Below are 144,179 nucleotides of genomic sequence, written 5' to 3' on the forward strand. Positions count from 1 at the left end.
GGCTCCATCATCAACCAAAAGGGAGACTGCTGCCAAGAAATCAGAAGGAAATTGAGACTGGGAAGGGCAGCCATGAAGGAGCTAGAAAAGATTCTGAAGTGTAAGGATGTGTCGCTGTTGAGTGGTGACCAAGTCTTAATTCATGCCATCGTATTCCCCATTACTATGTATGGGTGTGGAAGTTGGAGAATGAAGAAAGCTGACAGGAAGAAAGTCAATTCATTTGAAATGTGATGTTGGAGGAGAGTTTTACAGTTACTGTGGACTGCCAAAACGACAAATCAGTGGGTTCTAGATAAAATCAAGCCTGAACTCTCCCTAGAAGCAAAATTGACTAAATTGAGGCTATCATACTTTGGTCACATCATAAGAAGACAAGATGAGAAGGGGCCATGGCTCAGCGGTAGAGCATCTGCTTGGCATGCAGGATGTCCCAGGTTCAATCCCCGGCATCTCCAGTTAAAGGGACTAGGCAAGTAGGTGATGTGGAAGACCTCTGCCTGAGACCCCGGAGAGCCGCTGCTGGTCTGAGTAGACATTACTGACTTTGATGGACCAATGATCTGGTTCAGTATAAGGAAGGTTCATGTGTTCATGTGACTCACTGGAAAAGAAAATAATGCTAGGAACAGTAGGAAAAGAGGGATCCAGCCTGAGATGGATTGACTCAATCAAGGAAGCCACAGCCTTCAGTTTGCAAGACCTGAGCGAGGCTGTTAATGATAGGACGTTTTGGACATCATTAATTCATAGGAGGAGCCCCGTGGCACAGAGTGGTGAAGCTGCAGTACTGCAGTCCAAGCTCTGCTCACAACCTGAGTTCGATCCCAATGGAAGTCGGTTTCAGGTAGCCGACTCAGGGTTGACTCAGCCTTCCATCCTTCCGAGGTTGGAAAAATGAGTACCTGGCTTGCTGGGGGTAAAGTGTAGACGACTGGGGAAGGAACGGGCAAACCAATCTGTAAACAAAGTCTGCCTAGTAAACGTTGGGATGTGACATCACCCCATGCGTCAGGATGGAATGACCTGGTGCTTGCACAGGGGACCTTTACCTTTTACCTTTTAATTCATAGGATGGTTATAAGTTGGAAGTGACTTGACAGCACATAACACACATGGGAACTTAGCAAGAGCATCAAAAGCCAGCTGGGAATCATAGAATCATAGAGTTGGAAGGGACCACCAGGGTCATCTAGTCCAACCCCCTGCACAATGCAGGAAGTTAACAACTACCTCCCCCCACATCCCCAGTGAGCCAACCCTCCCCCCACCATGCAGGATTCCACAATCAAAGCACTCCCGACAGATGGCCATCTAGCCTCTGCTTAAAGACCTCCAAAGACGGGGACTCCACCACCCTCTGAGGCAGCACATGGAACAGATGCCATGACTTCTTTCAAGCTTGGGAACTGCAGTTTATGAGAACATTGGGTAATTTTTCTTGACAATCCTGGCTCCTTTGAACATTTATTTATTTATTTATTTATTTATTTATTTATTATTTTCCATTTGTTACCCCGCTCTTCCCGGCCAAAGCCAAAGGTTACTTTGTTGGCAGCCATGAGGATCCATCCATCTGCCCAATGAGGCACCAGACTGCCGGCGTTGGAACCAAGCGGCCACTTCAGATATTGGAGTTGATATTTAGCCCTGCGCTAAGGCCCTATTCAGCTTACCATTCTAAACTGGGTGTCATCCGTTGTTGGCCCATTTTGGAATAAAGCGACACAAAGATGGGTGTTCATACAGCTCATTTCAGTCCGTCTATGACTGAATTCCCCACAATTGCTTTCCCACTTTTTTTGCCAGTGCGTTCTTTCCCAGCTTTTTATTTTTGGAACATTCTGAGATTTGCGTTATAGCAACGTTCTGAGATTTGTGCTATAGCGCTATATTGCAAATCTCAGAACATTAAAAAAAAAAAGCTGGAAAAGAACGCACCAGCAAAAAAGGCAGGAAAACAATCGCGGTCCTTCCCAAAGCGCTCCAGGCAGTTTAAACAGCACCTTGAAACGATTCAGAAGCACCAGGGAGAACTGAAAACGGTTGAAAGCCGTCTTCATAAAAACCGGCTCAGCCGTGCTTTGCGAATGGGACACAAGTGGCTTTGTCTGAACAGGTTAAAAAAAAATCTGTTAGCAGCCAGGAGCCAAACCGGTTGTGTGCTAAGTGACATTCGCAACCTGCTGCTCAAAAGGATTATCACAGCTGTTTGAATAGGCCCTAAGACACCAGCAGGCATCACAGTGAGGAGAAGAACCTTCTTAGGATCTTCACAGTTCCATGAACAGGACAAGGCAAAAAAGCCCCACGAAACAAGACAGTTCCATTTGGTGCAAGTTCCCAGATCTTCAACGTCCACCCTCCTGTTTCCATGTAATGCATGGCTTCATTTCACCCTTTGTAGAAAGTTCGAGCCCTGACCCAGATGGCCTAGCCTAGCCTGACTTCATCAGATCTCAGAAGCTAAGCAAGGTTGGCCCTGGTTAGTACTTTGATAGGAGACCACCAAGGAAGTCCAGGGTTGCTACACAGAGGCAGGCCATGGCAAACCAGAAAACTCCCCTCTCCTCAGAGAGGTATCTGACAAGGGAGCTGTGACTCTCAAAAGCTTACACCCTGAAAATCTCATTGGTCTCTTAAGGTGCTACTGGTTGGGAATCTAGTACGTCTACTGCATGGCTACCCTCCTGACACTATCTTTAAAATATAGGGTTACCGACCTCCAGCTACTAGCTGGAGATCTCCTGCTATTACAGCTGATCTCCAGCTGATAGAGATCAGTTCACCTGGAGAAAATGGCCATTGGACTCTATGGCATTGAAGTCCCTCCCTTCCCCAAACTCCACCCTCCTCAGGCTCTGCCCAAAAAAACCTCCTGCTGGTGGCGAAGAGGGACCTGGCAACCCTATTAAAATAAGAGACTGTTTGCCATTGCTTGCCTTCTCAGAGAACCCCCAATAAGTTTCTGAAGAACTTCTTGAAGCAACACCTGGGCCGAACAGGTGAGCTTAAGCATTCATGGGAGGCTTCCTGAGAAATTACCTCCCCCCTCTTTAGGGCCAAGTAAGAGCCCAGACAGTTTAGGCAGAACTGAGGCATGTTCCTCTGCACGGAAGAAACTCACCCCCTGCTTTTAGCCTTTGAATTGCATTCAGACTTCAATTAAAGGGGGGTTGAAGCTTCTCGATGGCTTAAGGGCTACCAACGAGCCCTTCAATCATTTGAGGGCGACCCAGAGAAGAGCAAGTCGGGGGTCTTGTGTCGGAGCGGCACTGAGTCACGACCAAGCCTGTCAGGAGGAAGCTTCAAAAACTAAGGAGAATCTCCCACTTATGAACCGAGGGGCAGGTCAGCAGAACGCAGCCGGCTGCCCACAGCATTGCTGCCGTCCTTTTGATGAAAGTTTCATAAATAGTTTAATTTTTCTCTTTCATCTTTGGCTCACTCTTGCCTTCCTACAACTCTGGCTTAAAAAAAAAAAGGTGAAGAATTTTGCACACAGCTGCATTTGACAGACAGGAGAAGGCTGACGGAGACGTCCTGGGGGTTTCCAGGGCCGATCACTTTCAGATACGGCGCATTGTTTATTTTATGTCTCCCTTTGCTTTTACTGCATTGTCTCCCTCTTTTGTAACCCGCTTTCCCCGCAGGTGGGAAGAGGGACCCCTCATGGCAGTTTCAGCTTGAGAAAATGGCGTGGGAGTGAAGGCTAAACTCCCCCTTTTCCCCCTGCACATGAAAAAGCAAAGAAACAATGGGGAAAATAACATATTCAATGTGGCCAACCCCTTCAGGTCTCACCTGTGCTTCGTCGGAGGGATCTGTAAAAAAGCATTGTTGGAAAGATCCCTCCCACAGCCACGGAGCTTCCTCAGTTGTTCACAGCAGTTGCACTACCCACAGGCGAAACATGTAGGGGGTGTCGAGTTGAATAAATTATTTTTTCCACTGCACTTTTCTTTTTTGCTTTTTTCTTATTCAGGCTGTTGGTGCAACAATCCTCTCTTCTGCAATCTTCGTGCTGCCCTGCCATGCTGGTAAGCTGAATCCAGCCCTTTAATGCTTGGGAATGCTGTTCTCCTGATGTTAGATATCACATGAGTCAGGCCAGGGACTCATGTCATGCTTGAGTCCCTCATGTTATGCAAGTCCAACCTCATGTCCTGCGAGTCCAATCGAACTGAGCCCTAAGAAGGGTTGCCAACTCCAGGTTGGGAAATACCTGGAGATTTGGTTGGAAATAGCAATGTCCGGAGTGCAAAGGAACTGAGAAGAAGACCCAAGAGGGGGCAGGCATAGGGTTGCCAGTTACCTCTTTGCCACCAGTGGGATGTTTTTGGGGCAGGGCCTGAGGAGGGCACGTTTTCAGAAATGGAGGGACTTCAATGCCATAGAGTCCAATTGCCAAAGTGGCCATTTTCTCCAGGTGAACTGATCTCTATTGGCTGGAGAGCAGTTGTAATAGTGGGAGATCTCCAGCTAGTACCTGGAGGTTGGCAACCCTAAGTGGGCAAGTGGGCAACTAGACAGGGCTGTAAGGCGAGAGACCTTTCCACCCTTTTCACACCTCTTGTCTGTCCTTAGACTGATATTCTCGGGTCTAATTTTCTGCTTCTTCTCAGAAGTCATTCTACCCTCTCTCTCCTTCCTTAGCTAGATAGCCAGCTAGAGGCTCTGGTCTCTCAGTTTTCCTATCCAAAATGTAGTTCCTTAATAAAGAACGACTTTATCTTTAGTGCGTGAGTCCGGTGCTTCTCTGTGTACTCAGCACACTCTGCCAATAGCTTTTAAGATAGAGCCTGAGGATGGTGGGGTTTGGGGAGGTGATGGAGTATAATGCCATGGACTCCACCTTCCAAAGCAGTCATTTCCTCCAGGGGAACTGACCTCTGTCACCTGGAGATCAGTTTTAATAGCATATCTCCAGCCACCACCTGGAGGTTGGCAACCCTAGCCCTAAGACAGGCTCTCCTCCTCTAAAGCCATCTGATCCATTGCCTGTCCAACAGTCTGCAAGCAAAGGGCTTGTTCCTTTTGCAACTTCTGCCCGTGCTGAGTTGATCTTCTCCTTGGGAACATTTGCTGTGTGTCTAGGAGAGTACTCTCTGCCCTCCTTGCCAGTGTGGTGTAGTGGTTAAGAGTGGTGGTTTGGAGGGGTGGACTCTAATCTGGAGAACCGGGTTTGATTCCCCACTCCTCCACATGAGTGTTGGAGGCTAATTTGGTGAACCGGGTTGGCTTCCCCACTCCTACACATGAAGCCAGCTGGGTGACCTTGGGATAGTCACAATTCTCTCTGAACTGTCTCAGCCCCACCTATCTCACAAAGTGTCTGTTGTGGGGAGAGGAAGGGAAGGAGATTGTAAGCCGGTTTGATCCTTCTCCTCCTCCTCCTCCTCCTCCTCCTCCTCCTCCTCCTTTTCCTTCTCCTCCTTCTCCTTCTCCTTCTTCTTCCTAAATCTGCTGCTTTTGCATCTTGGCTCAGGCCCAAGACTCTCACCACCAATACCTTCACCCCTTCCAAAGTGTACCCCTCCCAGGTGGCCTCAAGCCTTGCCAAAATCTCAAGGATTCATTTCCATCCCTCTCTCGAGGCAGGTGGCCTGGGCACTGCATCCTCAAGGGGGGTGGGGAGAGACATTTGTTTTGGCAGGCAAGTTTATAATCAGCTCCCCAAAAGGGAGAAAGCAGAGTTGACAGCAGTCAGAGTGATGGGGTGGCAACCAGCCCGTTGGCATCGTATGCCAGCCCCAGAAGAGGCCAGGTCCATTTCCCCAGGAAAGCCATTAGCAATCAGCCAGCGACTGCCTTCAGCTGATAGATTGGGGGTTGGGGAGGAGGCTGAAGTACAGCATGACAAGCCAAGAGGCGCTAAGTGATCACTCAACATATGCCAAGGATGCTGTCTGGCCAGCTGTGCCATCCGGGGGCACATTTCCTCCCTGTTCCAACATCTGGCCTGATTCCCCAGACCCTTTCAAAAACAACAGAAATTATGTCGGAAGCTTCTTGAAATCCACATGCTGTAGAGACGGCCACTGCTTCCTTTCTTGCATGGAAAGCCATGGGAGCCAGCATGGTGTAGTGGTTAATAGTGGTGGACTCTAATCTGGACAACCGGGTTCGATTCCCCACTCCTCCACATGAGTGGCGGGCTCTAATCCAGTGAACTGGGTGACCTCGGGCCAGTCACAGTTCTCTCTGAACTCTCTCAGCCCCGCCTACATCACAGGGTGTCTGTTGTGGGGAGGGGAAGGTGATTGTAAGCCGGTTTGAGTCTCCCTATGGCGCTGCGTGGCAATCGAGACACAGAGTTGGGTTCTCTAGATACAAATTGACGCAGTCACCCTCCCCGCAGTTTCCCCCATCCAAATATTTATGAAGCCCGCAAGGCTCCGTGGATGGTGCTAACTGAGAATTTGGGGAGAAGAGATGGCCACTTTCCAATCGCTGGAAATTCTGCGTGGGGTGTCCCAGCTTGCCTAGAAGGGGGGAGAGGGGCTGCCTTCTCACCTGGAGCCTTTCCCGACAGCCTAATTCCACGTGCCATTAGCCTCGTCAGCCCTGTTGGATTCTGAATTCCCAGCATGTCTGTGTTTGGGTTTTTAGCAGCCTGAAAAAACGCAATGAAATATTCATGGTGCTTTACGCCGAGCCGCCTGTGCAGATTCCAACCTCCGCTTTGTTGTGGAGCATTTCTTTGCTGGGGCCTGAGCATAAACTGCTGTTGTGGATGGTGTTTACCTGGTATAAATCGAATCCTTTTGTTCCCACAGAGAAATGTGAGCTGTGTTTTTGGAGATAATGGGTAGCGTTTAAGAGAAAGGATCATTTTTCTCCATACGGTTTAGCTGGTTCTTTGAGTAACTGCCCAGTCTCTCTCACTGTGTCCCAAGTCCATACTGTGGATTTATTTCCCTGGTGATTAATTCTCTGCACTTAATATTTGTTCCCGTATAATGCACTGGAGGTTTGTTGTAACTGTTCACAACGTTTTGAGAAAAGCCACCCATTTTAATAACTCCACTCCTAGCCAGTATCAGAAAGGTTTATACAATAAAGACAGAAAATATCTGTAGTCCCATAAATCTGAGCTCTGAATAGATTTTCCCTGTAAATCTGAAGTAGGGGAAGGTTTTGAAACCAGCCATAGGAGGAGAAAGAAAATCAGAAAACAGGACGGGAATAAATCTTGCATTTCTTGGTATATGAAAAGCTCCTTCTCCAAATGAAGGTAATAACTTGGCACAATAATTTTGAGCAATACCAAAGGTCTTCCCTTGAAAAATTTGTTTGTGCAAAAAAGAAAATTCTAGAGTTCTTGAATCAGAAAGTATCGAGCTAGCAGAAGGAAATAATAGGCCCATGTGGGATAATTCATTCTTAGGATTTCAGGAGGGGTAGGAAGAAAGTATGTTGTGGGAGGAGGATGAATAGACAAGGTAGCTAAAATAGGGGAGAGGAAGAAAGGGTCAGAGAAGGGGAATAAGAGATGAATCCTCTAAAAAACCCTTGTAGTGACATATCCATGTCAAAAGGGAACATGTGAACAAGGCCTACGGGCACAGAATTACAAAAAAAGACGGCGAATAAAAAGAAGCATCGTATTTTGGTCTGCATTCAGACATCATAAATAAACTGTGGTTTGACCAAACTCTGATGAATTGTGACAGAACTCCCTGGCCCTGGACCCTAACCCCAGCCCAACCAAGGGCCTGAACCCTTTGATGGGTTCAGTTTCAGATGATTCTGCTTTAACCATTTCACCACAGCCTTCAAGCACATGGCCAGATTTTCCAGGACTATCTGGCTGTCTGTCCATCCATCAACAGATACAGCTGGGCGTCATCCACATGTTGATGGCATCCCAGCCCCAAACTCCTGAGTAGCTGGATACAGAATCATAGAATCATGGAGTTGGAAGGGAACACCAGGGTCATCTAGTCCAACCTCCTGCACAATGCAGGAAATTCACAACTACCTTCCCCCCACATCCCCAGTGACCCCCTACTTCATGCCCAGAAGATTGCCAAGATGCCCTCCCCTGTCATCATCTGCTTAAGGTCAAAGAATCAGCATTGCTGACAGATGGCCATCTAGCCTCTGCTTAAAAACCTCCAGGGAAGGAGAGCTCACCACCTCCCGAGGAAGCCTGTTCCACTGAAGAACCACTCTAACTGTTAGGAAATTCTTCCTAATGTCTAGACACAAACTCTTTTGATTTAATTTCAACCCGTTGGTTCTGGTCTGACCTTCTGGGGCAACAGAAAACAACTTGACATCATATAGATGTTAAAAAGCATTAAAAATAAATAAGTACTTTGATCTGGTATACTAACTAGAGTTTGTTGCTGTCACTTAAACAATCTCGGTTTCCTTTTTAAGTCCCTTTATACATTCCAACCTTCTGCAACTTTTGTTCTGTAGGCCTTGATTATTCATTGAATTACATCTTCCCACATATCGGGATCACAACTGTTTACAAGGTCTGAATGCAAAATACATACAACACCAACTGTTTAGCAATCAGTAGGGCACGTCTTAATAAAACATTTTAGAACAATCGCTTAGGCTGTTTTGCAAATGAAACATTAAAATAGCTGTTGCTGAGTTTCCTCCAATGTGGGGGCCAGCCTTGACTCTTCTCCACTTTAACTTGCAACAGAGATAGCTTGCTGATGCCCCTCCCCCCAGTCATCGGCCATTCACGTTTATTATGTTTTAAAGCAATTCCAATTTGTTCTCTTTTCTTAAAAATTACAAGAAGAAGAAGAACAGTTGGTTTTTATATGTCGACTTTCTCTACCACTTAAGGAAGAATCAAACCGGCTTACAATCACCTTCCCCTCCCCACAACAGACACCCTGTGAGAAAGGTGGGGCTGAGAGAGCTCTAAAAGAACTGTGACTGGCCCAAGGTCACCCAGCAGGTCTTATGTGTAGGAGTGGGGAAACTAATCCAATTCTCCAGATTAGAGTCCGCCGCCCATGTGGAGGAGTGGGGGATCAAACCCGATTCGCAGCCCATGTGGAGGAGTGGGGAATCAAACCCTATTCTCCAGATCAGAGTCCACGGCTCCAAACCACTGCTCTTAACCACTACACCATGCTGGCTCTTTGTAGATAGTGAAGACTTTGTAGATAGAGGGGGCAAATGGGTGTGTGTCATCACAACCAATCAGTGCAGAGTAGAGTCAGCTTGTTGTGGCTGGCCGGTTGATTTTGGAATGGGAGCCCTGAGAGAATTCCACCTTTGCCCAGCATTTATTGAGTGCCCTTGGCTGCTCTGTGGATCGTACCCTCAGCTCTCCATCAGCATGCTTATGAAAATATTGTCAGTTCCTAGCTAGTTGGACTCCTGGTTGAACTACAGGGTATCTGCCAAGTGGCTGGAAGTCAGTGACTAAGCGAATGATGCGTAGGAAAGCATTGCATGGGTAAGGATCAGAAGCAGGAAGAGAAATAAGATTGGGTCAGACACATGATTTCCAGGACCAAGGACAGCTCCCTGGTAGCAGACAAGTTGCTCCAAGGAGATCCAGAGCCAAAATGAACCCTTCTATATCCCAGCCAGTTCCAGCGCCTCTCCCAGGCTTTCTCTGTTCTCTGAGTGGGAATCTAAAAAGGGTGGCATCCAAGCATGGAGTCTACGTTGTTTCCTGTTGGGTCTGGTGAGATGCAGTGGGAGATTGTGGAGCTTTAGGTAGAGGATATGGCCTCTCAGTACTGGCACTGTTTTCAGTATCAAGGTCCATAGCCAGGTCTTCTATAGTCAGGGTTATAGTTCTAGCATCTCTATTTGCATAAGAACATAAGAAAGGCCCTTCTCGATCAGACCAAGATCCATCAAGTCCAGCAGTCTGTTCACACAGTGGCCAACCAGGCGCCTCTAGGAAGCCCACATACCTAAGTGGTATGTTGTTGATGGTGGAAAGTGCCATCAAGTCACAGCAAACCTATGGTGACCCTGTAGGGTTTTCAAGGCAAAAGATGTTCAGAGGTGGTTTGCCATTGCCTGCCTCTACAGAGCAACCTTGGACTTCCTTGGTGGTCTCCCATCCAGGTACTGATCAGGACTGACCTCACTTAGCTTCCAAGATCTGATGAAGTCGGGCTAGCCTGGCCATCCAGGTCAGAACAGAGATGAGCAGAGGTGGTTTGCCAGTGCCTGCCTCTATGTACCAACCCTGGACTTCCTTGGTGGTCTCCCATCCAAGTACTAACCAAGGCTGATCCTGCTTAGCAGCTGAGATCTGACAAGATTGGGCTAGCCTGGGCCATCTAGTTATGGGCTCTAAGTGATGTAGAGTAGGGTTGTGCAAATTTTTTTTTGGGTACATTTCATGTTTATTGGGCCTGAGTTTTCTGGTAAACCTGGAATAAGCTGAATACCCATACCTGTAAAGGGGTATTTCAGCTTTATTTCGGGGTTTACCAAAAAATTCAGGTCCATTGTAGTCTACGGGGACATTTTTTTGAAGCTCCTGAGGGGACATTTTTGGAGGTAGCATTCCCAAATTTTCAGGGAAGCTTCAAGGGACTTTCCTTGCATGAACCCCGAAGTTTGGTGAAGATGTTTGGTCAGGGGGTCCAATTTTATGGGGTCCGAAAGGGGTTGCCCCCCTCCTCCATAGAGAAGCATGGTACAATTTTGGATTTGGGAACTCTATCTCCAAAAATGCCATCCCCAGTGTTCATTTAAAAATTCCCATAGGGAAAAACCCGGGGAAAGCAGAAGCTGAAAAAACCCAAATACCTATTTGGCTGTTTCGGGAATCGCCTATTCAGCTTAAGGCAGATTCCCTGGTTTTGGTATTCGGTCTACCCCAAACCCGGATATTGCAGAAATATCTAATTTTGGGTTGATTTTCGTTTCGGGTATATCGATATGCACAACCCTAATGTAGAGTATCTTATCTTGACCGGGAGCTTTGGATCTGCTGCCTTTTGGGCACTAACATGGCTATCTCTTTGAGTTTTGCATCTGCCAAAAAAGCAGAAGACCACGGGTTCTTTCCGGATTCTGTTGTGCACACAAGTAAAAATGGGAGAGTGATTAATTGGATCCACAACTGCTTTTGGGCTCATTTTCTCCATTCAGACAGGTACTTTCCCACACACCCCAAGGCAGATGCTCGGTGCTTAAAATACCCAGCATTAGTCTACAATGTCCACCTGCACAGTTTTGGCTCTGGCAGCGCAAAATGTTTGAAGGACAAGTTGGACACCAAAGAAAGCTGCTGGTACGTCCATCTGGGGAGTTTCCACCTCACCGTGCCTGCCTCTAGGACAGCAGATGGAAGGGGTATTTTTAAGCAGCAGCAGGGATACGTTGACTTCAGCCATGACGAGGAAGCAGGTTTTGTAACTCCCAGATCTCTGCACACCTTCTGTTCGTCTTCTGCCTGGTGTTTGGAGTCTTTCAAAGGGCCGTGTAAACATGATAAACCATCACTTCATCTGGGACTGACAATAACACTTGATGATAATTCATTTAATCCATCATCTTCTAAGTAACAAGAGACAGGAGCTGTCAGAGAAAGCAATCCTTTACAGGCCAAATGCAGATGCCACACGGAAGAAGGGGCAAAAAGTCAATTCCTGACCATGTTTTCAAGGCTCCAGAGAGGAAATGTTAGGTTCTTTAACATGACCACACTGGAGAAAACCCTTGGGACTTGCTATGGCACAAGTCGTATTGAAATAATAATAAGAGTTGGTTTTTATACTCCTATTTTTGTTACCTTTTTAAGGAGACTCAAAGCGGCTTACAATTCCCTTGCCTTCCTCTCCCTACAACAGACACCTTGTGAGGTAGGTGAGGCTGAGAGAGTTCGGAGAGAACTGTGACTGGCGCAAGGTCTCCCAGCAGGTTTCATGTGGAGGAGTGGGGAAACCAACCTGGTTCACCGCCGCTCACTTGGAGGAGTGGGGAATCAAACCTGGTTCTCCAGATTAGAGTCCACCGCTATTAACCACTGCACCACACTGGAAGCTGCACAAAAGATCACGATGGGAAAGCTTTCTGAGGCTCTGTTTTGAATCAACTAGCCACTAGAAAACACAAAGGAAAGTTCTGACCCTCCCCAAGTCCTAAACCCACAATCGTTTGCCTCCATGAGCCCCTTTCCACAATCCCACAACTTTCTGTGAGCTCTCAAGCTCCCTCCTGTGAATTCCCAACCTCGAGAGCCTACAAAATTCTTCTCTGTGAGCTTTAACCCCCTCCTATGAATTCTACCCACTGTGAGCTTTTAAAATCCCATTTTCAAGCCTCCTCTCATGATCCCCAACCACTATTGAGCTCTCCCTGAGAGCATGCACATCTTTTTACCTGGAAGCTGCCAAAGGAGCTCTCTCTCTCTTGTTCTCTCTCTCTCTCTCATCTCCAGTCCCCATTGCCTCTCCCAACAGGACCTTGGAGATGCAACGTTGCCCTATTGTTGGATGAAACCAAGAGCCTCTGGATGATGGTGGACTTTCCAACAGGCCATTGGCCTCTGCAGATGCCCACATGCCATGCACTTCATACTGGGTCAGACCACTGGTCCATTTAGCTGAGTATTGCCTATTGTGACTATCCAGGGTCTCCAGTAGAGGTGCTCCTTCCTAGCCCTGCACCACAAGGTCTTTTGAGATGAAGGTGCTGAAGAAGGAAGCTGAGACCTTCTACTCGCAAAGTATGTATCCTCCTGCTGAGCTATGCTCCCTTCATTTTCCTTCGAGAAATAAACATGCACCCAACTAGCTCAACATTATCTACTTCTAGAACAAGCAGAAATTCCTGATATCTCAAGTGAGAATGGGCTTTCCCAGCTTGGCTCCCTGATACCCTGGTGATTGAACCTGGAACCTTCTGATTGCAAAGCATGAACTTCTCCCCTGAACCAGCTGTGCCTGATCTACAATGCATTTTCACTTTAGATGGTTCCAGATTCCTCCACCCTGTAATCTTCCCTTGAGACATTCCTTAGCCTCTGAGCAGAGTGTTATAGCTTTGTGGCCAACTGCCACTCCCAAAGTGTCTGAAGCTTCCTTAAATCGGTAGAGACTAAATATTGGGAGCTTATAAAGATATAAATGACAAAATATTCACACTTCTCATCGATTCCCTGTTTCTGTTTCAGCGGGAACAAGAGAGTGTTCTGGTGCCTTAATATTTACATGCATGACTAACTAAACCAGAGTTAGAACACAAGAACACAAGAAAAGCCCTGCTGGATCAGAGCAAGGCCCATCAAATCCAGCAGTCTGTTCACACTGTGGCCAACCAGGTGCCTCTAGGAAGCCCACAAACAAGATGACTGCAGCAGCATTATCGTGCCTGTGTTCCACAGCACCTCATAGAATAGGCATGCTCCTCTGATATTGCAGAGAATAGGTATGCATCATGACTGGTATTCTTTTTCACTAGTAGCCATGGATAGCCCTATCTCAAGAGAATATTCATCACTTGAAGACAGCAGCATCCAATGATGCCTTACATCAGTGGAACAGGCTTCCTCAGGAGGTGGTAAGCTCTCCTTCCCTGGAGGCTTTTAATCAGAGGCTAGATGGCCATCCGTCAGCAATGCTGATTCTATGACCTTAGGCAGATCATGAGAGGGAGGGCATCTAGGCCATCTTCTGGGCATGGAGTAGGGGTCACTGGGGGTGTGGGGAGGGAGTTCCTGCATTGTGCAGGGGTTGGACTAGACAACCTTGGTGGTCCCTTCCAACTCTATGATTCTACATGCCACGGGCTAGATAGAACAGCATGGATGGAAGGATGTTGTATCCCTTTGCCCATCAGCGCTTTTCGGCAGAGACTGTTCGCACTCTTAATGGTCAGAAATTAAGCCATTCATCATTGATGCAGTGAGCTCAGTGGTTGGCCAAATGAGCCAGTGGCCATCTTTCAGCTAATTATTGAGAGGAAGGGGAGAGAGGAAGAGGCAGAGAGAAGCACTCTCCTTCCCTTTCCATCATTTTGCGCTGGGTCAGATTCCAGCAGTTTCAGGCCAGGGAGCAGGTTAATGGAAAGCCAAGGGGAAAATAGTAATTTGCTGTATTAATAACTGGTAATGTGTTCTGCTAAAAACCCGAAGAGCAAGATGTACCGAAAAGTTCTGCAGTAGAGCTGGAGCCTCATTTAATCAGGAGCAGACTGGAGAATCTAGTCAGGGAGAGGGAGAATATAACCTTTAATTCACTACTTACGCATAATGCAGAAAGCCGGAATTTGGGCTATAAGTGGTCCAAGACCTCCTAACTGTTAGAAAAGTTTTCATACTGGTGCAAGAAAATTGGGAGGCAGTCGCCTTTGTGCCATGGTTTTAAGGCCGTCTGGCTGGCCACTGTGTGACGATGGGTTCAACCCTAAGGGCCTTTCCTGGAGTAAGCCCATTTAATAACATGAAGCTTGCTTCTGAGTAAACCTGCTTAGGGGTGCTCCCACAGAATGTTGGACTAAATCAGTCCTTGGGCTGCTCCATCAGGGAACCTGTGATTTTATTATTGACTACGATCAGATAATGAACTTCAGGCAAACCTGAATGGAAGTAGAGAAAGAAGAACAATTAAATATGTTCCATTTAATATTCAAATTAAATATGTTTTTGCAATATCTTGATACAGAAGCCCAATTTCTCGGGGGATAGCTCCTCATCCAGAATGTATTCTGAACATCGTTCATAACTGAAAATGAAAAATGCTAATTTAGGAACAGCCCCAAATCGTGCCAAGCGAAAAACAAAAGTGTGATTTAATTTCACAGATGTCAATAATGAAGTCAAACTCTGCGAAACGTTTTGTGATATGAAGTCAGAAGATGCCTGATAAGGGGGCCTGTTTCCGTGAAGCTGGTGGCGCAACGGCCCCTTCCTTTCCCAAGGTTAATTTCTAAAACGAGAGGTCTCAAACGACCTGCTCTGCCTTGACAACATTTCTCTGCAGCGGAACAACCCAGTGTGGGAGACCATGAGGTACAGGAGATGCTGAGGGAAACAGACGAACGCTCTTTGCAGGACTCAACCTGGCAGCCTCCCCAGGAAAGGGCAAATTGAGTCTTACACTGGTAACATGCACCTAAACAGCTTGGGAGCAGAGGGCATGCTTAGCATTTCCTTCTTTGCAATTATGGTCCTTCTGTGCTTTACATTCTTCTCTGATGAAAACAGAACAGGGTTTCAAGCTTGTTTTGGTGAGGAGGCTTAGATATTTTCCAGAGCCTCTGCTTGCGAGACGTTGTCCACAGTCCTCCTAAAACAACTTTCCTGGGAGCAGAGCTGGTTCCAGGTTTCGGTGGGCTCTGGGAAGAGAATTCCTGCTCCTCCTGTCCTTCCCTCCTCTGCCTAGGCTTCCCAGGTCCCCCCTGGCCACCAGTGAGAGATAAGGGGTTGGGTTGCCAGCTCCAGGTTGGGAAACTCCTGGAGATTTGGGGAAGGAGCCTGGGGAGGACAGATCTCGGCTGGGGTATAATATCATAGAGTGCACCCTCCGAAGCATCCTTTCGGTCCAGGGGAACTGATCTCTGTAGCCTGGAGATGAGCTGAAATTCTAGGGGATCCCCAGGCTCCACCTGGAGGCTGACATCCCTACCTCTGCCCCCCACTCACACCTCCATGCCCTCCAGCTCACCTTCTTGTCTCCCACTGGCCAACCATGCATGCTTCCTCCACCCACTTGTTCATTTTCCAGCCCCCCACCCCCAGTGCTCAGACACCCATTACAACTGTTTTGGGCAGTGTGTGCAACTGGGGGTGTCACTGCCATTTGCCTCCTACATTAGGGTTGCCAACCTCCAGATACTTGGGCTGTATCAACAGAAGTATAGTGTCCAGATCACGCGAAGTGATGGTATCGCTTTACTCTGCTCTGGTTAGACCTCACCTAGAGTACTGTGTTCAGTTTTGGGCACCACAATTTAAGAAGGAGGTAGAAAAACTGGAATGTGTCTAGAGGAGGGCAACAAAAATGGTGAGGGGTCTGGAGACCAAGAGATCTGTTCCACAAGATCCAAGAAATCAAAGGGAAATTTAAAGCATGGTTAGGCATGCTGAATGATCAGGATAGAAATACATTAACTGAACAGGACAAAATAAAGAAAAGGTGGGAACAATACACTGAAGAACTATACAGAAGAGATGAAAGGATAACAGATTCTTTCCAAGAAGAATCTTTTGAAGAAGAACCTACAGCTTTAGAAAGTGAAGTGAAAACTGCACTGAGAGCAATCGGGAGAAACAAATCACCAGGAGCAGATGGGATATCAATAGGGCTATTCCAAGCCACAGAAACGGAGTCCATCAAAATCTTGACAAGAATATGCCAACAGATATGGAAAACAAAACAATGGCACACAGACTGGAAACGATCCATTTACATTCCAATTCCCAAGCAAGGAGACATCAAAGATTGCAGCAACTATTGGACCATCACATTAATTTTTCACGCAAGTAATCTGATGCTCAAAATCTTACAGCAAAGGCTGTTACCATATATGAAACGAGAAATGCCTGATGTTCAAGGTGGATTCAGAAAAGGAAGAGGCACTAGAGATCATATTGCAAATATACACTGGTTACTGGAGAATACAAGAGAATTTCAGAAGAAAATCAGCTTGTGTTTCATAGATTACAGCAAAGCTTTTGACTGTGTGGATCACAAAAAGCTATGGCTGGTTTTAAAGGAAATGGATGTGCCTCTACATCTGATCGTTTTGATGCGCAACCTGTACTCTGGACAAGAGGCCACAGTTAGAACAGAATATGGAGAAACGGAATGGTTTCCAATTGGCAAAGGTGTCAGACAAGGATGTATTTTATCTCCTCAATCTATATGCAGAACATATAATTAGGAAAGCTGGATTAGATTTAGATGAAAGTGGAGTGAAAATTGGAGGGAGGAACATTAATAATTTGACATAGGTAGTTGTGCATTTCCTGCATTGTGCAGGGGGTTGGACTAGATGACCTTGGTGGTCCCTTCCAACTCTATGATTCTATAAAATATGGGTCACTCTGTGGTCGTAACTGCACATTATGGTAGGACATGTCAGGACAGCTTATTTGCACCTCATATTTCTGGGGGGAGAACACAGGGGGAGCCAGAAAAAATGGTGATGATGTAGCATTATATCCATTGGGGGGTGCATCTCCATCATATGAAATTTGAGTCTGGGGGGCAGCACTGCCCCCTCAGGCCTTTTTGATTTTGGTTGGAGGGTGATTAAAAGATGCAGCTGGACAATGTGGGGGGGGGAAACTGAGGTAGAAGAGCAGCGTTTGCTTCACTTGTCTGGCACGGAGAAAGCTGTTTCCTTCCAATGACATATGAAAGGACTAAAATGGCTTTGTACAAACAACAGGGAGCCATTACAGGCAATAAAACAGAGAGCCTTTACTGCCTCCATTGTCCCTTCTGTTGCAGTTCAGGGGAGCCATTATTTTGCAGAGAATCTGAAGTAGAAGTCCAGGCAAAAACACAATCCTATTTCATGGGGAGCTCCAGAAAGCCGACGTCATGCAGTAGTGCAGTTAAAATACTGACCAGAAACGCCAGAGTTTTAAAGGCCTACAAAAAAATAAATAGTGCCAGAGCACGCGCCAAAGGATGAAACAGGACCAGAAGGCCTCTCTGTAGGGCTTTGAATGGTCCAGGAAACAGAATTTGTCACGATTCCCCCATGTGGCTCCCTTGTTTTCCGTCCTCGTCTTGTTTTCATTATGATCCACATTTTTGTTGGGTGAGCCAGGGTGGTGTAGTCGTTAAGAGCGGTGGTTTGGAGCGGTGGACTCTGATCTGGAGTACTGGGTTCGATTCCCCGCTCCTCCACATGAGCGGCGGAGGCTAATCTGGTGAACTGGATTTGTTTCCCTGCTCCTACACGCGAAGCCAGCTGGGTGACCATGGGCGAGTCACACACTCTCAGCCCCACCTACCTTCTTCTTTTCTGTTGACAGGCACATCCCTTTCCCCCGCCCACCACTCAGCCCCTCCCCAGGCGCCACCCACAACATCTCCAGGTAGTTCCCTGGAGATTTCCAGGCAACCTTACCACTATTCCACTATTATTCTTGTTGCTTCAAATACCAGGAGATCTCCACCTCTGTTGCTTTTATTCCGTGGAGTCACTTTTGAAGCCCATGAAGCACAAATTCAAACAGGCTGTTACCGGAGGGAAGTTCCTCGGAATGAACGACTTCCCTCCCCCTAGTTCCATCCCAGCATCCTTGGAAGGGGGTACATGAACAAAACAAAACAAAAAGCCCAAGCAAGCACTTCTTTAATTGCTGTTTCTGCCTAATCAAGTGGAAACAAACACCGTCTTTTAGCTCTGCTTTTGGCTTTTCATAAATCTATTGAAGCCGGAAAGAGCATCTTGTGCTGATTTAGGTAGGAGCAGTAGACAAAATAACTTTGGATAAAGCCAGGAGGACAGCTTTGCGCCCAGTTCCTGAGTCTGAAGTCTGAAGAAGAGTCTCCTTCCGTATGTCCCTGTAGAGTTGCCAACCTCCAGGTAGTAGCTGGGGATCTCCTGCTATTACAACTGATCTCCAGCCTATAGAGATCAGTTCCCCTGGAGAAAAATGGCTGCTTTGTAGGGTTGCCAGGTCCCTCTTCGCCACTGGTGGGAGATTTTTGGGGCGGAGCCTGAGGAGGGCGGGGTTTGGGGAGGGGAGGGACTTCAGTGCCATAGAGTCCAATTGCCAAAGCGTCCATTTTTCTCCAGGTGAACTGATCTCTATCGGCTGGAGATCAGTTGTAATAGCAGAGATCTCCAGCTACAACCTGGCGGTTGGCAGCCCTACCGCTTTGGCAACTGAACTCTACGGCATTGAAGTCCCTCCCCAAACCCTGCCCTTCTCAGGCTCCATCCTAAAAACCTCCCACCGGTGGCGAAGAGAGATTTGGCAACCCTAGTCAGTGGGAAGGGAGGGAGAGAAAACCAGATTTAAATTAACTTGCCATGTGATTATGGACAGCCCCGAAGTTGCCATTTGGTGTTTCAGTTTGTGGAAATGAAGCTACTTATACAACTGTGGTTAGAAGGGGTGGGGGAGAGAGATGTCATGCGTAATTGCATTTACTGTGCCTGCAACAGATCATTTGTGACGAGTGCGAAAGAAAGCCAGGAGCTCCCATCTGCTGCCTTCCCCTGGGATGCTGGCAGAGTTATGGCAAATTGTCAGGTGCTCAGGAAACACTCCTGGGCTAAAGGGCAGGGGATGATTTCCGCTTGAAGAGCAACAGCTTAATGGGAAATCAAGGGAAACCTCCCCTCTTGCCAGACTTCCATGAATGCTGTTTGCGTTTCCCACTTCAGTGAGTTAATTGCTTGGGAGAACAACATTTTTTAAACACCAAGTTTAATTGAGGGAGAAACAACTTAGGCAAAGTGCAGCGAGTGATATCTCAAGCGGCACACACACACACGATTTATTAACAAGCAACTCACCAAAGGGAAGACTTGTCTAAGGGTATGGCATGGTATTAACAGAGGATTTGTGTATCTGCATGCCCTTTCTATCTAAACCCGATGCACAAATGTCAGAAGGACGTCACTCTTCATTCCTAAACAGAGATTGGTAGCAAACCTTGTTAAGGGACGAGGCTAAAATCCAAGCTTGCCTAGAGCCGAAAGACTGGCTGAATGATATAGAACGCACCACTTCTGGCCGTGTGTGTGTATGTATGTGATCATCATGGGCGTATCTCTGTCTTGGTTACAAAGGAGAGATTTTCACGAACATTTTGCCTCTTGCAAGGCTACCAGGAGAGATAAGAAACACACAGAAAGAGGAGGAGTCAGAGAGAAGCTTCTAGCATGGACAAAGAGAGGTATCACACAGATAAACAGTCTGGCTCTAGTGCAAAGGGAAATATAGGGGCCCCCAGTGTCCAGTGTAAAGGCCTTTACTTGTCTATTGCCTGCTGTGCTCATGCAGTAAAATGTATATCGGGTCCAGTATACGAGCTGTTAAAAGTTGGATCCTTGAACACAGATCTAGAATCCAAGCTAGGGTCATGGATACTCCAATAGTGGACCATTTCCACAAATTCAAGCGTTCAGAAAACGGTCTAAGTTTTTTTTTTTTTTGTATTATGGCACCTAAAAAGTAAACGATTTGACAGGCAGGAGACTAAACAAATTTTGCGCCAAAAGGAAGCCCACTTCACCCATTTGTTCGATACGGTGGCACCTATGGGGCCGAACCAGGAAAACGACCTCTCTTGTTTCATTGAAAGGGACAGTACCCCTTTACTTTGAAAAAGTAATTGACAAGCACACCTGGAGGCAATTAGCTTCAGAAACTAGAATAGGGGAAATGAGTTAGTGTCAGTAAGAGGTATCCTGAGCAGGAACCTGTGAAAGACGGTTGCGAAAAGACTTTGTAGTATGCAGTAAGCAACATGGAATATAGGTAAAGTATGATGTTATTATTACTATTTATATTGTATTTTGTATGCATTATATGTGATTGGTATGGTTTGAGGGGTATTATGATGCTTGGAATGGTTTCCAATTGGCAAAGGTGTCAGACAAGGATGTATTTGTCCCGGGGGGGCCCCCCACCCCCCATTCCCGGGCCGAGTCTCAGCCCCTCCACTCACCAGCCTTCCTGGGGGGTGAGTCACGGGGGCTTACTCTCTCCGCAGCGCCACAACGAGCCGGCCAGAGGAGAGGGAACCCGCCTGCAGCCTCCAAGGGAGCAGCGAGCCGCTGCCCCGCCACCCCGGCCGATGCCGCCACAGGAGCCACGGGCCGCAGATGCGCCGGCCCAGCCGAAGCCGACGAGGGAGCCTCGGGCCACCGACCCGCAAGCCGACCCGAGGGAGGAGGGGGCCCTGGGGGCAGCGCGAGGGGGGCGTCGATGGTAGCTGGCCTCCCTGCCCCCCAGCTGGTTTGCGGGCGAGCTCGGGCAGGGAATAGGCGTAGCCCTCGCCCGGCACCTCAAGGCTGGGAGGCGACGCCTTCCAGTCCTTATATGGACTTCTGGGGGGCGGGCTAGGGGCGGGGCTTGGGAGAGACTTCTCTGGCCCGGAGGGTATATAAGGCCAGAGAAGTCTGACTGCCGGGGAAGATACAAGCCAGAGGCTGCCCGCAAGGTGTGTCCTGCGGCAACCTGGCGACGCCGGAGGGAGAGTCGTGCTCTGACTCCTCCTCGGACTGGTCTGAGGCAGAAGAGATTGTCTCAGCCCCAACGTCCTCCAGGCCAGAGACCCTCCCGGCGACAGGGCACAAGGTGCCTCGCGACAGTATTTTATCTCCCTAACTCTTCAATCTATATGCAGAACATATAATTAGGAAGGCTGGATTAGATTTAGATGAAGGTGGAGTGAAAATTGGAGGGAGGAACATTAATAATTTGAGATATGCCGATGACACGACATTATTGGCAGAAAATAGTGAAGATTTGAAACGACTAGTGCTGAAAGTTAAAAGAGAAAGTGCCAAAGCAGGACTACAGCTGAACATCAAGAAAACAAAAGTAATGACTACAGGAGAATTACACAACTTTAAGGTTGACAATGAGGAAATTGAAATTGTTGAAGACTTTCTATTCCTTTGCTCCACCATCAACCAAAATGGAGACTGCAGCTAAGAAATCAGAAGGAGATTGAGACTGGGAAGGGCAGCCATGAAGGAGCTAGAAAAGATTTTGAAGTGTAAGGATGTCTCACTGGCAAACAAGACTAGATTAATTCATGCCATCGTTTTTCCTATTACTATGTATGGGTGTGAAAGCTGGACAGTGAAGAAAGCTGATAGGAAGAAAATACATTCCTTTGAAATGTGGTGTTGGAGGAGAGGGTTACGGATACCCTGGACTGCCAAAAAAACAAATCAGTGGGCAATAGATCAAATCAAGCCTGAATTGACCCTAGAAGCTCAAATGACTCAACTGAGGCTATCGTATTTTGGTCACATCATGAGACGACAAGTGTCACTGGAAAAGACAGTCATGCTAGGAAAAGCTGAGGGCAGCAGGAAAAGAGGAAGACCCAACAAGAGCAGCTTCAATTTGCAAGATCTGAGCAAGGCTGTCAAAGATAGGATATTTTGGAGGACTTTCATTCATAGGGTCGCCATGAGTCGGAAGTGACTTGACGGCACTTGCACACATGATGCTTGGAAGGTCCTTGAAGGAGAACTGAAGAAAATGCGAAATGACCGTCTTCCTCTTCACCTTTGGATCTTCCCGTTCTGGAGAAGAATACTTACCCATGTCTGTTGGGAAGAGAAAGAATCACCATCTATTGGACCGAGCAGTCAAACTAACCAGCACTGTTGGATATGAGCACTATGTGTTATCAGTGTTGGTGTTATTAATGTGGATAAGAATATAGTGTGTGTGTTTTGCAACCTTTGTTTTTTCTGTGTCAGCCTTTGAGTAATCTCCAGGTACTAGCTGGAGAACTTCCACTATTACAACTGATCTCTAGCTGATAGAGATCAGTTCACCTGGAGAAAATGGCCGCTTTGGCCATTGGACTCTATGGCTTTGAACTCGCTCCCCTCCCCAAACCCCTCCCTAAAAATCTCCCGCTGATGACAAAGAGGGACCTGGCAACCCTAAATGCACCATATCTAGGAACTTGGCCCATTCAAGTGAGCAGTTTTATTCTTTAATTGGGTGTTTATTACACATTTTTATCCTGCTTGCTGAATAAAATACATTAGTCATAGTTATGTTTTAATTTGAAAAAAAACTCTTTTACCTTCTATTTCTGCAATAGATGTGGTAAAAACTGAAGATGTTCAAAGAGACTGAATTATGAAACTGGAATTTCTCTTCTGCCGTCATGTCTCACCAGGTAACCTCTAGGATTGCAAGAAAATCTCTGATTTTTCCTGCTCCAGAATCCATTTTCTACTTCTATACATGAACAAGATGCTCCTCACATTTGGTGTGTGTGTGTGCGCGCGGCGATGAAGTAGAGCAGCTGCTTTATTTATTTATTCATTAGGAGTATATTCTGTGTCTTCAGAGAACTGCTCAAGGGGGCTTTCAACTAAAACAACAACCCCCCAAACATTAAAAACAAGCCAAGTGTCAGGCTGCTATCTCGGTTTCGTTATTGCCTCTGTCTCTGTGCTGTATTGTCTGCCCCCCAAGGTCGCATGCCTAAGCCTGGGAACTCAGCTCCTGGGAAACTGTATTCCTGCGTGTAATCTCCCGCCTTTACTGCCTTATAATATCTCCCAGCTAGTGAGCCTTTCATAGCTGTCATTTTATTCGTTTGCACTGTATGCCTATTTGATCAGTAAAAACCATCTGTTTGGACTCTATACGACTTTGTGGTGATTTCTGGTTCTGTGGGCCAAGGGCTGACATTATGACAGCTATCCCACATCTTCACCGTTCTCCTAGCCAGGCTGGAGCCCAGGGGGGTTCGCCTGCCACTTGGATGGGAGCTGTGCAGCTCTCCAGGTGATCTACTACCCTGGAGCCCTTCTCAGAGGACCCTACTCTGTTACAGGACTTAATCGCTGAACTTTTCCGGACGAACCGAGAGGTTTGCCGCTTGAGGGGACTGGTACACGCGCAGTGGCAATCTCTTACAGGACGTCTCTGGATGTTAACATCGGAGGATACTGATGCTCGTTTAGATCTTCAGGACTTGGATCAATTACTGGACGATGCCCGATTGGCGACTGAGGATTTACAAATATTAACTGGACTTTTGGATAATCTTATTTCTCGACAAACTCTTTCTACCATGGCGGGAGCCCCGCCGGAGGGTTTTTCCCTGATCCCGGATGCGGCCAGCTGCCAGGCTGAAGCCAAGCGAGTCGCTATTAGCACCGCTCTTCTCCTTGTGGAATGTACAAAGGACACCCCGGTAGCCACCTTGGCTCAAGTTTTGACCCCGACGTTTGGAGCCGAGGCATCCGCACTGGCGGTTCGAGTACAACCTCTGCTGGGCGGGGAACCTGACCCCATACTCTTGCTCCTCGAGACAGAACTTTTGCCGCGCATTACGGCAGAGGCTGCCCTAAGACTTGAGAACGCCAAAGTTCTTGCGGATCAGCAAGCCGCTGAAGCGGCTAGGGTCGCAAGAGAGAGAGAGGCGGCGGAAGCAGCCAGGGCGGCTGCAGCAAGGAATCAGGCGAACGTGGACACGCGCCCCAAGGACTATGTACTGGGACTATCAGGTCTAACTTTTTCCCCGGCGTTTGTCCCGTCGCGTGCGACCCAACGCGCACGCCGTTTGGCTGACCGACGTCGAGACTCAGATGAGTCTGAAGACGAGGATTTATATGGGGATAGCTCTCAATGGGCCACGAGCTTCCGAACCAGTAAGCCTCATCTTACTGGGGGCCCAAGTGAGGAGGTTCATCTTTTACGAGCCCAGAATCGGGAGCTCTCCGACCGTGTTGATCAACTCCAAGAAGTAATGGAACTTATGCTTCACGAGAACAGGCAATTACAACAAACCCTGATAGCTCAGAGACAGCCCGTTCCGATACCGGGTCAGGGGGTACCCGTACAACCACCCGCTAATGTGCCTGCTCCACCCTTACCTCCTGGAGCTCCTGTTGCTCCTCCGCCCGGACCACCCGTGCAACCACCTGCTAATGTGCCCGCTCCACCCTTGCCTCCTGGAGCTCCTGTTGCTCCTCCGCCCGGACCACCCGTGCAACCGGGTCAACCCGCGCCCGGCCCTTGGAAGCAACTCAAATTGAGGACTACGTATGACGGATCTCTTGAGACTTTGCCTTGTTTCTTGCATCAAGTGGACAGTTATATGCGAGAACAAGGTCAACTTTTCCCCACGGAAGATAGCCGGGTGCGGTACGTAGCTTCCCTCCTGACAGGCAAAGCGGCTGACTGGATGGTCCTCCAGTTTGACACCCGCTCTCGTGCGATTCGTTCCCTCAACAACTTCATGACTGCCCTGAGAAGGAGGTTTGAGGACCCCTTCCTGGGAGAAAGAGCCAAAACGGAACTCTTACAATTAAAACAAGGCTCTGCTACAGTTCGGGAATTTGCCGATGAATTTCAGCGACTGGCAAGTAAAATTGTAGGTTGGCCCGAGACCACCCTAATCCATCATTTCAGGGAAGCCTTGCATCCTGACATTCTGAACTGGTCTTACATGCGGGGCGATCCCGATACCCTCGAAGGCTGGATCCTATTAGCCGAGGAAGTGGAAAGCCGCCGCCGCTTTATTTCTCTCGTCCGTCAAAAGCACAAGGAGAAGGGCACCCAAAAGCCTCAACCCAAGGCACCACTGCTCGTCCCACGAAATCCCCCACGTCCGCTCCAGGAACGTGAAGCCCGATTTCAGAGGGGTGCCTGTCTTACATGCGGAGAAATGGGCCACTTTGCAGCCGTTTGCCCACGCCGCCAGGAATTATTTCGTCCCAGCACGACAACCCGCGCCCGAGGTCGTCCACCACGCAGAGGCACCGCGGCCACCCGCAGCGCAGCTCCGGGAAGGCCCACACCCTCTGCACTCCATGCCGGGGACCCAGCCTCCCTGCCTGCTTCCAACGACCCCGCCGGGTCTCGGATTACAAGTGCCCCATTGGGGGACAGCTTTCCCTCTTCGGATGAGGAAAACCCTTGGGTTTCTCCAGCCTTAAACCTGGAATCTCCCCTCGACTTGTCAAAAAACGGCTCCGGTCTGTGGTGAATGGAGCATCTCCACAGACCTCTCAGGATCTCCCTATCAAACCGAATGCTCCTACCAAAATCAAAGAAGTGGACTCCACCGTCTACGTAGATGCAGTTTTACAACAACTTAACGGAGGTCCACAAATCCCCGTCAAAGCACTAATTGACTCCGGTTGCTGTCGCACTCTCATAAGCGAAGCCACGTTTGCTGCCCTCAGAGCCGACTCAGAGGCTTTACCCGCCCCCGTCCAATTTGCTCAAATGGACGGGAGCCAATTCCAGGGGGGTCCAGTTGATCATCGCACCATAGGGGTGGCAATGGGAATTGGTTCCCACTGGGAACAAATAGACTTCACTATAGCCCCTATCCGATTTGCAGTGGTCTTGGGAATTAACTGGATTAAAGGACATAGTCCCAGTATTGATTGGGAAACAAACACTATTTCTTTCGCTAGTCCCACCTGCGACCAGCATCGGCAAAACTTTGCTCTGCCATTTCCGCCCGTTCCAGCATTAACCTCTACTGCCCCAGTACCGCCGGCACTACCCGCTGTATACCGGGACTTTGAAGATGTCTTCGACCTTAAGGAATGTGATGCCTTACCCCCCCACCGGGCCTCAGACTGTGCGATTGAAGTAGTGAAGGACTGCACATTAACCAAAAGTAAGATTTATCCTATGAGCGCTTCCGAGCGCACTGTCCTCCGGGACTTTTTGGACAAAAACCTCGCCAGAGGGTTCATTCGCCCTTCGAATGCCCCAAACTCGGCCCCCGCGTTTTTCGTCCGGAAAAAAGAGGGCGACCTTCGCCTGTGCATTGACTTCAGAAAGCTCAATGCAGTTACCCAGACCAACGCCTATCCTATCCCATTAATATCGGATATTTTGGGACAATTACAGGAAGGCCGTGTGTTCTCTAAATTAGACTTGGTAGAAGCCTACTACCGAGTCCGTATCCGCGAAGGAGATGAACACCTCACTGCCTTCTCTAGCTGTTTCGGAATGTATGAATTCCTTGTAATGCCGTTCGGATTAAAAGGGGCCCCGGGGGTCTTCATGCAACTCATCAATGAAATCCTACATGACCTTCTATATCGTGGGGTGGTGGTCTACTTAGATGACATTCTCATTTATTCGAAAACTATGGACGAGCATGTGACTCTGGTCAGAGAAGTTCTACAACGCCTGCGTAACCATCAACTGTTCGCTAAACTAGCTAAGTGTGAATTTCACCAAAGCAAACTCACGTTTTTGGGATACATCATCTCCCACCAAGGTCTTCGCATGGACCCCGCCAAAGTCCAAGCCGTCCTCGATTGGACTCCCCCCACCAACCGTAAGCAAGTACAGCAATTTCTGGGGTTTGCAAACTTCTATCGGGGATTCATCCCTAACTTCGCCCAAGTGGCTCTACCCATTACGGACCTGCTGAAAACGAAAGGAAAAGTAAGCTCGGCTGCCTTGCCCTCCGCAAAAATCCTATGGACTGAGCAATGCCAAGCCGCCTTTCTGGCCCTCAAACGCCTCTTCACTTCGGAGCCGGTGCTACGGCACCCAGACCCAAATCAAATGTTCATTGTGCAAGTCGATGCTTCCGATGTAGCCATGGGAGGGGCTCTCCTCCAGCAAGGACCGGACGGTCTTCTTCACCCTTGCGCTTACTTTTCAAAAAAATTTGCGCACGCTCAATTGAACTGGCCCATCTGGGAGAAAGAGGCCTCTGCAGTTCATCATGCACTGACTTTATGGCGGCAATTCTTAGAAGGGTCTAAAGTACCCTTTGAAGTTTGGACCGATCACAAAAATCTAGCTGCCCTCACGGGGTCCCATAAGCTATCGGCGAAACAACAACGGTGGGCGGAGTTCTTTGCTCAGTTCCGTTTCACCCTGAAGCACGTCCCTGGGAAGCAGAACGTTCTCGCGGATGCTCTCTCCCGTTTACCACAATATCCGGTAAAACTCGAAAGACCCACCAACTCTCTGTTCACCCCTATGCAACGTGGGGCCCTACCTATGCTGGCTGTGCAAACCCGATCCCAGCATCAACACACCTTCCCTAACTTGCAAGCTCCGCCAGCCCAACCGGCTGCCCAGCCGCCACCGCAACAGACCGGAGTTCCCGCCCCTCCTACCCCTCCGACCGCTCAGCCGCCTGCAGTCTGCGCGCCGCCACACGTAAGCACTAACCCTATAACTATTTCTCAGATCTCCAGGACCGACGGGGGGGCTCCCTCCAAACTCCCCATCTCCGAATCCTTTTTAACTGTCCTTCGGGACCAGTGCCTTTTAGAACGTTCCGCTCATACCCTACCTCCTGGTGTTTTGGAACAAGGGGGGTCCTGGTACAAAGACTCAAAATTGTATGTACCCAAAGCTCTCCGGAAGGACGTTTTACATTTAGCTCATGGAGCCAAAACAGCTGGGCACTTTGGGTTTCTGAAGACCCTTCACTTATTGCGCAGACAGTTCTGGTGGGGGGGAATGCGTTCCGACATTGACTCCTTCATCCGCAGTTGTCCCGTTTGTGCCGCTGCGAAACGTTCGCAAGGCAAACCCCCGGGACTGCTACAACCTCTTGAAACGCCCAGCAGACCTTGGGAAGTGATTGCTATGGACTTCATGACTGATCTCCCTCTCAGTGGGGGTAAAACTGTGTTGTGGGTTGTTACTGATTTGTTTTCTAAGCAAATACATTTGATTCCATGTGCAGGGATCCCCTCTGCTCAGAAACTGGCCCGCCTCTTCGTGACGCATATATTTCGTTTACATTCGTTTCCGCGTAAAATAATTTGTGACCGCGGAAGTGGTTTCGTTTCTAAGTTTTGGAAAGCTTTCCTCAAGTTGGTGGGGGTGGAACAGGGATTGTCTAGTGCATACCATCCTCAAACTGATGGTCAAACTGAACGTGTCAATGCTGTACTCGAATGTTATTTGCGTTGTTATGTTAACTACCACCAGGATAACTGGGTGGAACTGTTACCTTTAGCAGAATATGCCTACAATAATGCCATGCATCAATCCACAGGTTTTAGCCCGTTTTTTGCTGTGTATGGACAAGATTTCAGTCCCATCGTTCCTACAGATGATGTAGAGGGGGAGGGGAACCCCGACATTGCCTCCTGGGCACACGCCCTCCGTACCACTTGGCCCTGGCTCGTTAGCAACCTCGACCGGGCCAAACGTAAATACAAAGCGCAAGCTGATAAACATCGCTCCCCCGGGGGTGATCTGCAAGTGGGTGCTTTGGTTTACCTTTCCACCAAAAACCTCCGTTCCACCCAACCGTGCCATAAACTCAGCGCCAAATTCATTGGCCCTTTCCCCATTACTCGGGTCATAAACCCTGTCACAGTGGAACTGGCTCTCCCCAAATCCTTGAGGCGTGTGCATCCTGTTTTCCACATAAGCCTCCTCAAACCCCATATTGCTTCTCCACGGTGACATCCGGACCCACCGCCTGCGCAACCCATCATGGTGGGGGGGGAAGAACACTTCGAAGTCTCCAAGATCCTTGACTCCCGTATTCACCATGGCACTCTCCAATATCTAGTTCGTTGGAAACATTTCCCCCCTGCCTATGACGAATGGGTGCGCGCACGGGATGTCTCCGCCCCCGACCTCGTCGACGCCTTTCACATTGCTTACCCGACCAGACCAGCCCCCTTGCGAACTGGGAGGGGGCCTTGAGGGGAGCAGAATGTCAGGCTGCTATCTCGGTTTCGTTATTGCCTCTGTCTCTGTGCTGTATTGTCTGCCCCCCAAGGTCGCATGCCTAAGCCTGGGAACTCAGCTCCTGGGAAACTGTATTCCTGCGTGTAATCTCCCGCCTTTACTGCCTTATAATATCTCCCAGCTAGTGAGCCTTTCATAGCTGTCATTTTATTCGTTTGCACTGTATGCCTATTTGATCAGTAAAAACCATCTGTTTGGACTCTATACGACTTTGTGGTGATTTCTGGTTCTGTGGGCCAAGGGCTGACACCAAGACAGACAAGCGGCATAAAACAAACAGTGAGCAACTAGGGTTGCCAACCTCCAGGTACTAGCTGGAGATCTCCTGCTATAACAACTGATCTCCAGCCAGTCAGTTGTTATCAAACCTCCTGCCTGTAGTGAAGAGTCTAGGGTTGCCAGGTGCGCCCTCGCCACCTGTGGGCGGCTTTTGGGGCGGAGCCTGAGGAGGGCGGGGTTTGGGGAGGGGAGGGACTTCAATGCCATAGAGTCCAACTGCCAAGGCAGCCATTTTCTCCAGGTGATCTGATCTCTATCGGCTGGAGATCAGTTGTAATAGCAGGAGACCCCCAGCTAGTACCAACCCGGAGGTTGGCAACCCTAGAAGAGGGACCTGGAAACCCTATGAGCAACCCATAAACACAGCCTTGAAAAATGAGAGGCCTTAGTTAAAAAGCCTGGGTGAAAAGAAATGTTTTCACCTGGTGCCTTGGAGACCAGAAGGCGCTAGGCTGGTGTCATTGCAAAGGTGAGGCACCACCACTGAAAAAGCCCTGTCTCTCGTCACCACTTGAACAGAAGAACATAAGAGAGGCTCTGCTGGATCAGACTGAGGCCCATCAAGTCCAGCAGTCTGTCTGCACAGAGGCCGACCAGGTCCTCTATGACCTAGGCGGTTATCTGGCTGCCAACATTTAGCAACGACTATTTTTGGTGTTGTCTGTTGTTTTAAATGTTATTTAAGACTGTTTTAATTATGCTTTTATAGTTTTAATGAATGTTTACTGCGCCTGTAGGCCGGTTTTAATGTTGTTACCCACCCTGAGCCTGGGTTCGGCTGGGGAGGACGGGATATAAATTGAAAGTAATAAATAAATAAATCCTTTATACAATGTTGTTAATAAGGTCATTTGTTCTAATGTGATCTTGGGATGCATCAACAGAGGCGTAACATCCAAACCGCAAGATGTCATAGTTCCGCTCTATACTGCATTGGTCAGGCCGCACCTGGAGTATTGTGTGCAATTCTGGAGGCTTCACTTCAGAAAGGATGTAGACTGATCCTGAATTGAGCAGAGGTTAGACTAGATGGCCTGTGTGTCTCCTTCCCCTCTATGAGTCTATGATTCTTCACAAACTTTTCAAAATTAATCATGCCGATACCAGAATCCACAACAGAGCACTCAGATATTAATTCCGGTTGATCAAGGGGTCAGTTTAGTCTTTTTTCCAAACTGGAGGCCCAAGGTGGGTGAGTGGAGACTGCAGATTCGCAAGTATTTCTTGGGAAAAAATGTAAATGAATCAGCAATGGCAAGAGAAAGAGAACAAGTTACCAACACAACATATTTCTGCACTAACTACCCTACATTGGAAATTTAAGAATTCCCATTTTGCCCCAGTTAAGTAATTCTCCTGTGTTTGTGTAGCTGTTTCTGCAGAGTTACTGAGAGCGGTAATGGTTTAATTGGGCTGCCAGAGACCCTTTAGACCCACATTAGTCTTGCTTAATTCGGCTAAAGGGAATGCAAAGAGAACAGAGTTCTCCAAACGTGCCTGCTTCGATTTTCCAAAACGCCCTTCTGTGTGCCATTAGCCAGAGGCAGAAGAAGAAGAGATTTCCCTGAAGCCAGAATCGGGAGCAAGCGGGCCTAACAAATGGTTATTGCGGCTCGCGGCTGGCTCCTTCCCTTGGTGCCCTGGTGCTTAAAATAGGTCGGAAAGCGGCATTTGCTCCAACTGTCAAGTGAGGAACTGTCTGAGAGTGACCTGGCAGCCTTGGCTGGTGTCCTCCACTCCGCTGGGGGAATCGGCTTGTTGAGTGTCTTCCAGAGGAGCGCAGCTCCAAGATAGGAGGACAGTTTCAGACTTTGTGAGCGGAACATAAGAACATAAGAAAAGCCTCCTGGATCAGACCAAGGCCTGCCAAGTCTAGCAGTCTGTTCACACAGCGGCCAACCAGGTGCCTCTAGGAAGCCCCCAAACAAGACAACTGCAGCAGCACCATCCTGCCTGTGTTCCACTGCATCCAATATAATGGGCATGCTCCTCTGATATTAGAGAGAATAGGTATGCAGCATGACTAGTATCCATTCTAACTAATAGCCATGAATACCCCTCTCCTCCATGAATCCGTCCACTCCCCTCTTAAAGCCCTCCAAGCTGGCAGCCATCACCACATCCTGGGGCAGGGAGTTCCACAATTTAACTATGTGTTGTGTGAAAAAAATACTTCCTTTTATCTGTTTTGAATCTCTCACCTTCCAGCTTCAGCAACGACCCCGCGTTCTAGTATTAAGGGAGAGGGGGGAAAACTTCTCCCTGTTCACTCTCTCCAAACCATGCACAATTGTATAGACCTCTATCGTGTCTCCTTTCAGCCGCCTTCTTTCCAAGCTGAGCAGCCCTAAGTGTTCCAACTGCTCCCCATAGCGGAGCGAGAGCACAGGAGCCCGAGATGTGCTGCAGGCTGAAACTGCCATGGGGCAGAGAGCTCCCTGGATGGAATGGACCCTTGGAAGGCTTTAGGGAGGGGAGTGGACTGGGGGGGGGGCAATCCTCAGAGACTGCCCAATGGTGACACTTTCTCCGACGGAGACTACAGCCGATCACCTTGTCTCACACACAACACGACAACCTGTAGCAGCAACTGATTTTGAATGGACAAGCAAGCAACAGAAAACTGCTGAGTGCTGATACAGAGAAACACAATTTTCCTCATGATATGTACAACCCTGAGTGACAATCAGACCTGGGTTATCGGTAGGGTTGTAGGGGTGCCAACCTCCAGGTGGTGTCTGGAGATCTCCTGCTATTACAACTGCTCTCTAGGCGATAGAAATCAGTTCCCCTGCAGAAAATGTTCTCTTTGGAAGGTGCATTCTATGGCATTATATGTAGGGTTGCCAACCTCCAGGTACTAGCTGGAGATCTCCTGCTATTACAACTGATCTCCAGCCGATAGAGATCAGACACCTGGAGAAAATGGATGCTTTGGCAATTGGACTCTATGGCATTGAAGTCCCTCCCCTCTCCAAACCCAGCCCTCCTCAGACTCTACCTCAAAAAACTCCAGGTATTTCCTAATCCAGAGCTGGCAACCCTATGGGTACTGTTATGTCAGATTTCCGTTCTGAATCAGGCCTCGATTACTCCTCATCCGTGGCGCACGTGTTTCATAACCACCAGCATTGTGCTCATTTTAGCAGAAAGGATGGTGTTCACACAGCTTAATTGAAGAATTTAAAATAAATTGAATTACCTTGGATTTCATCTGAGGTTAATAACGCAAATACGCCACGCTCCTTGATTGAATTTTGTATACAATGCCATAATTATTTTGCTGGAAACCGAGCTTCTTTCTATTGCAATTCCTGTTTACTTTTATTTAAAGCTTATTTATTTAAAAACACTATAGCCTGAAGCCTGTATGGAATGCTGTGCAGACACCGGCAACATGCTCAATGCTCACTTTCTTGTGGTTTTCTTAATTTTTCTTTTCCTGCCACCGACTTTCCGCAATTGTGGGCAAATCAATTTTAGTCATTAATAGGGTTGCCAGGTCCCTCTTCACCACCAGTAGGAGGTTTTGGGGACGGAGCCTGAGGAGGGTGGGGTTTGGGGAGGGGAGGGACTTCAAAGCCATAGAGTCCAATGGCCAAAGCGGCCATTTTGTCCAGGGGAACTGATCTCTATCGGCTGGAGATCAGCAGTAATAGCAGGAGATCCCCAGCTAGTACCTGGAGGTTGGCAACCCTAGTCATTAAAGCAGTATACATAGAAGTAAGGCCAATTACAATCAAGTATTCATTATCCTTTTAATTTCTAGGGTGATAGGTAGCATCCTGATCTCTGATCTTTTTACCCTGTTGCCTTTGCCAAGTTGCCAACATTTTGCTATCAATGAGGAGAAAGGGCAAGATCTGAGACTGGGGGAAGGGCAGGAGGAGGAGCTGAAAACTCTCCTAAATGAATATGAAATCTTTATTTATGTATTTAAATAATACCCTACTTTTCTCCCAGTGGGGACTAGGGTTGCCAGTTCCGGGTTGGGAAATACCTGGACATTTTGGGTGGAGCCTGGGGAGGGCGGGGTTTAGGGAGGGGAGGGACTTCAGTGCCATAGAGTCCAATTGCCAAAGCAGCCATTTTCTCCAGGTGAACTGATCTCCATCGGCTGGAGAGCAGTTGTATTAGCAGGAGATCTCCAGCTAGTCCCTGGAGGTTGGCAACCCTAGTGATGTAATAGAGTCCTTCTTCCAAAGCAGCCATTTTCTCCAGGGGAACTGGTCTCTATTGGCTGGAGATCAGTTGTAATAGCAGGAGATCCCCAGCTAGTACCTGAGGTTGGCAACTCTACACGCTGGTGAGCGCTCACTTGATCTTGGTTTAGAATGCACAGCATGGATCTTGGTTGCTGATGGTCAGTCCTTTGATACATTATACAATCAGGTCAGTGAAGAATCCACAGTTGTGTGCTTGGATTCTGCACAGTTGCCTAGTGAGAGCTTTGGCTGTGGGGTCCATTTTCAGGCAACTGACCTAGAAATTATCCGAAACATTCAGGGAAAGCTTGAGGGGAGGCCGGAACAGAAACCAGCATCTCCATCGGGCCTTTAGAGTTTGCAAATCGGCGTTTAGAATTAGAAAATGGTTACTCTGAGTGACGTCAGGAGCGACGCATGCCAGTTCTGAGCATGCATTAGGGAGCAGTACAGCTTTAATGGCTTGATGGATAACCTCGCTATCAGCTCTTGAAATAATTATGTTTGGTAAATGGGATGCATAAAGAACTCGTCAGCAATGCTACGGTGGAGTTAGGCAAGTAGAAACGCTCACGTGCTGGAGCCTCGAAAGCGTTGTGTTTTTCCCCAGTCTGAAACACAGCTGAGTTGTCTGCTTTCGTTTGCAGCTGTGGTCACACAGCTGTTGTCTGGAAAAGATGGACCAGTGTAAGACACAAGGAGACCAAGCTGAGATGGGGTGTGCGTGTTGCTGGTAATCCTCTCCCCAAGCATCTTCTAATGGCTGCAAAGGGGAGGGGCCATGGCTCAGTGGTAGAGCATCTGCTTGGCACGCAGAAGGTCCCAGGTTTGAAGCGGGTCAGTGCCTTTTGAGTGACTATGCTCTTAGACAAAAAGGGCAAGAGTCCAGTAGCACCTTAAAGACTAACAAAAATATCTGAAGAAGTGAGCTGTGGCTCACGAAAGCTCATACCCTACCAGAAATATTTTTGTTAGTCTTTAAGGTGCTACTGGACTCTTGCCCTTTTTGACTACTGCAAACAGACTAACACGGCTACCCACTGTGAATTATACTCTTAGAATTGACCCCTTCCTGAGAAGTGGTATGTTATCTTGTTCAGTTAGTCACCTACTAAGCAGGACTCAACTACTTTACTCACTTAAAAAGTAAGTCTTTTTATTGATGTGCTCCAATGTAATTTAATGTATATATGTGTATATGCAAGTATTACAAAGTCTTAAAATTCAGTAACAATGTATACAGTAAAGCAAGCAAGTTCTACATACTATTCAGTTTTAAAATCTAACACTTAAATATAAGAGTCTGATTTAGTTCAAAGTATCTAATTCACATTCTAGAATAACATATTTGTAAAGCCATACATACCAATACCATCTTCTGAGCCTCCCTTAGAGGTCTGAAGTTCTAGCCCTTCCCCTGCCTGTATTTATACTGTTTAAGTCACCTTCAATGAGCTTGAACTTTAAGCTTGAGCAGGATACAGTTGTACTGCACATGCTCTGTGGCTTCCCTTTACATTGCCATATTTGGACTTCCACTTCTAGGAGGCTAAGCATACTATTTCTTAAACAGTCAGTTTTGAGTTTTGTTATACTATATATAATCAATTTTATCATCATTCTCATCTCCAGAAAAATACGTTGAGATTAAACCTATTCATTAATTTCTAGGATCATGTCTTCATATTTAAATCATAAAATACAATATATTGCTTACATTACATCATTACCTCATAATATACCCATGGAGTATAGAGGGTGGAGAGCATTTCTGCACTTGAAGTCATTGGAAAGGCAGAAAGTGCTTGTAAGCTACACTCTGCTCTGTAGCTGAAAAAATGTAGGAAGTGCTGTGGAGGCTTGCTGTCTAGCCATTGAAAAGGCTGGGAAAGGTCATAGAAAAAGGCAGAAAATGTGGCAAGGAAATCTGCACTGACATTGAAATGTTTGACAGAGTAATTCAGAAACATAAGCCTCTGGCAAAGAATATCCAGGCTTTCTTTCCTTTTAAAAGGAAATTTAAGCCTCTGCTATATAGTTTGTATGTGTAGCTTGGTTTTACATTGAATATTTCTGCATATGTACAACACTAATTCCACAGTTCATGTGCTCTAATATGTCAAAGCCTGTAACAGGTTCAATCCCCAGCATCTCCAGTTAAAGGGACTAGGCAAGTAGGGGGTGTGAAAGATCCCTGCCTGAGACCCTGGAGAGCCGCTGCAAGTCTGAGTAGACAATACTGACTTTGATGGACCAAAGGTCTGATTCAGTATAAGGCAGCTTCGTGTGTTCATGTGACTCTCATGTGCACTACATACAAGACCTTTGGGGAGGGGCCGTGGCTCAGTGGTAGAGCATCTGCTTAGCACGCAGAAAGTCCCAGGTTCAATCCCCAGCATCTCCGGTTAAACGGACGAGGCAGGCAGGTGATGTGGAAGACCCTTGTCTGAGACCCTGGAGAGCTGCTGCCAGTCTGAGTAGACAATACTGACTTTGATGGACCAAGGGTCTGATTCAGTATAAACCATGTTCATATGTTCGTATGTCCTCACTTGCATTCCATGTTGCCAGATTGTTGAAGTGGAAGAATCCTCATCCCAGACCTTCAAATTCTTATATCCTGCCCCCCTCCCAGAATTTTCATGGGAACGCCTTAGAGTCCCCTTCCTCTCAGGGCAGCCCCAAGGTGATGATTCCCGGCCCCAAAGATAATTTACTACTGGGGACAAAGGTAATTTACTATCGGCCCCTGACCAAAAGGCTCAGGGTGATCGAGAAATGGAGAATGAAATCAGGGAGAGCCAGCGTGGTGTAGTGGTTAAGAGCGGTGGTAGGAGAACCAGCATGGTGGGAGAGCCAGCGTGGTGTAGTGGTTATTTCTTTGATTTGCTGCTCCATGTGAAGAGAATACTGCAAATGCACAGGCAGTACCCAGGTTGTGGTGTTCTGTACCAACTGTTCCCGAATAGTCTTCAAGGGCAGATCCATGTCGATTACACTACAGCCTTGAAGTAACCATAGCATAGATCAGGGGTCCCCAATGTGGTGCCCGTGAGCGCCATCGTGCCCGCTTAGACCGTTTCTTGCCCAGCAAGACTTCTGATGAGCTACTGGAGATTTGATATCTCCCCTCTGACATAGCTATTCAAAATTTTCATGTAAGGCCCTCCAACCATTAATGAAAATTCTTTAATGAGCTCTGCTCTTGAAATTCTGTTATTACAAATCATCTTAAAAGTCATCTCTCTTCCCCCCCCCCCGAATCAATCTAATCTTATTTGTTAAATTTTCAATTGCCACTATATTCCTTAATCTATCACACCCCCTATCTAAGCAAATCCCTTTGGGTTTTTTTTTTCTTTTCAACATTGGGCAATAAGCATCCTAGCTGCAACTAATAAAAAGTTAATAAGTATTTTTGTTTACAATGGGTGCTTTCATCGATAAAAAAAATTGAGTAAGGCTTTATTGATTCCTGGGTTATTTTAGTAATCTCTGCAAATATTGATCTCCAAAAATCTGTTATAAGTGGACATGGCCACTAGATCTGAATAAATGTCCCCAGTTCACCATAGCCTCTCCAGCAATCTTTATTATCTTTCATTACCTGGGCTATCCTAGCTGGAGTAAAATGCCACCTTTGAGACATCTTTAATGCGTGCTCTTGTAAACCTCTTGAGATCGATTTGAAATGGAAGCATTGGAATATTTGCTTCCGATCCTTCTAATTAAATTTAGTATTTAATTCTATCTCCCAGTTCTTTTTAATCGTCTGCACCGGAGTTTGACCTTGATTTAATAATATCCTATATAGTTTGGTGATTAATTTCCCTTCTTCCTTGTCTATATGCCAGATAAAATCTTTGAATTCAGTTAATGGTCTGTTTAATTGATCTTTAATTTCCTTCCTTTATAGAAAACTTAAAAGTTGATGTTTCAGCAACCACTGAGTTTCTTTTGGGATCCTTCCTTCAGTCCAGAGTTGACTACTATCATTTAAAAGCATAGTTCTTGCAGCCATTAAAGCTATTTGATTAAATAAGGAATCTCTACACCTAAACCCATATTTTTTGCAGAAGCAAATTTTGATGATGATGATGAAGAAGAGTTGATTTTTATATGCCAACTTTCTCCACCACTTAAGGAAGAATCAAACCAGCTTACAATCACCTTCCCTTCCTCTCTCCACAACAGACACCCCGTGAGGTAGGTGGGGCTGAGAGAGTGTGACTAGCCCAAGGTCACCTACTGACTTCATGTGTAGGAGTGGGGAAACCAACCCGGTTCACCAGATTAGCCTCCGCCACTCATGTGGAGGAGTGGGGGAATCCAACCCGATTCTTCAGATCAGAGTCCACCTCTCCAAACCACCGCTCTTAACCACTACACCACGCCGGCAAATTTAGATGATACCCAATGGGAGTCAATGGAGAGATCCCTGGACATAATACCCTTTCCCATTTCCTCCATACCAGTATAGGTCCATAAAGGGTTGTAAGCGGATTCACATTCAACTGCAAGCTTATTAAGCATTGGTGGGGAATGGGAAAGGCAGCTTTGCCCCCCACCCTGAAGAGGAAAGGCCTGACTTGAAGGAACTGCTAGCTTCTTTGCAGGCCCAGGCATCCAGCAAACAGCAGCAGCAGCAGGAGACATACCTGGATGGCATAAAATGAAAGAAGAGGCCCTCAAGTTGATGCTTCGGAGAGCCAGCGTGGCGTAGAGGTTAAGAGCAGTGGACTCTAATCTGGTGAACTGGAATTGCTTCCCCACTCCTACACAGGAAGCCTACACAGGGTGACCTTGGGCTAGTCACAGTGAAATGGCTGTATTATTGTATCAATTCCCAATGACAATAAACACAGCAGGAGGTTGAAGATTCAAAGCAGTTTGTTTATTAGGCCCACTATACACACCGGGTGAAAATGGCCCCAAATGCGCAGGACAATTCACACAAACATCAAAGGAGTGCAAGCACGGATATAATCTTTGGTAATGGGAGGTACAAAGGCGTAATACATGGCGTCAATACATAGAACCAATAATAGATATTTAAGGATTTGAATACCCTATTAGAGAATCAGAGGCGTTACATAGAAGTGGTGATCTCATTCTCACTAATGAGCAGTGAAGACCCTGATGGTCAGGTGCTTCTCTATTTGATCCTAAATTACTGCAGTTCTTCTTATCTTGGACCCTGGCTGCTGCCAAGGCTAACTAAGGGAGTTTTCCTAGCTGGCCCTTATGAGTGGGGAGCCAGCTTATGAAAACATACTCGGGTCTTCTATGGATTCTCTAATTAGCTTCCAACGAGCAAAGCTGGGCCTCTTATACTCAAGGCCTTTAACATATATATGTGCTTGGTGTGACTTTAATCATAGATGCCAATTCGTATACACTGAGTATGGCATTTTCATAAGTGCAGACTATACTTTATTGATTACAAAGGATATATTTCAAATCAGAGAATACGTTTCCAATACATTTTCAGTGAATGAATACATTTCTTCAGTGAAAGAATACATTTTCAATAACATATAATGATTTCAGGCATTACAACAGGTCTCTTAGAGCTCTCTCAACCCCACCTACCTCACAAGGTGTCTGTTGTGGGGAGAGGAAGGGAAGGCGATTGTAAACTGGTTTGAGATTCCTTAAAGGTAGAGAAAAGCAGGGTATAAAACCCAACTCCTCCTCTTCTACCTCCTCCTCCTCTTCTTTTTCTTCTTCTTCTTCTTCTTCTTCTTCTTCTTCTTCTTCTTCTTCTTCTTCTTCTTTTTACTGGAAGGGTTCTCAAGCTCCAGGTGGTGGAGATTGCCTGGAATTCCAGCTGAACTCCAGACTACAGGCCCCAGTTCCCTGGAGGAAATGGCAGCTTCAGAGGGCAGACTCTATGGTATACTATACAGCCTAAGTGAATGCTCTAAGACGTCTGCTTCTCATATGGCATACCATAAGGAACTCTATTATGTACTATACAAGAAACTGATTATCACTTATGAAGACACTAAAAGCCAGAGGCAGTTGAGAATTTAGCGGTATGGGGATGCTGTTACCTGGCGTCCTCCTGTGGGTCTTCAGAGTAGATTTTTCTCGTATATGTGCATGCCATCAAGTCACAGCTGATTTATGGTGATCCCATAGGGTTTTCAAGGCCAGAGACGTTCGCAGGTGGTTTGCCATTGCCTGCCTCTGCGTGGGCTGAGAGAGTTTGGAGAGAGCGGGGACTGGCCCTAGGTCACCCAGCAAGCTTCATGTGCAGGAGAGGGGGGAATCGAACCTGGTTCACCAGGTTAGAGTCTGCTACTCTTAACCACCACACCCCATATTGGCTCTCAGTTTTTATGCTAACACTAAGAAAAACCTGAAGAGGATTTTGAGATTTTTTTTTTTAATGTTGAGTGGAACATAACTGAACAGCAGCCATGTATACTAGTACAGATATCTAGGCTCAAAGGGTTACTATGACATGCAGAAGACATGCATACTGAAGTGAAGCGGATAAAAAAGCATACATATGGTATGACATTTAAATATTAAATATGAATTTTTTTTGAGAAGTCAGAGTAGGAGGAGCTGACCTTTGTCCTGCACGTGACATCACAAGAACATAAGAAAAGCCCTGCTGGATCAGACCAAGGTCCATCAAGTCCAGCAGTCTGTTCACACAGTGGCCAACCAGGGGCCTCTAGGAAGCCCACAAACAAGACAACTGCAGCAACATTATCCTGCCTGCTTTTCACAGCATCTAGGATAATAGGCATGCTTCTCTGATCCTGGAGAGGTATGCATCATGACTAGTATCCATTTTGACTAGTAGCCATGGATAGCCCTCTCCTCCATGAACATGTCCACTCCCCCTCTTAAAGCCTTCTGAGTTGGCAGCCATCACCACATCCTGGGGCAGGGAGTTCCACAATTGAACAATGCGTTGTGTGAAGAAATACTTCCTTTTATCTGTTTTGAATCTCTCACCCTCCACCTTCAGCAGATGACCCCACACATTCTAGTATTAGAATGCCTTCTTCTAAATAGCCCTAAGCGTTTTAACCTTCCTTCCCCCCCCCCTTTACAGGCCATCTCAAGCTTTCAAAAACACATTAAAAAAGAGGTGGGGGAAATCTCTGATAGAAGAAGGGGGGAAAGGAGTGCAGCACCAGAGGTTGCAAGACATTTATGTAACAAATGGTAGCTACTATGAGAATATACAAAATAGCTGTAACAAAAGTCCAAAGAAATTGTGAGACATTTTGTGAGTGTTGTGATGTAGTGGTTAAGAGTGGTGGTTTGGAGCAGTGGACTCTGATCTGGAGAACCTGGTTCGATTCCCCTCTCCTCCACATGAGCGGCGGATGCCAATCTGGTGAACTGGGTTGGCCTCCCCACTCCTACACACGAAGCCAGCTGGGTGACCCTGGGCTAGTCACAGCTCTCTCAGAGCTCTCTCAGCCCCACTTACCTCACAGGGTGTCTGTTGTAGGGAGGGGAAGGGAAGGTGATTGTAAGCCAGCTTGAGTCTCTCTTAAGTGGTAGAGAAAGTCGGCATATAAAAACCAACTCTTCTTCTTCTTCTTGTGTAATATTATCAACACTTCAGTTTTTGCTCATTATATGTGTACTGCAATACATGTTTCATCGTTTCTTTGAACTTCTGTTACAACTATTTTGTATGTTCTTGTAGTGGGTGCAATTTCTTACATCAGTGTCTTGCAGCCTCTGGAGCCGTGCACCTTTCCCCCCTTCATCTCAAGCCTTTGACTGCACTTCGCCTCGGAGGGCAGCTTGTTTCTTGCCTCATTTCGCTAGCAACATTTTGCAGCTCCGGCGGGATGCCAAGGCCGTCCCCTCGCACTCCTCCTGGCTCCAGCAGAGCGCTACAAGTTGGATGCTGGTTTCCTTTCAGAGAAGGATGTTCCTCCCTCCTTCCCTCCCTACAGACTCCTTTCCTCCGGAATAGATTTCACCCTGAACACTGCAGGACGGAAACCTTCCTCAGCCGTAGGACATTACAGAGAACCTGTCATTTAAGCCAGGTGGTTGAACAGGGATGTTCTTGACCTCTGGGTGAGAGAAATTTCTCAAGTTTGGCATTTCAAGGAGGATTCATCTATCTCTCACAGAGCTCCATGCATGAGTGGGATATCTGCAGATTCATTTTCCCACAGGGTTAAAAAACAAAACAAACCCAGAGTAGCAGCCGCAGGAGGACCAGATTCAGCTCAAGGTCACAGTGCAGGGAAAATTTCCGAGGGTATCTCTGTTGTTCTGCAGTAGAACAGCTCGATCCGAGTCCAGTAGCACCTTAGAGACCAACCAGGTTTTTGGGGTGTAAGTTTTCAAGAGTCAAAAGAGTCCCTTTGTCAGATGACCCTCGAAAGCTCATACCCTGAAAATCTGGTTGGTCTCCAGTTTGCTACTGGACTCGAATCCGGCAGTGCAAGGAAACAGTTTCAATCCTCCTTTTCCATGTGGTTTTGTTAATTGACACTCCTGAGGTGTCCTTGGGCCAGTCATGTTCTCTCTCAGCCTAATCTACCTCATTGGGTCATTGTGAGGACAAAATTGGTGACCCCATGTAGGCTGCTCTGAGGTCCATTAGAGGATGAGAAGGATAAAAACATGAGAGAAGAAGAAGAGTTGGGTTTTATACCCCACTTTTCTCTGCCTTTAAGGGATCTCAAAGGGGTTTACAATCACCTTCCCTTCCCACCCCCCGCAACAGGCACCTTGTGAGGTAGGTGGGGCTGAGAGAATTCGGAGAGAACTGTGACTGGACCAAGGTCACCCAGCAGGCTTCTTGTGGAGGAGTGGGGAATCAAACTTGGTAGATGATCTAAACAAGGCTGCAAACGTACAAGTGGGTCCTGGAGATCTTCCAGTAGTACAACTGATTTCTAGGCTGCAGACCACTGAGGTCCTCTGCCCTCTCCAGGATCCACCCCCCAAATCTCCAGGAATTTCCCAACCCAGAGTTGGCAACCCTGTGAAAGACCTCCACCTGAGACCCTGGAGAATCGCTGCTGGTCTGAGGAGACACAACTGATCTTGATGGATTCAGTATAAGGCAGTTTCGTGTGTTCATATGACCTGGAGGTTGGCAACCCTATTTGTATCCTGCCACTTCACTTTTTGTGTCCCAAGGAGCTTTCCTCCAACACAAGAGTCTTTTGCATAATGAATTCTAGGGTTGCCAACCTCCAGGTGGGGCCTGGAGAGCTCCCAGAACTGCTCTCCAGACAACAGACATCAATTCCCCTGGAGAAAATGGCTGCTTTCGAGGGTGGGCTTCATTGCATTATATCCTCCTGAGGCCCCTTCCCTCCCCAAATAGGGTTGCCAACCTCCAGGTGGTGGTTGGAGATTTCCCACTATTACAATTGATCTCCAGGTGACAGAGATTAGTTCCCCTGGAGAAAATGACCACTTTGGAGGATGGCCTTTATGGCATACCCCATTGAAATCTCTCTCCTAAAATCTCCAGGTATTTCCCAACCTGGAGCGTGCAACCCTATCCCCAAACCCCATACTTCCCAGGCTCCACCCCTGAATCTGCAGGAATTTCCCAACCTGGAGATGGCAACCCTAGATACAACCCAGTTCCAGGATAAATAGAGGGAAGGTCTGACTCTGATCCAAATATTCATCTCCTGACATACAATCACTGTAATTAACATCTTAGCTTTTCAATAAACAAAGGTGAAAAACCAAAATAGTTAACACATGATTGAAAAGCTGGAAACTATCTAAGGCTTGTAGTTCAAACTCCTTGGAAGAGCTTGGTGCTTATAGGAAGCAAGTTACATGCCAAAAAAATACAAAAGAAACAGGAACGGTTCACACATTCTCAAAAAGGGATATGCCAAGAGGGGTAGTGAAGCTGACCAGAATATAAATTAGCTGAAGAACAAAAAGAGAGTCTCAGCTACAAATTTCCATGACAGAACGGCAGCTCTGAATGGTAAAATCTGTCCAGAATTAGTTTCTTTTTCTAAGAAATTATACAACTCTTATCAACTAGAAGAAGAAGAAGAAGAAGAGTTGGTTTTTATATGCAGACTTTCTCTACCACTTAAGGGAGAATCAAACCGGCTTACAATCACCTTCTCCTCCCCACAACAGACACTCTGTGAGGTAGGTGGGGCTGAGAGTGTGTGACTAGCCCAAGGTCACCCAGCTGCCTTCATCTGTAGGAGTGGGGAAACAAATCCAGTTCACCAGATTAGCACAGGGGACAAGATGGAACCTTGTGGGACCCCAAAGGACAAGGGGCTGCAGAGCAGTCCCCCAGCACCACCGTCTGCACCCTACCCTCTAGATAGGACTGGAACCACTGCACAAAACTGCCTTCCAGTCCCAGCCCAGGAAAGAGGTCCAGAAGGATACCGAGATCGATGGTATTGAAAACTGCTGAGAGATTCAGGAGGATCACCAGGGCCCCACTTGCCCTACAACCAGGGCAACCAAGGCTATTTCTGCCCTACATCCAGGGCCTGAAAGAAGAAGAAGAAGAGTTGGTTTTTTATATGCTGACTTTCTCTGCTACTTAAGGGAGACTCAAACTGGCTTACAATCACCTTCCCTTCCCCTCCCCACAACAGACACCCTGTGAGGTGGGTGGGGCTGAAAGAGCTCTAAGAGAACTGTGACTAGCCCAAGGTCACCCAGCTGGCTTCGTGTGTAGGAGTGGGGAAACAAATCCAGTTCACCAGATTAGCCTCCACCGCTCATGTGGAAGAGTGGGGAATCAAACCTGGTTCTCCAGATCAGAGTCCGCCGCTCCAAAAGCAGATACATTTGCAGCTGTAATCTGTGACTCTTTCCTCTAAGCATAACATTAAAAATGTTCCGCTCGCTGCCCCATTCAAATGGCTGCTCCAGTGAAGGGATATTCAAACTCTCCTGGTTTTCTGTTGTAAAAGATATCCTGTCAGCTTTTTGTGAGCTTTTTATGAACTGGGATTTCCGCGCTGTTGTTATAACAGTATTTGTCTCTCTTTGCTCTCTCTCTCCTCATATTAATGTTTCAGGCACATTGAATGAAGTTGCGATGGATTTTGGCCGATTAAATGTAATGTGTAATCCTTGGCTGGCACTGGAGTGCAGACGGCATAGCTATGTGCGCTTCCACGCAGGGTTGGAACGCCCCGCTTCAAATCCACCTTCAAACATGATTTTAGGCCAGTCATATTCATTCATTCATTCTCTCTCTCTCTCTCTCTCTCTCTCTCTCTCTCTCTCTCTCTCTCTCTCTCTCTCTCTCTCTCTCTCTCTCTCTCTCTCTTCCCCCCCCCTAACCTAAATCACAGGAATGTTGTGAGTATAAAAGTGGGGAGTACAGAACCATATCCCCCCCCAGTTCCTTGGAGGAAAAGCAGGATAAATGTGTGATAGACTGCACTGCTTCCATTAGTTTCATTTTGATAAAGTGCGTTGGGAAGAGCTTACTTAGGAGAGGGGCCATGGCTCAGTCAAATAAAACCAAATTTATTAATACAGTCAACTGACCAATCGCATGCCAACACACCAAAAATTTCCAGGCGCAATAGTTTTGCACCGCAGAATCACAGACTGCCCGTACAAATAAAGGTGTAAGATCAATAAAAACAAACCCTTATAAAATTATCACCTTAAAATTGGCTCAGTCGTTTTCAGGTAGCCGGCTCAGGGTTGACTTAGCCTTCCATCCTTCCAAGGTCAGTAAAATGAGTTACCCAGCTTGGTGGGGGTACAGTATAGGCCAGGGATGTCAAACATACGGCCCGCAGGCCAGATCCGGCCCCTTGAGAGCTCTTATTCGGCTCACAAGCCAGCCGAGGCAGCCACCCCCCTGCTCCCAATCTGGGCTGGCGAGGCATGGTTGGGCCTGAGCAAATTACATTTATGTCATACCCAGCCCTTGTAACAAATGACTTCGACACCCCTGGTGTAGGCGACTGGAGAAGGCAATGGCAAACCACCTCATAAACATAGTCCACCTAGTAAACGTCGGGATGTGACATCACCCCATGGGTCAGGAATGACCTGGTGCTTGCATAGGGGAGGTCCTTTATCTTTTTACCTTTAATGCCCAGGGGAGGTTGCTCAGTCAGTCCAGGTGTTTGTAAATCTCTGAGTGAGTTGAGGTGCCAACTGCAATAAGCAGTCAGCCCTCAGATCTGTCCATGGTGCTGAACAGCCTGCTTCTTCTGACTGCCCCTGTAGGAGTGAACTGGATTTCTCACTCTCAGCTGCATGCTAACTCCTGCCGCACATGGACACTTTCTTATGCAACTTTGTCTTCATTTAAACACCTTGTGATGGCATTCCCCCAGAAAATGTGGGCTCCAGGGTGGTTGACATATGCAACATAAAACACGAAACTTCTCAGTGAAAAAGGTAAAGGTCCCCTGTGCAAAAGCACCGGGTCATTCCTGACCCATGGGGTGACGTCACATCCCGAAATTTACTAGGCAGACTTTTGTTTACGGTGTGGTTTGGCAGTGCCTGCCCCAGTCGTCTTCCCTTTACCCCCAGCAAGCCGGGAATGGAAGGCTGAGTCAACCTTGAGCCGGCTACCTGAAACCGACTTCCGTCGGGATCGAACTCAGGTCATGAGCAGAGCTTGGACTGCAGTACTGCAGCTTACCACTGTGCGCCACAGGGCTCAGTAAAACTATGCATATATATGCTGTAATGTGTACATTTGTGCTATTAGTGTGAAGCTTATATTGTGATTTTTTTAAAAAATCAGGTAGTAGGGGATGTGAAAGACCTCTGCCTGAGACCCCGGACAGCCACTGTTGCTCAAAGTAGACAAGACTGTCCATGATAGACCAAAGTCTCTGTTACCCAAATCGATGTGCACATGCAGGTCCTGTAACTAGCAAGAGCATCCTCTTGCCAGCACAGAGAAAACACACGTATTTGGGGGTAAAAATATATTTGAAATCATTACCCTGAGTGTAACTGAAGTTGAGATTTGGACCAACATTTAAAAGAATGAGGGAGAATAAGCTTTTCAAAATAAAAAGGGGTTTTTATTTACTTAGCAGAAGAGAAAACGAGTTTAAAAGGTTTGCAGTTTGCAGAGTAAGAGGTCTGCAGTTTGCAGAGTAAAATGGCAATTTACAGAATGGAAAAAACACACATAAGCATTAGTAAAACAGTTGAAGCCTTACCCTACAGGGGAATACTAAAAGAAGGGGGTGGGGGAAAAACATACAAGCCTGTTCCTTGGCAGCGCTGAAGCAGCCCTGAGAGAGTGAGGCTGACCTGGCAGGAGGAAGCACAGCAAAGAGAAACAGAGAGGCCAAGAAGCTGGGGAAGCTGGATGGATCCCAAACCAGCTACCAAAAACTGGGGCTGAGGGGTAATGATTTATACACTTTTGCCAAGAGTGAGGCAGGGCGTGGGTGTTGGCAGTGTGATGTGGACACAAGGACACATGAAGCTGCCTTCTACTGAATCAGTCCTTTGGTCCATCAAAACTGACTTCTACCCAGACTGGCAGCGGCTCTCCAGGGTCTCAGGCAGGGGTCTTTCACATCACCTATTTGCCTAGTCCCTTTAACTGGAGATGCCGGGGTTTGAACCTGGGACCTTCTGCATGCCAAGCAGATGCTCTACTATTGAGTTACGGCCCCTCCCCATCTTTCTGGAGATGGACGGTTTGAAAAGAAATTATTTGTTTGCATTTTGGAAGGAAGTTTTCTCCTTTTGCATTAGAAGTATCAAAAAATGTTCCCTTGGGGAGACTGAAAGTTAGACATGTAAATATTGATGGCTGGGCATTTGGCAGAAACAACTAAGGGCAGAAACCTTTCCTGTCCAGCCATTAAGATATGGGGGAAATTGTGGAATTGGCCCACTGGTTATTGTCATGGAGAGCTGGATTGTTCATTAAGTCTAGATTATCAGGGAGGAGGCTGCAGGTCCTTGGGGGAAACTGGTGGAGGATCTGCTCTGCATCCCTTTATATGCTTCATGTGACTCTCTGCCATCAGTTTGATACAGACTCATTTTTCCATGTCTGGGCCCATGCTGAGATGTACACGTGTGCAAGCGGGGATCAAAACGGAGGTCCTTGTGAAGAGGGGTGGTCCTGGGTGCAATGAAGACAGCTTCATGGGACTTCATAGAATCATAGAGTTGGAAGGGACAGCCAGGGTCATCTTGTTAAACCCTCTGCACAATGCAGGAAATTCACAACTACCTCCCCCCCACATACCCCCAGCGACCCCTACTCCATGCCCAGAAGATGGCCAAGATGCCCTCCCTCTCATGATCTGCCTAAGGTCATAGATTCAGCATTTCTGACAGATGGCCATCTAACCTTAAAAAAAACCCAAGGAAGGAGCACTTATCACCTCCTGAGGAAGCCTGTTCCACTGAGCAACTGCTCTAACTGTTAGAAAATTATTCCTAATGTCTAGACAGAAAACCTTTTGATTTAATTTTAACCCACTGGTTCTGGTCTGACCTTCTGGGGCAACAGAAAACAACTCAGCACCCTCCTCTATCATGACAGCACTTCAAGTACTTGAAGATGGTTATCATGTCCCCTCTCAGTCTTCTCCTCTTCAGGCTAAACATACCCAGCTCCTTCAACCTTTAATCATAGGACTTGGTCTCCAGACCCCTCACCATCTTTGTTGCCCTCCTCTGGACACGTTCCAGCTTCCTCAGCTTCCTGAGCATTCAGTGTGATTTGTGGGTATGTGCACCAATGTTCTTTTTTGTTTGTTTTTTTAATAAACATTTTTATTGATTTTTAACAATAAATAGGGGTACAGAAAGGAAAAGGGAATAGGGAAAAAAAACTAGCAACAAATTATTCATTTAGTATTTAACGATATAACGCTTTACGCTATCCCCTAGAATGTTCTTGAGTGATGAGTATTTTCTGTAGTACATGGCAGAAATCAAAAGGGAAGACGCCACAGCGATCGGTTCACATGAACATACATGAAGCTGCCTTATACTGAATCAGACCCTTGGTCCATCAAAGTCAGTATTGTCTGCTCAGACCGGCAGCGGCTCTCCAGGGTCTCAGGGGTCTTTCACATCACCTACTTGCCTAGTCCCTTTAACTGGAGATGCCATGGATTGAACCTGGGACCCTCTGCATGCCAAGCAGATGTTCTAACACTGAGCCATGGCTCCTTCCCATCTGCTATTGGTCATGCCAGCATGTGGCATTTATTGAGGAGGGAGGGAAGGCAGTTCAAATCCTCTCTCTTGATTACAAAGGCGTTACATCGGAAGCACTCTCGGGTCTTCATTTATACAGAACAGGCCTTGAAAAGAGGACATGATCCGCAGCTGCAGTTAATAAAGAAGGAACCCAGCAGGCTTTTCAATGAAGGAGAAAGCAATTATCATTCGGCCAGGCCAATCCGCTGGCATTTCTTCCTCCCTCTTCTGCGTCTGTTGGCGACTGATGAAAAAGTAACACACGCTGAAATAATCTACCCCCAAAATTTGTTTCTGAATGGCACGTTGTACCAAATGTCACTTTAATAGCATCTTCCTGCAAAATGACAGGCAGAATTGAGTGTCCTTCAGGATGATTTATACCCTGGATTAGGTGCCGGTTGTAAAAATACACCAAGTCTAAATCTCTGTCAACTTTGAAAGCATGCCAGAGAGAAGGCAGTGACTCCAGTTAAGAAGGTAAAGCAACCAATGGCGTGGATCCAAACAAGGAATGGGGGGATGTCCTGAAGAATCCAGATCCATCACTTGGATTTGGGGGTTTCTTCCGTGGCATTCAGGAAATAGAAGTATTTTTTTGGGGGGGGGGTTGGCAACCCTACTAATCTACTAATCTGGAGAACCGGGTTCCCCCCCGCACTCTTCTACATGAAGCCTGCTGGATAGGCTTGCCAACCTCCAGGTTATATCAAAATAGACACTTCTGTGTACCTTACAGTTCAACCCAAATCACACAGAAACTCAATTATATAATTAAGCCAATTCTATAATACAAAATACAATTCTTCCACATAATCAACATACATTCACTGGAAAATACATTCATATCCTAGAGTATCACACAAAAACATGTTAAGTCAGTATATGTTCAATCCAACTTTCTAATAATGCAATCTTGTCTTATTACAATTTACAGGAATGAAATTCCTTGATTAATCAACAAATGTCAGGTTGAAGAAGAAGACGGCCGTTTCTGTTCTTATGTCTTCATCAGTTCCCCGTCAGATACATATAGTCATTTCTAGTATGTCATCTATGCCATGCAGCATTTTGGTTGGTCCAATCTCCCATAGGGTAGCTGCTAGTCCTTCTGCCCAAGTGGGCTAGTTGCATAATCTCTACAGCACACTGATTCCTGGTCTAGATACCTACCTCCAGGTAGCAGCTGGAGATCTCCTGCTATCACAACTGATCTCCTGCCAATAGAGATCAGTTCACCTGGAGAAAATGGCCGCTTTGGCCATTGGACTCTATGGCATTGAAGCCCCTCTCCAAACCCCACCCTCCTCTGGCCCCACCCCCAAAACCTCCCACCATTGGCGAAGAGGGACCTGGCAACCCTGCTGCTGGGTGACCTTGTGCCAGTCACTGTTCTCTCCGAATTCTCTCAACCCCACCTACCTCACAAGGTGCCTGTTGTGAGGAGGGGAGGGGAAGGTGATTGTAAGCTGCTTTGAGACTCCGTTTGGTAGAGAAAATCGGGTTATGAAAGCCAACTCTTCTTCTTCTATCTGTCACCTCCCCCCTTCCCCTGGGTGCCAAGAATCCTGAGGCAAGGGCCCCGTTCCCCCACAGGGAACCGTCTGCAAGGACTACTGGCAAGTTACTCATCTAGAAAATAAACAAGGAGAAGGAGGGGGCAGCGAAGGGGAAATGTGATTTGCTCGTCCCAAGGGACAAGCCAGTGAAGAGATATGCATTTGCCATGTTTACTTTCGCGGTAATTATCTCTGATGGATGGAAGGAAGTAGCAACATTTCCCAGTGGGCGGGAGGAGGCCATTCAATGGCTGGGGCTTCTTGGCGAGGATGGCGTTGCAAACCCCATCGCTTGACCACAATCGAAGCTGGGAAGCTGGCCAGAGGGTTGAGCAAGGCGGAGGGGCCTTGGGGTCATGGCGGCTGGTGGACACCCATCCAGATCCCTCGCCCCCCTCCCCGGGGCCCTTGCAGTAGGGCAGCGCTTGCAGAGTGGGGGGGGGGGCGGGCACGTCTGATTGTCTAGCAGCTGCTGTGAATATTAATCTCGCCCACTTAATGGTTTTTTTTTTGTTTTCCCAGGGCACTCTCCGAAATTGTTTTAGATTAATTTTTAAAATTACTGTTCTTCCCTGCCTTTTAGCAGTTCTCGCTCAGCATTAAGTCAGTTTACCCTGATGGGCTAATGCCTCTATGAATGTTAATATGTAACTAATCACACAAATGCAAAATTAAACTCTTCTCGCTTTCCCTCTCTCTCTCCTCCTCTCTGCTTTAGGATGATCGCCACGGTAATTTTCACCATCTCCCGGTTGCTAGGAAAGTGCAGCCTTCCTCTCTTGACGTGGAGACTGTACTAACAGAGCCAGCATGGAGTAGTGTCAAACTCAGGCGTCCATCCCTAGCATCCCAATAATAGACACGCTCAGGCAGGGGATCCTAAGCAATGCTAATTTATTAGGAGCAAAAAGACAGATTAAAAGAAGCTGACCACCCCACGGGCAAGTGAGGCTATTAATGGGGTTACATAGATGAGCTGAAGTATAAAAACATTCTAGGCAGAGAAAGAGCAACAAGGCGCGGAAGCCGTGTGGTAACAATTCCCAGAGAATGAAGTCATGATAGTGATAATCACATTTGTACACAGGATCTGAAGCCTGAGAACTCAACCTTGAGCGCCAGCCAGCTCCTGACCTTGACAGGGAGCCAGCCTCTGGCCTGCACCTGGCAGGCCTCCACTCTAGCAGGCAGCAAAGGTCTGACATGTAGTGGTTAAGAGTGGTGGTTTGGAGCAGTGGACTCTGATCTGGAGAACCGGGTTCGATTCCACATGAACACATGAAGCTGCCTTCTACTGAACCAGACCCTCGGTCCATCCAAGTCAGTATTGTCTACTCAGACCGGCAGCGGCTCTCCAGGGTCTCAGGCAGAGGTCTTTCACATCACCTACCTGCCCAGTCCCTTTAACTGGAGATGCCGGGGATTGAACCTGGGACTTTCTGCCTGCCAAGTAGAGGCTCTGCCACTGAGCCACAGCCCCTCCCCTACTCCTCCACATGATTCCCCAATCCTCCACATGAGTGGCAGACACTAATCTGGTGAACCTGGTTGGTTTCCCCACTCCTCCACATAGGGTTGCCAGGTCCCTCTTCATCACCAGTGGGAGGTTTTTGGGGTGGAGCCTGTAGAGGGCGGGGTTTGGAGAGGGGAGGGACTTCAGTGCCATAGAGTCCAATTGCCAAAGCGGCCATTTTCTCCAGGTGATCTGATCGCTATCGGCTGAAGATCACTTGTAATAGCGGGAGATCTCCAACTAGTACCTGGAGGTTGGCAACCCTAGGGCTAGCCAATCCTGGGCAGTGCCTGGGGAAGAAAGAGCTAAGAGCTCCATATTGCTCTGAGTTAATATCAGATCTGCCCGAGACAGGGGGAGGCTGGGGCCTTAAAGCGGCCCATGAAGAAGATGAGCAGGGAAGTGTCTGTCTTGCCAGCCATCTGGAGGTTTTTAAGGAGAGGCTACATGGCCATCTCAGCAATGCTGATTCTATGACCTTAGGCAGATGATGAGAGGAAGGGCACCTTGGCCATCTTCTGGGCATGGAGTAGGGGTCACTGGGGGTGTGGGGGGGGGAGGTAGTTGTGAATTTCCTGCAGTGTTCAAGGGGTTGGACTAGACGACCCTGGTGGTTCCTTCCAACTCTACGATTTATGATTCTATCTTGTAGGGGCCGCTTATTGCAGGCAATCTCCTGTCAATTGTTCTCAATGCCCACCGGTGTGTGAGGCTCTGGTGGGAGAAATGGGGAAGAGGGGAAAGGCCAGGCATGCCAGGGATAGAATGGCATGCCAATGCCACTTCCAGTTTAAACTGGAAGTTACAAGGGTTGCTCTGGCCTTTCTCACAGGCCATTTGTGCCAGGCTGTTTCTTCATGGTCACCCCGCTGACGACTCTGGGGCTTTGCTTTTGATTATGTTTGCATTTTCCAACCGTCAGAGATCGCCTCGCTCTCCCTGTGCATTTCCGCATGTTTTCTGGATGCTGGCTAAACATGTATACAGAAAACGCGGGCAAAACAGGCGGAAACACGGGGCGGGGGGGGGATTGAAGTGACCTCTGATAGTCAGAAAATGCCAGCATAATCAAAGTCCCAAAGTATTCAGCAGGATGGCCGTGAGGAAATAGCCAGGCATAGATGGCCAGTGCTGCCTTCTAAAACCCACTCAGCCACTCCATGCGTTTCCGTACTTGTAGCTAAATACTAGTAACAACAAAAATTCAAATAAATTGCAAAACATACATTACAGTATGCAAATAATGAGCAAACGCAAAAAAGCAGAAGTGTTGATAATATAACATAGAACCACAACAGTGACAGGTCTGCTGGCTAGTATCCCATTTCGATATCCTTCGGACTGTAACCTTGAAATTCAACAACAAACAACCAATTTTGGAGCAGCTACAAGTTATTAGATAAATGCCTTGTAGCCTCTGGTGCACTGCACATTCCCCCCCCCCCCGCCTCTGTAGGGTTGCCAACTGCCAGGTAGTAGCAGGAGATCTGCTAATTCAACTGATCTCCAGCCAATAGCGATCAGATCACCAGGAGAAAAATGGCCACTTTGGCAATTGAACTCTATGGCATTGAAGTCCCTCCCTTCCCCAAACCCCACCCTCCTCAGGCTCCGCCCCCAAAATCTCCTGCCGGTTGCAAAGAGGGACCTGGCAACCCTACCCCTCTGTCTTCTATCAGAGGTTTCTCCCCCTTCTTTTTTTTCTGAAGGTCACAGGGCCGATGCACCTTGGCCCAAGAGCTTTGTGCCAATTCACAATCTTTCTGGCATCGAGCAGCACAAGGTCTGAAGCTGGATGTGTGCATTAAATATATGTATGAACAAAGTTTCCTTTCTCGATTGGTATGCGGGAACACTGCCCAAGTGTAAACGAGTCGCACCTATAGCAGGGAGCCACCAATTCAGCTGTAGAAGTGCGATTAGCTAATTGCCATTAATTACTCTGCAAACAGAACACCCGGCCTGAACGCAAAGCATCATAAAGAAATGATTTCTTCCCACTTTGCATCTAACATGAGAGCAGCGACCTGCCTATTTTCTCACCTCTAATCCTTTGTTTGCTCAGCGGACTGATACCTGCTGATAAGGAAGCTTTTCTTTCTGAGTGATAAATTATTTTAATTAATTTTAACTGTTTGTGGGTGATTTTATGCAAATAAGAGACATTTAAGAAAGGGAAGAGGAAAGATTTCAATGAAGCCCAGGGGCTAACTCCGGATTTTAGCAGCATTTACTTTAAAGTCTTTGGATGCACTAATGCTGTGCTTGAAACCAAGGGGCAGTTTGAAAACTGAGCCAAAACCTGTTGAGTGATGGACAGTTTCTCTATCTGATCTCACACACATATGGAGAGAGGTCTCTCTCTCTCTCTCTCTCTCTCTCTCTCTCTCTCTCTCTCTCTCTCATTTTTTCATGCAATCATAAGTTCAGAATAAGCTCTAGCTGTTATACTTAATGTTTTAGTATATACTTGCAATTTGATTTTTAAAGAATTTCTTATTTATTGATATAATTTTAACAAAATAACCATTGTTATATAGTTATGAGAACGCAGCATTGTATATTATATTACAGATCCCCCTGAAGACGCCTGTTGGCAAAATGTGTAAAGAATTTATAGCTGGGTAATTTTATATGTGTGTGTTTGTGCGTGTAAAGTGCCGTCAAGTCACAGCTGACTAATGGCAACCCCGTAGAGTTTTCAAGGCCTTTACATGCACAATGGGCTCAGTGGTAGAGCATCTGCTTGGCATGCAGAAGGTCCCAGGTTCAATCCCCGGCATCTCCAGTTAAAGGGACTAGGCAGGCAGGTGATGTGAAAGTCCTCTCTCTGCCTGAGACCCCAGAGAGCCGCTACCAGTCTGTGTAGACAATACTGACTTTAATGGACCAAGGGTCTGATTCAGTATAAGGCAGCTTCATGTGTTCACCATTGGCCTTGGCCTCATTTTAATCTCTTATGGACTGGTGCAGCCCTTTTATTTTCTCCTTGGTTCCCATTCTTGGCCAGTCAACCAACCCAACTCTAAGGCCATTTATGCTTGGCAATTAGCAGCGCGTTCCAGGCTGAAGTGCCCCGCATATTTTTTTGAGTTTTTTTTGAGTTTTTTGAGTTTTTACTAGTAAAAATGGATAGTAGTCATGATGCATACCTATTCTCTCCAGCATCAGAGGAGCATGGCTATTATGTTTGGTGCTAGGGAACACATGCAGGACAATGCTGCTGCAGCTGTCTTGTTTGGGGGCTTCTTAGAGGCACCTGGTTTGCCACTGTGTGAACAGACTGCTGGACTTGGTGGGCCTGGGTCTGATCCAGTAGGGCCTTTCTTATGGTCTTATGATGCATGTGAGTCTTTTCTGGTGAAGGACTGGGTCTAGGGTTGCCAATCCAGGATGTAAAATTCCTGGAAATTTGTGGGAGGGGAACCTGGGGAGAGTGGGGTTTGGGGAGGGGAGGGAGCTTAATGGGGTATAATGCCATAGAAACCACACTCCAAAGCAGTTGCTTTCTCCAGGGGAACTGATCTCTGTAGGTTGGAGATCAGTTGTGATTCCAGGAGATCTCCAGGTCCCAGCTGGAGGCTGGCAACCTTTACTGGTAGGGTTGCCAGGTCCCTCTTCAAAACCGGCAGGGTTTTTTGAGGGTGCAGCCTGAGGAGGGTGGGGTTTGGGGAGGGGAGGGACTTCAATGCCATGGAGTCCAAGTGCCAAAACGGCCAGGTGAACTGATCTCTGTCGGCTGGAGATCAGTTGTAATAGCACGAGATAGAATAATAGAATCATAGAATCATAGAGTTGTAGGGACCACCAGGATCATCTAGTCCAACCCCCTGCACAATGCAACTACCTCCCCACACATCCCCAGTGACCCCAACCCTCCCCCCGCCATGCAGGATCCCACAATCAAAGCACTCCCAACAGATGGACATCCAGCCTCTGCTTAAAGACCTCCAAAGACAGGGACTCCACCCACTCACCCTCCGAGGCAGCACATTCCACCGTCGAACAGCCCTCACCGTCAGAAAGTTCTTCCTAATGTTTAGGTGGAATCGCTTTTCTCTTAGTTTAAATCCATTACTCCGTGTCCTAGCTGCTGGAGCAACAGAGAACAAGCTAGATCCCTCATCAACATGACATCCTTTCAAATATTTAAGCATGGCTATCATGTCTCCCCCTCAACCTTCTCTTCTCCAAACTAAACAAACCCAACTCCCTAAGTCTCTCCTCATAGGGCCTGGATTCCAGACCTCTGACCATTCTGGTCACCCTCCTCTGGACAGATCTCCAGCTAGTGCCTGGAGGTTGGCAACCCTACTTTCTGGGTTGGAGTAAAGGTCCTGCTTATCCTCGCACTGGGTCAGAAGGTATTTTGGGCTGCTCTGCTTCTGTCTCTGAGGTCACTTTGCTAGGTAGATCTGCATCTCGAAAGCATAAACAACGAAAGGATGAAGATGAGCCAAGGAAGGACATGCTTTTCAGACTGGCCAGTGGTTTAAAGAGGTTGGTAATTTTCCACCAGCCACGACCATTTAAGAAAATCAATGGGGATGCCAGAAGATGAATGGGCAGCTGGGAACGCAGCGGGACGAGGAGCTTGGCAGTCGCTCCGGTGGTTACCGCTGGGGAATATTAACGATCACATTTTGATAAGCGAGGCAGGCCAATAAACAAACGGGCCCGGTGTTATTGATGGCAGCCCATTCGCATTCAGTTACACATCTATTTGAAATGCAACAGGATAATTGGACATAACCTTTGTCGATGCAAGCAGAACCGTGCCTCATTCGTCTCTCGCTGCACACATCTGCGGGCAAAGCCAGGACGGAGACGTCTCCCCTTCGGAAAGGGACGGTCCCCAGCAAGAATATGAATCATAGAATCATACAGCTGGAAGGGACCACCAGGGTCATCTAGTCCAACCCCCTGCACAATGCAGGAAATTCACAACTACCTCCCGCCCCACATCCCCAGTGAGCCCTGCTCCATGCCCAGAAGATGACCAAGATGCCCTCCCTCTCATGAACTGCCTAAAATCATAGAATCAGCATTGCTGACAGACGGCCATCTAGCCTCTGCTTAAAAACCTCCAGGGAAGGACAGCTTACCACTTCCCGAGGAAGCCTGTTCCACTGAGGAACCGCTCTAACAGAAAATTCTTCCTAATGCAATGATGTGGAAGCAAGAGGATATTCCAGAAATAGAGAAATGGCAACAAAACATGCCAGAATATGTAGTGATGGCTAAATTAACCAGCGTGCTGAGGGGAAGAATGATGAATGCATTTCAAAAGAATTGGAAGTGTTATTTTTAATATGCAAATCTGAAGCTATAAAATAAGATACTAGCATGTAGAGAGTAGATGTAATGATTTTGGTAATTTCAACCCATTGGTTCTGGTCAGACCGAGGAGCAACAGAAAACAACTCTGCACCATCCTCTATACAACAGCCCTTCAAGTCCTTGAAGATGAGGACTATAATTGATGCAGTTTTCTTCTCCTTCAATCCCCTCACCCTGCAGCATATCCCAGGCCTACATTTGGCCACCCCAGGGCTACTTTTTAATGTTATTTGCCCAGCCAGCTTCCATCTTTGCTTCACTGCCCACCTACTCCTCCACCCTTGGCCACTGGAACACATGAAGCAACCTTGTAGTGAATCAGACCTCTGATCTGTCTCCTCAGACTGGCTTCGGCTCTCCAGAGACTCGGACCGAGGTCTTTCCCACTGCCTACTACTCAATCCTTTAAACTGAAGATGCCGGGGATTGACATCTTTCAGGAGCATGTGTGATGTAGTGGTTAAGAGCTGTGGTTTGGAGCATAGGGTTGCCAACCTCCAGGTAGTAGCTGGAGATCTCCTGCTATTACAACTGATCTCCAGCCGATAGAGATCAGTTCACCTGGAGAAAATGGCCACTTTGGCAACTGGACTCTATGGCGTTGAAGTCCCTTCCTTCCCCAAAGCCCGCCCTCCTAAGGCTCCACCCCAAAAACCTCCCGCCAGTGGCAAAGGGGGACCTGGCAATCCTATTGGGGCGGTGGACTCTGATCTGGAGAACCGGGTTTGATTCCCCACTCCTCCACATGGGCAAGTCACAGCTCTCTTAGAGCTCCCTCAGCCCCACCTACCTCACAGGGTGTCTGTTGTGGGGAGGGGAGGGGAAGGTGATTGTAAGCCGGTTTCCCTTAAGTGGTAGAGAAAGTCGGCATATAAAAACCAACTCTTCTTCTAGCCTGGAGAGGAGACTGAGTGTCTTTTTATTTGTCTTTTTAGTTAGCGGATTTTATTGATATATTTTACTTTGTGCATTCTTTGACCGATTGATACTGTTTTTATTGTAAATTTCTGTTACTTCTGATTAGATCTGTTCTTTGTTTGGTCAAATGACCGTAAAATAAATGATTGATTGATTGACTGAGAGGGGATATGATAACCAACTTCAAGTACTTGAAGGGCTGTCATATAGAGGATGGTGCCCAGTTGTTTTCTTTTGCCCCAGGTGGTCGGACCAGAACCAATGGGTTGAAATTAAATCAAAAGAGTTTCCGTCTAGACATTAGGAAGAATTTTCTAACAGTTAGAGCAGTTCCTCAGTGGAACGGGATTCCTCGGGAGGTGGTGAGCTCTCCTTCCCTGGAGGTTTTTTAAGCAGAGGCTAGCTGGCCATCTGTCAGCAATGCTATTCTATGACCTTAGGGAGATGATGATAGGGAGGGCATCTTGCCATTCCTCTGGTCACTGGGGGTGTGGGGGAGTATTTGTGAGTTTCCTGCATGTGCAGGGGGTTGGACTAGATGACCCTGGTGGTCCCTTCCAACTCTATGGTTCTATGATTCTTATTCATCTTCTATGGTAGCAATTACACTGACTACTGATCCATTCCGGAGCCCAATTGAAGGCATTGGTTTTGACCTTTAAAGCCCTACATGGATTGGGAACAGGGCATCTGAACGGATCTTCTCCCATTTGTTCCTGCCCTGACAGTCCCGCCAATCAAAGAAGCTTGTTTGGTGGGCATGCAAGAAAGGGCCTTTTCAGTGGCAGCCCCACGGTTATGGAGCAACTTTCCCAGGGAGGTGCGCCTCACCCCCTCCCTTTCAATCTTTCAGAGGCAGACAAAGACGGTTTTATTCAGGACCGCATTTGGTTTAGTTTTCTAGCAGTCCTGCAGTAGAAAAGGGCAAGAGGCCAGTAGCACCTAAAAGACTCACAAAATTTTCAAAAAAGGTTGGGGACCTCTGTCTTAATGTGTTGTGTTTTCTAAGCAGGCAGAGGTTAATATGCTGGTTGGGGCCATGGAAAGCATCATAACTCAACTTTTCAGGCAAGCTGAAATTTTAGGGGCAGTGAGAAAAGTTCAAGGACCTTCTCGAAAAAAGAGCCGTTAGGTGATTTCTCTTTGCTGGCTTTTTTATGGCTTCTCAGGCCAGGAGAATGCCATTAGATCGAACCCATCAGCAACTTTGCCAGGTCCATAACTCACAATTCACTTCAGCGAGAAGAGCATGCCCAAACCTTTGTCTCTCACCAGTGGTTCCTGCCGATGTTAAAATGAATGAATCTGTCAGAAAGAAAAGCCATTGACATTCATCATGGTAGCATGGGGGATGGGGGGAGATCTGCTGAGCTCTTTGCTCAACTTCCTCTGAAATCATCTCCTGCTCAGCAGAGCCGAGGACCTGACTCAAGGTTGCAACCAGGATCTTCTGGTAATTCTCAGCAAGTCTGTTAGTCCAATAGAAAAGAGCGAGAGTCCAGGAGCACCTTAAAGACTAACACCGTTCCTGGTGGGTAGGAGCTTTCGTGAGCCACAGCTCACTTCTTCAGATACAGCTGGAATGTGATAGATCATGATGGGTAGCCGTGTTAGTCTGCCAATAGCAATAGAAATGTGAATGTGAGTCCATCTGTCCTTAAGTAGAGAAGAGTGAACACCCAATGGCAATGACAATGTAAATGTCAATAGCAGGTAAATGACATTAGCAGGTGTGATTGGTTCAGATGTGATATGCAGAGGTGCAGTAGGCATGGAGAAAACAGCATTGGTAATGAGACAGGAATCGCAGGTCCCTATTCAGTCCAAGAGAATGCATTGTTTTGAGCTTAGAATTATAGAATCATGGAGCTTGAAGGGGCCCTACAGGCCACCTAATCCAACCCCCTACTCAATGCAGGATCAGCCTAGAGCATCCCTGACAAGTCTTCGTCCAGCCTCTGCTTAAAGACTGCCAGTGAGGGGGAGCTCACCTCCTCCCTAGGGAACCGATCCCACTGTTGAATAACTCTTACTGTAATCCCCCCCTCTAATATCCAGCCAGTACCTTTCCTCCCACAATTTAAACCCATTATTGCAAGTCCTATCCTCTGCTGCTAACAGGAACAGCTCCCTGCCCTCCTCAAAGTGACAGCCCTTCAAATACTTCCAGAGAGCAATCCTGTCCCCCCTCAACCTCCTCTTCTACAGACTGAACATGCCCAACTCTCTCAGCCTTTCCTCGCAGGGCTTCTTGGTCTCCAGGCCCCTGATCAACCTCGTCACTCTCCTCTGCCCCCGCTCGATTCTGTCCACATCCTTTTTGAAGTGAGACCTCCAGAACTGCATTATTAGTTGTAATTCAGCATTATTAGTTGTAATTCAGTTGCGATTCAGAGACTACAGAAGCTCAAGACAATGCATTCTCCTGGATTGAATAGAGATCTGGGATTCCTGTCTTATCACCAGTGCTGATTTCTCCACACCTACTGCACCTCTGCATATCACACCTGAACCAGTCACGCCTACTAATATAGTTTACCTGCTATTGACATTTGCCTGCTATTGCCATTGGGTGTCTGAATTCACTCTTCTCTACTTAAGGACAGATGGATTCACATTCTAGCTGTATCTGAAGAAGTGAGCTGAGGCTCACAAAAGCTCATACCCTGCCAGAAATCGCATTAGTCTTTAGGGTGCTACTGGACTCTTGCTCTTTTTGACTGCTAAAGACAGACTAACACGACTACTGATCGTGTTAGTCCAACGATGCTCAGTCTGTTACAGGGGAAGATGGCTATGGGTACAATTTTGTATTGACCATAGGTGCAATGCATCCTTAGGATGCTCTGTCAGGGGTCTGATCCCCCTAAGCTCTAGGACTGGCTTGAAATTGTTACCCAGAAGCAGTTCCAGTAGTGGCTCTTGTGATGGTCTCATCGTAGGCACTCAGATGCTCCCGCGCATTGGAGCTGAGACAGATGGGCCAGTGTATCAGTTTCACAGCCAGGTCAAACATCCTCCTGTGGGTTTCTGAGGGTTGCCAGGTCTGGGAGGGGTTGTGGCTCAGTGGTAGAGCCTCTGCTTTGCATGCAGAAGGTTCCAGGTTCAATCCCAGGCGCCTTCAGTTAAAGGGACCAGGCAAGTAGGTGATGTGAAAGACCTCTCAGCCTGAGACCCTGGAGAGCCGCTGCTGGTCTGAGTAGACAAGACTGACTTTGATGGACCTTGATGGTCTGATTCAGTATCAGGCAGCTTCATGTGTTCATGGGTTGGAGATTTTGAGGAGCTGGAGATTTTGAGGATGGAACCTGGGGAGGGTGGGATTTGGGGAGGAGAAGGACCTCAGTAGGGTCTAATGCTTTTTGAATAATTCTGCGCTACTGAATTCCACATAGACGCAGTTTCAGCTGACGGTCACGGGACAACGTGCTGTATACAATTGGATTGTTTAGAAGCATTATCGTTGCCTACTAAATGGAGCTGAAGAAAGCTTTTGAAACGTGTTCTCATGACTAGCCACGCGTTCTCCTTTTTTTCGTTCTTTTTTGACCTTCTTTGAGCCCTACAGGAGCTATTTTTGGTTTTCAACCTGCACTCTCCCGGGCGGGAGGCTTGCTTTATCTACGGACCTTCTCGGACTTCCGCGGCTCCTGGACTGGACTCCATTCTTTTTGACATCTTAATTTGCCTTGTGCGCAGCGGAGCTACTTTGGTTCTAGTTGAACTTTGTACTCTCCCGGGCGGGAGGCTTATTTAACTTATGGACCTTAAGGGCTCCTTCACTGGAGTTGCCTATTCGTGATTCTATTTGGTTTCTCTATATGTGTGCAAAATGAAACGTTGTTATATGCCTGCTGCATAATGCCTGTTGTATATTATTTCATGTTTGGTTATTGTTTTTGGGCATGAGATTAATGCCTGTATATTTTCAAATTATATTGTTCTATTCAACATTGTGTTTTTCTTGAGCCCACGTGCCGCCATTTTCTTCAATTTACATTAATTGTGGCACAGGTGTTACGCTTCATAGTAACTACCTGGAGTTTGGCAACCCTATAAGGTTCCGCTTTGGGAAACATCCCCATGTTGGAGGAATGATCCCCTGAGCAGACTGGACCACAGAACTCTCTTTCCCAGTGATGTCTCTGGCTCAACAGCCATCCCCACCATGGAATGACTATAAAATGGGTTGTGATTCTCTCATTTGCAGCATTGTCAAGTTCTGAGTCCCAAAAGGAACAAGGAAGGCCCCGCAGAGGTGTCACTGGGGAGGGGGGATTTAACAACAGAAGCCCCCCCCAAAACCCTTAGAGGCCCCTTTCACCCCAGTCCCAGACTCTGAAATTTGCCAGAACTGAATACAGCATAGGATGCTAAATCAGGCCACATCTCAGGTTTATGTTGTCGGAGAACCTTCCTTTCCGACTCCAAGATCTCGGGCCGGATACATTAGCCCAATGTGTGCGGGTTGGTCTTTTTTTTAATGCCCTGCTGTACATCACTGCCCCCACAAGTTATGACTGGTAAGCAGCGATGCTCCAGTTCAAATTAACAGGTGGCCTAATAGGAGACCGAGGTCTTAATTTTGTCTGGGCGGAAGGTGCCACTCAAGTCAGCCAAATGCCCTGGGCTCCCTCGGTTCTGCTAAACCTAAGCAGTTCTGCTAAATCTAAGCGGTTTTTTAATCCTCCCTCCTAGGATTTGCCTGTTTGCAGGTTAAAAAGACATTTGCTAATCTTTTTGTCGTTTCCGGGCAGCCTTTGAAGGGTTGATAAATTCTTCGCCGCATTCTGTGATTAAAAACCTGCAGCAAACACTTACCGTCGAATTGAAGGGAAGAGATTCCTGTTGTAACATAGAAGTGAACACTCAGGACGGGTGCATGCGTGACATCGAATGACATTAACGGGCAGCTGAGTAACAGCGCAGAAAGGTGAAGGGGAGCTTCTCTGGAGGAGAGAGATCCAGGAGCCCTTGGTAAGGGAGAGGGAGAACCGGCAGGGAATTCTCAGCTGCCAAAGACACTGTGCTCTCGTCATGCTGATACACGTCTCTGACTCGTCGCCAAAGCCGACAGCTTGAAAAATGTCATTCAGTGGGAGTTTATGTAGCATAAACACACTCTTAAAACCGATGCATACATTTACTGCTTGGACGGGCCTACAGTACAGAGGATCAAGAAATATTGGGTCGTATTTCAGAGCGTGATCCAAAAGGAATTCTGTCAGGAGACACATCTCACATGCATTTGTCTGGACCCCTTTTGTGCTTGGCTACACTTCTGCCTGTCAGTACTTCTGATGGGAGTGGATCGCCATCACCTCTGGGAAAGCAGTCTCTTCGCTCATTTCTTCTGAGCATATGTGCCCTGGACTCAGTCTCTGGACAGGGGCCATGACTCAGTGGTAGAGCATCTGCTTGGCATGCAGAAGGTCCCAGGTTCAATCCCCGGCATCTCCAGTTAAAGGGACCAGGCAAGTAGGTGATGTGAAAGACCTCTCTCCGCCTGAGACCCTGGAGAGCCGCTGCCGGTCTGTGTAGACAATACTGACTTCGATGGACCATGGGTCTGATTAAGTATAACGCAGCTTCATGTGTTCATGACAGTCTAACATTTAATTGGCTGTCTCATTTTGCACAGAATGAGGAAATCAAGAGGCTACAGTGGAAAAGCGGTTCAGCTTCCTTTGGACTGATCCTATGACTTTTGAGAAATTCAAATGTCCTTTTAAAAAGAATATTAAATATGACTGCTCAGTTTTTCAGGGTATAACACAGGGATCAGCACACCTCGGTCCATGGTTTGGGCTTTTCATAAATGTCAATTTTCATTCTCAGCCATTTCATTCCACAGCCTTTTTTGATTGATTCATTCCATTGATTATGATCCATGATTAGCCAACATAAAGGCACAAGCTAAAAACAAATAAAATATAAAAATACTTAACTGAGTTAAGCACTAAATTTATTAATACAATTTTGGTGAACCAGGTTGGTTTTCCCACTCCTACACATGAAGCCAGCTGGGTGACCTGGGGCTAGTCACAGCTCTCTTGGAGCTCTCTCAGCCCCACCTACCTCACAGGGTGTCTGTTGTGTGGAGGGAAGGGAAGGTGATTGTAAGCCGGTTTGATTCTTCCTTAAGTGGTAGAGAAAGTCGGAATATAAAACCCTCCTCTTCCTCTTCCTCTCCCTCCTCTTCTTCTTCTTCTCATGGCAATCTTGAATCCTTTAAAATTCTGCCCAATTGAGATTTCTTTGTCTGCAAAGGGGGCAGACTGCCTGTCCCCTTCAAAAAATTATGGTCCAAAAAGAGAAGCTGAGAAATCTATGGTGCATTTTAATAACTGCTAAAGGTAAGAGGATAAATAAAATTTTAATTTTATGGACTTACTTTTCACACTCCAGTAAACATACATTTCCATAATTATATTTACAGGGTCTGGCTGTGTTGAAAGATAAGGGATAATTACATTCCAGGCTGACAGGAGAGACCTGACAGAAATTAGACATTTTTCTTAATGTTAACAATAATTAATGTTAGGGATTTCAATTGGATCTTAATTAATAACAAGAGAAGAATGCTATCTGTGAACTATTTACAGCAAATAAATCTAGAGTTGTGGAGTTGGATGCATTTTCCATTTTTCTACCATAATAATTTTGCTGGTTGGACACAAAAGGTGCAGTGCAAACAAGATGCTTGTATTAATCAAGTGGTATCAAGGACCAAGCCAGCTATACAATTGTTATCCACCCCCAGGCAAACTAGATGTTACTCAGAAGATGTGGCCATCGGCACACATGAGACTGTGCATTTTGCTTCCTTCTCTCCCTGTCAGTAAACGTCCAGCTACGTGCACCCTGATCTTATGACATAAGAACATAAGAAAGGCCATGCTGGATCAGACCAAGGTCCATCAAGTTCAGCAGTCTGTTCACACAGTGGCCAACCAGGCGTCTCTAGGAAGCCCACAAGCAAGACGACTGCAGCAGCACCATCCTGCCTGTGTTCCACATAACCTAATATAATAGGCATGCTCTACCTAGAGGGAATAGGTATGCATCATGACTAGAGTTGCCAACTTCCAGGTAGTAGCAGGAATGTGGAAGCAGCTCTCTGACTGCCGCCAGTGCCTTCGCCTCCTAGAGCGCTGCAGAGATGCCTAACCCCAATCCAGACTTTTCAAAGGAAGGCAACCTCTGTATAAACCAGCCTCCCCCACCTGAAATGAGCAGCTTGCCTGAGATCCCCCCCTCACCTGAAGGGCCAGTTGCATGCAATCCAGGGACTACCCAAAGCCATATTTGCCACTAGGTCCCTCTTCCCTACCAGCAGGATGTTTTTGGAGCAGAGCTTGAGGAGGGCGGGGTTTGGGGATGGGCTTCAATGCCATAGAGTCCAATGGCCATTTTCTCCAGGGGAACTGATCTCTATCGGCTGGAGATCAGTGGTAATAGCAGGAAATCTCCAGCTAAAACTTGGAAATTGGCAACCCTATTTGCCACACTTTCCTAAGGCAGGTTTGCAACATCTCTTGGACCATGGGTGCCCTGAAGCGGGTCAATGCCTTTCGGGTGACTATACTCTTAGAATCGACCACTTCTTAAGAAGTGGTATGTTATCTTATTCAGTTAGTCACCCACTAAGCAGAACTCAACTACTTTACTCACATAAAATGAGTCTTTTTATTGAATTGATTCAATGTAATTTAATGTATATATGTGTATATGCAAGTATTGGAAAGTCTCAAAATTCAGTAACAATGTATACTATAAAGCAAGCAAGTTCTACATACTATTCAGTTTTAAAATACAATACTTATAACAGTTAAAAGTCTGATTTAGTTCAAAAATTCTGTTTCACAATATAATATATTGAAATCCATACATATCCAATAGCCAATGTTCTGAGACCCTCTGAGAGGGGTCTGAGATTCTAGCCCTTCTGTGCCTTTATTTATACTGTTTAAGTCACCTTCAATGGGCTTGAACCTTGAGTTTGAGCAGGATATAGTTGTACTGCACATGCTCTGTGGCTTCCCTTTAGACTACCATATAAGGACTTCCTCTTCCACCAGGCTATTTTGCTAAACTTTAAAGTCAGTTTTGAGTCATGCCATCTATATTTTTTATTCTACCATCATTCTCATCTCCTGGATAATACGAATAAAATGAAACATCATTTTATCATATTAAAACCCAATATAACTACAGAACATTAGTCAGCAAAATACAAGGTTGTAGGACAGACGTTTGTGAAGGTGATGTCCTTTTAGTACAGGAATACAAGTGGAATTCCTGCATGACACTTCAAGGATAGAATGCTAGCAGTATTCTAGGTCCTTCAAGGATAAAGGACGAGCATTGAGCTCGGTGACATTTAAGTCTTTCAAGGATAAGGTGCAAGCATTGTTCTGGCTTGTCACATTTGTCCTTGGCCAAGAATGCTCAGGCTTGTATCTTTTTTAAATGGGCCTTTATGAGCTTTTAGGGTTTTACATTGAACAATTCTGCACATGTACAACATTAATACAGTAGTTTATATGCCCTAATATGTCAAATCCTGTAACAGCCCCCCATGGGAAAAGGTGTCCATGATGACTCACCCATCACACCAGGCCTTGTGATTCTCAGCTTTGGACCCCCTCCCTCTCTGCCCCAGCTCCCTGGCAGCACATGGGGGGAGGGGGCTTTGTCTAACAGAGTTTCTTTTTTTTCCCTTTTGCAATCAGGTCATTCCCTTCTTCCTCCAGCTGAACATGGCCCCCCTGGGAGGATTCTTGAGCAAGCTGCTAATAAGTGTGGTCACATCACTTTGCCACCATGCTCCGAGCATCACTGACACACTGGTTCTTCCCTTTGGTTTCCAAAGAAGCCGCTGCTGGACACCCACATTACCCACATTACACCCACACCCTCATCTGTCTCTCGCTGTGAGCAGGATAGGCCTGAGTGCTGACAATATCAGCCTCAGCCTCAGTGCCAGCAGTAGAATACAAAATGTCTGGGTTTTATACTGGATGTCAGCGTCGTGCCTTTGCCACGGTAGGAGATAAACCTTTGCTCCTTCTCCCTCATGTGCTTGGCTGGCCACATGCGATGCAGGAAGATTATGAGAGTGGAGCGCTTAAGAACATAAGGAAAGCCCTGCTGGATCAGTCCAGCAGTCTGTTCACACAGTGGCCAACCAAGGGCCTCTAGGAAGCCCATAAACAAGACGATTGCAGGAGCATTATCCTGCCTGTGTTCCACAGCACCTGTTATAATAGGCACACTCCTCTGATTCTGGAGAAAATAGGTATGCATCATGACTAGTGTTCATTTTTACTAGTAGCCATGGATAGCCCTCTCCTCCATGAACATGTCCGCTCATCAAGCCTTCCAAGTTGGCACCCATCACCACATCCTGGGACAGGGAGTTCCACAATTTAACTATGCATTGTGTGAAGAAATACTTTCCTTTATCTGTTGGTTTCCTTTTATCTGTTTTGCTCTGAGATTTTGAGAGTCAAGCTTCCCTCCGTGGATATCTGATGAAGGGAGCTTTGACTCTCGAAAGCTTACACCTCGAAAATCTTGTTGGTCTCTAAAGTGCTACTGGACTCGAATCCAGCTCTTCTGCCGCGAACCAGCACGGCCACCCTCTGAAACGATCCTGAATGGACAAGCTAGCAAAGAGTCATAATCCCATTGATCCAGGAAGGAATTGGATGACCGGTTCCTTTTTGATCAGGAGAGATGTATTTCTTCTTTGTGAGCGCTTGCTAGTGACTCTTCTGCGCTCCTGGCAAACAAAGCTGCTATTCGGGATGTTTCCTTGTGGAAGGAATTCCCTCTGGGGGCCTCTTTGTCAACTCTGCCCCCCAAAAACTTCGGTAACCCGGCTCCTGGCCCTCCTTCGGGTTCCTCTGTCAGTTACGAGCAGAGAATTAGCACAGAAAAGCATCTCTTAGTGGGCGAAGGGCCATCCGCCAGCAAGGAATCACCAGCCTCATTTTTACTATAAACAGTTTCTTTGGGTTGGAACGAAATCCACAACCACATCGGGCACTGTACCGATGCCCTCTGGACCCAGCTGACGATACAAAGTGCAACGTTAATTTTGGCGGGGACAGGAGCGGACGTTTCCCATGCAAGTTCTAAATTCCCCGGGCTTCGTAGGGTATGTTTATAACATACTCGATTTTTCAATACAGAAAGCGTGCATGCATACCGGGGGTGGGGGAGTCCTTTTGAAATCAATACAGCACTGTAGCAATATTTTTTTTTGGCTCAAACATATCATTATATTTTAATGGCAGGCCTAGCTCGATTCTACAACTTTCCCCTGCCAGAAAACAACCCATCTCATGTATTAAAAAGACCCCGGTAACCCTGAGAGCAATAAATCCTCCCGTTGCCATAAACAGATTGAGAGGAAAGGAGATGGCACATGTAATTAGTTCTCTTGTATTTTGGAAGCAGCAAAGGTTGTACTTTCTCAACGGCTGGATTTTTATTTATCGGTGGCATTACTGTGATCCCACGGAAATGTCTCTAGGGCTAAACTGAAATTATGGCATTTTTTGGTCTGGTTCTCAAACCTGGAGCTTTGAAGAGAAGTAGTTATTCCTTTGAAAATGCTGCCACCTGCCCTGAGCTTAGGGAGATGGAGGAAGACAGTGCAGTGTAGTGGTTAGAGCATGGCTTTTGCTGGCGATCCCGAAATGATTCTGAAAAAAGCCATTTTTCTCTGGCTTTTTCGGGATTGGGATTACAGTTTAAAAAGAGAGCCAGCGTGGTGTGGTGTTTAAGAGTGGTGGTTTGGTGTGGTGGACCCTGATCTGGAGGACTGAGTTTGATTCCCCCCTCCCTCCTCCACATGAGGGACGGACTCTAATCTGGTGAACCAGGTTGGTTTCCCCATTCCTACACATGAAGCCAGCTGGGTGACCTTGGGCTAGTCACGGTTCTCTCAGAACTCTCTCAACCCCACCTACCTCACAAAGTGTCTGTTGTGGGGAGGGGAAGGCAGTTGTAAGCCACCTAGTTGAGACTCCTTAATGGTGGAGAAAAGTGGGGTATAAAAACCAACTCTTCTTCTTCTTCTTCATTTTTTGGCTGAAAAAAGCCGAAAAATACCAGTGAGAGATTTTTCAAGGGGTGGTGGTTCCACTTTACTGAATGCACACCCTCAGTTCCACAGTTGCCAGTACTCTAAGAAAACCGTTCCTCAGAGCATGTTCTGCCACAAGGTCAGCCATGTTTCCTCTGATTAGCAGTACCCCTCCAGGGTGTCAGGCAGAGAATCGTCTTTCACATCCCCTAGTTCCGGGATTTCAATGCCATAGAGTCCACCTTCCAAAGTGGCCATTTTCTCCAGGGGAACTGATCTCTGTCACCTGGATATCAGATGTAATAGCAGGAGTTCACCAGCCACCACCTGGAGGCTGGCAACCCTACCCAGCAGTGCTGACGGGAGGGAACCCCAGGGGGGCGAGGCTGGGAGCCAAGCTGGGCTTGCTGGCATCATATGCCAGGGTGGAGGGCTTTACTAGCTGCAGCAGCTCGGTGGCAGAGGCCCGGAGCTTAGGGTTGACAACCTCCAGGTGGTGGCTAGAGATCTGCTATTACAACTGATCTCCAGCCGATAGAGATCTGTTCCCCTGGAGAAAATGGAAAACCCTGCCCTCCTCAGGCTCCGCCCCCAAAATCTCCAGGTATTTCCCAACCGGGACCTGGCAAACAGCTAGATAAATACAAACACACTGGAAAGCATCCAGGCAATGGCTACCAATAATGATGATTTTACTAGTAATTGATAACATATGCTCAGACATACATAAAGAATGTGTGTGTGTGTGTGTGTGTGTTAAGTGCCGTCAAGTCGCTTCCAACTCATGGCGACCTTATGAATGAAAGTCCTCCAAAATGTCCTATCTTTGACAGCCCTGCTCAGATCCTACAAATTGAAGGCCGTGGCTTCCTTTATTGAGTCAATCCATCTCTTGTTGGGTCTTCCTCTTTTCCTGCTGCCCTCAACTTTTCCTAGCATGACGGTCTTTTCCAGTGACTCTTGTCGTCTCATGACGTGACCAAAATACGACAGCCTCAGTTTAGTCATTTTAGCTTCTAGGGTCAGTTCAGGCTTGATTTGATCTATAACCCACTGATTTGTTTTTTTGGCACTCCACGGAATCCGTAACACTCTCCTCCAACACCACATTTCAAAGGAATCTACTTTCTTCCTATCAGCTTTCTTCACTGTCCAGCTTTCACACCCATACATAGTAATAGGGAATACGATGGCATGAATTAATCTAGTCTTGGTGGCCAGAGTCACATCCTTACACTTCAGAATCTTTTCTAGCTCCTTCATGGCTGCCCTTCCTAGTCTCCATCTCCTTCTGATTTCTTGGCTGCAGTCTCCCTTTTGGTTGATAGTGGAGCCAAGGAATAGAAAGTCTTCAACAATTTCAATTTCCTCATTGTCAACCTTAAAGTTGTGTAATTCTCCTGTAGTCATTATTTTGTTTTCTTGATGTTCAGCTGTAGTCCTGCTTTGGCACTTTCTCTTTTAACTTTCAGCAGTAGTCGTTTCGAATCTTCACTATTTTCTGCCAATAATGTAGTGTCATCAGCATATCTCAAATTATTAATGTTCCTCCCTCCAATTTTCACCCCACCTTCATCTAAATCTAATCCTGCTTTCCTAATTATATGTTCTGCATATAGATTGAAGAGATAGGGAGATAAAATACATCCTTGTCTGACACCTTTGCCAATTGGAAACCATTCAGTTTCTCCATATTCTGTTTTAACTGTGGCCTCTTGTCCAGAGTAAAGAATACCTTGTGAAATACCAATTGCAGGTAAAGGGGGTATTCTAAGTAAACTGTGTGTACTAATGTGTACTAATAATCTATATTACACATAGTAAGATACAGTCCAATGGCAATATGAACAAGTAGAACAATCAAACATGGGTAATGTGGCAGTCAGAGTCCATATAGTAAGGAAACAATTTTTTTTGCAAAAGTGTACATTGTATGTCAATGTGATTAAAGGTGGTTTTCTTAACCTGCCATGAGATAAAGAATCCAATATCGGTTTCTTCAGAATGCACTGGGCTGGCCAGCATCGATGTAGGTGGGGGTTGGAGGGCAGGAGTGAGGCAGCCCAGTGCCTAGGGATGCCAGCCTCCAGGTGGTGGCTGGAGATCTCCTGCTATTACAACGGATCTCCAGCCAATAGAGATCAGATCACCTGGAGAAAATGGCTGCTTTTGGCAATTGGAATCTATGGCATTGAAGTCCCACCCCTCCCCAAACCCCGCCCTCCTCAGGATCCGCCCCCAAAACCTCCCACCGGTTGCAAAGAGGGACCTGGCAACCCTACCAGTGCCAGAGGCTGGGATATAAGGTGGTAAGTTCTCCTTTTTAAGGTTAGATGGCCATCTGTCAGCAATGCTGATTCTATGACCTTAAGCAGATGATGAGAGGGAGGGCATCTTGGCCATCTTCTGGGCATGGAGTAGGGGTCACTGGGTATGTGTCGAGGAGGTAGTTGTGAATTTCCTGCATTTTGCAGGGAGCTGGACTAGATGACCCTGGTGGTCCCTTCCAACTCTATGATTCTATGATTCTCACCGGGCTCATGGCGGCGGCCATGACAGGAGTAGGTGGGAGCTGCGATATTGGGGGGGGGGAAATCTTTTAATTCAAAGTGGGAATACAAACGGTTCCTATGCATTAATACTAATTCTTGCTTCCCTAGAGCATCTGTCATTTGTTTCAGGACAGCGGATCGTCGCCTTTCTTTGGAGCTCTGTACTAAACTCCGACCACATTAATTTTAGTACTTCGTTCAGTTAAGATTTTCACCCTGATCCTCACTCCTCGGTTGCTGTATTCTCCCTTCTGGATTTTTGTGCAGCTCTATGTATTTTCTTCCCTTTCTTATGCATCGCTTGAACCCGTTATATCTCTCAGTGGCTGCACATTCCCAGTCGTGAAAGGCATCCAGCCAACTCACCCATTGTCACACTTCCATTCTTGTTCTAGGAGTTCAAACTCATCTTGCTTAATTTCCCATATCTTCTGCATAAGTATTACGACAGGAAAAGCGGTGAATGTTATGCTCTGCTGCCTTTCCTGCTATTGTATTGTGAGTTCTGCAGTCCCTGACTTTAACATCTCTTGTTTTATATATCTGTATCTTTGGCCTCTGCATAATGTGGGACTAGATGGACCGCCAGTCTGATCCAGCAGGGCTCTTCCTATGTTCTAATGAAGGTTTTGGCCTCTATGCCCCAGTGGACCTCCAGAGGAACTGGTTGGCCACAGAATAAGACAGGATGCTGGACTAAATGGACCACTGGCCTAATCCAGCAGGGCTCTTCTGATGTTCTTATGAAGGCTTCAGCCTCTAAGCTCTGTTGTTGGCCCTCCAGAGGAACTGGTTTGCCACTGTGTGAGACAGGATGCTGGACTGGATGGACCACTGGTCTTATCCAGCAGGACTCTTCTTGTGTTCCTAAAATCAGGGGAAGGCCTTGGTCTCTATGCACTGATGTTGGTCCTCCAGAGGAACTGGTTGGCCACTGTGTGAGACAGGATGCTGGACTAGGTGGATCACTGGCCTGATCTAGCAGGGTTCTTCTGAAGTTCTTATGAAGGCCTCAGCCTCTATGCCCTGTTGTTGGCCCTCAGTCCAGAGGAATTAGTTGGCTCCTGCATGAGACAGGATGCTGGACTAGATGGACCCTCACTGGTCTGATCCAGCAAGGCTCTTGTGACGTTCTTATGTTCTAGGGTGTGGTCCTGAGTGGTTCCTTCCCTTCCCTTCCCTTCCCTCACAGCAGTGAAGCACAGAATGTTTGTGACATGGCTTCCGTTTGTCACATGCTACTCAGCTCACCCAATGCATACAACGGATCTTCACTTATTCTGCTATGTAAGGTGGGGAGTGGGGAAAAAAAACTCTTCTGGGCCAGTTATCAGCTCGAGTTGGAAACAGCGGACGATTTGTCTTTCTTAATTTATGTGTCAGGGCAGCCGCTATAAATCATCGGGCCCCACGGAAGACAGGGTTTAATTAAATGACAGCTCTAAGTCACTCTTCCCGTAATTCAGAAGCCAGACTCTGCTTTGTAAAAGATCTCTCTAATTTGGGCTGTAATGTTTAAATCGAGAGACACATTCCCGGTAATTCTCAAATTGCTACCCAATTTCCATTGCCTGAAACTTCTCTCATCACCTTTAAAAAAAAAAAAAAATCTTCTGCCACAGCAAGAGCGAAACTTACCTTGAGGCAGGTCGTTTATCATCGCGCTGCAGCCGCGGGTTTCCTTTACTCAAAAACATAGGATTTTTTTTTTTAAAAAAATGTTTATAAATACAAAAACTCTTTCAACTTTTGGATTATGATCACTTGTGGGAAATACTTAAAAATAACAGGCGCAGATTAGAATATGCTCTTGGAGTCGCTGATTGGATTAGGCATGCCCTCTACAGTCACTGATAGTTGCAAATCCGCCATGTAGCAGAGGAAGATGAGCGCTGCCCAGGGACTGCTCATCAAGAGCTGCCAGAGATAACTCTCTCTCTCACATGCAATGCACAGAAATTGTGGGTCATATCGGGCGGCAAGGAGAAGAGTTTATAAAAAAATTAATTAAAAAAAATCCCTCCAACCCCCATTCTCAGATCTAGAGGGCCTTGGAGGGGAGTTGGAAGGGGCCAGGCAGGCCATCTAGTCCGACCTCCTGCTCAATGCAGGATCAGCCTAGAGCATCCCAAACAACAACAACAAGAGTTGGTTTTTATATGCCGACTTTCTCTACCACTTAAGGGAGACTCAAACCGGCTTACAATCGCCTTCCCTCCCCCTCCCCACAACAAACACCCTGTGAGGTAGGTGGGGCTGAGAGATTGTGACTTACTCAAGGTCACCCAGCTGGCTTTGGGTGTAGGAGTGGGGAAGCAAATCCAATTCACCAGATTAGCCTCTGCCGCTCATGTGGAGGAGTGGGAAATCTAACCAGGTTCTCCAGATCAGACTCCACCACTCCAAACCACCACTCTTAACCACTACACGACACTTAACCACTACACCACAACAAGTGATTGTCCAGCTGCTGCTTGAAGACATCAGTGAGGGGGAGCTCACCACCTCCCTAGGGAGCCGATCCCACTGTCAAACAACTCTTACTCTCTTAGAGCTTTCTCAGCCCCACCTACCTCACAGGGTGTCTGTTGCGGCGAAGGGGAGGTAAACTGGTTTGATTCTTCCTTAAATGAAGAATTTAAAACCTTCTGCGGATGGTGAAGAGGGACCTGACAACCCTAGTGATCATGGGCAGCGGGACACACATAGAGTTGGAAGGGATCACCAGGGTCATCTAGTCCAACCCCCTGCACAATTAGGGTTGCCAACCTCCAGGTAGTAGCTGGAGATCTCCCGCTATTACAACTGACCTCCATCCTTTAGAAATCAGTTCACCTGGAGGAAATGGCCACTTTGGCTACTGGACTCTATGGCATTGAAGTCCCTCCCCTTCCCAAACCCTGTGCTCCTCAGGCTCCGCCCCCAAAACCTCCCACCGGTGGCTAAGAGGGACCTGGCAACCCTATGCACAATGCAGGAAATTCACAACTACATGCCCCCCTCACACCCCCAGTGACCCCTACTCCATGCCCAGAAGATGGCCAAGATGCCCTCCCTCTCATGATCTGCCCAAGGTCATAGAATCAGCATTGCTGACAGATGGCCATCCAGCCTCTGCTTCAAAACCTCCATGGAAGGAGAGCTCACCACCTCCCGAGGAAGCCTGTTCCACCGAGGAGCCGCTCTAACTGTTAGAAAGTTCTTCCTAATGTCTAGATAGAAACTCTCTTTATCAGTTCTTATAGGTTAACCAGGTTGTGTGACCGTGGTGTTGGTATTTTCTTTCCTGACGTTTCGCCAGCAGCTGTGGCAGGCATCTTCAGAGGAGTAACACTGAAGGACAGTGTTACTCCTCTGAACACTGTGTGTGTGTGTGTGGGGGGGGGACCAGTAAGTGGCACCTTGACAGCTGCAGTTGGTACAGGGGGCATAGGGGGAGAGTCATTCCTTTAGACATGTGGGTCCTAGGCTATGAAGGGCTTTTAAAGGTGATAACTAGCACCCTCACGTGAACTCAGAAATGGACAGGTAGCCAAGGTAGCGACTTTAAAATAGGCTAGAGGTGTTCCCATAAGACTTGCCAGGCCACATCTAATCACCCTTGGGAGCAATTAGGAGGAACTGGTGCTGTGGTGAAAACCAGAAGTGACAGCATGGGACATTCTAGGGTTTGAAAAACTCTATGGTAAATTCATGGAATTTTTGCTAATCCTACAGCGTCCATGATGTTTTCACAGGAAATGATGTCAGTTTGCTGGTGCAATGTGGTCACATGCCCCCATTCTCCCCGATTTCCTCCCAGGGGTATGTCAGGTGCTGGTGAGCAATGAACAGGCTTTCTGGGAGATCTTGGGATATAGTGGAAGGACTGGCCGCCCTTGTTCCCATCAACTAGTCCCTAAAAATGATCACTAGGTTTGCCAGCTTCCAGGTGGTGGCTAGAGATGTCCTGCTATTACAACAGGTCTCCAGGCGACAGAGATCAGTTCCCCTAGAGAAAATGGCTGCTTTGGCAACTGGACTCTATGACATTGAAGTCCCTCACCTCTCCAAACTATCGATATACCTGAACCAAAAATAAACCCAAAATTAGCCATTTCGGCAATATTTGAATTTCAGGTCGACCAAATACCAAAACCTGGGAATCTGCCCGAAGCCGAATAGCTGAAAGTCAAATGATTATTCGGCTTTTTCAAGCTGGGCTATTCGCCTTTGCTCAGAGGCACGGCTCTCTGCTTTCTCCTTTTTTCGATCATTTTTTTTACTGGTTTTGTTAGGGCCCCATAGTTGGGGCCCTTTTGAGGTTGGGGTCATGTAATCAGAGCCAACTTGGTCTGACCAGCCATCTCCATTCAGTGGGTAAATCTGGATCAAGCATAAGGGTTATTTAAAAGATGGGGCTCCACCCAGTCCCATCCGGAGGGATATACCCTCCAACTAAAAAGAACCAGCTTTGACAGCTGTTGACACCATCAGGCTTCTGAAGGAGACTTCCTCATCCATGCGGATGAGCAATCTCCTTCAGAACAGCCTCCGTCATCGAGAGTTCAGCTGGCTCCAATATTACAACCCCCTCCATGAAAACCTGCTTTAAAAAAGAAGGTCTCCCCTAGTAATGGCTTTGTTTCCCCATCCTGTGACCATCTCTTGAAATCAGATTTTTGATTATCATAATAAAAGATGTTCAGAGGATGTCATTTGCCACCAAAAGAAATGTTTTCCATGCCTTATTTTTCTTGCATTTAAGATTTTTTCCTCAGTTTGGAAGCTTTTGCATGGATATCATACTATGCACCCCAGATACTAGGAGAGCCCCCAGACTTTGAGGCACCTGCCTGCCAATCAGCAATTTCCACCAGTCCAAAAAGTTCACCAAACTTTGGTGACTGTCTAAGAGAGTCCCTTGTAGCCACACTGCAAGTTTGGTGACCCTGCCTCCAAAAATACCCCCCACAGGAGCTTCGGAAAAAATCCCCACAGACTATAATGGACCCATTTTTTTGTAAACCTAGAAATAAAGCTGAAATACCCCTTTACTGGCATGGGTATTCGGCTTCTTCTGAGTTTACCAGAAAAAAATTAGGCCCAATAAACCCAAACCTGAAATTTACATGACCCTACTCCAAACCCTGCCCTCCTCAGGCTCCACCCCCAAAATCTCCAGGTATTTCCCAACCCAGAACTAGCTCTTTGTAGGTAGCTAGGGGCCTCAAGAGGCTAGGGTTTCCAGGTCCCTCTTCACCACTGGTGAGAGGTTTTTGGGCTGGAGCCTGAGGAGGGCAGGGTTTAGGGAGGGGAGGGACTTCAATGTGTAGAGTCCAATAGCCAAAGTGGCCATTTTCTCTAGGTGATCTAATCTCTATCAGCTGGAGATCAGTTATATTAGCAGGAGATCTCCAGCTATTACCTGGAGGTTAGGAAATCAGCACAGGAAATAGGATACAAATTTGCAAAAATCTATGTGTGATTATAACACAGATGACATATTATAAAACTAGGGCTGTTGATTCGGTTCGGTCCAAACAAAAAAAGAGCCGAATTTCCCACAATTCGGCGGTTTTTCGGTTCGGACGAACCGAACTCAAAAAGGGGAGGGAAACCGGGGAGCCAAATTCGCCGAGTTCAGGGTGTTCCTGAATAAATTCTGCAAATTCGGCCCCTTTAAACAGATCTGCGCCTTCCAGCTGGAAGGCGCAGATCTGTCCCCCCCCCCCACAGGCCTCCAGGGAGCTTCCCTGGAGGCGCGCTGGGGGCTGAATTTTCCCCCGAACTCCGGATCCTCCCGAATTTCCAGGGATCCGAAGTGGGGGAGTTCGGACTTCGGCACGGCCTGAATAAAAACGGGCCTAATTTTGCTGACGCCGAACTATACCGAATTTTTTTTCAACAGCCCTATACAAAACAATGTACATATCACTAAACATAAATCAGTGTGCTATCCTACTATATACATATATACAAAATATGTATGATGCAAATACTATGCAATGCACAAAATACGTGTTCTTCTGGGTGAATGAAGAGTATAATTCTTGCCAAATATCCAAATAATGGTATAGTCCAAAAGAATATGATGGGGGACGGCCGTTTCACAGTCGTTTCTTCAGCCCCATATTCAATCAAAGTTCTATCAATCACTTAATACAGTCATCCTTTTTAGTTCCATGTAACATTGCATCAGGATAGTTCACCAGTTCCTCAAGGGATACTCGCACATGTATATAGGTATATATTAGGATAGCACACTGATTTATGTTTAGTGATATGTACATTGTTTTGTAATATGTCATCTGTGTTATAATCACACATAGATTTTTGCAAATTTGTATCCTATTTCCTGTGCTGATTTCCTAACCTACATGGTACAGGCACAGGGGTGCCTTTTTGCTAGGTATTACCAGGAGGTTGGCAACCCTAACCAAGGCTGCTAACAATTTAAAACATGCATTTTCCCCCCTACAGGAGCTAATAGCAATTTGGGCAGGGAAGAATTTTATAAACAGCATGGGAGGAGGCTTACTCTCTGCTGGAGCCCCACAAGTTTTTCTTTTTAGCAATTAAACTAAACTTTGGGGGTTGAATCGTGGAAGGGAAAAATCATGTTTGGCCCACACAGCGATAGGCCTCTCCCAGCCACCCAGCAGTGCAAACCCAAGCACAATGAATTATTTAATAGATATTGCCCTTGACCGTGTTTCATTGCATTTTTAAAATAAAGAATTTCACCTTCAGGAGCAGCTGAAGGTTGGTGAATATTCAGGCTTTACAAGGTATTGAGAAAATGTTGGGTTTCCTTTCATGAACCAGGCAAACAATTACTCCCATTCTGACTCATTAAGGGACAGAAAAATCGCTTTACGTTCCAGGGCATGTGCAGGAAGCCAAATCAATGGAGTGAATGTGATAAAAATTTAATAAATACGTTATTGTCGCACGAGGAAAGGAGAGCTCATGAATACTTCATCTTTCGACACACACACACAAACGTGCTGCTGCTGTGGCCAGAACCGATATAGACTTTGTAAAAGTGAAACGAAAAACAAACAGTAAAACCCTACACTGTCTATACCAGGGGTGTCAAACATTCATTTATTTTGTTGAAGGCTTTCACGGTCAGAGTTCAATGGTTCTTGTAGGTTATCTGGGCTGTGTGACCGCGGTCTTGGTATTTTCTTTCCTGACTTTTCGCCAGCAGCTGTGGCAGGCATCTTCAGAGGAGGAACACTGAAGGACAGTGTCTCTCAGTGTCAAGTGTGTAGGAAGAGTAATATATAGTCAGAAGGGGTTGGGTTGAGCTGAATCATTGTCCTGCAAAAAGTATCAAAGGTAATGTGCAAATCATGTCCTGTAAGTATCAAGATAATGTGCTAATGAGGGTGTGGTATGTTAATATGGAACCATTGTATCCTGAAGTGATCTGTTAATGTGTGAAATCCAAAGCTAATCTGCATGGCTATTGTGGACTGTAGTCTTCATTAGTCTGGAGGCTTTCAGGACAGGAAGCCAAGCCTTATTCATTTTTAAACTCTCTTCTTTTCTGTTAAAGTTGTGCTGATGTTTATGAATTTCAATGGCTTCTCTGTGCAATCTGACAAAATAGTTGGTAGAATTGTCCCGTCTTTCAGTGTCTTGAAATAAGACCCTGTGTCCTGTTTGTGTCCTGTTTGGGTCAGCTGAACATGGACTGACACAAACAGGACACAGGGTCTTATTCCAATAGCTGCTTAATCCAAAATTCCCCTCATCAGACTGCAACAAATGCCAGGCACCCGCATTAGTGTGACCAAAGGCCTCAGTTAAAAGTTGTATTCCAGGGCTTCCTAAAAGTTAAACGGGCTGGAAAAGGGGGTGAAATTGCCCCCCTTCCCTGTTCTGCAAGTGCAGGCCCACTGACGGATGAAGTAGGAGAAGAAGAGTTGGTTTTTATTTCCTGGTTATTCTCTACCGCAAGCGGTCTCAAAGCGGCCTACAATCACCTTCCCTTCCTGTCCCCACAACGGACACCTTGTCAGGTAGGTGGGCTGAGAGAGTTCGGAGAGAACTGTGACTGGCCCAAGGTCACCCAGCAGGCTTCCTGTGGAGGAGTGGGGAATCGAACCACTCCAGATTAGAGTCCACTGCTCTTAACCGCTCCTCCATGCTGGGCAATTTCACTCCTTTGTCTTCCTCATTGCATCCTTGGGTTGTCAGCTCCGGGTTGGGAAACGCCTGGGGATTTGGGGAGTGGATCCTGAGGAGGGCAGGGTTTGGAAGAGGAGAAACTTCAACGGGGTATAATGCCATAGAGTCCACCTTCCTATAATGCCATAGAGTCCATCTACCTCACAGGGTGTCTGTTGTGGGGAGGGGAAGAGAAGGTGAAAGCAAGCTGGTTTGATTCTTCCTTAAGTGGTAGAGAAAGTTAGCATATAAAACCCAACTCTTCTTCTTCTTCCAAAGCAGCTATTTTGTCCAGGTGAACTGATCTCTTGTCAGTTAAATTGTGGAACTCCCTGCCCCAGGATGTGGTAATGGCTACCAACTTGGAAGGCTTTAAGAGGGCAGTGGACATGTTCATGGAGGAGAGGGCTATCCATGGCTACCAGTAAAAATGGATACTTGTCATGATGCATACCTATTCTTTCCAGGATCAGAGGAGCAGGCCTATTCTATTAGGTGCTGTGGAACACAGGCAAGATGGTGCTGCTGCAGTCGTCTTGTTTGTGGCTTCCTAGAGGCACCTGGTTGACCACTGTATGAACAGACTGCTGGACTTGATGGACACTGGTCTGATCCAGCAGGGTCTTTCTGATGTTCTTATGAGATCAGTGGTAATAGTGGGAGATCTCCAGTCACCACCTGGAGGTTGGCAACCCTGACCCATGTAAGCTCTTAATTTTTCCAGAGCTGGAAGGGACTGTAGTGGGAAAGGAAAGATGGCAAAGTGCCACAGCCTTCAACCTCTTCCACAGAGAGACTGCTGAATCCACCCCAGCTGGATATCCTAAACATGCATCTGGATTGTAGGACCGCCAGCCTCCAGGTGGTAGCTGGAGATCTCCCAGAATTACAACTGACCTCATCTTTGAAGGGTGGATTGTTTGGAATGATATCCCTGCTGACTTCCCTCGCCTCCCTCCTCAAATTCTGCCTTCTCCAGCCTCCATCCTCAAATTTCCAGGAATTTTCCAAGACAGAGCTGGCAACCCTAATTGTGGAGGTGGACCTCAGTGCAAGAAAAAACAGAGGGGCTCTTGGCAGATAATATATCTAGAGAAGGATTAAGGAACCAGCCTGTATGGGATGGGGTTTCCCCCCTAAAAAGAGAACAGATTTACTTCTGTGGGGGAGGTGCTACTAGATCCATGTCAACCCATTCTTCCTGCCCCACCTATGGCCTTTCCTTGATGCCCATGATTTGGGCACTGTGATCCATGTTCTGATTGCATCCATGTTAGACGACAGTAATTCACTTTCCATGGGGCTGCTTGGAAGGCTGTTCAGAAACTTCAAGCAGTTGTAGACAGTTGAGTGGAGCGTGGTGTAGTGGTTATGAGTGGCAGACTCTAATCTGGAGAGCCGGGTTCGATTCCCCGCTCTTCCACATGATGCCTGCTGGGTGATCATGGCCAGGCACAGTTCTCTCCAAACTCTCTCTCAACCCCACGTACCTCACAAGGTGTCTGTTGTGTGGAGGGGGAGGGAAGGCGATTGTAACCTGCTTTGAGACTCCTTAGAGGTAGAGAAAAGTGGGATATAAAAACCAACGCTTCTTCTTCTTCTTCTTCACACATTTTGCCAGTTTTGAAAGAGGATTTGACACTCTGCCCATTAAGTTAATTATAATTGGTTTAATAGAACAAAATCTAATCACATGTTACAAGACCAACAGAATTTTCCAGGGTATAAGCTTTAGGAGTTAAAGCTCACTTGACTCATGAAAGCTTATAGTCTGGAAAACCTTTGTTGGTCTTTAAGGTTTTATGGGGTTTTATGGGCTCAAAGTTTGTTCTACTGCTACAGCCTATCACTGCTCCCCAACTAGGACTTGATTGATTAATGTATTGGTTAAAAAACCAGACACCAAACAAATGGCAGTTCCCAATGTGTTTGGCAGCCTTGGGCATGGCAGCTTGTACATAAATGTATCCAAACCACAGTCTTTGAATTGTTGGAATTGGTCCCAGTCGGGGAGGGGGTTGAAACTCATTTGATACAGACACATCAATTCAGGGGGGCCATTCCCCACCAGCCCCCTCTTCAGTTCTGTGAGTATTAAAACTCTGTGTAGCTACATACAGTTAAATAAAGCTTTTCCATCCCTCTGTTGACTCTTTGATCATCTGAATTGCCCGTTCGGCTCTGGGGCGCCAGGGGAGCCAGCTTGCAAACGGCAAGGATTCTTTCAAGGCTTCAAGGATGCAACCTGCCACAGCATTCTTATTCCGACACGTGCAGCCATGCTCCGTAGGTTGGAGCGGGTGGAGAACAGGCTCAACTTCTGGGACTATTAATCTATTTTTAATTGCATCGTCCAAAGTGATTCAGTGCCTGGCAGTGATTTTTTCCGGCGACTCAAATGTTAGATATTCCTTTGAAACAGGAAAGGTTGGAGTGTTTTGGAGAGCAGAGAGGCAATTTGGGCTCCCAGCCCGGTTCTCATGCCTATCTATCCAAAACAACTGCTCGAAGAAGGGGGAGGATGATTTGCTCCTGAAATGGAGGTCTCTCTGTGTCAGGCTGGGCATAATTTTCTCATCCTGAATAATTAGGAGGGTTTGTGTGTGCGCGTCCCCCAACCAAAATACATTGATCGCTTTTGAGAAGGAAGAGATGCCAAACACCTTTTCTAAAGCTTCACAGGGAGGTGTTCGAGGCAGCCCAGGACCTGCCTTTATGCTGTGGTCATCTGGCCAAGAGGACAGTGCGGTCTAGCAGGTAGCGAGGCAAGGTGTAAATCAATGTGATTTAATGATGACTGATTTACATGACTGGTTGGCACACGGGCTTGGGATTGCGCATGCGCGGAGAGTTCCATATTGCCCAGGTATTCAGGGGCCCAATTCAGATGGAGACTACATCTGGTTGCTAGCCTCTAGGTGGTGGCTGGAGACCTCCCAGAATTACAACTGATCTCCAGACCACAGAGATCAGTTCCCCTGGAGAAAATGGCTGCTCTGGAGGGTGAGCTCTATGGCATTCTAGCCTTCTGAGGTCTCTCCCCTCCTCAAACCCTGCCCTCCCCAGGCTCCACCCACTAAAGTCTCCAGGAATATCCCAACCCAGATTTGGCAACCCTAAGACCCCAGTAATCATGGAGAAGGGGGTTCAGCCACCTCTCCCCCCACAACATTCTGCTTCCTGAAAGCCCTCAAGGTAGGGTTGCCAGGTCCCTCTTCACCACAGGCAGGAGGTTTTTGGGGTGGAGCCTGAGGAGGGCGGGGTTTGGGGCAGGGAGGGACTTCAATGCCATAGAGTCCAATTGCCAAAGCAGCCATTTTCTCCAGGGGAACTGATCTCTGTTGCCTGGAGATCAGTTGTAATAGCGGGAGATCTCCAGCTAGGACCTGGAGGTTGGCAACCCTACCTCAAGGAAGCACTATTTGCTCTGCTGGGAAACCCGTGTGTAAGGATGGCTCCATGTAAGAACTCACAGCATGTTTGTCAGCTGTGGATTGGGCAGCAGGGAGCGGGGAGAGCTCTGCTACTGATAGGGTTGCCAACCTCTAGGTACTAGTGTAATGTCTGTAATCATCATTGTATGCTTATGTGTTCAGTTTGCATAATGGCTCTTCTGGAAAAGCTAGGCCTAAAGTATAAAAGCAGGTTTGGAATACTGTGTATTCATACCGCACACATGGAAACGTTGGCATCCATAACTATAAGAGGCCAATAGAACACGTTGCCTGGTACAGGCTTTCCCCTGTAGAGACAAACTGTGTCTTACCTTTACTGTTAGAAATGTAAATCACAAGACCAAGTGTTTGCTTAAAGACAGCTTCTACCAATCTCTATACACTATGTTAATTAAAGTAAGAGAGATAACCAATGTCTAGTAAGTCTACGTATTTTGTAACACCCCTGACCAGAAGTTATATATGTTGTGGCAATCCTTTGTTCTGGCGTGCGAGCTGTCCTCCGCTTTTGGGAAGCTCCCACCCGGTATGTATTATTAAGCTTAATAAACAAACTGTTCTAAATTATCAACCTCTTCCTGTGTTATGGTCATTTGGTTCATCAAACCATTTCACAGTCATAACACTAGTTGGAGCTCCCCTGCTATTACAACTGATCTCCAGCTGATAGAGATTGATTCACCTGGAGAAAATGGCTGCTTTGGCCATTGGACTTTATGGCATTGAAGTCCCTCCCCTCCCCAAGCCCCGCCCTCCTCAGGCTCCACCCAAAAAACCTCCCGCTGGTGGTGAAGATGGACCTGGCAACCCTATCCATTAATTTCTGCTGAGGGTTCCCTTTTCATTGTATCAACTCACTGTAAGTCTGAAAAGGGAAGCACGTGCAAAAATAATGAAAGCATCCTTCTTAATGTAGCCGCTGGAGTCTGGAAGGTCACTGTAATTAAGGGAGCCCGGTGAGCCGGGAGGAGACCCTTAATAATAATGTGTGCTCCTGGCTTAGATGAATACGTCGGCTTTTAGGCCTGCCGCTTTCTCTCCCCCCCCCCCCACCCCGTTTGTTCCCACTTCTGGATAAAGATTTCTCCCCAACATCCTGTTAATTACTTTTTATAATTAGCCGGCAGTGAAATGGAAAGGTACCCTTTGTGCCGCTGCTGATTTCCTTCGACTGATTAGACACACGGCCGATTCTCGGGAGCTCATGATGACCTTCTGATCAATCCCCGACTTCCCTGCCCTTCTGTGTTCAGATGCCGCTGACTCGTTTTTCTGAGCGGCGCGAGAGCCTGGTGGACTCCAAGCAACGGCGATCTTGCAGAGACAAAAGACAATGAAAGAACAGGGCTCCTAGCAGGGCCCCCAGAAGCGCTTCAAGGTTCAGGAGGGGCCTATCTAAGTTATCGCGCTCAATATTTAGCACTTTCTCGCCCTCCCTCCCAATCTCTGAATGATAGTCTAGAGCTCACAGTTCCTCTGGGATTAGACCATTCTAGGATAGGCCTAAAAGGCTAGACGGAGTGATTTACAGCTCCAATCTCAGTTTCATTTTCTCCTTTGTCAAACCAGCAAATGTCATTTGTTCACAACACAAGCTCCACTCAGAGCAACCCGAGGGCTCTGGATTGCTGCCGTTGATCTTTCTCAGATCTCTCCACATCTCATTGGGTTGAGCCCTTAGCTGCATTTCTGTCTTGGACCGTTCCTGCTTATGGTTGACAACTAGGGTTGCCAACCTCCAGAAAATAGCTGGAGATCTCCTGCTAATACAATTGATCTCCAGTTGATAGAGATCAGTTCACCTGGAGAAAATGGACACTTTGGCAATTGGACTCTATGGCACGGAAGTATTTTCCCTCCACAAACCCCGCCCTTCTCAGGCTCCACCCCAAAAACTTCCAGGTATTTCCCAACCCAGAGTTGGCCACCCTACTGGAAGAGCATTTTGAGGAGGCACAACCAGCCAGCCAGCAAGGTTTTCTCTCCCCCCGCCCCAGAAAACCTGATCGCCCTAGGGTTGCTAATCTCCAGGTGGGGCCTGGTGATCACCTGGAATTACAACTGATCTCCAAATGACAGAGACTGGTTCCCCTGGAGAAAATGGCTATTTTGGAGGCTGGATTCTATGGGATTATAACCCACTGAGGTCCCATCCCTCCCTAGGCTCTACCCCCAATATCTACCCCCAATATTGGATTGACTCAATAAAGGAAGCCACAGCCTTCAATTTGCAAGATCTGAGCAAGGCTGTCAAAGATAGGACATTTTGGAGGACTTTCATTCATAGGGTCGCCATGAGTCGGAAGCGACTTGATGGCACTTAACACACACACACTCACACAATAACCCTATGGCCCAATCATGTCTCCATGGTTGAAACAACCTTTCTGAAAGTAGCACTTGGAAAGCAACATCTCCCATTCTTCACTGGAAGTCTTCTCCAGGTGACAGCGACACTAAGTTGCCTAAGGATCCATTTCAACAGTTAGGGTTGTTGTTTTTTTAATTAAAGAGCTGTGTAAGAGTTATATTAGCTCCCCAGTGGCGTTGAACCTCTTGCTGCATGAAATAATGCCTGTATATAATTAAACATTTTCTGGGGTTGTCCAATCAGAGTACAGATACATTCCATGCAATCCTTCACTGTCCAAGCATGTCGAAGATAGTTTTTCTGCATCTCCGTGACAGACAGGGAGAAGAAGGGAAAGGGAGAGGCATGCTGCTCCTAAATCTCCTCTTTTCCAGTTGCATGCCTACACAGTGAGTTTGCACTCATAGAATCATAGAGTTGGAAGGGACCACCAGGGTCATCTAGTCCAACCCCTGCACAATGCAGGAAATTCACAACTACCTCCCCCACACACACCCAGTGCCCAGAAGATGGCCAAGATGCTCTCCCTCTCATGAACTGCCTAAGTTCACAAAATCAGCATAACTGACAGATGGTCATCCAGCCTCTGCTTAAAAACCTCCAGGGAAGGAGAGCCCACCACCTCCCGAGGAAGCCTGTTCCACTGAGGAACTGCTCTGACTGTTAGAAAACTCTTTTAATGTGTAGGTGGAAATTCTTTTAATTTAATTTCAACCCATGGGTTCTGGTCTGACCTTCTGGGGCAACAGAAAACAACTAGGCACTCTCCTCTATATGACAGCCCTTCAAGTACTTGAAGATGGTTATCATATCTCCTCTCAGCCTTCTCCTTTCCAGGCTAAACATACCCAGCTCCTGCAGCCTTTCCTTGTAGACTTGGTTTCCAGACCCCTCACCATATTTGTTGCCCTCCTCTGTACACATTCCAGCTTGTCTACATCTTTCTTAAATTGTCATTGACACACTTTCCTGGGTTTTGCATTCACTTCTGGTGAAAACCCAGAAGTGACGTCACCAATATGCTGTCAAGTCACAGCTGACTTATGGCAACCCCTTCGGATTTTCAAGGCAAGATACATTCAGAGGTGGTTTGCCATTGCCTGCCTATACATGGGCTGAGAGAGTTCTGCATGAACTGTGACTAGCCCAAGGCCACCCAACCGGCTTTGTGTGGAGGAGTGAGGAATCGATCCCGGTTCTCCAGATTAGACAGGGTTTAATGCCAGGAATTACAACTGATCTCCAGATGACAGAGATCAGTTCCCATGGAGAAAATGGCTGCTTTGGAGGGTGGACTCCATTATAACTTGCTGAGGTCACTCCATCCCCAAACACCACCGTCCCCCAGCTCCACCCCCAGATCTCCAGGCATTTCCCAATCTGGAGTTGGCAACCCTAAATACACAGGTGGTTAACCCCCCCAAATCTTGCTATCCAGCACCACCCAATCTGGGCTTCCCCCCTTCCAAATATAAAGTTTCTGAAAGATGCTTTAAGTTAGACTCAAGAATGTCTTCAGGACAAAGAAATCCCACAGTTTATGAAGGCAGGAGGGTGGGGTTTGGGGAGGTGGAGACGGACCTCAGCAGGGTCTAATGCCATACAGTCCATCCTCCAAAGCAGCTGTTTTCTGAAAAATACAAGAAGACCCACCACCAATAATGGAACTTATATCACAAGCTAGCATACTTTTTGATTAATTTATTTGCAGTCATAGACAATCAAACAGAGCGAATTTACATAACTATAGGATAAAAGAAGTACAAAATACAATTGGAATTAAAATGCTTAATGGCAAAGGTTACAGAGGTACACAGCTAGTTAATATCAAATAGACGAAATACTGAATATAATTACAATTGTAATGCTTATTAATAGCAAAACAAACAAAAAACAAAACAAAAAAAACTAGAAAAACAACCAACCAACCAACAACCTGAAGTGAAAAGTAAAGGCACAAAAATATGTGTAGAAATCAGAGGATTACTCGAAGCAGTATGGGTAGGGTCGCCAGGTCCCTCTTCGCCACTGGTGGGAGGTTTTTGGGGTGGAGCCTGAGAAGGGCGGGGTTTGGGGAGGGACTTCAATGCCATAGAGTCCAATTACCAAAGCGGCCATTTTCTCCAGGGGAACGGATCTCGATCGGCTGGAGATCAGTTGTAACAGTGGGAGATTTCCAGCTAGTACCTGGAGGTTGGCAACCCTAAGTTTGGGGCCAGAACCAACAACCCTCTTTCCTGTGTGTTGTCTTCCCTCTCCACTTCCCTCTAGTTCTTTTCTCCTGATCGCTTGTCACAAGGGTTGTTAGCTTTGGGTTGAGACATTCATGGAGATTTGTGGAGTAGAGCCTGGGTAGAGTAGGGCTAGGGAGGGGGCAGCCCCCTCTAAAAATTCTACACTGGAAAATCCCACACTCTTCAGCCTATCCTCAAAGGGAAGGTGCTCCAAACTCTTAATCCTTACTGTTGCCCTCTTCTGTGCTTTTTCTAGCTCTGCAATGTTCTTTTTGAGATTCGGTGACCGGAGCTGCACACAGTATGCCAGATGAGGCTGCGCCATAGATCTATACATGGGCATTACAATATTGGCAGTTTTAGTTTTCAATCCCTTTCCTAATAAGCCCCAACCGAGAGTTTGCCTTTTCACTGGGTTGACACTTTCATTTAACTATCTACTATGACCCCAAGGTCTCTTTCCCTCTCAGTCTCAGCAAACTCAGACCCTATTAACCTATACTTGAAGCTGGGATTTTTGTTGTTGTTACAAATTCATCACCTTACACTTACCAACATTGAACTTCATTTGCTGCACTGATGCCCAATTTGTGGAGATCCTCCTGGAGCCCTTCACAGTCATCCTTGGTTTTCACCATCCTGAATAGGAGGAGGAGGAGTAAAGAAGGAAGGAAGAAGAGTTGGTTTTTATATGCCGACTTTCTCTACCACTTAAGGCAGAATCAAACTGGCTTCCAATCCCCTTCCCTTCCCTTCCCCTCACCACAACAGACACCCTGTGAGGTAGGTGGAGCTGAGAGAGCTGTGACTAGCCCAAGGTCACCCAGCTGGCTTCATGTGGAGGAGTGGGGAAACCAACCTGGTTCTCCAGATCAGACTCTATCTCACATTCGAGTTCCCTAAGAACACTTGGTAATTTGCCATGGTGCTGACTGGGATTTCTTTATTGATCTTAGCCTATTGTTCTTCATGACTTCATTGTGATTATCATGTAGTTAGGAATAACTGGAATCCAAATTATTTCAATGTAAATCACATCAATAAATTAATGTGTCAGACCCCATTCCGAACATCACTGCTATTCAGGTGGGCATTAAGGGTTCCTGGCAGACTTTTTAATTCCAGAGGTAACATTTTACATTTCTTCACAGCTTTGGTGGAAGGCAACGTTTTGCACATACTAACTCACTCTCCTAGCGGGGCTTCTGATTTGGGGAGTATCCATCATTAATAGAGGCAGGGAATTATCCTCTTTTGACTTGTATTAACACAGACAGGCTGGTACATTTGAATGTTTGGCATACACAGTGGGTTTTTTAAAGAAATATTAATAATTTAAAAGCAGATATTTATTTAAGGGGGCAGAAAAATCATGTACTGAAAGTTAGAAGTTTGTGAGTTTTTATCCCTTAGGAAATAAATTGTGTGGGTTTCTTTAATGTTTTCTTAGCATTGGGAATTTTCTACTCCTGGGAGTTAGAAAGAGGAATACACACCCACATATGATTTGGGTAAAATGTTAATGTACATTTTTAGAAACCAGCTGTGAAAGTTATGCTTCTCCCAAGTCCTTTGGTCTTTCTTCTAACACACACACACACACACACACACACACACACACACAGGGAGAGGGAGAGATCTGGAATAGGGCTGCCAAGTCCCTCTTCACCACGGGCGGGAGGTTTTTGGGGCAGAGCCTGAGGAGGGCAGGGTTTGGGGAGGGGAGGGACTTCAATGCCATAGAGTTCAATGGCCGAAGCGGCCATTTTCTCCAGGGGAACTGACCTCTATCAGCTGGAGATCAGTTGTAATAGCAGGAGATCTCCAGCTCGTACCTGGAGGTTGGCAACCCTAATCTGGAAAGAGATTTCAAGCACACTCAAAAATACACTCTGCCTGGCAATGGCTTCAGTTACAAACTTTATAGGGTTTTGCTTATCCATGATATGAGGTGCAGCCTGCCACATCCCAAAGGCCTGGGGCAAGCAGCAGTATCGTGATCATGCTACCGTAGTCCTCAAAATTACATTTGAATATCAACAAATTATACCACTAAGCCTTTTCTAATGAATGGCACTAGAGAGATGGAATTCTGCTTAGGATGGCCCTTGCAAAGAAAGCAGGTCCCAAAGTTCAGAGGTGACTACTGAAAACGCCTGTCTGTGAACCTTGACCATTGGCAGATAAAAGGAAATATTTCTTCACACAACACATAGTTAAATTGTGGAACTCCCTACCCCAGGATGTGGTGGTAATTGCCAACTTGGAAGCCTTTAAGAGGGGAGTGGACATATTCATTGAGGATAAGGTTATCCATGGCTACTAGTAAAAATTGATGCTAGTCATGATAACCATCTTCAAGTACTTGAAGGGCTGTCATAGAGAGGATGGTGCCGAGTTGTTTTCTGTTGCCCCAGAAGGTCGGACTAGAACCAACGGGTTCAAATTAAATCAAAAGAGTTTCTGTCTAGACAATAGGAAGAATTTTCTAATAGAGCGCTTCCTCAGTGGAACAGGCTTTCTTGGGAGGTAGTAAGCTCTCCCTCCCTGGAGGTTTTTAAGAAGAGGTTAGATGGCCATCTGTCAGCAATGCTGATTCTATAACCTTAAGCAGATGATGAGAGGGAGGGCATCTTGGCCATCTTCTGGGCATGGATTAAGGGTGAATTTCCTGCATTGTGCAGGGGGTTGGACTAGATTACCCTGGTGGTTCCTTCCAACTCTATGATTCTATTATTCTCTTCTATGATGATGAATACTTAGTCTCTCCAGGATCAGAGGAGCATTCTGGACATCAGTTGTAATAGCAAGAGATCTCCATTTAATACCTGGCGGTTAAAAAACCAAAATAACATTCACCCGGTCCTGTATTGAGAGTTACTCAATCAAAACAACAGCACTCTAAATGTTAATCAAATACAATGTATTAACAGCAAGATAACAAGAATGAAAGGAATACCTCACTACCTAGAGTATGCAAACGTACAAATACAAAATACAAGATACAACAGATACTGAACAACACTCACTAGAAATATATACAATATATACAATAGAAAAACGAACGTGGTCGCACAATTCACTTGTGCAAAATCAGTAGGGAAAAAAACCTTTTCGACCCGGAGTAGAATAATATTCACAGGTTTAGTTGGGAGCAGAGAAGCCCTCCCTTGATTTCACTCACGGTCCTGAGGTCGAAGTAAGTCCTTTAAAAGGGCAATGTAAATTGTGCGGTGGGGACCACAGTCCAAATATAGTTCAAATTCACAAGACATCATTCAGAATCTCAAAACAGAACACAGATCCCGGATAGTCTTTGCGTTTCACCAAAGAGGCTTCATCAGCCATGCAAGGAAGTGGTTAGCCGCACTCTTCATGGTTCACAGGTTCCCCTTGCTACTCCATCAGCCAACCCTCATGGGTTTCTGGCTGCTGCCTTTAAGCCTTGCCTTAACAAGCACCTCAACAAGTACCTGGCAGTTGGCAACCCTACTCCCTTCCCTGGTCAGTCTTTTTCCCACCAGAGAAATTTCCCAGTGATGAACTCAGATGGGATGAAACCAAGATCTGCTCTGAATTCTGTACTTTATTAGGACTGTCAATTCGGTTCCATCTGACAAGAAAAACAGCTGAATTTTCCCTAATTTGGCGGTTTCTACTTCGGATAGAAGTAAAAAAAAGGTGGGAAAACGACGAACCGAACTTGGTGAGTTCGGACGGATGCCGGATAAATTCGTACAAGTTTGGCACCCCCAAAGCAGCATTCTCCTGTGGCCAATCGGTGGCCAAGCTGGGTCTTCTTCTGGCCAATCAGTCGTGGATGAGTGCGTGAGCCCAGCTGCTGCGCGGCCCGGGGAGAGAGAGAGAGAGAGAGAGAGAGAGAGAGAGTCTGTTTGTGTGTGTGAGAGAGATCCCTGTGGGTGGGGGACATTTTTGGAGGTACAGGTCCCAAACTTTCAGTGTAGCTTCTTGCAAGAAGGGTCCCCTCAAGCTACACTGAAAGTTTGGGACCTCTACCTCCAAAAATGCCCCCCCAGGAGCTGTGGAAAGCCGCGAATGTGTTTTTAATGGCTTTAAATGGCCGAATTTATTTGTGAACTCCGAACTTAGTGCTGAATTCCATGGAACCGAATCAGGGGAGTTCGGACTTTGGCATTTCCCGTATAAAAACGGGTGTGAGGGTTCCCCACCTCTCTGTGCAAATCCCATAAAGCCACTTGCTCAGACAGTCATGTAGAAACAAGGATCTTTATTGAGAGCTTCAGAAGGTGTAAGCCATACACTGGTTAAAGTTGCAAGTAAGCCCGACTACTCTACTACAGAATTATATCTCCTCCAGAGGAGCAAAAGGTCACACCTATGTTATGGGAAGCTACAAGATAGATGGGTACGGTACCGACATCAATCGTCCCCAGGGAGCTAGTTAGGGTTATCTACTTTCCAAGGCCGGAATTGGCAAGAGGGAGTGAACCAAAGCACAGCCGGGGAACACAGCAGGGGAGGCACTCGTGAGACATACCAGCCAGGGCCTGACAGATATGACACCTGAACTCAAAGAAAACCAAATGGTCTGAACTGCTTTTACAAGTCCAGAGGGAGGGGGGAATTGGGATCAGAGCACACAAAGACATACAGACCCTCACATTCTGCCCCCCTTAAGGCCCTCCTCCCCCGAGTTCGGGCGGACGAGGTCGGTCTGGATAAGCAGAGTGGAATTCTCGAACCAAACGAGGGGCGGCCACATGGGGAGCTGCCACCCACTCATCCTGAGCGGAGCCCAGGTGTTTCCAACGAACTAAATAGAACAATTTTCCCTTTTTCAGTTTGGAATCCAACACTCGAGAGACTTCCAAATGCGTTTCCCCCCCCCACAACAGTAGGAATCTCAGGCTTAGGGAGGGGATGGAACTGAGGTGCTGGAACGTACGGTTTCAGCAAACTGATGTGAAACACAGGGTGTACTCCTCGAAGAGACTTAGGGAGTTCCAATTCCACAGTAACATCATTGATCACCCGGGTGATGGGGAAAGGGCCTATGTACTTGTCACTCAGTTTTTTACAAGGTCGCAGGGAGCGTAGGTTTTTGGTGGAAAGGTATACCTGACCCCCCACTTTGAGTTCCCACCCCGGAGACCGATGTTTATCAGCTTGATCCTTGTATTTACGTTTGGCCCTTTCCAGATTTTCCTGCAACCAGGGCCAAGTGGTTTGTACTACCTGTACCCATTCTTGAACCTCCTGCACCCCCTCGAGCTCGGGGGTGATGTTAGGAGAACCAAAGGGTCCAAAGTCTTTCCCATAGACCACACGAAAAGGACTGAAACCTGTGGAAGAATGGGGGGCATTATTGTACGCATATTCAGCAAAAGGCAGCAAGTCCACCCAATCGTCCTGGTGGTAATTGACATAACATCTCAAATAGCACTCAACCACAGCATTGACACGTTCGGTTTGACCATCCGTCTGGGGGTGGTAAGCTGAAGAAAGTCCCTGCTCTTCCACCCCCATTACTTTTAGGAAGGCTCTCCAGAATTTGGCCACAAATTGAGCCCCCCTGTCAGAGAGGACCTTCCTCGGAATTGAATGGTGTTTTACCACGTGATTAACAAATAGTCTAGCCAGTTTCTGAGCTGAAGGTAGCCCCGCACAAGGAACGAAGTGAACCTGCTTGGAAAATAAGTCAGTTATTACCCACAACACAGTTTTTCCCCGACTGGGGGGCAAGTCAGTAATAAAATCCATAGCAATCACTTCCCAGGGCATGGTTGGAGTTTCAAGCGGTTTCAAGAGTCCGGGAGTCTTCCCCATCCGTCTTTTGGCAGTGGCGCAGATGGGGCAGCTGCGCACATACATTTCCACATCAGTTCTCATGCCGGGCCACCAAAATTGCCGCCGCAATAGATGCAAGGTCTTGACAAACCCAAAATGCCCCGCAAGTTTGGCCCCGTGAACCATTCCCAGGACCTCTTTCCGGAGTGCCTCTGGAACATAGATTTTACCCCCCTGCGCCCATAAGGAGTCCTGTTGGGTGAGCTGCGCGGGGAGGACTTGCCTCTCCGCTTCCTTTAGAGAAGCATCTCGGAGCCGCTGCAGAAAGGCCTCCGGGATCCCTTTGGGGGGAGGAACTTGCTGGCACTGGGATTGGGAGCGGGTGGTGACTGCGAGTCCCGAGGCTTCCCCCCTCTGCTCAGGGGTGAATAAGGAATCTACTGGTCGATCGAAGTCGTTGCGGTACTGGGGAAGCCTAGAGAGAGCATCCGCTAACGCATTGTCTTTCCCTGGTACATGTTTTAGAACGAAGCGGAACTTAGCAAAGAACTGAGCCCAACGAATCTGTTTAGCGTTGAGCTTTCTAGCCCCTTTTAGAGCCTCGAGGTTCTTGTGATCGGTGCAAACCTCAAATGGGGATTCCGCCCCTTCCAGAAAGTGTCTCCAAATGGTGAGGGCATGTTTGACAGCAGCTGCCTCCTTCTCCCAAATGGCCCAGTTAATCTCCGACTGGGAAAACTTTTTAGAGAAGTAGGCACACGGTTTCAATTGGCCGTTCCCGTCCCGCTGTAAGAGAGCTCCCCCCATGGCAACATCAGAAGCATCCACTTGGACCACGAAAGGCTTATTACAATCGGGGTGAGCAAGAACGGGCTCGGACGAGAAAAGCAGCTTGAGTGTATCGAAAGCCTGCTGGCAGTTCGAAGTCCATTGCAATCTAGCTGAGGGCAGAGCGGCGTTTGCTCCCTTCCCCTTAGTGCGCAGGAGCGAGGTGAGGGGGAGCGCTACCTGGGCAAAATTAGGAATAAAGTTCCGGTAAAAGTTGGCAAAACCTAGAAATTGTTGCAAATGTCTACGCGTGGTGGGGGGTTCCCAGTCCATTACTGCCCGAACCTTTTCGGGGTCCATTTCCAAGCCTTGATGTGAAATTACATAGCCCAGGAAGGTGATGGAGGGTTGGTGGAAATCACATTTGGAAACCTTAGCAAACAGTTTGTGCTCACGCAGCCGCTGCAGCACTTCGCGCACCAGTTGAACATGCTCTTCTATGGTTTCAGAATAAATGAGGATGTCGTCTAGAAATACCACCACCCCTCGAAACAACAGATCATGTAGGACTTCATTAATTAATTGCATAAACACACTCGGAGCCCCCGAAAGTCCAAACGGCATCACTAAATACTCAAACATTCCAAAACAACAAGAAAATGCAGTCTTTGGTTCGTCCCCTTCTCGGATGCGGACTCGGTGGTAAGCCTCCACCAAATCCAATTTGGTGAAGATTCAGCCCTCCTTCAATTGCGCGAGAAGGTCTGGAATGAGAGGGAGGGGGTATGCGTTAGTGACCGCATTCAGTCTACGGAAATCAATACAGAGTCTTAAATCCCCCGTCTTTTTCTTGACAAAGAATGCGGGAGCCGAGTAAGGAGCTTTGGACGGGCGGATGAAACCCCACGCCAAATTGATGTCCAAATACTCGCGCAACACAGCCTTTTCATTTGGGCTCATGGGGTACACCTTCCCTTTGGACAGTTTGCCATCCCCCACTATTTCAATAGCACAGTCCGTTTCTCGGTGGGGGGGGCAATTCGTCGCATTCCCGCACATCAAACACATCGGCGAACTGGGAATACTCGTTGGGAAGCTGGGGTGGAGCAGTCCCGGGAAGGGGGGCCCCCACTAGGGCGGCTGCCGGGGCGCTAAGCACCCTATCCTTATCATGGAGTTCGCATGGGTTGCGAGGGAAGGTGAGCGTCCGCTTCACCCAGTCTATAGAGGGATTGTGCCCCAGCAACCAGTTCATTCCTAAAACTACGGGTGCGACTATGGGAGCGATGGTAAAATAAAGGGACTCCCAATGTTCCCCTACGGACATGATGACCGCTGCGGTGCGGTGGGTTACGGGTCCCTTTTTAAAGTCACTGCCATCCATCTGGGAAAAGCGGTGGGTTCGGGTCGCCGTTTCCGCCTAACTTGCAGCAACTTGGCTGCTTCTTCGCTCATCATGGTACGGGCACATCCCGAATCCACCAGGGCCGTGAATTCTAAGGTGGGACCCCCTTTGGGTAGAGAAAGTTTGACTTTAACATATACATTGTCTTCCTGAGCGCTTACCATCAGTGGAGCTCCTTGCACAACGTTCGGCGCGGTCTGCTGAGGAGCCCCCTTTACAGCAGACCGGCGGCGTTTTTTGCCGGCAAGTTCCAGTCCTCCTCTTCGCTGGAGGAAGTGGTTGTGGTATTTGTAATCCGCGACTCCGACGAGTCAAATGTTTCCATTGTAATCCGTGACCCCGATGGGTCGGTGGTGTCCGAGGCTACGACCTCGGTACGGGCGTGCAGGGCTGAGGGCGCGCTGCGTCGGCTCGGAAGTGGTGCGCCGCTCCGGCGGTGAGGTGGCCCCTCGGGAGAGGGCTTCTCAGGTTCGGTTGTGGTCGGACGAGTCGGTCCCGGGCGTCCGGTTCGAGACGGGCATTGCGAAGCAAAGTGTCCTTTCCCCCCGCAAACGAGACAGACCCCGCTCTCAAAGCGCCTGCGGCGTTCGGCCATGGAGGGTCCACTCCCCAAGGGAGTGCGGGGTTCCTTCGGGCCGCCGGGTCTGTCTCCACGGGGTTTGGTCTCTCGTCCGGTGCGTTGCCGGGACAGAAGCAGCAGTTGCTTACGGTTTTCAATATCGGCAGCGTGGCGAATCCAGCCTTCAACGTCAGGAGGGTTGCCCTGCATGAAAGCCCAGTGTTGCAAGTCCGGGTTTAAGCCCTCCCGGAAACACTGCACCTTGGTTGTTTTGCTCCAGTCCAAAACCCGACTTGAGAGCGACTGGAACTCACTAGCATACTGCGTGACAGTCTTAGTACCTTGGCGCAGCTGTTGCAGGGCCACCTTGGCTCGCTCGCCCAAATGCGGGTCCTCAAATCGGTGTCGAAGGGCAATCATGAAGTCATCTAGGCTTCGCAAAACCGGGGAGCGAAGTTCATACTGCTGTACCATCCAGGCAGCCGCTTCCCCTTGTAGGAGAGAAGCGACATACTGGACCCGGGAGTCTTCCGAAGTAAAAGTCTGGTTTTGCTCACGCATAAACACATCTACTTGTACCATGAAAAACGTTAGTTGGTCACTCGACCCGTCGTACGTGATTTTCAAATCCCTACGGGCCGGTGGAGCAGGTCGGATGGGGGGTGCCTGGGGCACGGGGGCTGGAGGCTCACCGTCCGGCGGATTGGCGGGTGGAGTCTGAATCTTCATCGCATCCATGGCTCTGGCCATCTCCAGCATCACTGCTTGCATAGTATCCATCCGGTCCAACAATTCCTGGCGTTCCGACTGCCAGCGCCGCCGCTCCTCGTCCATCTGATGAAGCAGTACGGCTTCCTTTCGGGCGGGATCGTCCTCGAACCCTATCCCGTGCATCACAGTCCGTCTTGACTGTGTGTCGCTCATCGGAAGCGACCAATGCTTGGGGGTTTGTAACCAGTTCTCCAAGCGAGTTTGCTTGGGCCTAGTTCCCAGACCTAATTTGGAGTCGGGCTCACTGGGCGTCTTCCCAGTCGACTTCCCATCTGGAGGGGATGAGTCCGGTTTCGTGGGTACAGCATCGCCCTTCTTGTCGCCGTCGTCCGGCTTATCGTTGGAGTCCCCGTTGCCAGCCATAACTGTCCAGAGACGGTACAGGAGCAGGACAACGTGGTAAATGATTTGCAACTTAATGTGAGGGTTCCCCACCTCTCTGTGCAAATCCCATAAAGCCACTTGCTCAGACAGTCATGTAGAAACAAGGATCTTTATTGAGAGCTTCAGAAGGTGTAAGCCATACACTGGTTAAAGTTGCAAGTAAGCCCGACTACTCTACTACAGAATTATATCTCCTCCAGAGGAGCAAAAGGTCACACCTATGTTATGGGAAGCTACAAGATAGATGGGTACGGTACAGACATCAATCGTCCCCAGGGAGCTAGTTAGGGTTATCTACTTTCCAAGGCCGGAATTGGCAAGAGGGGGTGAACCAAAGCACAGCCGGGGAACACAGCAGGGGAGGCACTCGTGAGACATACCAGCCAGGGCCTGACAGATATGACACCTGAACTCAAAGAAGGCCAAATGGTCTGAACTGCTTTTACGAGTCCAGAGGGAGGGGGGAATTGGGATCAGAACACACAAAGACATACAGACCCTCACATTGGGCCAAATTTTGCTGAATCCAAATTTTACCGAATTTTTTTTAACAGCCCTATACTTCATTTTGGATTGTGAAGTGGCCACTCATTGGGGTGGGGGGAGGTAGGAAGAGTGGAGGGGTGGGGGTGACTTTTTTGTCAGAGTAAGCACTACTGCCAATGATAATGCAGCGTTTAAAGGGGCGGGGACTCAGTCACTTCCTGATTTCTCCTTGTGATTATGCTGTGCTCAAGGGACTGTCAAGGACTTTCTTGACTACAAGCAACACCATGCATAAGGTTTTCTACTCTTGGGATATAAAAGTGTGAGACAAGAGAGGGACGAACCAGGGACATACTAACCATGCATAAATGACTTTAGTGTTTCCTAATATTCCAGTGGTTTCTGAGTCTGTTGTAAAATCAGTAGCTTTTACACTGAAGAGCCAGTGATGTCATAAATATGGTGAGAATAGTCTCTAGAAACTTCTAGAACAGTCTGGCCATTGGAGCCCAGTGATCCCACAATGAGTGTGCAAGTCTCTAGGATCCATAGTTTTCAGTTCAATAGAAAGGTCATGATTCCAGCTGGCTCCCAACAGAAACAGTACAGATAAGGAAACCTAGAAGGTAATAGACAATCTTCTGGAAAGGATAAAAGGAAACAGCTTGGGTATCTGGAATAAAAGAATGGGAAAACATAATTGTCAACTCCTTTTTTCTGTTGCTTATTTATAGCATTGCAAAGAGGTAAATATTGGCCTCAAGAGGCGAATGAGGTTGGAGGGCAAGCTGGCTCATTGGGAAAAGTTGCAGATCTTCATTACAGCATCTGAATTTCCTGCTACTTGGACTGAATAATATTGTTCAGTCAGATACAAGTGAAAGGAAGGATGGATGAGCGCAATCTCCCGCTAGACCAGACAAGCCACTGAAGCTGCAAGGGGACAGAAGATGCCCGAGGTGTCATGGAACAAAAACCCAGCACTGAAATCAATGGGCAAAATAAAAATATGATCAACCAGCCCTCGTTTTGTGGAAATGGTTGCCCTGCCACAGAGGAAGAAACCCCCCCAAAAACAATTTCTGGTAAAGCAATGCCAGAACAACCTCTCCCAATGGAGAAGCAAAAACAGCAAATGAATGAAAACTTGGGAAGACGTATTTCCAGATGCCCATATAAAGAAGGGAGAGATTACAATTGGGAGACGAACGCTTTGCTTTTCCCCAACGAGAGAATCCAAGCCAACAACAAACCTAGCAAATGCTTATCCAGTTGTTGTAGCCAGGAAACAAGACAGGCTGAATTTCCAACCAGCAACAGAACAATGGCAGGTATTTGTGAAAACCCGGGACAAAGAGCTTCAAAGCCACCTGGATCTAGGATTGCTGAAAACTATGCAGACATACAACCTGTAGGAAAGATGGATGAAGAAGTCCGTCTGCCCTCCCCCAAGCATAAAGAAAGAGAAACTGGGGGATCACCACTCGCTGCTGACAATCCCACCGATCAGGATCTCTGCGTACATAATTCACAGCAAGAATTCCACGGGGGCCGATGCCTCCCTGCTGGTGAGAATGACAATCACTGCAATTATATTGAAGATTTCCTGAGCGAGGGCGCCCTGGTGAGCATAGACTATGCACAAACATACGTGGACCTGGAGGCAGGAACCGTACAGACCAACATGGAAGTCTCTGCAGAAGACGAAGGAGTGGTGGTCAAGCACGAGGTGGAGTGGATCATGCAGTTTGTGTAGACCCAGAAGCTCAAGGAAGCCTTCCTGGGGCATAGTGGGTCTCTTTCCAACAAGGCCACATCACATAAAGACATTTATAATGACGTCGGGAGAGGCAGAATAAAAAATAAGGAAACATAGAGCTTGTTGTTTGTTTTCTTCAGGCCCAAGTCTGCCTGCTGGAGCTGTCAGAAAAATTAGCCAATGGACCTTGAAGGGATGTTTGCTTCTTTCAGCTCTCTTCTACACTCTGAGATAGAGTTGCCAACCTCCAGGTACTAACTGGAGCTCTCCTGCTATTTCAACTGCTCTCCAGCCGATAGAGATCAGTTCACCTGGAGAAAATGGCTGCTTTGGCAATTGGACTCAATAGCATTGAAGTTCCTCCCCAAACCCCACCCTCCTCAGTCCCAGCCCCAAAAACTTCCCACCAGTGGTGAAGAGGGGACCACAGGGGACCTGGCAACCCTAAGGAAGAGAAAGTCAGCATAGAAAAGCCAGTCTTTCTTTCTTTCTTTGTTTCTTTCTTTCTTTGTTTCTTTCTTTCTTTCTTTCTTTCTTTCTTTCTTTCTTTCTTTCTTTCTTTCTTTCTTTCTTTCTTTCTTTCTTTCTTTCTTTCTTTCTTTCTTTCTTTCTTTCTTTCTTCAATTGTCGGGCTGGGGAAAAAAATGACAATTTTGATAGCACAGCCAAAGATTTAACACTAGAATGCCTCTTGCCTGCAGGGAAGGCTCTTTGTGTTGGGCGAAAGCGCTGCAGTTGGCATGAGAGATCCTCCCCCCCCCCCCCGGATTGAACCTAGAGAGCCTGAACATGAACCGTGGGGCGGGGGCACCCTGGTTACTAAGTCACCATGAGTGTTTGCATCCGCTCTTTTGCTTCCTAATGAGGGAACTGTCTTCCAGGCATGGTTTGGCTGCAAGCTTTGTTCACACTAATTAAAAATCAATTAGCATGTTGAGCAATTATCTTATTAACTTACCCGAGCTATCATGTTAGATTCCTATCCAAACATGCCTCTGCAATGTTAGGCATTAGCAGTAATGCAAACGGAGCGCTTGTTGTTCGTGTATGGTTGTGTTAATTGAAGAACGCGACACTTCTGTTAATCTCATGCGCTCCTGGTGCGTCTCATTTGGCGCACGAGAAGTGAACAATTAGTGAGGAGTCATCCTTCTGGCTAAGAGCTCCATGCAGCAATCCTATTTTCTGTCAGCCTCGTTCTATAATCTACCATGCTGCATTTCACCTTGGATTCCTGGGCTGGGTCTTTGCTCCCTAAGGGTGCCTCATAGATTGCTTTAAAAGGGGTTTAGACAGATTCATGCTAGTCAATCAGAGGCTAGGAGCCATGGTGACTATGTGAGACAGAATGCTGGACTAGATGGACCTCTGGTCTGATCCAGCAGGGATCTTCTTATGCTCTTATGAAGGCCTCGGCCTCTATGCCCTGCTGTTGGCCCTCCAGAGGAACTGGCTGGCTACTGTGTGAGATGGGATGCTGGAGTAGAGGGACATCTAGTCTGATCCAGCAAAGCTCTTCTGATGTTCTTAGGAAGGCCTCAGTCTCTATGTGCTGCCTCTATGCGCTGATGTTGGCCCTCCAGAGGAACAGGTTGGCCACTGTGTGAGACGGGATGCTGGACTGGATGGACCACCAGTCTGATCCAGCAGGGCTCTTCCGGAAGGCCTGGGCCCCCTATGCCCTGTTGTTGGCCCTCGAGAGGAACTGATTGGCCTCTGTGTGAGATGGGATGCTGGAGTAGATGGACCACTGATCTTACCCAGCATGGCTCTTCTGTTGACCCTCGAGAGGAACTGGCTGGCTACTGTGTGAGACAGGATGCTGGACTGGATCACTGGTCTGATCCAGCAGCCTCTTCTTTTATTCTCATTGTCCTGCTCCCGCCAAGCCTCACACATTTCCAGACCTACCTTACCTGGCTGCACCTGACGTATTAGTAGGGTTGCTAGGCTCATCTTCACCACCAGTGGGAGGTATTGGGGGCAGAGCATAAGGAAGGTGGGGTTTAGAGAGGAGAGGGACTTCAATTGCCCAAGCAGCCATTTTCTCCAGGTGAACTGATCTCTATCGGCTGGAGATCCGTTGTAATAGTAGGAGATCTCAAGCTAGTACCTGGAGGTTGGCAACCCTATAGGTGGGGCTAAGAGAGTTTGGAAAGAACGGTGACTTCATGTGGAGGAGTGGGGAATCAAACCCAGTTCTCCAGATTAGAGTCCACCGCTCTTAACCATTGCACCACGCTGCCTGGACAGCTTCCAGACTGATCATGTTGCTTGTCAGCAAACTGAGGGGTGGTGGCTTTGAACTGTACCAACACTGCTTGTTTTCTCACTTTGAGAACATCCTTTTGCTCTTTCCTTTCATAATCCAAGACATCCAAAGGGGGTTTGCTTCCCTCCCCCAGCTGCATTTTAATTGCTTGTTAAAAAGGAACCCAAACATGTTTTTCCATCTTATGATGCTTAAAACTTCTCCAGCCAACAGCAGGCAGAAAAACACACGTCCAGCTGCATCATCCTTAACATCTCACTGACATCTGAGGGATTGCCCCAAAATGGGCTTTCCATGTTCCCCTTCGCTCAGCTACAAGAGACAGCCTTTAAAAATTCAGAAGTCGGAGGAGCGGCCCACCAGAAGCGGGAGCCCAGAAAGATGTATGCCTCGTCCATTGCTCTGAATTGCAAAGCAGGTTGGGTTTTAATTTTTCATTTGTTTATTTTTGGCATGCCATATGTGCTGCCAGAGGGACTGAGTGTGCAGCGCTTTGAAACATCTCCTTTTAGCTGGATTTCCCACTGGATGACCCCTAAATAACTGTTGCAGCTCATCGCCTCTGCTCCAAGTGCCCCCTCTTCCAGTTTTCCTGCACCTGGCCCCAAGGAACACTCTGTCCCTATTTTGTCCCTATCTGGCCATTTATAGAATCATAGAATCATTGGAAGGGGCCATAGAGGCCATCTAGTTCAACCCCCTGCTCAATGCAGGGTCAGCCTAGAGCATCCCTGACAAGTGCTTGTCCAGCCTCTGCTAAAAGGCTGCCAGTGAGGGGGGAGCTCACCACCTCCCTAGGCAGCCGATTCCACTGTTGAACAACTCTTACTGTAAAAAATGTTTTTTCCTAATATCCAACCAGTACCTTTCTGCCCTTAATTTAAACCCATTATTGTGAGTCCTATCCTCTGCTGCCAACAGGAAAAGCTCCCTGCCCTCCTCTAAGGGACAGCCCTTCACATACTTAAAGGGAGCAATCATGTCCCCCCCCTCAACCTCCTCTTCTCCAAACTGAACATTCCCAACTCCTTCAGCCTTTCCTCGTAGGGCTTGGTCTCCAGGCCCCAGATCATCATTTGGAGTAATGATTGGTCTCCAGAAGAGGGTGATAGCATACGGGCCACCTAAACCCCTGGACTGGACCTGGCAACCCGCTATGCAGGCACTAGGGCTGTTGATTCGGTTCGGCCCGAACTGAAAATCAGCCGAATTTCCCTTGATTCGGTGGTTTTTAGTTCGGGATGAACCGAACTCAAAAATGGCAGGAAAAGGGGGGGGGGCAAATTCAGCGAGTTCGGGAGTTCACGAATAAATCCGGCCAATTCGGGGCCGTCAGTAAGCAGCATAACCTTCAGTAAGCAGCATTCTCCTCCCCCGGCCAATCGGTGGCCAAGATGGGTCTTCTTCTAGCCAATCAGTCAGGATTGAGTACTGGAGGAATCAGCTGATGTGCGGCCCGGCCGGGGAGAGAGAGAGAGAGAGGGAAATCCCTGTGTGAGTGTGCGGGGGTGCTTGTGCACATTCGCTCCTTTCCGTGGCTGTAGGGGGTGCATTTTTGGGGGTACAAACCCCAAACTTTCAGGGGATATTCAGACAAGCCTTCTTAAGAGACCACCCAAGTTTTGTAAACATTGGGTCAGGGGGTCCCGAGATATGGGCTCCCCCCTTTTTCTTTCCATGGCTGCAGGGGGCGCATTTTTGGGTGTGCCGACCCCAAACTTTCAGTGGAGCATCAGACAAGGCTTCTTAAGAGACCCCCCCAAGTTTTGTAAATATTGGGTCAGGAGGTCCTTAGATATGGGCTCCACCCGTTTTTCCTCTCCCCCCTTTTCCATTTCCGTGTCTGCAGGGGGCGCTTTTTTGGGGGTGCAGCCCCCAAACCTTTACCATAGCTTCAGACAATCCTTCTTAAGAGACCACCCAAGTTTTGTAAAGATGGGTTCAGTGGGGGCAGAAATATTGCCCCCCCTTTTCTCTTTCTGTGGCTGCAGGGGGCGCATTTTTGGGTGTGCCGACCCCAAACTTTCTGCGGAGCTTCAGACAAGGCTTCTTAAGAGACCACCCAAGTTTTGTAAACATTGGGTCAGGGCCCCCCGAGATATGGGCTTTCTCCTTTTCCCTATTGGGATGAATGGATCACCCTCGAGAGATGCATACATATGGATCTCATATTGGATACAAATGGAATCATATTGGATTACCCAGCCTCCCAGCCCCTCCTGCTGGAACAGAAGACAGCCACAGTAAGACCCCTTTGGGGGCTTTAATCTGTAATTTTTCTTTTCTGTGTGTGTGTGTGTGGGGGAAAGCAGAGTCTGTGTGTGTGTGGGGAGGGAGCAGTTTCTGTGGGTGGGGGGAGAAGCCAAGGGGTTTTTTTGCCGGTTCTGCCTGGGGTGTGTGTTCCCCCTCCAGTCTCTCTCTCCCTGGTTTGAGGGGGGGGGCTTCATTTTTATGTCTTCAGGTTTTCCCTCATTCATAAGATCAGTTAGGTTATTTTGATGCTTGCTCAAAACTGGTTTTCAAATGGTGACTTAAAGAATGCATCTGCCTAGTCCCAAGTCCAATGCAAAAGGAGAAATTTAACCCCCTCCTGTTCATTATGCATAGCTAGCTGCCTCTGTCCCTTTCCATGGTTTGCAAACTCCCAGGTGTCAGGTGTTGCTTTGCACTGTTGCAAAGGTGTTGCATTGCGTGCTTGTGTTGCTTTGCAGTTGTATTGTTTTGCAAAATTCTTCACACCTGCCCCGCCCTTTGCATGTTTGCAAAGGTGTTGCTTTGCAGTTGTGTTGCTTTGCAAAGTTCTTAGCACCTGCCCCGCCCTTGCTCTCATCAGCTGTTTGTCGGGGCTGGGAGCTTTGTGCGTGGGCCGCAAGCTCTGCCCAGAGATGCACATTAAGGGTGGCGGGGACCCCTTTCGGGGCCCATATCTCAGCCCCCCCTGACCCAATCTTTACAAAACTTGGGGGGTCTGGCAAGAAGGGTCCTTTGAAGCTCCTCTGAAAGTTTGGGACCTCTACCCCCAAAAATGCCCCCCTCAGAGCCACGGAAAGGCGCGATTGTGTTTTTAATGGCTTTATTCGGCCGAATTGTTTTCCCTGAACTTTGAATTCCTGCAGAATTGCACGGACCCGAAGCGGGGGAGTTCGGACTTCGGCATATCCCGAATCTAAACGGGCCGAATTCAGCCGAATCCGAACTATACCGAATTTTTTAAAATTCAACAGCCCTAGCAGGCACTCGACTACTGTTCTGGCTGCGTGCCTGCCCCAAACGATACGGGATGGTCGCTGCACGCTCCGTTGAAATGGACACGGCCACTCCTGCAAGCACCGTGCAGCCGGCAGCTAGGAAACCGATGCAAGGGCAACCTCCAGAGAACCTGAAGGACTCCATGTTCCTGTGCAATCACTGTTCCAGCCGCAGCCATGTCGTGGAAAGCAGACAGTCACGTAGTCCGTGCCAACACCCCCCTTTCCCCATTGCAACATCCGCAGCTTAATGGGCTGTCAGCAGCGATCCTGATAAGAGTGATGAGTCGTTCCTCCAGCTATGCAGCAGGGACGTTTGCAGAGATCGCACCCATTGTTCCAGAACGTTAATCACTTCAGCAAAGATCTCCCGGTTCCTCCGGGTTGCAAAAGCCATTGGAATTAGAATAGATTTCTAAAGTCTCACTACCCCACCCCGGTAGCAACAGATTAATTTTATTGTCACTTTTTGTCACCTGGGAACCTAGGAGGGGTAAACCCCATCTCCTCGCCCCCAGAAAAACAGTATATCTGGGGTGCCCCAAGTCCATTATGGCACCTTAGGTCTTTTCTGGCTCCTTTGACGTTACTCTGTTGGTTTGGTTTTGCGCAGCCTGACCACGCTCCCTCCCGTCTTGCCAGCCAAGTCTACAGGAACCCCTGTCCCCATCTCGGTTTTAACTTTCACTCTGTCTTAGTCTGCTTGAACTTGGACAACACCGCATCTCGAAAGGTAGATATCACCCCTCATCGATACCTGCCACGTTGGCATCTGTGTTTGTATTCCTCTCTGAATTTTCCTAGATTTCTCTGTATGTGTGTATGCATCATTGATTTGACTGAAAAAGACATAAACACGATTTAATTTGGAATCCATTGTCTGTCTTTATTCAAGGTCTCATTAAACGGATTCTGGTATAGTTGAGTGCATCCCGCTTTATAAATACATAGTTACCGATTGCTTAAGCTAATTTCCCCATATCATAGAGCAATTCGGCTAACAAGGGGGACAAAGATATCCTTACCTTAGGCCACATGCATGTCAAAGCATGCCCCATAAGGACCCCAAATGCTCTCTTCTGCACTTTCCCCCTTCCGTCCTCTCCCCAAAACTGCTTATGCCACTAGTAAAAGTAAAAACAGGAATTTAGATAGTTTCAGAGGGTGACCATGCTGGTCGGCAGTAGAACACCTAGTCCAGGAGGACCTTAGAGACCAACAAGATTTTTTTTGGGGGGGCGGTATACACCTTCAAGAGTCAAAGTTCCCTTTGTCAGATACACGAAAGGAGCTTGACTCTCGAACGCTCATACTCTGAAAACCTTGTTCCTCTCTAAGGTGCTGCTGGACTCGAATATAGCATGCATTGTAGTTGTGTGTGTGTGTGTGTTCAGTGCCGTCAAGTCGCTTCTGACTCATGGCGACCCTATGAATGAAAGTCCTCCAAAATGTCCTATCTTTCACAGCCTTGCTCAGATCTTGCAAACCGAGGGCTGTGGCTTCCTTTAGTGAGTCCATCTCTTGTTGGGTCTTCCTCTTTTCCTGCTGCCCTCAACTTTTCCCAGCATGACTGTCTTTTCCAGTGACTCTTGTTGTCTCATGATGTGACCAAAATACGATAGCCTCAGTTTAGTCATTTTAGCTTCTAGGGTCATTTCAGGCTTGATTTGATCTAAAACCCACTGGGTTTTTTTTTTTTGGCAGTCCATGGTATCCATAATACTCTCCTTTTGGAGTTACAGCTATTTATTTGTTTGCTTGTTTATTTGTTTAATTCACTTGTAAACTGTGGCTCAGTGGTGGAGCCTCTGCTTGGCATGTAGAAGGTCCCAGGTTCAATCCCCGGAATCTCCAGTTAAAGGGACTAGAGATGTAGGTGATGTGGAAGACCACTGACTGAGACCTTGGAGAGCCGCTGCCTGTCTGAGTAGACAATACTGACTTCGATGGACCAAGGGCCTAATTCAGTATGAGGCAGCTTCATGTGTTCATGTGTTCACCTTTCTCCCAGCCATTCACCTCTCCTCCATTTTAGCCTCAGAACAACCCTGCGAGGTAGATTAGGCTGAGAGAGTGTGACTGGGCCAAGGTCACCAAGCAAGTTTCCATGGCACGAGCAGGGATTCGAACCTGGATCTTCCATCTACTAGTCCGACACTCTTAACTCTTACACCACACTGGTGAAGCGTAAGTAGGTTTGTCCTCATATTGCAAAACGTTTTATTTCATGTTCTGGATTTTACCTGAGCCAGTACGGCAATATACCTAATTTCAGTGGCGGAAGAGAGGGATTGGTCAACAGGGTGGGAATAACCTGGGGAATGACTGCCTTCAAAAGGTAACAATGACCCAATGTGACTTCGATTTGCTATACTTCTTAAATTTATCTCAGGCCGATCTTCCTTTGCTTCCATCTGCTTTCAGCCTGCAGAGAACTGTGCTTCTTGTGTGGTTTTTGAGTGACGTTTGTATCTTGCGGGACTCTGATTTTTCAAATGAGATTAAAAATCTCCATTGCTGGCTTCTTCTCCTTCCAGAATACAAGTGTTCAGTTTAGGTAGCCCAAATCTGATTTATCACGATGGGAAGCCATGTTAGTCTGTAACTAGAAGAAGAAGAAGAAGAAGAAGAAGAAGAAGAAGAAGAGGTTTTTATATGCTGACTTTCTCTACTACTTAAGGCAGAATCAAACTGGCTTACAATTACCTTCCCTTCTCCTCCAAGAGGGAGGGGAAGGGAAGGAGTCCAGTAGTACCTTAAGTGAGCTGCGGCTCACGACAGCTCCTACCCTGCCAGAAATTTTGTTAGTCTTTAAGGTGCTACTGGACTCCTACTCTTTTCTAAATCTGATTTAGTTTGATTCGTTTCTTTCCCAAGGTTATGCCATGTTTGAATCTGATTTTGACGAGCTGCATTCCAAATGTACGCCGCTTGGGGGTTTGGGCCGCTGCTTCTTGAGTGCACATTCACAGTTGTAAACCCTGATTTGCCTCAATAAAATGTCTGCAACGCACTCGAGTTTCAGGGGAGAGAACCATCCTGCTCTGATCGTTGCATAAACTTCACGGCCCATCATGTTCTGCCGTTTCTTGCAAATTGTCGCTGTGGTATTTCAGGGCCTCCAAGTTTTATATCGATCAAAGGTCTTTCTTTCTTTGGGAAGAATTCAAACAGCGCATTCAAATCCCAGAAAAGGGAATACAAAAAAAATGACCAAAAAAAGAGTAAGTCTGCTTCTTTTATTTTTTTTTAAAAAAAGAGCATTAAACGGTAAGAGCAGCCCTGTCCCTTTCTCCGGTGAAGATAAATGGGATGTAACTCTTGTCCTTGTCTCGGGCTTTGTGCGATCAAAGACGGTGTTGATGCAGAAGTTCAATGAAACACATACTCCATTCCACAAACAATACCCTTTTCATCCTACCTTTTTCCGAGGTGCCGCCTTTGGAAAGGGGAAGTGTGTTTTGAATAGGGCTCTGCCTCGAACACCACTTGATTGCCCCACTTCGCTTTGACTGGCCTGCCATGTGCTTTGTTTCTTTGAGCACAGCGCATTCAAGGCCATACTATTTTTGATCTGAGCGAAGGCTGCATTTGGTGGCGGAGGGGCAGGAAGGGGGGGAGTCCTTCTCTCCAGTTGCTGTTTCCAAGATGCTTGTCCTTGTGGACCTTTAGGAGCCAGCGAGGTGTAGTGGTTAAGAGCGGCAGACTCTAATCTGGAGAACTGGGTTCTTTTCCCCACTCCTCCACATGAAGCCTGCTGGATGATTGTGGGCCAGTCACAGTTCTCCCTCCGAACTCTCTCAGCCCCACCTACCTCACAAGGTGTCCGTTGTGGGGAGAGGAAGGGAAGGAGATTGTAAGCCAGTTTGATTCTCCTTAAAAAAGGTAGAAAAAATTGGCCCATAAAAGCCACCACCTCCTCCTCCTCCTCCTCCTCTTCTTCTTCAGTGCAGCAAAATGTGGAATACAGGACTGTGCTGGATATGAAAAAGGTTATCGTACTGCTGGAAAAGCTGCTGGAAAGGGAAACCCAAATGGCAAAAGGGGTTGGAACACATTGTTACATTTTCTATCAGTTGATAATAAAATGGTGGGGGGCATGATTTGAGGTATTTGAAGGGCTGTCAGAGGAGGGCAGGAAGCTGTTCCTGTTGGCAGCAGAGGAGAGGACTCACAATAATGGGTTTAAATTGTGGGCGGAAAGGTACCGGCTGAATATTAGGATTTTTTTTTTTACAGTGACAGGAGTTGAGCAGTGGAATCAGCTGCCTATGGAGGTGGTGAGCTCAACCTCTCTGCCAGCAACTGGATGAATGCTTGTTAGGGATGCTCTAGGCTGATCCTGGGTTGAGCAGGGGGTTGGACTAGATGGCCTCTATGGCCCCTTCCAACTCTATGATTCAATGATTCTAACTGCCCACTTCGCCCTGCTAGGCTGGGAAGGTCTTATTTCTGTGAAGCTTCCAAGGTGACCTTGGGCAGTAATTTCCTCTAACTGTTTTGCAGGGTTGTTGTGAGGATGAACTGAGGGGGGAAATACACGAGCAGATTATTGGCAAATGAAAAAAAAAGTCAGGACTTAAATCCATCCTGTTTCTACACAAACTACATTTTCGACCCTTCTGGATTGTGCAAATGTCCTTAAGCTTCAGGATCGGATGTTTCAGTTCAGACTCTTGACGTTGTGTGTAAACCCCCAGAATTGAACGGTTTTTGCCAAACCGATGTCTGAGCGAATGCAAAATGTAGCATGAATTCATAAGAGCCCAATAAATGGATTTCTGGAGGGAAAGTCATCTTGAAAAAGATTATTCCTTCCACAGTATTTCCCCAGAGAGCCTTTGTGTCGGGTCTACTTTATTTCATGGCATATATTAGGAAGCATAAACATCATCAACAAAGAAAAAGAGAATACAAACAGGGGGGGAAATACCAACTGAGAAAACAGTCAGTACAAAACACTTCCTTTACCAGGAGTTGTCTCTCTGACTCTCCAGTACTCAGGCTCCTGAATATTGATGTATGAAATGTGACTGAACTGATATAGAAATATTATTGCAAATATTACGTGCTAAAAACAGATGTACTGCTGATTATCAGGAGCCGGTGAGCCTTGTCCCTTCTCCTTCTTCTGGATGAGGGGACTTCATGGAGCTTTCCCAAACACCATCCTAAAACTGTATGCTCCTTTGGGCAGGGACCTGTCTGGCTTAGGCTGCTCTGTCAAGTGCCCCGTATCTTGATGGCAATGGAGAATGCTGTCAAGTTGAGGGAAAGTTATGGTGACCCCAGTGGGCTGTCAAGGCAAGAGACGAACAAAGGTGGTTGGCCATTGCCTGCCTCTGTGTAGCACTCCTCCAATTCCTTGTTGGTCTCCCATCCAAGTACTCACCAGGGTTGACCCTGCTTAGTTCCTGAGATCTCATGAGATTGGGCTAGCCTGGGCCATCCAGGTCAGGGCAGACAAATAGAGGTGGTTTAGGCGCCGCCATTTGGAGGGCTGTACTGAGACCCAAGCAAGCATGGGAACTCAAGCTTGATGGTTTTGCTGGGAGGTAAGCCAGACAACCCTTTTTAGAGAAACAGCTTTTGTGAATGAAGTGAACATTGAACTGATATGGAAAAACCCACCTATATGCTTAGCACAGACTGCAGCAAATGAAGTAGAAACATGTAGAAGTATAGAATTTTTTGCGCCGTTTGTCTTGTTCCACATTAGACCAGCATGCCTTGCAGTTGCTATGCAAATCACCCCACGCCTACTCAGCCTGGCCCTCCCATGCCAGACCCTGAGGAAAGCAGGGAGCCGAAGAGTGCTACCGAAAAGGCACGAAGGACACTCGAGCCCAGCCAGTTACCAGCGGAAGACGCAAGGAAGATTTTTGTTAACCCTTCCCCACCTTTTTGAACTTTTTGGGGAAGTGAACTTTTCTTTTAAAACCACTATGCATTTTATTTTTACCTTCACCCTTATACTGGGTTTTTTTAAAATGTTTTTCTAGTTTCAGAATATGCATGTGAACCAGCTGTCTATCTCACTGTTTTCTTTTTGCTATAACTTTTTAAAGGTGCAAAGTGTTTTCCTTCTAACATCTGGCAGTCTCTGCCTAAGGTTTCTCTTTGTACCCTATGTTTGCCTTAATGTATATAGTTATCTGATTGCAATTTCATAGTTTAGTAATGTATTTTGAGCTTAGAAAAATTGATGTTTTGTTTATGTATTGAAGATTAAACCTGATGCATTGACCCATTCAATGTAACTGTTTTGAAAATTGCTTGCAAATTCAACAATGCATATTTCTCGTTGGAGTGTACCAAGTTCCATAGACAGTCATCATTTTTAATCTGAGATTTTAGTTTAGTTCCAATGGTTCCCCAAAACCCTTTGGCCTATGCATCCCCGGTTTTTCCATCTTCAATCAAGACTTCAAGCAACACGTGTAAAGTGTGTCTACATTTCAGACGTGCGTCTTCAGGCGACAAGGGGGGGAATTGTAAGCATACGGGCCGCCTAAACTCCCAGACTGGACATGGCAACCCAATATGCAGGCATATGACTACTGTTCCAGCCGCGCGCCCGCCCCACACGCTACTGGGACGGTCGCAGCACGCTCCATTGAAACTGACACGGCCGCTCCTGTGCACTCCGTGCAGCCGGCAGCTAGGAAGTAGAAGCAAGGGCAACCTCTAGTGAACCTGAGAGACTCCATGTTCCTGTGCAAACTCTTTTCCAGCCGCAGCCATGTTGTGGAAAGCAGACAGTCACGTAGTCAGTGGCAACACCCCCCTCTCCCATTGCAACATCAGCAGCTTAATAAGCAATCAGCAGCGATCCTGATATCAGCGATGAGTCGTCTTTCCAGCTATGCAGCAGTGATCCCCAGACGTTAGCAGCGATCGCGCCTTTTGTTTAAGAACATTAATCACTTCAGCAGAGATCTCCCGGTTCCTCCCGGGTTGCAAAAGCCATTGGAATCAGAATAGATTTCCAAATTCTCACTACCCCACCCCAGCAGCCGAAGATTAATCCTTCTGTCACCTGGGAACCTAGGAGGGGTAAATCCCCTCTCCCTTCCCCCAGAAAAACAGTATATCTGGGGTGACCCCAGCCCATAATGTTACCTTAGGTCTTTCCTGGCTTCTACGCCATTACTCTGTTGGCCTGGTTTTTGTGCAGCCTGACCACGCTCCCTCCTGCCTCACTGGCCAAGTCTATGGGAACCCCTTGTCCCCGCCTTTGCTCTTATTTTCTGCTATCTTAGTCTACTGGAACTTTGACATCTCCTCTTCAAGAACAGTAAATATTACCCCACCAACGATCCCTGCCAAATGGGCATCTGTCTGTATTCTACTACCTTTTGATTTCTTAGCTCTGTGTATGTTTGTGTTGCACCACTGAATGAAAGAAACAACATAAACACTTTTAATTCAGAAATCCCTTGTCTGTCTTTATTCTTAAGATCACAGTTAATGGGCTCTGGTATAGTTGGTTGATCTCGCTTTATAAATATTAAAGTTACCGATCTGCTCAGCTAATTCCCCAATTAAAGAGCATTTCGGGTAACAAATTACTGGCGGAGAATGCGGGCAGCCCTGCACGTCTGAATGCACGTGAGTCGACACGCATGTATTTAGAGTGCAGACGTAGGAGGAGGTTTTCTGTGAACCTTTTGAATTCTGACTAAAACTATCACCAAAACGTCAATTGTCACGAAAAAGACTGTGTGTGTGTGTCTGTGTGATTGGCTCTAGAGAGCGCTATTTGTGGGATTGGATTTTCCCCTTTCATTCCTTCAGCGGCACAAGTTAGATGCCTGGCCTTTTGGTCAATTCAAGGGGCTCGTGCTCGTGAAGTCCTGGGAACCAAATCTCTCTCTTGAAATTCCCCACTTGAATGGCTATCGGGGTTGGGATTTGCACTAGACACTCGCATGTGCTACACACAGGCTCATATAATATCCCCCGTTACCAAAGAGCTTTGAAGAAACATCAGTTCCCCCCCCGCAACTAGGCGAGGTAGTGTTGTCTGTACCCCCCACACACACCCAAAAGCAGAAAGACCAGAGAGTGTTGTCTATGACTGAGGACAGGTGAGCCAGTGAGCGCTGCTTGCTCCACCCCCAAAAGCAAGGACAGGTGAGCCGGTGAGTGTTGCCTGCTCCACTCCCAAAACCGAGGACAGGTGAGCCGGTGAGAGCTGCCTGATTCCCCCCTAACAATAACAGGACAGGTGAGCCGGTGAGCACTGCCTGACCTGCCCCCAGCCAAAGGAGGAGACAAACTGGTTAGCGTTGTCTGATTCCTTTCTCTCGGGAAGTAATGGGTGAACCGATGAGCATTGCCTGACTTTCCGCATGGTGAATCTTGGAAATTAAGCCCCACTAAGGGTTAAGAGGAAGGGGTTAAACTATCTGAACCCTCTCCTCCTGGAGTAGAGCTCCTTAAGGGTAAAGCCAGGAGAGATTTAGATTTTTTACGCCACTCCTCCCGGGGAAGAAAGAAACTTGTTGAAACCATGTTCAAGAAACAGGGCGGCCTCCCACGTATGGCAAAATGGCTCGCCAAGAAAGGCGATTGCCCGTGGGAAGAAGGGAGCTTCCATACGGAGGATCCCATAGAAACCTTAAATAACTCTTTGGAGACTTTCTGTGAGAAAAACCGACCGTCATCTTCCAAGCAAAGCAAATACATAGTGTATCTATACCGTGCTCCAAGATACTGTCACAATGCTTAAAGAAGCGCGAGGCGCATTTGATGAGGCAAAACAAAAGCTGGATCTCCATCAATCAATTATAGGTACCGTGCATCCCTGTGATGACAAAGAAGAGATCCTACCCCTCTACCCAATACTTGGCCAGATGAATGTGCCAACTCCCATTTCCTCCCACACCTGAGAGACCCCCACATCCGAGCAAGTTCCAGTGGAACCAATACAATCCCGATGTGTGACCACTAAGCAGGGAAAGCAAGCTGCCGTGGTTAAGAGAGTCACAGAAACTAGGAAATGGATGGCGGAAGAATAGAAAGCCATGGCCGCTGTCAGGCTGTTATCTCAGTTTCTATGTTGCCTCTGTTCCTTTGCTGAACCGTCCAGACCTCAAGGACAGCTCCACATACCAAAGCCTGGGAAAGTGTGCTCTGTTTAGGCTTTGGTGATGCTTTGTAATCTCCCGCTGTTTTCAAGCCTTATATTGCCAACTAGCTAGCAAGACACTCATAGCTGTCATTTTATCTTCTGTGCACTGTATTGCCTATTTGACCAGTAAAAGCCATCTGCTTGCATTCTAAATGTCTCTGTGGTGATTTCTGGTTCTTTGGGTCAAGAGCTCACATTATGACAGCTATCGCCTTCATCACCCTTTTCATCAGTCAGGCTGGAGCCCAGGAGGGTTCGCCTGCCACTCGGATGGGAGCTAAGACAAAGCTCTCCGAGTGAGTTTACCGTGCCTGGAGCCCCTTGTGGCTCGCCTGCCGCTCGGATGGGAGCTACGACAGAGCTCTCCGAGTGAGCCCGGTCCCGGTGGATCTGTTCCCCGGAGCAGGAGCTCTGGAAGGGTCTCCTCCTTGATACCTTCCTTTGGGGAAGCCCTAGACTACGTTCATCGGGCAGAAGTGGAACGTAGCCGCCTGACTGGACTTGTAAGGGCGTAGCGTGGAGGCCAGCGCCCGCCACGACCTCCTAGTGTCAGATTGTCTAGTGGAGGATGCTCAACTGGCCCGGTTGTGCGGAGCCGGGTTAAAAGTACTGGCAAAACGGATGGTTGCGCTCCTCCACGGAATGACCTCGACCACCGCTTCAATGGCCGGGATTGCTAAGCTGTCAACCCCCGTCTTTGGCGTCAACGCAGCGACCTTAGCGGTTCAGGTCCTGCCGCAACTGGATCTTCCGGATCAAGCCGGCTCTATGTCGGCATGGGAGCAGGAAGCTCTGCCACTAGTGACCACGACCCTGACCACCAAACTTGAAACGGATCAAGTTTTAGCGGATCGTAAGGGAACCAAAGAGGACTTGCACTATGAGGAAACTCTCTGGACTGCAAACTTCCGAATCAGCCAGCCCCGTCGCTTAGGTGATGCGGGCAAGGATATGTTTTTGCTCCGACAGCACAATCGGGAACACATAGACCGGGTGGCCCACTTGCAGGGTCAAATGCACGTTTTGCTTCACGACAACGACTGCTTGCAGCAGATACAAGCCGACCCGGATGGCTCAGCCCCAGCTCCACAACCAGGGTCTCCGGATCAGGCTCAACCGCAGCAACCTGCGGCACCTCTGGGCGGAACGCCCATGTTGCCAGTAACTCTAGCAGTGCCTGTGGCGCTAGGGGACCCCAGAGCTCCCGTCCTGCCACCCCCAGGAAGTCCAGGGGTCCCGTTGCTTGGATCTACACCAGCACCCGTACTACCTCCAGTTCCATGGAGACCACCCAAACTGAAGATCTCTTTTGCCGACTCGGCAGAGATACTACCTTGTCAGCGACCCAAGGTGAGGGGAGACCAAAAGCCTCCCCCCGAAGTCTCCGTTCCCTGCCCGCAGAGACCAGCACGGCCCCCTCGAGATCGCGAATCCCGATTCCAAAGGGGAGATTGCCTTGTTTGCGGCGCGATGAACCACTTTGTTTCAGCATGTCCTCAACGCCTGGAACTCCCTCGACCGAATGCATTGCCCCGAGCTCGGGGACGACCTCAACGCAGAGGCACCGCGGCCACCCGCAGTACAGCACCGGGACGGCTCACACCCTCTGCACTTCCTACTTCTGCAGACCCCTCCGGGTCCTGGATTACAAGTGCCCCATTGGGGGACAATTCTCCGTCTTCGGACAGGGATCCTCCCTGGGATACCCTAGCATTAACCCTGGACTCGCTTCCTGACCTTTCACAAAACCGGGGAAGGTCTCAACGCGGAGGCGCTGCGACCGCCCGCAGTACAACGCCAGGTCGGTTCACACCCTCTGCACTTCTGTTCAGAGACTCTCCCGATCTTCCTGTTTCTACAGACCCCTCCGGGTCTCGGATTATAAGTGCCCCAGTGGGGGACAATTCTCCATCTTCGGACAGGGATCATCTCCAGGATACCCCAGTGCTAAACCTGGACTCGCCTCTTGACCTGTCTAATAACCGGTCACAGTCTGCGGTAAATGGAACGTCCCCGCAGACCCCCGCAGTTTCTCCTGTAAAACCTACGAAACCGACGAAGGTGAAAGAAGTAGAAAGTACGGTGTATGTGGACGCAGTGTTACAACACTATAAAGGGGGTCCCCAACTGCCTGTCAAGGCACTTATTGACTCCGGTTGCGCTCGCACTCTCATCAATGAAGCCACATTTGCAGCACTCAAAGTCAAGTCCGAGGCTTTACCAGCCCCCGTCCATTTTGCCCAAATGGATGGGAGCCATTTCAAAGGGGGCCCAGTTGATCATCGCACTATAGGGGTGGCGATGGGAATTGGCTCCCACTGGGAGCAAATAGACTTTACCATAGCCCCTATCCGATTTGAAGTGGTCCTGGGAATTAACTGGATTAAAGGTCATAGTCCCAGTATAGACTGGGACACGAACACGATCTCCTTTGCCAACCCCAAATGCGACCAGCACCGACAGCAAGTTGCGGTGCTGTCTCCACCCGCTTCGGCATTAATCTCCGAAGTCCCATCACCGCCATCCCTCCCTGATGTATACCAGGACTTTGCTGATGTCTTCAACATTAAAGAATGTGATGCCTTACCCCCCCACCGGGCCACTGACTGTGCAATTGAAGTGGTAAAGGACTGCACACTAACCAAGAGTAAAATTTACCCTATGAGCACTTCCGAGCGCACTGTACTACGAGACTTTTTGGACAAAAACCTTGCCAGAGGGTTCATTCGCCCATCGAATGCCCCAAACTCAGCCCCTGCATTTTTCGTCCGAAAAAAGGAGGGCGACCTTCGCCTATGCATTGACTTCAGAAAACTCAATGCAGTTACTCAAGCCAACGCCTATCCTATACCACTAATATCAGATATTTTGGGGCAGTTGCAGGAGGGTCGTATATTCTCCAAGTTGGACTTAGTAGAAGCCTACTACCGGGTCCGCATCCGCGAAGGAGACGAGCCCCTCACTGCCTTCTCTAGCTGTTTTGGAATGTTTGAATTCCTCATGATGCCTTTCGGGTTGAAAGGGGCCCCGGGGGTCTTCATGCAACTCATCAACGAAATCCTCCACGATTTGCTGTATCGCGGGGTGGTGGTTTATTTGGATGACATTCTTATTTATTCAAAAACCATGGATGAGCATGTAGTTCTGGTCCGAGAAGTTCTGCAGCGCCTGCGCAATCACCAACTCTTTGCAAAGTTGGCTAAATGCGAATTTCATCAGAGCAAAATAACGTTCTTAGGATACATAATTTCCCACCATGGCCTTAGCATGGACCCTACCAAGGTCCAATCCGTTCTCGATTGGACCCCTCCTACCAACCGCAAACAAGTGCAACAGTTTCTAGGTTTTGCTAATTTCTATCGCGGGTTCATCCCTAACTTCGCCCAAGTGGCGCTACCCATTACCGACCTGCTGAAAACCAAGGGTAAAGAAAACTCGGCTACTTTACCCTCCGCTAAAATACTGTGGACTGATAAATGCCAAACCGCTTTTGTAGCCCTCAAACGCCTCTTCACTTCGGAACCCGTGCTACGACACCCAGACCCAAATCGAATGTTCATTGTGCAAGTCGATGCCTCCGACGTGGCTATGGGAGGGGCTCTTCTTCAAAAAGGACCGGATGGTCTCCTTCACCCTTGCGCTTACTTCTCGAAGAAGTTTGCGCACTCCCAATTGAACTGGCCCATTTGGGAGAAAGAGGCATCGGCCGTTCACCATGCACTTACTCTATGGCGACAATTCCTGGAGGGGTCTAAAGTCCTCTTTGAAGTTTGGACCGATCACAAAAATCTAGCTGCCCTCACGGGGTCCCATAAATTGTCTGCAAAACAGCAGCGTTGGGCAGAATTCTTTGCTCAGTTTCGTTTCGTCCTGAAGCATGTCCCTGGGAAACAAAACGTTCTCGCAGATGCTCTCTCCCGGTTACCTCAATACCCGGCGAAACTCGATCGGCCAACAAACTCTTTATTTACACCCGCACAAAGAGAAGCCCTGCCTGTACTAGCTGTACAAACTCGATCCCAGACGCTGCCGCAACGGAAGCACGCAATAACCGGAGCGCAAGCTCCTCCAGCCCTACCGGCTGCCCAGCCGCCTCCGCAACCAAAACTCATGATGGCCGGCGCTCCCGCTCCTCCAGCTCCACCGGCCGCCCTGCCGCCTGCAGTCTGCACACCACCGCAAGTAAGCGCTTCCCCCTCGTCAACCCCCATGACTGCTCCTGATGCCACTATGACCAAGGGGGGGGGGCCATCTCCGAATCCTTCTTAAAGTCCCTTCGGGAACAATGCCTTATGGAACGCTCAGATCAAACCCTGCCTCCTGGTGTAATCGAACAAGGAGGCTCTTGGTACAAAGACTCGAAATTGTATGTGCCCAAAGCGCTCCGAAAAGACGTTTTACACTTGGCTCATGGAGTAAAGACAGCTGGACACTTTGGGTTCCTGAAAACCCTTCACCTGTTGCGCAGACAATTTTGGTGGGGGGGAATGCGTTCTGACATTGACTCTTTTATTCGCAGCTGTCCTGTTTGCGCCACAGTGAAACGTTCTCAAGGCAAGCCCCCAGGCCTACTGCAACCACTTGAAATACCCAACAGACCCTGGGAAGTGATTGCTATGGATTTTATGACGGATCTCCCTCTCAGCGGGGGAAAAACTGTATTATGGGTTATCACTGACTTATTTTCTAAGCAAATACATTTGGTTCCATGTGCGGGGATCCCCTCCGCTCAGAAGTTGGCCCGCCTCTTCGTGTCACATGTCTTTAGACTACATTCGTTTCCGCGCAAAATAATCTGCGACCGCGGAAGTAGTTTCGTTGCTAAGTTTTGGAAAGCTTTTCTCAAATTGGTGGGGGTGGAACAGGGGTTGTCTAGTGCATACCATCCCCAAACGGACGGTCAAACCGAACGTGTCAATGCTGTACTTGAATGTTATTTGCGCTGTTATGTCAACTACCACCAAGATGACTGGGTAGAACTGTTGCCTTTTGCAGAATATGCTTACAATAATGCTGTACATCAGTCCACAGGCTTCAGCCCGTTTTATGCGGTGTATGGACAGGACTTCGGTCCTATCACCCCGATAGAAGGTTTGGAGGGGGAGGGGGATGCCGACATTGCCTCTTGGGCACACACCCTCCGTACCACATGGCCCTGGCTGGTTAGCAACCTTGACCGAGCCAAGCGCAAATACAAGGCGCAGGCCGACAAGCATCGTTCCCCCGGGGGGGACCCGCAAGTGGGTAACCTGGTATACCTTTCCACCAAGAACCTGCGTTCCACCCGTCCGTGCCATAAGCTCAATGCTAAGTACATTGGCCCATTTCCCATCGTTCGCATCATAAATCCTGTCACGGTGGAACTGTCTCTCCCCAAAACCCTGAGGCGTGTGCACCCCGTTTTCCATATCAGCCTTCTAAAGCCCCATGTTGCTTCCCCGCAATGGCACCCGGAGCCGCCTCCTAAACAGCCCATAATGGTGGGGGGGGGAAGAACATTTCGAAGTCTCTAAAATCCTGGATTCCCGCATACACCATGGAGTCTTGCAATACTTGGTCCGCTGGAAACACTTCCCCCCTGCCTATGATGAATGGGTTCGCGCACGGGATGTCTCCGCCCCCAAACTCGTCAACGCCTTTCACATTGCCTACCCAGACAGACCAGCCCCCTTGCAGAATGGGAGGGGGCCTTAAGGGGAGCAGGATGTCAGGCTGTTATCTCAGTTTCTATGTTGCCTCTGTTCCTTTGCTGAACCGTCCAGACCTCAAGGACAGCTCCACATACCAAAGCCTGGGAAAGTGTGCTCTGTTTAGGCTTTGGTGATGCTTTGTAATCTCCCGCTGTTTTCAAGCCTTATATTGCCAACTAGCTAGCAAGACACTCATAGCTGTCATTTTATCTTCTGTGCACTGTATTGCCTATTTGACCAGTAAAAGCCATCTGCTTGCATTCTAAATGTCTCTGTGGTGATTTCTGGTTCTTTGGGTCAAGAGCTCACAGCCGCCCACGTTGGCCCCCTCAATCGAGACACAGTCATTTCCTGGCTGGCAACCACCTCTTCCTCATACCCCACTGCAGATGGAGACGATTTAAGTACCTTAGCTTTAAGGTGCACCCCTCTGCATGAGCACCCCCGACTACAGTCAGTCCTGGCAGCTTGAAATTTAAGAATGGCTCCAGTAATTGACTGGATGAAAGAAATTCTTGAGTTTAGCAGGGTCGGAGACTCTGTCAATGTGCTCTTTTGGGCCGATTTTCAAGCCCCAGGAGAGGACCCTGATACCTATGCCACCAGGAAAAAGCTCCTGGGACGGCTGGCAGGTATCGGCTGGCACCCCTACTGAGTACATGAACTTTGGTCTGAGCTCCAGAATCCTGCTCTCTTTGGTGTCTCTTAACCATTGATTGTGCTTTTGTCTACTGTTTCCGCTCTCTGCTTTTCACTACCGGTTCTGTGGATTCTTTGTGTATGTGGCACCACTTTTATGTGGAGAAAATAAAAGGGCTTCTCCAATCACACAGAGACAAAATAAGGCCACTGATGCAAATAAAGGAATATATGAATAGACCGAACTGTCCCTAGAAGCTAAAATGACCAAACTATCACTTTGGTCAGAAGAAGAAGAAGAAGAGGAGGAGGAGGAGGAGGAGGAGGAGGGTTTTATATGCCAACTTTCTCTACCACTTAAGGAAGAATCAAAACGGCTTTATAATCACCTCCCCCGCCCCACAACAGACACCCTGTGAGGTAGGTGGGGCTGAGAGAGCTGTAAGAGAGCTGTGACTAGCCCAAGATCACCCAGCTGGCTTCATGTGTAGGAGTGGGAAAACAAATCCAGTTCACCAGTTTAGCCTCCACTGCTCATGTGGAGGAGTGGAGAATCAAACCCAGTTCTCCAGATCTGAGTCCACCGCTCCAAACCACTGCTCTTTTTTTTAAAAAATAATTTTTTATTCTTATAACCACCGCTCTTAACCACTACACCATGCTGGCAAGAGTCACTGGAAAAGACAATATTTTTAGGAAACGCTAAAGGCAGCAAGGAAATAGGAAGTCCCATTGTGAGATCAATTGACTTATGGTGACCCCGCAGGGTTTTCAAGGCAGGAGACGTTCAGAGGTGGTATCAGCCAAAGTGCTTTAGGGTCTAAATGACACCAGCTGCTCGTGGAACATGATGGTCTGGCCTAGAGTTGACAAACTTGCTGAATGGTTGCCATGGTGTCGGTGAGTGCATTCTGGGATGATGTGATACAGGTGGCCACGGCTAAGAACAGCCAGAGCTTCCATCATAGGCAACACCCATGCATTATTGGCAGAGCCCCCGTGAAAAATATCGATGTACCTTAGTGAAGTGGAGATGGAATCATATTTGCATTTTAAAAGGCGCTGGTGGATCTAACTTTGACGCTGATCAAACACCAGAAGCCGTAGAGTATGCCAATGTTCCTTCTTGGAAGGAAATCTCACAGAACAGAACAGAATAGAACAAAACATCCTTAATAACAGAACAGAACATCCTTAAGAAATGGCATGCTCTTGAATGTTATACTTTATGTTTTTTTAAATTTGAAAGTTAATGTGGGATGCAATGAAGAAGAGCACGTGGGTGGTCTTTGCTTTATGAGCCCAATGCCGGAGGGAGGGTTGGGTGGGGCACGCCAGCTAAGCGATGTTCTCTGCAAGGAAGAAATGCCAGATTTTGGACAGGTGGTGGGGGCCACTGAGTTCAGTACGTTAAGAATCAGAATCCTTTAGGTGGCATTGATAGTTCAATTAGAACAGAGGTTATATATCAGCTTATATTAACTAACAATATCTATATTAGGTGTTAATTAAACAAGTAAATGACACTATAGGTAATTATTATTAATTATTATTAAAATTAGTATATAGCTACAGAAACTTGTATCAAATACTAGATTTCTAAGTAACAGTTGATGGGGGGTTTTTTGTACAGTGAGAGCAAAGCCCCGAAGATTTGGAAAGTTTGGGGTAAGATAAAGAGGATAGCGAATAGGTCCTTGAGCACAGATATGTTGTAATATATGTTCTTTTTTCCCTTTGGAACACAGGCAGGATAATGCTGCTGCAGTTGCTTGTGGACTTCCTAAGACCATAAGACCATCAGAAAAGCCATGCTAGATCAGACCCAGGCCCATCCAGTCCAGCAGTCTGTTCACGCAGTGGCCAACCAGGTGCCTCTAGGAAGACCCCAAACAAGACGCCTGCAGCAGCACCATCCTGCCTGTGTTCCACAGCACCTAATATAATGGGCCTGCTCCTCAGATCCTGGAGAGAACAGGTATGCATCATGACTATTATCCGTTTTGACTAGATCTCCCCTGATTTGACAAAGACCTCCCCGATTAAAATGGAGAGCTCCCCCTCTCTCTACACTGCTTCAGTTGGAGTTACTCCAGTGTAAGGATTCTGCAGAGAATAGGTATGCATAGAGTTGCCAGGTCCCTCTTTGCTACCAGTGGGAGGTTTTTGGGGTGGAGCCTGAAGAGCGCGGGGTTTGGGAAGGGGAGGGACCTCAATGCTATAGAGTCCAATGGCCAATGCTTGCAACGTGGCTGCAGGGTTCTCTGGGTCCTGGCCACCCTCCAGGTAATAGCAGAAGATCTCCTGCTATTACAACTGATCTCCAGCCGCTTTGGTAATTGGACTCTATGACATTGAAGTCCCTCCCTTCCCCAAACCCCACCCTACTCAGGCTCAACCCCAAAATCTCCCACCAATGGCGAAGAGGGACCTGGCAACCCTAGGCCTGATCCCCCTTATTTCAGACCCACAGAGCAATTGCTGTCGCAAATATATTAATGTTTATAAGCAAACCAACCCAACTGAGAGTTTTCAGTGTCCACCCTGGAAACAATTTGCATATTTTAAGCCTCTCATTTTGATGCCGCCCCCCTGCTATCTCGCAATTCAATCTGCTGTCTTTCCAAGTCCACGCATCCTTCCTCGCAATTTCATTTCGCTTCTACTCCTGTGTGCTTTAATTACACACCTACTCAGGTTTATCTCATATATTAAAGCCTCAGAAAGTGATTTTTTTTTAAAAAATTGCAATCAATTGATATTTAATTGCAATAGACTAGCTGCCTTATTAAATCTAAATTAAACGCTCGTTCAGGACTATTAAAAAGTTACCAGACCATCAAATACCGAATGCAATATGATGCAGAATATACTGTGATGATTTTTTCCCCTTTGTGGCAGACCTAAAATTTTTTTTTAAATGCAAAATTGTATCTATTTTAACTTCTGGTGATTTATTTCAATAAATACCTTAAAAAAATTAAAAGCCCAATTGAAAGTATTATGCAGTGATTTTCCATTTGCCTTATTTAGGAGAGTCGGTTTTTTAATATGGCAAGACTCAAAACATGGAGATTTGGGGAGGGGGACCAAATAGAACTGCCAGTGTTTTTTGGTTGGGGTGTGGGTGTTAACTGGAGGGTCAGTGGGGGACAGAACCTGGGGCTGTTCCATGAGAGCCAGCAGGGTGTCGTGGTTAAGAGCGGTGGACTCTAATCTGGAGAACCGGGTTCGATTCCCCACTCCTCCACGTGAGCGGTGGATGCTAATCTGGTGAACTGGGTTGGTTTCTCCACTCAATCGCTCAAATGTGTTATACATGTCTGGCGGTGATAGATGTGGGTCTCCAAGCCTTGATGAGAATGGAAGAGCATCTCCCCTAATGAAGAGGGCTCGTTCTCTGGGGGAATTAATTCCTTTGTCCTCTAGTTACTCGGTTTCAGAACAAAGGAGGGCTGCCCTATGGGTACCCCACCCCTTAAGAGCTTGATAGCAGTTGGGAATGCCCTTAGAAGTCCTCCTCTTCTTCAAACCATGGGGGAGCCTCTTCCTTGAACCCCTTCTCACTTCATGTGTCTCCTTCAATCTCATCTCAACCTCATCTTCAGCCTGGAGCTCTCTTCCTAGCCCCCAGAAACCATCTTGGGAGCTGCTTTCCAGTGGGTTCACCAGCGTGGTGTAGTGGTGTCAGGATCATAAGCCCATCTCTGGTTCTTTCCCAAGGATTCACTCAGACAACTCGAAGTCTGAAGTAAAACTCTTTATTAGAAAGACTAGCAGAAACAGACTAAAGGCAGGACAGATCAAAGACTTGGAAACTTGGCAATGTCCCTCAAGGGGAGCTGTAGGGTTTAAAAGCATAAGTCCAAGATACTTGCCTGACGTAGCCAGGAAACTGATAAAGTTCTCACGGGCAAAGACACGGGCAAAGACACAACAAATACCAGGTGCTGAACGAGCATAAACACTCTGGGAAAACAGTCTCGGAAACAGGATCAGGCCAAGACCTGACAAGTGGTTAAGAGTAGTGGACTCTAATCTGGTGAACCGGGTTGGTTTCCCTACTCTTACACATAAAGCCTGCTGGGTGACTTTAGGCCAGTCATAGTTCCTGTTTCACACCAAGACCAGCAATACGTGCCAGTGCTCAGCGGGCAACCCAAATTCAGGCAGGGATCATCATCTAAGGCCACCAGACCCTAGACTACCGGGCTGGTCTACTTCTTCCACCTTCCATACAGCGGGTTAAAATTTCAAAAACACAAATATACTTATTGATTCCTGTTGTGCTCTCTGTCACAACGTGGGGCAAGACTAAAAGGTAAAGGTCCTCTGTGCAAGCACCGGGTCATTCCTGTCTCATGGGGTGACGTCACATCCTGACGTTTTCTAGGCAGACTTTGTTGATGGAGTGGTTTGCCAGTGCCTTCCCCAATCATCTTCCCCTTACCCCCAGAAAGCTGGGTAGTCATTTTACCTACCTCAGAGGGATGGAAGGCTGAGTCAGCCTTGAGCCGGCTACCTGAAACCAACTTCAGTTGGGATCGAACTCAGGTTGTGAGCAGAGCTTGGACTGCAGTACTGCAGCTTACCACTCTGTGCCACAGGGCAAGACTAGCCACTAAAAGGTAAAGGTCCCCTGTGCAAGCACCGGGTCATTCCTGACCCATGGGATGACGTCCCATCCCGACGTTTGCTAGGCATACTATGTTGATGGGGTGGTTTGCCATCACCGTCCCCAGCCATCTACGCTTTATCCCCAGCAAGGTGGGTACTCACTGTTTTGCCCCACCCATTTTTACTGTCACCACCACCCCCTCGGGGTAAAATCCAACTTTTCTTTCTCTCTTGTGGGTTGCCTCGAGGTCAGCCTTGAGGGGCATCAAACGGTAGAACACCAAATAGCCAGGCAAGATAATGATGATGATGATGATGAATCTCCTCCTCCTCCTCCTCCTCCTCCTTCCCGAGAATCTTGTTGGCTTTAAGGTGCTACTGGACTCTAGCTGTTCTGCTGCAGACCAACAAGGCTACCCTTTGAAACTATTTTCTCCAGGGGAAGTGATCACTGTTGTCTGAGGACCAGTGGTAATTTCAGGAGATCCCCGGAGGTTGGCAACCCTAAAGCCAAGCTGGACTGGCCAGACCTGAGTTTTGACCAGCCTTGCTTGGCCACCACAGCAGGACTTCCTGTCTGTCGCAAATCAGGGTCCAGGATGTCATACTGGCCTTAAAGAGAGAACAATCTCATTGCATGTGCCAGAGAGCACATCTGAGCATTCCTCATCCTGCCCTCAGCATCCTTATTCATGCTGTGCATTTCTTCTCCACTCCACTGGCTGCCTCTGGAAGGGGACAGGAAAATTGATATCTTTATACAGGAAAGTGGCAGAAGAATTTATGGGTGGTGGCTGTCTGCCTGTGTGTTGTGCAACATCTAATTCCACCCAAGAAAACAGGGTCATTGTTCTTTGGAAGGCTTCAGGCACCTGTGTGGAGCGAATCCATTTGGACTTTTTGCTCTGGGTCTTCCTGGAGGTGATTGTAATTTGGAGATGTTCTACTTGAGCGCAAAGGCAGGTGCGGAGCTTCCCTGACCCAGCTAATGGCCCATCTGATAGCGAAGCAATTTGTCAGTTCAGGGCCGACAGGATGAGTGGAAGAGACTTGCATCCGGAAAAGGTTACTTGTGGTCCTGGTAGAATGAGACATTTATCAGTAAATGTCAGTTTTACCATAATCACAGGCACACCAACTGCCGATGAATGCCAGGAGGAGGGGGGGATCTCTCAACAGTGAATTCTCTGAAGAGGCAAAGTAATTTATTCTGCACAAATAACACAGCGACTGCTCTGAGAAAAGAGAATTAGTAAGAAATATACGACAGAGTGCAAAATGTAACTTTTATGAAGTTTGACACCGAATGTGGCATTTGTCCTTTTAATGGGTTGATTGCAATAATAAAGCTATAATGCACACATCGCTGTCCTTCAAGCGGCACAGCTAGGAGCCCGCAAGCCGCTGATGGCACCAACCAAGTGTGAAGGACTTGTTCTGTGGAGGACCGAGAGGGAGGCAATCCCACCCTGGACTGCTGGAATGTCTGGTCTAGGGCTGTCGATTCGGTTCATCCCGAACTGAAAAACAGCTGAATTTTCCCCGATTCGGCAGTTTCTAGTTCAGATGGAACCGAATTCAAAAAAGGCGGGAAAAAAATTAGCCGAATTTGGAGAGTTCGGGGCGATTGCCGAATAAATTCAGCAAATTCGGGGGCTCCGAATCATCAGCATAACCATCAGTTAGTAAGCAACTAGCAGCATTCAGCTGTTTAAATGCTTAAAAACACATTTGCGCCTTTCTGTGGCTCGGGGGGGGGGCATTTTTGGAGGTAGAGGTCCCAAAAGTTCAGCGTAGCTTGAGGGGACCCTTCTTGCAAGAACCCCCAATTTTGGTGACGATTGGGGCAGGGCCCCCCGAGATATGGGGCCCGGAATGGCCCCCCCCAAAATCGCCAATTGGAATAAAGGCATTAAAAACACATTCGTGCCTTTCCGTGGCTCTGAGGGGGCATGTTTGGAGGTAGAGGCCCCAAACATTCAGCGTAGCTTGAGGACACCCTTCTTGCAAGAATCCCCAATTTTGGTGACGATTGGGGCAGGGGGTCCCGAGTTATGGGGCCTGGAAGGGGTCCCCCCACCCATCTGCCCATTACAGCCTTTAAAAACACATTCAAGTTGGGCCGTACCATTACCCTTGCCTGGGGGTCTGGTTGCCTTAGCAGTTGGGCCGTACCATTACCCCGGCCTGGGGGTCTGGTTGCCTCGGCAGTTGGGCTGTACCATTACCCCGGCCCGGGGGTCTGACTAAAAGGCAATTAATCCCAAGTTATGGGGTCCCCCCCATCCACCCATTGGAATGAAGGAAAGCAGGTAATCCTTAATGTGCATCTAGAGAGCGGCAAATCCAAGGTAAAACCTCCCGTGCCAGAGAGTATGTGTCTGCTAGAATCGTACTGGATTACTCATAAGAACATAAGAAAGCCCCTGCTGGATCAGACCAAGGCCCATCAAGTCCAGCAGTCTGTTCACACAGTGGCCAACCAGGTGCCTCTAGGAAGCCACAAACAAGACGACCGAAGCAGCACCATCCTTCCTGTGTTCCACCACACCCAAAATAATAGGCCTGCTCCTCTGATACTAGAGAGAATAGGTATGCAGCATGACTAGTATCCATTCTAACTAATAGCCATGAATACCCCTCTCCTCCATGAATATGTCCACTCCCCTCTTAAAGCCCTCCAAGCTGGCAGCCATCACCACATCCTGGGGCAGGGAGTTCCACTATTTAACTATGCGTTGTGTGAAAAAATACTTCCTTTTATCTGTTTTGAATCTCTCGCCCTCCAGCTTTAGCAGATGACCCCGTGTTCTAATATTATGGGAGAGGGAGGAAAAACTTCTCCCTGTCTACTCTCTCCAAACCATGCATAATTTTGTAGACCTCTATCATGTCTCCCCTTAGCCGCCTTCTTTCCAAGCTAAACAGGCCTAAGCGTCCTAACCGCGCCCCATAGGACAGTTGCTCTAGTCCCCTAATCATTTTGGTTGCTCTTTTCTGCACCTTCTCAAGCTCTGTAATATCCTTTTTTAGGTGCGGTGACCAGAACTGTACACAGTTCTGTACACAGGACTCCTGAATCCTGACTCCCAGTCCCTGCTCCTGATAGAAGAGAAGAAGAAATCCACCCATTTGGGGGCTTTTCTCTATAATTCTCTATAATTTTTTTCCTGTGTGTGTGTATGTGGGGAGGAGATTTTGTGTGTGTGTGTGTGTGTGTGAGGGGGGAAGCCAAAGGGGGTGGATTTACCTGTTCTGCTGGGGGGTGGGTTTGATTGCCTCTGTGCTTTCTACTGTTTTCACCGGTTGCCAACTTCGTGTGGAGTTAACTGTGGATCAGTGAGTCTCTCTCTGGCTGGTTCCTATTGTTTCCAATGGGCTGTGCAGCTGCTCCTGTTGTTTCGAATGGGCTAGCCTGTCATTCGTTTTAGTACATTCCCTGTAATGTATTTCAGTGGAGTCAATGCAAGTCAACCGACATTCCCCGCTCCCATTATCTTCAACGGGCTGGGCAGCCTCTCCCATTGCTTCCAATGGGCTGACTTGTCATTCGTTTTAGTACATCCCTTTTAATGGCTTTATTCCAATGGGCAGATGGGGGGACCCCTTCCGGGCCCCATAACTCGGGGGGCCCTGACCCAATCTTCACAAAACTTGGGGGTTCTTGCAAGAAGGGTCCCCTGAAGGTACGCTGAAATTTTGGGACCTCTACCTCCAAACATGCCTCCCCAGAGCCACGGAAAGGCGCGAATGTGTTTTTAATGGCTTTAAACAGTCGAATTTCCCCCCAAACTTCGATTTGCTTGCCGAATTCCACGGATATGAATCGGGGGAGTTCGGACTTCGGCATTTCCCGAATCAAAACGGGCTGAATTTTGCAGAATCTGAATTTTACTGAATTTTTTTTTCAACAGCCTTAGTCTGGTCACAATACTGGAGAGTTTCCAAGAAAGCCCCTAAAACACGGGCAGAGCATCAGGACACCGTTAACCCCAGTCATTTTTGGAGGCTAGGGTTGCCAGGTTGGCATTCTGCCAATCTGCCATGCTGCTTGGAGTGGCGATCGTGCACGCTTGCGTTGGGGGGGGGGCAGTGTTAAAGCGTCTTGCCGCAATGCAGTGCTTCCAAGTTTACTCCCGGAAGTGACGTGATTGCATCGCACATGGCCCTACATGTGATCGTCACCCCAGCATCATGACTAGAATCCATCTGCAATATCCTTTTTTTAGCTGTGGTGACCAGAACCGTACACAGTATTCCAAGTGTGGTCTCACCATAGATTTGTACAAGGGCAGTATGATAGCAGCAGTTTTATTCTCTATTCCTCGTCTAATTATGGCCAGCCTGGAATTTGCCTTTTTCACAGCAGCTGCACACTGGGCTGACATCTTCATCGAGCGATCCACTACCACCCCAAGATCCCTTTCTTGGTCTGTTGCTGCCAGCACAGATTCCATATTGGAGGCCCTGATTTGGTTGCCCGTGCTTAGGGTTGCCGACCTTCAGGTGGTAGATGGAGATCTGCTGGGATTCCAATTGATCTCCAGGCAACAGAGGTCAGTTCACCTGGAGAGAATGGCTGCTCTGGAAGGAGGACTCTGTGGTATTATACCTCACTGAGGTGAGCTGGACCAGTGGGCACAGGTTGTCTTGTTGATGCTGTTTATTAAAGTAAGTGCTAAACATGTTCCTGACCTGGATGGCTCAGGCTAGCCCAACCTTACCAGATCTCGGAAGCGAAGCAAGGTAAGCTCTGGTTAGTATTTTGATGGAAGCCCTCTCAGGAAGTCCAAGGTAGGAGGCAATGGCAAACCACCTCTGTTCATCTCTTCCCTTGGAAACTCCATGAGGGGTGGCTGGCCATAAGCTGGCTGAGACTTGACGTCCACCACTGAACAGGCATTTTTGAACTTGCAACTCTCTGTCATCACAAAGAACCACTACAGAGGAAGCCACCTTGAAGGGTGTTTTGTTAGGGGAACCAAAGAGGAATTTCAGAGAGATGGAATAATGAATACGAAACACTGTGAGCTAAGCAAGTTGGAAACATACCATGGGCTCGTATTAACTTAAGATCTGCTGAGGGCTGATCATTCTTCGTTTCCCCAGCTTTATTAAATTAGGAAATGTGCAAGCTTGAGCAGTTAGCTAATCACAGTGGTAGTTCCGTGATAATTTACTAACTCCTTTCCTTTTCTTCGTCTTTCAAAGTGATTCAGTTCCCTTTTCACCTGTGTTCGTGCCTCTGTGCAATTAAATAACAGAAAATGAGCTTCTCAAATTTTTAAGCACACAGAATATATTTTTGGCTTCATGCACGCTTTGTAGTGCTTATTGATGACAATTCTAGCACAATCCTCCACAGAGTTTCAACAGTCTAAAACCCACTGGGATCAATCGGCTTAGGGAAGAATAAGTCGACACAGAGTTGTACAGCCCGTTACCAGTTTTAGCACCTAATAGCTAGCGAGCGTCCTCCGTGTGCAAAGGCTCATTATACCAGGCCCCACATTGAAATGCTTTGTGAACCAGAGTTGAGTCACTTGGTTCATGCATGTCAAATTAGTCTCATTCTGGCCTAAATAAGAACCAAATGGGAGTAATTTCATTTGCAGCTGAACCTAAATGAGAACTGGACCCAGACACTTAACGGCTGCATTCTCTGCTTTAAATCCAAGATTTATAATTGGGGACATGGCGTGGGTGTGGCAAGGGGACAGAATTGAGAATGTAAATAGGTTTTCACTAAAAAAAATAACTTGAGTTTGTCTCATCCAGTGCTTATGAGTGGGAGTGTGGTGTAGCGGTCAGAGTGTGGGACGGGGATCTAGGATACCCCACTCTAGTAAGGTTGCCAACCTCCAGGTAGTAGCTGGAGGTCTCTTGCTATTACAACTGATCTCCAGCCGATAGAGATCAGTTCACCCGGAAGAAATGGCCGCTTTGGCAACTGGACTCTATGGCGTTGAAGTCCCTTCCTTCCCCAAAGCCCGCCCTCCTTGAGCTCTCCCCCAAAAACCTCCCACCAGTGGTGAAGAGGGACCTGGCAACCCTAAGGTGGTAGCTAGACATCTCCCGCTATTAAAACTGATCTCCAGGTGACAGAGATCAGTTCACCATGAGAAAATGGCTGCTTTGTAGGGTTGCCCGCCCCCCACCCCCCTAAAGCTCCTCCCGGGGGCAGCGATTCCACGCATGCTGTCGTATGGACATAAGTGATGTTGTTGTGGCTGTGTGCATGCGGGATCGCCGCTGGAGGGGAAGCATGATGCTTCCTTCAGCAGCCTGGTTAATTGGAGGGCAATTGCCCACCAGAACCAGGCATGTGGCAACCCTACCACTCTGGAAGGTGGACTTTATGGCATTATACCCCATTGAAGACCCTCCCCTCTCCAAACCCTGCCCTCCCTAGGCTCCGCCATCAAAATCACCAGGTACTTCTCAACCCAGATCTGGAAACCCTTCATTCTACCATGAATATGGTTATCAACCTCCGGGTAGTAGCTGGTGATCTCCTGCTATTACAACTGATCTCCAGCTGATAGAGATCAGTTCCCCTGGAGAAAATGGCCGCTTTGGCCATTGGACTCCATGGCATTGAAGTCCTTCCCCTCCCCAAATCCCGCCCTCCTCAGGCTCCACCCCAAAAACCTCCCGCCGGTAGCGAAGAGGGATCTGGCAATCCTAACCGTGAAGCTTTTTGGGTGTTTTGTGGTTAGTCACTATCTGTAGACCCCACATTGTTGTGAGATAAAATTGAGGTGAAGAGAATGATGCTGTAAAATGCTGTGGTTCCTGCAGGGCAGGAGGGTGAAGTAGGAATACATAAATGTCCACCAGAGCAGGCATGAGGCACTGGGTGTGCCAGGCGGCCTCCCCTCCCTTCTAAGGTTGCTTTCTTGAAGGAGACATCCTGTTAATATCAAATGCTCCTGCAGATTTCACCCTGCTGTCTCTTCCGTCTCCAGGAGCAAGATTTCATCCTTTTTATTAACTTCCAAGTAGAGTCCATTTATATACTGAATTGTTCTCATCAGCTGAAGTAGTAATTTCCTCTGAAAGCCGTCATGTTTGCCCTCAAAAGATTTCTTTGAGATGAACCCTGGCTTCCTATTGCTCCATACATAACTAGCAATTCTTTCCCTTTATCTTCCATGCTTCCCCTCCCCAGATGGTTCTTTAAAGAAGGGAACTGTTTCAGACTGAAAACACAACGCTCTTTGATGGGGCTAAAGGATGATAATTTGACAGTTGCCATAAGCGGAGGAAGCATCCTAGCAGAAGAAGCACAAAGAGAAATGGTATCTAACTGAACCTGACCATACTGAGACTGAGAGGGAAAGGGACCTTGGGGTTGTAGTGGATGGCTCAATGAAAATGTTGATTCAGGGGGCTGCAGCAGTGAAAAAAGCAAATTTTATGCTGGGAATTATTAAGAAAGTGACTGAAAATAAAAAGGCTAATACTACATTGAACACATGAAGCTGCCTTTTACTGAATCAGACCCTTGAGGGTCCATCAAAGTCAGTATTGTCTACGCAGACCAGCAGCTGCTCTCCAGGGTCTCAGGCAGAGGTCTTTCACATCACCTACTTGCCTAGTCCCTTTAACTGGAGATGCCATGGATTGAACCTGGGACATTCTGCATACCAAGCAGATGCTCTAACACTGAGCCACAGCCCCTCCCCACAATATTTAACTCATGAAGCTGCCTTGTACTGAATCAGACCCTTCGTCCATCAAAGTCAGTATTGTCTACTCAGACCGGCAGAGGCTCTCCAGGGTCTCGGGCAGAGGTCTTTCACATCACATCACCTACTTGCCTAGTCCCTGTACCTGGAGATGCCAGGGATTGAACCTGGGACCTTCTACATGCCAAGCAGATGTTCTGCCACTGAGCCACAGCCCCTCTATGGTGTGGCCTCATTTGGAATACTACTAACCATGGTGATAATTCACAGTGGGTAGCCGTGTTAGTCTGTTTGCAGTAGTCAAAAAGGGCAAGAGTCCAGTAGCACCTTAAAGACTAACAAAAATATTTTCTGGTAGGGTATGAGCTTTCGTGAGCCACAGCTCACTTCTTCAGATACAGCTAGAATGTAAATCCATCGGTCTTTAAGTAAGGAACAGTATGTAAATGTGAATAGTAGGCTTGATGGGATTAGGTGTGAGTCTGTGATGTCCAGGGGAGAGATGGGTGTGGAGAAATCAGCAGAAATCTCCACACCCATCTCTCCCCTGGACATCACAGACTCTTCTGCATATCACACCTAATCCCATCAAGCCTACTATTCACATTCACATTTACATACTGTTCCTCTACTTAAAGACCGATGGATTCACATTCTAGCTGTATCTGAAGAAGTGAGCTGCGGCTCACGAAAGCTCATACCCTACCAGAAAATATTTTTGTTAGTCTTTAAGGTGCTACTGGACTCTTGCCCTTTTTGACTACTAGCCATGGTGACTAAGTAGTAAACCTCTGAATCACAGAGCCATTCTGCAAAGGGGAGCAGCCCAAGTATGAAGAAACATCTGTTGGGGGTCAGTGTGCCCCCTATCTGCGTATTTAGCTATCTGCAGGCAGGGGGGCACATGTGGGAATTAGATATATAGATGTTCGAAAATAGAAAAGATTAACAAATAAAGCTACCTTAGGGATTGGGCACTTCCTGCTGCGGCTCAGTTGGGATGTGGGATCCATGCGACGGTCAACTCCAGATTAGACTACTGCAATGTGCTCAATGTAGGGCTGCCTTTGAAGACACTTCAGAAGCTTCAGGTGGTCCAGACTGCGGCTTCTGGATTGCTGACTGGGTCTCCCTCATGAAGCTGCCTTCTACTGAATCAGACCCTTATCCCCCCTTCTCCCCAATGTGTGAATGTGGTCACATTTCCAACATGTTTGCATGCAGGCATTTTAACTGATTTTTTTTTAACCTGGCCTTTTGAAGATGGGATTTTCTGAACGTTCAGCTCATTCCTTCATGTTTTGTCTTTGTCTTTATTTATTTATGCCTGCCTTTCTCCCCAACGGGGACTCAAAACAGCCTTCGTTGTTCTCTTCTCCTTCATTTTATCCTCACAACAACCCTGTGGGGTAGGCTAGGTGGAGAGTGTGACTGGCCCAACATTACGCAGTAAGCTTCCATGGTACAGTGGGAATTTGAACCCGGGTCTCCCGGATCCAAGTTGACACTCTTAACAGCTACAGCACTCGGGATATTACAAATGCAAAAATATTCCAAGAGCCTCGGCTTCTTCAGATTGAATGACAGGAACATTCATTCCACGGATCACACTTGTAGAATAACAAGATCAAAAGTTGCTGAATACTCTTGAACTGTAACGTTGCTCAGAAAACTCTTCTCCTTTCCGGCTGTTTTCTAAAGCGGTTGTGAGTGATTGCAAAGATTTCGATGACTCCTTCCTAATCAGCACAACAACAGCTTTTGTGATCTCTGAATTGCTGTCATTGTGATGAATGCTTAATGGCGCATGTGCTTGATTGCAGCCCAGGCAAGGAGACCAGCCCGAGAGACCAGGCCGAGGTTCTATCGGGCAACTTCTGTTTGGGTCCAGATTTCTCAATTAAGCTTAAAATTACTGGTGACGAGGGTCATGCAAAATTAAAAATCACGGTAAATTTTGGGTTCGGGTTTATTGGGCCTGATTTTTTTCTGGTAAACCCAGAATAAGCCGAATACTCATACGGATAAATATCATATTCGGCTTATTACTGGGTTTACTGAAAAATTCAGGTCTGTTATAATCTATGGGGATTTTTTCAAAGCTCCTGTGGGGACATGTTTGGAGGTAGAGTCCCGAAATTTGGAGCGTGGCTGCAAGGGACTCTCCTTAGACAGTCGCCAAGGTTTGGTGAACTTTTGGGACAGGGGGTCCATTTTATGGGCCCTCATCCTCCAGGCATTTGCAAGCTGAGCTGTCCATCGGTTTTCAGGTTCAGAAATTCAGCATTGCTGAAGACTGGTGGAAAGAGCCAATCAGCAGGCTGGCACCTCAAAGTCTGGGGGCTGCCTTTGTTTCTGAGTCACTTTGTATGTTGCCCATGCAAATGAGCTTCCAAACAGAGGAAAAAGTCTTAAATGCAAGAGAAAGAAGGCACGGAAATTTTTTTTGCACAACCCTATTTGCCGAGTGTATTGACCTATGTTGTCTAGGGAGCAGCCATGAAACAGGACAATGTGGCTCTATGCTGGTGTCACTAATAGTGTTTGCCAACCTCCAGGTACCAGCTGGAGATCTCCTGCTATTACACCTGGTCTCTAGCCGATAGAGATCAGTTTCCCTGGAGAAAATGGCCACTTTGGGCAATTGGACTCTATGGCCTTGAAGTCCCTCCCCTCCCCAAACACCAGTGGCAAAGAGGGACCAGTGGCAACCCTAGTTGTGAACATGGGGTCTGTGGGCTCCATGGTGCCCACTGACACCTTTCCTGGTGGTGTAGCGGTTAAGAGCGGTGGTTCGGAGCGGTGGACTCTGATCTGGAGAACCTGGGTTGATTCCCCCACTCCTCCACATGAGCAGCAGACTCTAATCTGGTGAAACAGGTTAGTTTCCCCACTCCTATGCACGAAGCCGGCTGGGTGACCTTGGGCTAGTCACAGCTCTCCTAGAGCTCTCTCAGCCCCACCTACCTCACAGGGTGTTTGTTGTGGGGAGGGGAAGGGAAGATGATTGTAAGCCGGTTTGAGTCTCCCTTAAGTGGTAGAGAAAGTTGGCATATAAAAACCAACTCTTCTTCCTCTTCCTCTTCCTCTTCGCCAGATGGAGTTTTTCAGCAGCAGGGCTTCTGGTTCGCTGAGCAGATTTAAAAAAAATCTTGCTCTGTCAGCATCTGCCACCACAGCACAAGGATCTTCACTGTATGACTAAAGGCAAGCTGGCTGTATGGGGGGAGAGCCTTTAAAACTCTATGTTCCTTTTTAAAAGCATCCTGTTAAATAGAGCTTCTGTCTGAAATGCTGAAGATTTACTATTAGAATTACGAATAACGACTCCCCCTGAAATTTTGTGGTTGGCCCCGCCTCTTTTGGCAGCCATTTTGCAGCTGGCCTTGCCTCCTGCAGCAGCCATTTGGTGGACCCTGTGTCAGAATTGAGCCCATAGGCTCAAAAAGGGTGGGAACCACAGCTCTATGCAACTTGCAGCCCGTTGTGATCCCAAAGGAAGTCTCTGACCTTTTCGTCCATCTCATGTTGTTGGGCTCCTGTGTTTTACAATTGCCAGCACTAATGTTTGCCTGTCCTCTTATCTAGCCATTATCCGGTGTGCCGTGTGACCATCTTGTTTATTAGTTATTTGCGTTCTCTCCTGTCACGGGTCTTGATTAAAACCCCTTGATTAAAAGTCTGCTCGGCTAATAGCTATATTAAAAATGATTTTTTGCTTTTGTCTCTGTGAGCAATAAAGGATGCTAAATGCTCTGTCTGAAACAAGAGCTCTTCTCCTGGAACAACGAATATAATAGCTTAGACAATGATGAGAACTGAATTCCTTTTATAAATGACTTTGCCATGCTAATAAGATAAAAGATGCAGTGATACAAATTAATCTGAAGTGACCACATCACGTCCTGGGAGTAAAATCAATTATGGCTGCATCCATTTTTAAAGGTCCCCTTTGGAACAAAACATGAGGATCACCAATTTTACTGCTGCTCTTTAAAATGAATGAAGGTTAGAAGGAGCTTCACAGTGAAGAGATCTGGTAGGGATCTAGGGGAGGGGCTGTGGCTCAGTGGTAGAGCATCTGCTTGGCATGCATAAGGTCCCAGGTTCAGCCGCCAGCATCTCCACTTAAAGGGACTAGGCAAGTAGGTGACGTGAAAGACCTCTGCCTGAGACCCTGGAGAGCCGCTGCCAGTCTGAGTAGGCAATACTGACCTTGGTGGACAAGGGTCTGATTCAGTATAAGACAGCTTCATGTGTTCATGTGTGTTCACATACCCGAAGTGGCTGGAATGACCATCCTTCACTGTGGGGCTTAGGTAAAGGAGGGCCATTTTGGGAGGACATTTCTACCCCCGCAAAATATGCCTTCTTTTTGGGAGGGGCCATGGCTCAGTTTGTAGAGCATCTGCTTGGCATGCAGAAGGTCCCAGGTTCAATCTCCGGCATCTCCAGTTAAAGGGAGAAGGCAAGTAGGTGACATGGAAGACCTCTGCATGAGACCCTGGAGAGCTGCTGCCGGTCTGAGTAGACAATACTGACTTTGATGGGCCAAGGGGGGTCTGATTCAGTATAAGGTAGCTTCCTGTGTTCATGGGATCTTTCAGGAAAAGGGCTTTTCACAAGTTGTTCTTTTCACTGAGAGCACTGAAAGGAAAACACACACAGTTTTACGCATCCTTCCTTGTTCCTCGATTAATATTTCACTACGTTCTCAAAACCTTTAATGCATCTCTCCCTTCCTCCCCCCCCCTTTATTCTCTTCCTCATCCATAGCCCACCTTGGGTTGCCGTTCTTCAGGTGGGGCCTGGAGATCTCTCAGAATTACAACTGATATCCAGATGTCATAAATTGTTTCCTTGTAGCAAATGGCTGCTTTTGAGGGTAGAAAATAGGGCTGTGCACCATTTTTTTCCTGGTATTTTTTTGGATTTGGGTTTAATGAAACTAGAATTTTTCAGAAAATCCAAAAAAGTTGAATTCCCATGCCTATTTGGAGCATTTTGTTTTGTTTTATTGTTTGTTTTGTTGAAAAATTTCAGGTCCTTTATACCATATGGGAAATTTTTCTGGGGCTCTGGAGGGGGGCTGTTTTTTTAAGGTAAAAGCACCAGACCCCTGAGTTTGGTAAAGTTTGGATCAAGGGGCCCAATTTTATGGGTCCCAAAGAGGGTGCCCCCCTCTATCTTCCACTGTTTCCAATGTAGGAAAAATTGGGCCCTGAAAAATTGGACCCCCTGACCCAAACTTACCCAAACTTGGGGGTTCTTGTAAGGAGAGGCGCCAGCAGCTACACTGAAAATTTGGTGCCTCTACCTTAAAAAAAGTCCCCCCAGAGCCCCAGAAAAATTCCCCATGGGGTATAATGCAGCAGTTCCCTTTAATAGCTCCAAGTTAGTCAATGGCGAATCTTTGCGGGGTGCGGGGAGGGGCTGTTTTTCAAAGTAGAGGCACCAAATTTGCAGCGTAGCTGCAGGTGACTCTCCTTACATGAACCCTCGAGATTGGTGAAGATTGGGCATGGAGTAGGGGTCACTGGGTGTGTGTGTGGGGAAAGGTAGTTGTGAATTTTCTGCACTGTGCAGGGGGTTGGACTAGATGACCCTGGTGGTCCCTTCCAACTCTATGATTCTATGAGGTCCATCTTGTAAAATGATTGCAGTAGAGGAATGGGATGGGCCAGTCTTCTCTCAAGTGAGTGATGTGACTCCCAGATTTCTTTGTATGCCCCCCCAGCCCCCCCAGGAACACCAATCACTAGGAATGTAAAGTCTGTCTTCTCTGTCTCCGGGGCTTCACATCGCTCTGTGACAGATGAGTATTTTTTTAAACAAATTTGTTTTGGTGTCAAGTATGGGACAAGATTAAGTATTGCTTATTCATTAATACAGTTTATATAATACACAAGATTTGTCAATATAGTAATTTGTGACTTGACTGTTTAGGAAGAAAAATAATGGAGGGGATGAGGAAGTAATTATGAAAGGATCTTCTCAGTGAAGGAAAAGCCTTTCGGTAAACTAAACAACGCCTTTGTTTTACTGGGGCTTTCAAGAATATAAAATAAGAAGGAGGCAGGGGTCCGTTTGTGAAGAACTAAGGATTGCCAATCTGCAGGTGGTATCTGGAGATCTCCTGGGATTACAACTGATCTCCAGGTGACAGAAATCAGTTCTCCTGGAGAAAATGGCTGCTTTGGAAGCTGAACTCTATGGCGTTATACCCTAGGGAAGTCACTCCCTTTCACGTACCCCATCTTCCCCATACTGTACCCCTCAAATCTCCAGGAATTTCCCAGCCGAGAGTTGACAATCCTAAACACAATGGACTTGCAGGAATGTGTCCTAGAATCATAGAATCATAGAGTTGGAAGGGACCACCAGGGTCATCTAGTCTAACCCACTGCACAATGCAGGAAATTGAACACAAGAACACATGAAACTGCCTTATACTGATTCAGACCCTTGGTCCATCAAAGTCAGTATTGTCTACTCAGACAGGCAGGGGCTTTCCAGGGTCTCATGCTGAGGTCTTTCACATCACCTACCTGCCTAGTCCCTTTACCTGGAGATGCCAGGGATTGAACCTGGGACCTTCTGCATACCAAGCAGATGCTCTACCACTGAGCCACAGCTCACAAGTACTTCCCCTCCATACCCCCAGTGACCCTTACTCCATGCCACAATAACCCTCCAGGATACCTGGCCAATCTGGCCTGGAGGAAAATTGCTTCCTGACCCCAGAGTGGCCATTGACATTACCCCAGGCATGTAAGAAAGGGCCATGAGAACCAAGTACTGACGCAACCCTTCCTGCCCTCCTTCTCCCTCCTGTGTGGGTTCTGCACATTAGTGCGCATGCTGCAGGCCTAAAATTTTATGATAAGCAAAACTCAGAGAAGGGCACAATTGCCGTTGAAATGAAAGGGGGGTCCGGGCTGATCCAATAGGGCTGCCCCTTGGAGGGTGGCTGCCATCTTTGGGCGACCATGTCTTCATGCCCATGGAAAGCTAAATGTTTCCCAACAAACACGTAGCTTTCTTTGATACTTTCTGCCAATATTCCCCGAAGTCGCAGAAGATCTAATCGACCTGCTTGAGGATTATTAACATTTGATGAGATTCAATCCGTCTTTTTTATTACAATTCTAGTGTGTTCCTCAAACCACACAGAATTTAATAAATCCATGCGAGACTTAATAGAGGAGCAGAAGATTTATATATCTAATAAAACATTCATTTAGTCTTGATGGCCTCTATTGAATTTGTTTTCAATAGATTCCTCATCAGCTTATAGGTATCATATTTACTGGGTTATCTCCTCTGGTTACCAAAGCATGTTTTAAAGCGCCTTTGAAAGCACTCCGCCTGCTTGCTTGTTGAATAGTTCACCCAGAACAACTGATGTTTTTGACTGAGGGATACGGTAGTGTTTGAACACCATGCATTTGTAATATGGCTTCTAGCCGGCATTCTGCAGTCTGTTCTTTGGTGAGGCCTTCCCCACAGCAGAGACTGAGCATGAGTAGGGATGCCAACCTCCAGGTACTCCACAAGAAAAGAAGGCTCAGTGCTGTAAGGATAATTGGAGCAACCCAAAACAGCACTATAACACTATAAAGCAAATAAGTGAATTTTATAAAGTGCAAAGTGAATAAATATATACAGCATATACAAGGGAGTACAAACAGATACAATATTTACAATAACAATCCAATAAATATGACTTATCAAGAGGATGCCAAAGATCCTGATTCCGTAAGTAAGTTCAAATAATCAACCAATTAAGATATCATTTGATATTAGAATTTTTTTGAATCTTTCAAATTCTTTTTAGGTTGCAGTTATTGGAACAAAGCCACAGGAAAAAGATGTCAGATGTGTTGTCTAGATCGGGACCACGTTTCGCATATGGCTTCTTCGGTGACCTGTATCAATAATAAATATATGTATAAGTGCCTTAGTAGGTGTTGTCTCATAGGGACCGCAAAGATTTGTATCCAGGTCTCCAAAAGGATTTTTCAAAAAAATTCTAATATCAAATGATATCTTAATTGGTTGATTATTTGAACTTACTTACTGAATCAGGATCTTTGGCATCCTCTTGATAAGTCATATTTATTGGATTGTTATTGTAAATATTGTATCTGTTTGTACTCCCTTGTATATGCTGTATATATTTATTCACTTTGCTCTTTATAAAATTCACTTATTTGCTTTATAGTGTTATAGTGCTGTTTTGGGTTGCTCCAACCTCCAGGTACTAGCTGGAGATCTCCTGCTATTACAACTGATCGCCAGCAGATAGAGATCAGTTCAGCTGAAGAAAATGGCCACTATGGCAACTGGACTCTATGGCGTTGAACTCCCTCCCCTCCCCAAACCCCGCCCTCCTCAGGCTCCGTCCCCAAAAGCCTCCTGCTGGTGGTGAAGAGGGACCGGGCAACCCTAAGCATGAGGCCATGTAGATAAAAAGCACTTTCCAGACAAAGAGAGCTCAGCAGAAACCCGTGAAGATGGAGTGATGCAGGCCCTTCATTTGCAAAAATAAATAAATAAATAAACAGTAAGAATTGACAGGGGGCCTGGAAACTTCCTTGAAGGAGAGAGAAGTAGGGTTGCCAACCCAAGCATGGGAAATTCCTGGGGATCTGGAGATGCACCTTGTGGAGGGGAAGTTTGGGGAAAGGAGGGGGTTCATCAGAGGTGTGATGTCACTCTAGGACAGGGGTCCCCCCAACCTTTTTGAGACTGTGGGCACCTTTGGAATTCTTACACAGGGGTGGGCACAACCTAGGGTTGCCAACTTCCAGGTAGTGACTGAAGGTGGGCTCTATGTCATTATACCCCACTGAAGTCCATCCCCTCCCCAAACCCTGCCCTCCTCAGGCTCCACTCCAAAAATCTCCAGGTATTTTCAACCCGGAGCTGGCAAACTTAGACCAACCACAAAATGTCAGAAAGTGAGGATATGCATAACCCTAACATTAACTCTTCAACACTTCAGGCGGAAGGTCTGTTTTGCTTTTTCAAAGGATTGTTTTGAAATATTTCCTTGCATACACACTTCTTCTCTTCAGTCACGCAATAAAGATCTTTGTGCTAGGATTACAGTTGCTGCCAAAAGCAATGTCTTTTTGAATCTGCACAGCCAATCAGAGGGCCTGCTGGTAGGGTTGCCAACCTCCAGGTGGCTGGAGCAAAAATTGCACACGTACTAAATAGTCAAGCTACGGAAAAAAATAGTACGGGACTCTGAAAATACTTGCAAAAATTTATACATAAACTATTTTTTCCCGTAACGTCCAGGTGGCGGCTGGAGAGCTCCTGCTATTACAACTGATGTCCAGCCGATAGAGATCAGTTCACCTATGGCATTGAAGTCCCTCCCCTCCCCAAACCCTGCCCTCCTCTCGCTCCACCCCAAATACCTCCTGCCAGTGGCAAAGAGGGACCTGGCAACCATACCTGCTGGGCAAAACCCTGCTTGGCCCCACCCACTCTCTAAAATATTTCGGCAAGTCACCAAGGAAAGGTGTCAGTGGACAGCATGGTGCTAGGGTTGCCTGGTCTCTCTTTGCCATTGGCTGTGCACACTTCTTGCACAAGCAGACTATGCTCAAAATCTGGTAATCATGTGTAGCTGTGGGTTGGGCCAGAGCATGTTTAATATTATCTACTAATTTTGGGGAGTGGTTCGATTGGGCACCACTTTGTAAAGCTATGTTCATATTTTATTCAATGTTATATTTGGTTATTGTTTATAATCTGTGATATAATCTCGTTGTGATATCTGCCCTGATCCCACTTGATGGGGGAGGTTGGAATATACATTATTATAACTATTATAATTATTCCTATCATCATCATCATCATCATCATTATCATCTTTGTTATCCCACTTGGAATACTGTGTACAGTTCTGGTCACCACACCTAAAAAAGGACATTGCAGAGCTTGAGAAGATGCACAAAAGAGCAACCAAAATGATTAGGGGACTAGAGCAACTGTCCTATGGGGAGCAGTTAAAACACTTTGGGCTGTCTAGTTTAGAAAGAAGGCGGCTGAGGGGAGACATGATAGAGGTCTATAAAATTTTGCATGGTTTGGAGGGAGTGGACAGGGAGAAGCTTTTCTCCCTCTCCCATAATACTAAAACGCGGGGTCATCTGCTGAAGCTGGAGGGTGAAAGATTCAAAACAGATAAAAGGCAGTATTTCTTCACCCAATGCTTAGTTAAATTGTGGAACTCCCTGCCCCAGGATGTGCTGATGGCTGCCAACTAGGAAGGCTCTAGGAGGAGAGTGGACTTGTTCATGGAGGAAAGGGCTATCCATAGCTACTAGTCAAAATGGATTCTAGTCATGATGCATACCCATTATCTCCAGGATCAGAGGAGCAGGCCTATTATTTTAGGTGCGGTGGAACACAGGCAGGACAATGCTGCTGCAGTCATCTTGCTTGTGGGCTTCCTAGAGGCACCTGGTTGGCCCCTGTGTGAACAGACTGCTGGACTTGATGGGCCTTGGTCTGATCCAGCAGGGCTTTTCTTATGTTCTTATCATCATCATCATCATCATCATCATCATCATCATCATCATCATCATCATCATCATTTACTATGCTATGCAGTCCACCCTCCAAAGCAGCCATTTTCTCCAGGGGAATTTATCTCTATAATCGAGAGCAGGGCTTCGTAAACTTTTTCAACTCACAACTCCTTTTCACCCGAGAAATTTTTACACGGCCCCGGGTATATAGGTATATAAAATAGGAATACAAATCAAAC

The 144,179-nt window shown here is 47.3% G+C and overlaps 1 non-coding gene across 1 annotated transcript; it reads right to left on the reverse strand.

Annotated features, from left to right (window-relative positions):
• Nucleotides 1-139,956: 139,956 nt before the first annotated feature.
• Nucleotides 139,957-140,025, reverse strand: TRNAT-GGU (transfer RNA threonine (anticodon GGU)). Its single transcript has one exon. It is a non-coding gene; the product is annotated as a tRNA-Thr (tRNA).
• Nucleotides 140,026-144,179: the final 4,154 nt, after the last annotated feature.

The sequence above is a fragment of the Euleptes europaea genome, chromosome 6 (assembly GCF_029931775.1).
Source record: "Euleptes europaea isolate rEulEur1 chromosome 6, rEulEur1.hap1, whole genome shotgun sequence".
NCBI classification, from domain to species: Eukaryota; Metazoa; Chordata; class Lepidosauria; order Squamata; family Sphaerodactylidae; genus Euleptes; species Euleptes europaea.